This window comes from Mus musculus, chromosome 9 (assembly GCF_000001635.26).
Source record: "Mus musculus strain C57BL/6J chromosome 9, GRCm38.p6 C57BL/6J".
NCBI lineage: Eukaryota > Metazoa > Chordata > Mammalia > Rodentia > Muridae > Mus > Mus musculus.
The window spans coordinates 113,260,564-113,404,742 of NC_000075.6; the positions used below are offsets into that span (position 1 = coordinate 113,260,564).

A 144,179-nucleotide genomic window follows, 5' to 3' on the forward strand; every position below is an offset into this window, starting at 1 on the left:
ATGAATAAAATGAGATGTGTGCATTGTGGAAAGGGAGAGGGAGGGGGGGGGGAGGAGGAGGGAGAGGGAGATGGAGAGGGAGGGCAGAGGGAGGAGGAGGGAGGAGGGAGAGAGGGAGGAGGAAGAGAAAGGAGAGACAGACAGACAGACAGACAGACAGACAGACAGACAGACAGACAGACAGAAAGACAGAGAAAGCAGAGGGAGAGAGAGCTGTAAAATGAACCGGCTGGAAGGGTATGTACCGATATGAGGAAACTTTACAAACACTTCAGTGAGCAAAGTAACTGAGAGGAACAGTGGATGCATTGAACAACCCCACATAGACAACATTTTGACACAGTCACAATCCACAGATTTTGAGGTCAGAACAACAGTAACCCCCCACTAACACAGGAATAAAGGGGGAATTCTAGGAGATTTGGGAGGGCTGGTCATACTCTGTGGTTGATCTGCTGGCCAGCCCATATCTTTGCTCTGTGAGGTTCTCTCTGCTGAAGGTACCTGAACACACACACACACACACACACACACACACACACACACACACACACACAAAGGGTTCTTGTTTATTCTTTCAGTGTGTCAACGCTTCCTGGGCATCCTTAGGCCCATAGGTGCAGAAAGATGCATCTCTTGGCCTATGACAGTCCAGCATCAGGAACAAGAGACCCTAGACTAAGGGTTCTCATAAGATGGTCTCCTGGCATGCAGCATCAACAGTACATGGCACTGGTTATGAATTCACATTTCTGCATCCACACTCCCAGACCTTCATAACACAGGTAGCAGTCAAAAAAAAATGGTGTTTTAGCAAGCACTCATTGATCTGATACAAGTTTGAGGTCACAAAACCACTTCTATATGTCCAACAGAGCACTTAAGAGCCCTAACCCTAACCCTAACCCTAACCCTAACCCTAACCCTAACCCTAACCCTAACACCCCTAATGTAGCTTCCTTGCTTTCTTTTCTAATGAGCTTGTTCTGAAGAGATGGCAGTAGAATGGATCTCTGGCAGTCACACACACACACACACACACACACACACACACACACACACACACTCCCCATATCTCTCTGGCTAGCTTCTCTAGTTTCATAGACAGGGCAGAGATAACAGGAAATTGTCTGTTACTCAACCCATGTGCTGATGATACTGCTCCAGGGAGGCGACTCAACACCAGAGCAATTGTGTAGGAGAAAAAAACACCAAGCCATCACGATGTCCAACAGGGAGCTGTGGCCACCGTTCCTGTGCACAACCCTTGGTCCTTCCAAACTTGGCATGTGGCATATGGGAGTCCACATTCATGTATAGAGGAGAGCATCTCTGTTCTGCAGACGTGAGGCTATAGGCTTCTGGCATTCTCTACCCCTGTTATTGCTGTCATTTCTACCTTCCTGCCCTCTAGAACCGTAACACAAAGCTAGCCTATTTAAAACAAACCCGCCACAATCTGCTCCAGAGAGATTTGCTCTGAATTTGCCCCAGACTGAAAACTGCACACGGCCAAGGTTTAAAAGCTTATGTTGGGAGAAATTGAACATTATCTCCGACTAATGTTTTCTTACCATACTTAAATTTCCAGAGGCGTTTACAAAAATTAAACATCACTGACAGCCGAGTCCTTTATTTATGAAGCCAGAAATAGGCATCAATCCTGCAATCACGTTATTATTTTTCTTATTGCTCTTGTCAGTGTATATTTCACTGTCACTGGATGGGATGAGTTTAGGGTGGTGTGGGAATAGAGTGTTTATTGACGTGTGCTTTCTTGATATTAAAAACAAACCATGGGCTTCTGTCTTAAGGTCTTGGAAAAATTAGTTATGCACATGAGAGATTAAAATTTAGCTCTGATTTGCGTTTTTAAAACTAGTTCTTCAGAACTGGAGAAATAGCTCATTGGCATGTTCATAGCATATGTGGAGCTCTGAGTCCATCACTCAGCCTCATGTAAACTGGTTGTGGTGACATTTGTCTGTAGTCCCTGGATGCCAGAGGTGGAGGCAAAGGGATCAGACTTTAAAGGTCACACCTGGTTACATCATAAGTTTGATGACAGCTTGTAAAACATGAGACCACGTTTCGTTTTATACCATAACTATCAAAATAACAATGATGATATTGATGCTGATGATAATCCTAGGATTTTTTAATATAGCACAATAGTCACCACCAATTTTACTAACACCTAAAAATGTATTTAGCCATCTTGAAGTTGTATTAAGTGGCAGTTGGGCCACTGAGTACAGGGGAGGAAGGTAGAGTATTTAGGCATCTCTCTAAAGTTGGGTAAATGCACAAAGTGGCTCTATTAATAAGAAAAATAGCATTGAGGGCTGGAGAGACAGCTCACAAGTGTGAGGACATGAGTTTAGAGTTCAAACACAGAAACCGGACATAGCAGTGTAAGTACTTGTAACCTCACTGTTCCTCCAGGGATATGGGAGGCAGACAGGAGACACCCTGGAAGTTCGTGGAACAGCTAGGCTGGCATACACGATGCCAATAAGACCTGATCTCATGCCAACAACACCAGAGGTTGTCCTCTAACCCATATCCAAGGACTGTGGTACATACTCATCTGCACTGACACACATGAATACATACACACACACACACACACACACACACCACTCTTAAGAACACTGACCAAGGGCATTAGAGAAGAGAATGTTCACCCCTTCTGCACCCAGAGAAAGAGGAGTCTAGACAAGATGAGGGAATGAAAGACCATCACATGTCCTGCAGTTGCAGCTCGTCCAGTTGAGTCTCACAGGGAATCAGGGAGATTGGTTTTGGGCGTGAATGTCCCAAAAGGTCAGACACTGTGGACAGAGAGAGCCTAATCTTTTACAAAGTGCTGATAGGATCTGAGACACACATGTGTCCTTTCCTTCCTGCACATGTTTGCAGTTCAAGCTTCTGAGAAGTGAGGTCCAGAGAACGTTTGCAGTGGGCATGATGGATGAAAGAGGGGGTATCCACTGTCTTGGTAAAATAAGAGCATGGTCTTCAAAGCCATGTATACCCTTGATGTGACATCTAAGAAGAGTCCTTCCTCTTGGGTCCTGGCTTTCGTCCCTGGTGTCCTCTGGCTGTCAGGTCATCCATCTCTCTGCTAACTAGTCAAGACTTCCTGTTCATCACATCTCTCAAAAACAGACTCAAGCCTTCCCTAGTTTAAAAATATCTTCCCACCACCCACATTTCCTGCAGTTACTGCTCTCTCCTCCTCCTCCTCAGACCCAGACTTCCCAGACAATTATCCACCCTGCATTCTCCATATGTTCCCGCCCACACACCCCTCAGTTCACACCATGTCGTCTTCAAGCCCATCCATGGACGTGAAGAAGACACAGTGATCTCCGGGGGCCTCTCGGTTACATCCTTACCTTACTGGAATCTCAACACAGGTGAAGGTCATTTTCTTCCTCTGGGGTCCATCTTGGGCTCTCTGAACCCAGTGGTCTACCTGAGATGCAGTGAGTTTCCCTCTCACACTCCTTCTCCCACCAATCACTTCACAATCCTGACATCCTATAGAGGTCATCTTTCATGTGAGGAACCGTTCCCACTACCTTACCAAGCAAATATCTGCATATCTTATCATTCTGGCTCTCTCTCTCTCTCACTCTCTCGCTCTCTCGCTCTCTCGCTCTCTCGCTCTCTCGCTCTCTCTGTGCATGTGTGTGTGTGTGTGCGTGTGTGTGTGTGTGTGTGTGTGTGTGTGTGTGTGTGTGTGTGAGAATGCATGAGCATAGGTTGACCTAGCGGTTGTCAGGCAGGCTAAACTAGCTGGATGGTGAGCCTCATGGGGCCTCCTCTGGCTGCTCAGCACTGAGATCACAAGTGAGCACTACTATACCTGGCTCTTCGTATGAGTTCTGAGGAATTGAACTTAGGTCCTCAAGCACATTACTCACTGAGCCAGGTCCCTGGGCTGGCATCTGTTTCTTGGATCCACTTTCATCTTCATTCCTCTCACCCCCTCAGAACTTCAGTATGCGTCCCCCCACCCCCAGAAAGGAGAGATTTGCCTGAAATCACAATTAATCATGCTGACGGATAGTGACCAGAGGAAAGAGCCCAGTATGGCGGTATTTCCTCTCTACCTGATCCAGGAAAGTAAGACATTAATAATGTAAGTGTCATTCATCATCGCTGAAGGAAATATCAAACATGTGCGGCTCCTCTAAGCAATTTTGTTTCCATTGGCAGGATTGCAAAAACAGAAATAAGATCCCATGAGTGACCTCAGAAACCCCTTAGAACATAGTCTGTCTAATTTATAAAACAAGGAGCGTCTAACCCTTCCCATCTCATCCAAGTATCAGAGGGAGCTGGTGATGACTGAGGCTGTGGCTTCAACTGTCAGCAAGAGAGAACAACATCAGACAAGACAGACACACTCCCTAAAATCATCAGCCTACAGGACTGATGCACAGATGGCAGAGCCTGCTCTAGGAGATGAAGGGTACCTCACCTCACCTCACCTCATGAGAAGTTACTGATAGATTCTTATCAGCCCTATAAGAAAATGAAAGTGCTGTTGGAACTGTCCAGGGTGCTAGGAGCAGGACAGGGCCAGGGGAAGACATTTGCATGCTATTTGCCTATTGCTTTTCTATGAATGTTGTCAGAGATCGAGAAAAAGCGAGATCTGGTTTTCACATCACACTTCATGGCTGAGACAGTACTCTCTGGCTTGGCCTTCGCGACAGCTCACTGAGATATCCGTAGACAAACATATTCTCTGCTGATCGATGTGAGAGAAGTCAAGCTCACAGAGAGTTACAGAAATGACTCTTGTTCCAAGAAAAGACTTCATCATACACCCAACACCATTTGATGGATCCTAATTGTGCTGTGTGTCCTGTGATAGGAAAGATAGATGGAGATTGAAAAGGTAGCTTTGGGCCACTGAGGAGATGATGGATGCAGAGGAAAGACTTCTGCCCTCCCTCCACATACTAAGAAAGGAGATATTGGTAACTGAACATAATAACTTACTGAAAAGTCTAGAAGGACTCAAAGAGTAGATGCTGAAAGCCACATCTTGAAAACACAGTGGCTACAAGTCAACAAGGTAAAGCACTCGAGTAGCTGGGACGCTGTTGGTGCTTCCTCCACCCAAGACTCTTTCTCTGGGGCTCATGTTCATCATCCATCTCCATGGATATCAATTCTCATGACATAAAATTTCCCCTCCTTGGAACAATTGTTCCCAGCAGACAGGAGACACTTCAAATAGAATAGAAGGACAAGCCCATCATTTATAGAAGCATCTGGTCTCCTGTGGGTGGCAGGTGGAGGAGTTTAAATTCCCCTGCCTCAGAGTGGGGCATCTCTCTGGATGACTGTAGACTCCAGAGCTCCCTAAATGAACCACTGAAATAATACTCTCCATGGATCATGCCCCTTGGCTATCTGACTCTTCCTTCAGCTTCTCCTGACTCATCAGATGGGTCCTTGTCCCATCTCTGCATATAAGAATCTATCTCTGCAAAGGAGGAAGGGAATTCTGAGCCAAGACAAGCCAAACCACAAATATGACAGATCAGAGGGTGACATAGGACAGTTGGGGACTTAGAGGAGACAGACAATAGTGCCATGAGGAACATGTGAGTGTATAGAGAGGAGAGAGAGAGAGAATTCAGTCCTATTTCAGCCATCTGGCTCAGTGACAGTTCACCATTCCATACTACCTCTGATACTCTACATGGCTACTTTACATATGTTCTTGAGCCTATCTAGGTTACAACATGGTTTTATAGAGGCAGGGGTTACAAAGTACTTTGTTTCTTCAGCAGCACTTCTACAATGTAAGAGAAGAAAAAAAAATAAGGCAGGCCACTGTAATTTGCTAATTTTCAGGCCATAGCTCACTACAAGCTCCACCTCAGGAAGAACAGATTACCTCCATATGATTTTTTATTGCCCCTTGCTTTCTTCTCCTTCCTACCCCTTTCTTTGGCTCTGTTTTTTTCTGCCCTCCTTCCTGGTCGCTAGTCATAAGGTCTTGCCCCTGGGTCTCTCTTAGCACTTGGTTTTAATTCCAAAACTTTCCAAAGCCAATGAAGCTCCTTAGTCATAAAGTCTGGCTGCCAAGGAAAGAAGGCTAATTGGAAACTTTGCTTTCTCGAGGTCCTGGGGAGTTTGGAGCCAGTTATTTTTCTTTTGTCTGGTGTGTCATTAGCATAGCATAGACTCAAGAGGGGGCAGAGCACAAAATGGCCCCAAATATGAGAAATGAATCCAAGAAATGCCAGTCCCTGTGCCAAGAAGAAACTTCTGCACTACAAATAATAAAGAGAGCTGCTATGGAATTTGGTTCTATTTTCTTAAAGAAGACGAGGCTGTGGGAAGGAACATAAAAAGAAAAAGATTCCAGGTACCCAGACAAGCTTCAACGTTTAGATGGGGCACCCATGTCAGGCAGGCCAGCCCTGAATGATGACCACTTGGGTTCAAAGTTTGGTTTTAACCTCCCATAGTCATATACGTATTTTTAAGTAAAACTTACATTATTTTTACTTTTTTAAAAAGTACAACTTAGAATCATGTAAGATGAGAACTTCAGTTGAAAGATTGCTTAGACAAGGTCTCTTGTCAGTATGTCAGAACTCCGGCTGGGGACTGATTGCTAATCGATGTAGGAAGACCCAGTCCTTTGTGGGCAACATCATTCCCTAGACAGAGTCTTGAAATATATACCTCAGAGGATGCTGCATGGGTGGACTTGTTTGTCTCTGGTCTAGATCGTGGATATGATGTGTGTGACTAACTGCTTGAGCTCTGGCTTGACTTCCCCTCAAGGATGGACCTTAAGTTATAAGGCAAGGAAACCACTTTTTTTTCTCAGTGGCTTTTTACTCAGGGTATTTTTATCACAGCAACAGAAATGAAATTAGGTTGGTTGTTGTATATGTGCCAGACCCCTTAGTAATCCCGAGGCAAATCAATTCAGAGCTCTACTGGCAGCTGTACAAAGTGACTAGAGATGGAGGGAAGGACAGTCCCTTGGGAAAGGAGATGGCTCTCCTCCTTCTCATGGCTGTGTAGTAAGGCTGTGACTCCTTAACACACACACACACACACACACACACACACACACACACACACACACACACACATACACACGCACGCGCGCCAGCTGCTAAAGACCAGAGCACCCACACCTTTCCAGATTTCATGCCTCTCCTGCTTCTTTGGATATTCTCAACAGAAAAACACTCAGAGTGGCCGAGCAAAGATAGCAATTTGCTTGAAAACGCTGTGATTGTTTGCAGCATACATACGGTTAAACAGAGCTTGGCTCTGAGAAGCCCTGGGGACTGTGATAGCAGGTATTAATGTCATCCTGTCAGAGTGCCACTGAAGGATCAAGAGACTTCAACGGATTGTTTTTTATGTCTGAGGAAAATAGCATCTACTGGGAGCCCTGGGGGACAGAAGAACAGCTGCTGTGCCCTTTTCTACTTCACAGGAGAGGAGACTGAGCCTGGAGATCCTTCTTAAGTGGGATGTTCCTCCTAACACAAAGGGAGACAGGTACCCTCAACATCTTATGTGTGGCCCACAGTCTACAGGAACCTGCCCAAGACCTCCTGCCAAGAACTGCTTTGTCAGCTCGCATAGGCAGTTATGGATCTATTGAACCTCAGGATTTCTTAGTCCAGAGGTAGAAATCCTATCCTGTGCTAGATACAGTGACTCTGCGGGTCTAGGAGGCGGACCAGGAATCAATATCTCATCTCAATAAGCAGCCAGGTGACTCTGCCAACTGTTCAGTGAAGCTGAGTGATCTCCTGGTAGGATCTGCCCTTACCCTGCATGGCAACCACTGACCTGTGGAGGCCATGCTTTTTTGGATGGCTTATATTTAAATTCACCATTACCAAGACTTGAAGTAAACAAAAAATCAGGGTCCTCCTTCCCTGTAACTGCCTTGTCCTGAATATCTTCTGATTTTTTTTTTTTTTTTGAAATAACAGGATGAGCCTGGATATCTCCCATTGCCCTGGAAGATTTCTAGACATAACCAGCAGCTCTTAATAGTTCCTGGTTTCAGGAAAGACATAGTTTGTGTTGCACCTACACCTAATGAAGTCTGTCACACACCTTAAACAGCCCCCCCCCCAGCAGCACTAGGTTCCCTGTGAGAGAGATAGGGGGGAAAGGGGATGGAGAGAGGCAGTTGAGGTAGAAGGAGAAAGGAAGGAGGAAGGAAGAAAAGCCATCTAAAGAAGGAACCTACAGAATGAGGAACTTTTTGCCAGAACCCAGGAAAAGCAGAACAAAAAGACCATTTGGCCCTTGCAGCCCCTGACTTTAAAAACAGCACTGTAACCTGTGTTTGAGAAGCATCGAGTGCTAAGGCCATCATCACAGTGTTTGCCCAACAAGCATGAGGACTTGAGCACCCTCCCACAGAACACACAGTTGCGTGTGTGTTTTTAAGGCAGGCACAGTGGTGAACCCCTGTAATTCTAGCACTAAGGAGATGGAGAAGGGCGGTGAAGACAACTGGATCCCTGGGACTTATGGATCAATCAGCCTATCCTACTTGGTGAGTCCCAAGTCAATGACAGAATTTGTCTCAAAGAAAAACAAAAACAAAATTTTAAAAAGTGGCTAGCTACTGAGGAACACTACCGAAGGAAACTGATTATGCTTGAAATTCTTGAAACAGACAAAACTCTGAATTTGAGGCCAGCCTGGTCTACATAGTGAGTTTCAAGACAGTCAGGGTAACACAGAGAATCCCTGTCTCGAAAAACCTTAAAAAAAAAAAAACTCAAAACCAAAAAATACTTGAGGATTTCTTGTTCATTACTTCATGGGTGGGGAGTTGGTAGTTAAGGGACAATTCTTCTCTTTGGGCTTCTTATAATCACCATGTCCTGAGATTTAGCAATACATCCAATTGATCTTTGCAAGACTGCAAATAAAGGAGGCTGCATCCCTCAGGAGTACCGTTAGAGTGAAGCCTCTTAGCTCCTATTGTTAAAGAACATTCATTACCAGGCCCTCATATAAAACCCGAAGGAGGGAACAGATAGAAGTTGGCAATGTTCTCTGTAGTTCTTATGTAATGGCCTCTTGGGGCTAATTAGAGCAGCTTTTGTAATTTGCCAGCTATAAATTTCTTCCAATGCTCTCACATCCCTGGAAGATTGGCCACTTGGAGTTGGGGTTCTGTGCTGATACTGCAAATCTATCCAGTGACCCAGAGTTGGTGGCAGTCTCTCAGATGACCATCTTGGAATTGGTTGCCTCAAGATATCTGGGGTAACTTTTCTAATTTGCTAATTCTTTTCCTGCTTTCTGCAGATTGGGTTAAAAGACAACTTCCCGTCCTGTGTCAGGCAGCACCTGCCTTATTCGCAGCTAATTTATTTTAAATTGGTTTAGTACAGACTTTTTGCCCCATGATGTCTACAGAGCTATGAATTCATTCCCTCATCTCCCCTCCAGAATTTGATCAAGGAATGAAAATAGCTATCAAGCTTTACAGCCTGTCTTTGAAAGCACAGTCAGAGAGAACCAAGCCAAGCTAGTTCCCAAACTGGAAAACAAATATTTCAAAGGGTTTTGTATATGGGAGGGAAAGGTGGGGCACGCAGTTATACAAAAGGTGACATCTGGTAGTGAAGAAGGATTAGTTGTCCTTAGTCACTGAATTCATATGGGACACCTGGCACATTTCTATGCATTTGCCTTTATCATGTGACCATACCTACAACCCAGTGGTTATAAGCATCTACTAATCTGATTTTTAGAAGTATATTTTAAGACTTCAAATAACTTGCCAAGATGGTATCGCTGGTGAGATTTGAACGTAGGGCAGTGCAATTTTAAAGGTGCAGAGGCTTTTCTCATCGATAGGCTGAAGTCTCTCTGCTCCAAGCCACTGAGCAGCTCAGCCAGGAGGTGATTTGGGACATTAAAGAAAGGATTCTTTACTCTCCAAAAAGATTCGCAACAGGGATCCTTGGAATAGCCAGCTCCCCTATTGTGCTGGAAATATTCAAGCCACAGAAGTCTCTATTTATGAGGAACGTTTCTATACCACATCTGCTGTCTACAGCAGAGCTGGCTCATGGTATTGCAGCTTCCTCGGCTATGCTGATGAAGGGCCTGTGAGATCAAGAGGAGACTGAGAAGACAGAAATTTTGTGATTGGCATAATATGCGGGACACAATGAACACTGAGAAACAATCCAGCACTATCACACGAGCCAGTCTAAGAGAGACTGCAAAGATGGCCATAATGTCTGTCAATCAAGACATAATGAGAAGTTGGGAAGTGGCCAAATGAGCAAAGTGCTTGCTTTGCAAACCTGAGAACCTGAGTCCTATCTCCAGAACCCATTTGAAAGTCAGTCAGAGCCAGGCAGTGGTGGCACATGTCTTTAATCCCAGCACTTGGGAGGCAGACGCAGGCAGATTTCTGAGTTCAAGACCAGCCTGGTCTACAAAGTGAGTTCCAGGATAGCCAGGGCTGTACATAATAATAAATAATAATAATAATAATAATAATAATAATAGAAGAAAGAAAGTCAGTCAGACAGAAACAAAGAAACAAAAAAGGAACCAAAGCTAGATGTAGTCCCAATATTTCGGGACAGAGGCTGGAGGATCCCTGGGGCTCACTGGGCAACCAACCTTGTCTACTGTGTTAGTTCCATGCCAGTGAAAAACCTCATATTTAACAAAACAAAATCAAAAAACAAAGATGGACAGAACCTGAAGAACAATTCTAGAGATTGTTTTCCGACATCCACAGCACACATGCACACTCGCGAGCAAACAGGCACGCACGCGCGCACACACACACATATCAAACCACACACACAGTGAGAGAGTGACAGAGAGGAGACAGACAGCAGTAGACAGATGGACAGACAGACAGAGATGAAATCTACTTCTTCAGCATTTGACTCCCAACAGGTCATGTTGGATATCAACAAATTTGATATAACCAGAGGCTTAAAAAGAACCTGTGCATTCTGGCTTGCCCACCTTCTGAGCCTGGATCCCCAAGTCCACCATGTGTTTTATTCAGAGCTGCCTGCTGGAGGACATATAAGGCACCCCAAGCAACAAGCGTCTAGATACTGGCTGCTGACTGGCAGCCTCCGGACCTGCAAGGGAGGTTGTTCCAGGTCTTCTGGCTAAGGTATGGTATCAGAGAGCCAGCCATGACCAGCTGAGCCAGCCCAAGCCAAGGCCAGGTAATACAGAGGACTGGGAACCAAACAAAATGGCTTTGTTTTAAGCCACAGCATTAAAGGATGGTCTTTAACATAACAAAACGCGATCAACACCGAGTCCCAATGCCTCTGCTGTCTGTTATAAGCCTTGGCCTTCCAAACTGATGTGGAAAGTCACAGAATGGCAAGCAGTGAATGCTAGCAAAAAGACAGAGGACAAAAGTCCCTGCAAACTTTGGGGACTCAGAGTGTGACAGTGTCATTAACATGCAGCTCTCCCTCGCCCGGTTCATTGATCTTTCCACTACACCAAACTCTTTCTCTGACAATTTTAGCCCAACTGGACCAATTCCATGGTCCCATTGCAGTCGCTAGCCCTGGGGGAAACGAGTCAATTGGAGATTTCAGTTAATAATAAATGAAGGATTTTTGCAGCATGGCCCCTTCATTTCTCCTTCTCTCTCAGATCTCTCCTGCAGGTTACTGGAGTCAGCCAGCAAACTGGGGAACTGGATGAAAGAGCCAGACACAAGGTGCAGTAATGCTGTCTGACTGGAGGGTGCTTTTCACCTTCAAAGTACATTGACCATAAATTACAGATGTACTTCCATGGCTCACACTCCGTGTAATGTCTACCTTTGAGGCCCTTGGTTGAGAAGAATATGTTAGTTTAAAAAAAAAAAAAAAAAACCTGTAACTTGAGAAAAATGCATTTCCCGCGGTGCTGAGAATGGGACACTCCGGCCTGATGGGATTTTTTTGTTTTCTTTTGTTTTGTTTTCTGGTTGCCATTAAAGATCAGTGTTCTTCCTCCGCTGGAGAAAACTGAATGTCTCCTCAGACGAAGGCTGGAAAATGGCTGCCATGGCTATTCCTGCATTGGGTAAAACAGAGGCTCTCCATGGGGTGTGACCTGTCTGGAGTCGAACGACCCTGTCACAGTGGTTGTGTATCAGATATCCTGTATATCAGCTGTTTATGTTACAGTTCATAATGGTAGCAAAATGGCAGTTATGAACTCGCAACGAAAATAATTTCATGGTTGGGGGTCACCACATGAGGAACTGCTGGTAGATCAATATTGCTGATATAAAAACTTTAAAGGAGGAATGGTTTATCTGGGGGCTTGTGATTAGAAGGTTCAGTCTGCCGCAGCAGAAAGGACATGGTGAAGCAGGGTGGGTCAGTCACATTGGGCCAAAAGACAAAGAAGGGAATGGAGCAGATGGGCTGGCTCTCTTTTGTTTCCCTTTAGTACAGCCAAGCCCTCATCCCACAGACTGATGCTACCCATATCTGTGGAGGATCTCCACCGTACCCCTACTACCACCCTTGCCTTGGATAATTCTCTAGAAACACATTTATAGACATGCCCAGAGGTGAGCCTCCATCTCCTGGGGGATTCCAAGTCGAGTCAAGTTGACAACAAAGGCAAACAATCACAGTGGCCCTACCTTCCTCCAAACATACATGGTGGCCCCATCCCTGTGTCCATAATCATCTCAGCCCTGTGTTCTCGGGTATCCAGAACTTCAGGCAACATAATTACACCTCCCATCTAGAGACTGCTGTTTAGCCATAGGGGAACACAGGACACTATCATTAGCATGCTCTCTACAGGTACAAAGCATTATAAACTATTCAAATGTTTAGACACTATGACCACCATATTAGCCAATCAATACAGGGGTTGTAGATGGTAGTATAACAGGAGAGTGATGTAAAGATTGGGGTCAAAACTTGGTGTGTGTGTGTGTGAGAGAGAGAGAGAGAGAGAGAGAAAGAGAGAGAGAGAGAGAGGGAGAGAGAGAGAGAGAGAGAGAGAGAGAGAGAGAGAGAGAGAGAGAGAGAGAGAGAGAGAGAGACGGGGGCAGACAGACAGAGACAGAGACAGAAACAGAGACAGAAACACAAGAGACACAAAGAGGCTGCCAAGTAACAGAGCATGCTCAAAAAGGCAAACTATTCAAGTGACCTGCACAGGTCCCAATCTGCTGGCAACAGGAGCCTTTGAGCCTTTGGCCTTTCTCTAGCTCTGGCCACTCCCACTACTGGAAACTCTTTTCTCTCCCCCCAGCCCCCAATAAACCATCTCTTCTGCTGTACTCTCTAGTCCCCATCCAATTCCTTGTTCTTTGGAAAACAACAACTCTGGAACTCCCATCTGGTGCCCACAGGACCTCACTATCCACCTATCACTGTAGGTAATGTTACACAATTCTAAGTTGGAGCATAAATCCTGGGGTGTTGCTTACTGTTGAAGCCACACATTCCCATGTCAGGACGCTCTCCTGTCAGGACACAGGACTTGCTGGAGCGCATTGTTCTGGTTTCTGTTTCAGTTTTTCACTGTTTTCTTATTTCACTTTTGTTTTCCTTTGACACAGTTGTAGCACATGCTTAAGGCATGTCACACAACATGTCAAAACACAGATATGCCACTCATCGTCTAGTTACAGTGATTGGTATATCCATTACCAAAATACTTTTATGTCTTTGTAGTAAGAATATTCAATTCTTCTCTTCTAAATAGTTTGAAAAATTATCATTTCATATGCCTTGACTTTGTTTTGCCCTAATACACACAGCAGACTGTATCCCCCTAAACATGGATACGTTGTATTTATTGACTAATTTCTTCCCATCTTCTCTATTACCTACTCTCCTCAACCTCTGGGAAATACTATTCTACTCTCAACTTTCCTAAAATCAACTTTATAAACATTTTTTTCTTCTTTCATACATTCTTTGAGAGTTTCATAAGTGCATGCAATATATTTTGTTCATATCAACCCCCATTCCATCTTCAACACCTCACCTTGCCCTCCCAACTTCATTCAACTTGATGTCCAGTTTCTATGACTCCCTGTTTTCTATCAGCACTGCCTGTATCTGCTTGGGTGTAGGGCTGTGACCTGGAGCACAGGCATCCAACCAGGAGACATTTCCCTAGAGAAAACTAATCCTCTCCCCAGCAGCATTCAACTGCTAAAGCTCTCCAGCTATGTAACTTTTAAAAATTCTTCATGAGGGGACATCATGCCTGATATGTCTACTATATTTCTGCATACAGTTTTATTTCTCTTAGTGTACTATCCCCTGGGATCGCTTATGCTGTCACATCCTTTCATGTGTGTGTGATCTATGAGTGTGTGCAGGTACACATGCCACAACGCAGATGTGGAAATTAGAAGACAACCTAGGGCATAAGCCTTTGCCTTCCATCTTTCTTGAGGCATGGTCTTCTGTTCTTCACAGCTGCATACCCCAGGCTATCTGGGCTGTAGCTTCTCGGGACTATCCTGTCTCTGCCTCCCATCTGGTCATAGGAACTAGGAATACCACACATGTGGCTACACCCATGTTTATGTGAGTCCTAGGGATCCAAACTCAAGTCCAGATGCTTGCCTGACAAGTGCTTTATCCATTGAGCCATCTTTCCAACTCCAAGATGTAAAAAGGATGAAGTTACATCCAGTGTCCTTTTGTGTGCAGGTAACACATGTCCCTCGCCTATCCATGAACTCACTCCATCCCTTGACCAACACCGCCATGAACTGGAAAGTATGGGTCTCTTCAGCATTCTGAGTCATTTCTTTGGGTGCATGCCCAACAGTGGAATGGCTAGACCATATGTTTGTATTTTAGGGAGAACCACCATGATGACTGTACTAATTTACATTCCCACTCATAGCTTTCGCATGTTCCTTTCTCCACATCCTTCCCCATTTTTAATGTTGTCTTCCTTGTGACAGTAGCCATTCTAACTGGGATAAGGGAGTATGCTTTGTGTGTTTGGTTTGCATTTCGCTAATGGTTAATGTGTTGAGCACTGTTTTCTATACCCGATGGCCATTTGCAGGTCTTCTTTAGAGAAATGTCAACTCAGACCATTAGACAACTTTTAATCATTAGTTTGCTTGCTTTGATTCAATTTGACTTGATAATTAAATTGTTACCATTTTTGTTTTGCCTTGTTATGTGAGTTAATAATTTGATGGGAGACAGAGGCCACAAAGCAAGCTGAGAAGGATGTGTTTGTACTCGCCGAACAGGAACATATAACCAGCTTAGCTTAAGTAGTGTTGACAAATGCCAGGGTCCAGAGTCTAGACAGAGCCCAAAAGTGAGTGTGACACACCCATCTTTCTTTGGCAATCCATGCCCCAGTGGGAACAACGATTCCCAACATCACAGATAGAGTTCCTGTTAATTTTCATTATCAACTTAGTAGTATTTACAATTGCCATAGACACGAACATTTTGATCCATCTGATGAAGTTTCTGGACTGGGTTAATTGAGGTAGAAAGGCCCACCCTAAATGCAGGCAGCATCCATCTGTCAGCTGAGGCCAGGATGGAGCAGAAAGAACAAAGCTACTCCCCACTTTCTACTTTGGGCAGCAGAAACAATGTGACCAACTATCTCCTGCTCAGCTACCCTACCTTTCTTTCTGGGACAGACTGCACCCTTGTACTGCGAGCCAAAACCAACACTTCCTTCCTATGTTGCTTGTATCACAGTGCCTTGCCATGGCAACAATACAACTAACTAATGCAAGGAGCCTAAGAGGGAACTCTGCCAAGGATGTCACATCAAGAGGTCACACAAAGTCTCTCTGCCTGCCTAGGTGTCCTCTTGGCTGAGGAGTCTTAGGCCACCAGCCTGAAGCCCAGCACAGACCAAACCCTCACAAACAGCCAAGCAGTAATCAAGGTTGTCTTTACCTGTCTGGGTTCCCTGTCACTCCCACTCAGCCTTTGTTCTATATCATAGAGGATACATCAACAAAATTACCCTACTGGCAATGGTGCCTGCTCTCATAATATTGGCCAGAGCAGGGTACACGGTCACCTGGAATTCTTTCTAGGGAAAGGCAAACCAAAGCACAGGGTCCTGGCTCCAGCAGTTAAGAGTAATTGCTCCTCCTTGATGTCCCTACTCTTAAGCCGTCCTCTGTCTGTTTGTCCCCCTTGGATCTGGCCTCCCAAAGAAGCAACTGGCATGATGCAAAACCTAAGTGGCACTGTCGTAGTTAGGGTTTCCATTGCTGTGAACAGATACCATGACCAAGGTATCTCTTATAAAAGACAACATTTAATTGGGGCTGGCTTACAGTTTCAAAGGTTCAGTCTGTTATCATCATGGCAGGAAGCATGGCAGCCTACAGGCAGACCTTGTTCAAGAGAAGATAAGAGTTCTACATCTTGATCTGAGGGCTGCCTGAAGGAGACTGTCTTATCATTGAAAGCGTCCAGGAAGAGGGTCTCATTTACAATTGGAGGAGCTTGAGCATAGAGATTGCAAGGCCCATCCCCCACAGTGACACACTTCCTCTAACAAAGCCACACCTCCTCCAACAAGGCCTCATCTCTTGATAGTGCCACTTCCCCTGGGCCAAGCATATTCAAACCACCACAAGCACCATCCAACAAACTAAGAGAGAAGAATGTACAACTGTAGGAACTAAGGTTTCTGCCTTCCTCAATTCCTCCATTGGATCAAGGTTATTGTTCTTGGTGACAGAGTATCTAATCTGATATGAGGTCTCCAGTCTGGGATGGCTTCCTCCCCATGAGGCTGCACTTCCTGAGCCCTACCTTCATAGGTCCCCTTTCTCTGCATTGTTAGAACTAAAAGCACTGATTGACTCTTATCAGCTTTGGGGAATTGTTGGTACTAAGATCACTGTGAACTCTTTTCTGTAGTCGAAAAACTTCAGGAAGATTTATATAAAGTGGGGGGCAACTAATAAACTAGTTACTCTTATTTCCCCTGGAGAGTTTGTGAATGGGGATAATAAATTTGGGGAGTTCAGTGCAGAGCTAGAACTCATAATTATTTATGCATAGCATTTTAAAGACAGTAGCCATGGAGCTGAAGAGATGGTTCAGCAGTTAAGAGCACTGGCTGCTCCTGATTCCCAGCAACCACATGGAGGCTCAGCTCTCTGTGACAACAGTTCTAGGCGATCCAATGTCCTTCTATGGTCTCCATGAGCACCAGACATTCACAGATATGCATAGACTTACATGCATGCAAAATACCTACACACATAAAAAATATAAAAAATTAAAATTTAAAAATAATAAGGTAGCCATAACTCAGCTCTTCCCCCAGCCTCTGAGATGATGATATAGGACATTGTGATTAAAAGTAGACAAGAATCTCAGACTGCTTCCTAAAAATGAAAAAAAAAAAAAAAGATGTTAGCTGGGTCTGGTAGTTGCAAGGCTGTAATTCTAGCTGCTTGGAAGGCTGAGGCAGAAGGGCTGAAATTCAAAGCTAGCCTAGGCTAACCTGGATTATCTGGCACTAGCCCTGCTTCACAGCTCACCCTCAGCCCATGTCTGTTATATTCATCATGGGGGGTGGAGAAAGGTTCATCATTATTACTTCCTGATGTATGCAAGGAGGATACTTGAGGGCAGCCTTGTATATTATTGATTCCTTTGTCATCTTTCCGAATATCTGGCACATAGTAAGCCTAAGGAATGAATGAATGAATGAATGAATGAATGAATGAATGAATACATGAATGAATGAATGAATGAATGAATGAATGAATACATGAACGAATGAATACATGAATGAATGAATACATGAATGCATGGATGGATGGATGGATGGATGGATGGATGGATGGATGGATGGATAATCCATGATGCTGTCCCAACAATACTCAGGCAGTTGTCATGAAAATGTGTATGTTCTGTGCAGCCCTAGGGAATCTTGGAGTAAGGGTTGAAAAACCAGGTCCAAGCTGACCAACCTTGCCATTTTCCAACCAATCCTTAAAGTCTGTCTTAGGAAGCTTCTTACCAAGACCTCTGAGCACTTCCTCCGGGACCCTATGGAGTGAGAATGGTAGCCGGACTGAGGAGAGGAGGAAGGACACGAGACTACTGTTTCATCTTCATTGACACCACTGAGAAGAAAAACTGTCTCGGTGAAAATACATTCATACATACATACATACATACACACACACACACATACATACATACACACACATACACACATATACACCATACAAGCCATATACACATTTCACATACTCACCTCATATACACACCATACAATCATACATACATACATACATACATACATACATGCATACATACATACATACTCACATACATACCTTGTACACACATACCACACATAAAGACAGTCTCATACACACACATACACACACACATACACATTTATATATACTCACATACATACACACACACCATGCACACATACAAACACACTCACATACCTACACACACCATAAATACACATTCACACACACACACACACATACACACACACACACACACACACACACACACACACACACACACACACACCATGGGGACAGTTAATGTTTTCTTCACTTGAAACCAGAATCTGGCTATTTCCTTGCAAGCTAGTGGCCTTTTGTTTCCGATAGCATCTCTTTACACTGAGCCTGTCCACTGGTAACTTCCTTCACAGCCTCTGAAGCAATGTGGGAGTATGCTTGATGAGGAAGAAAGAGGAGCAGAGAGCTGGGCAGAAGAGCTACCAGATATTTCTCCCCCTCTGCTTGAGTGTATATTTCACTAATACAATCTCTTTTTCCCAGACCCAGAAGACTCAAAGGGGGGGCTAACAAATCACACCACTGAGCATCAGTAAACTGAGTGATCACTCCCAGGGAGGGGATGGATGGATTTCACAGGAGCGATGTGAGCTGAATAGTGGAGGGCTTTCTAAATTCACCTCAGGCTGCTACAAACAGAAAACTCCTGCACGCCCTTCCAAATGAGATTGGCATCACCACTGCGCAATTGCTGCTGTTGCTTAACATGCAGTGGGCATTCACATGGCTTAGATGCTGTTCAGCCCATTAAGGTCACTCCTGCCTCCAGTCTGTCCGATTGCCCTCCGCAGGGACAGGAGGAAGAGGCATGAGGGGTGAGGGACCTTACTGTCTGTCACTTCTTAGCATGGTGTGCATGCAGAGGTGGGCCTGGAGACTTCCATGTGGGAAAGGAAACTCCATCCCAAGGACAAGCGACTCCAATATTCACACATCACACAGGTGAGCACCAGAGGCCAGGTAGCTAAGGTAGCCTTTCCCCTGGTCAGTACAAGTCAGCAAGATCCTGGGAACGAAATGACAATGTTGCCTAGATGCTTTGTAAATGAAGGAAATAAGGCAGTGGGGAGAAAGGGGTAGGTCAAATAAGCAAAAGAGGGGTGGGTGGCTTGCCATGGCATTCCCTAGATGTTTAATCTTTTAAAACAGCCATCCAGGGACTGTTCAGTGACTCAGTGGGTCAAGTGTTTGCTGTTAAAGCGTGAAGACTGAGAGTGTGTTCCCAGAACCCATCAACAGCCAGGCACTGTAGCACAAATCTGCAACCTCAACACTCCTACAAGGAGATGAGAGACAGAGACAGGCTTACACAGGAGAAGGCAACAAAGAAAAACCCCATCTGGAACAAAGCACAAGGTCAGGACTACACCCAAGGTTGTCCTCTGACCTTTAGACATGGGTGATCCAGCATTCACACACACTGAATGGGAGCGTGTGTGCACACATGCAGGCATGCACATGCACATACGTCATCCAACAGGAAATCCATCCATGTCTGTTTTTCTAGCTCCCAGCTTCCTGCCTCCAGCCCTCCATGGTTAACTTAGCCACACACTCTCTCTCTTTTTGTTTATTTTTTTATTAGATATTTTCTTCATTTACATTTCAAATGCTATCCCAAAAGTCCCCTATACCCTCCCCCTGCCCTGCTCCCCTACTCACTCACTCCCACTTCTTGGCCCTGGCGTTCCCCTGACTGGGGCATATAAAGTTTGCTAGACCAAGGGGCCTCTCTTCCCAATGATGGCCGACTAGGCCATCTTATGCTACATATGCAGATAGAGACATGAGCTCTGGGGGTACTGGTTAGTTCATATTGTTGTTCCACCTATAGGGTTGCAGGCCCCTTCAGCTCTTGGGTACTTTCTCTAGCTTCTACATTGGGGACCCTGTGTTCCATCCTATAGATGATTGTGAGCATCCACTTCTGTATTTGCCAGGCACTGGCAAAGCCTAACACAAGACAGCTATATCAGGGTCCTTTCAGCAAAATCTTGCTGGCATATGCAATAGTGTCTATGTTTGGTGGCTGATTATGGGCTGGACCCCTGGGTGGGGCAGTCTCTGGAAGGTCCATCCTTTTGTCTTAGCTCCAAACTTTGTCTCTGTAACTCCTTCCATGGGTATTTTGTTCCCTATTCTAGGGAGGAATGAAGTATCCACGAGTTGGTCTTCCGTCTTGGTTTTCTAGTGTTTTGGAAGTTGTATCTTGGGTATACTGGGTTTCTGGGATAATATCCACTTATCAGTGAGTGCATATCAAGTGATTTCTTTTGTGATTGGGTTACCTCACTCAGGATGATATCCTCCAGATACATCCATTTGCCCAAGAATTTCATAAATTCATTGTTTTTAATAGCTGAGTAGTACTTCATTGTGTAAATATACCACATTTTCTGTATCCATTCCTCTGTTGAGGAACATCTGGGTTCTTTCCAGCTTCTGGCTATTATAAATAAGGCTGCTATGAACATAGGGGAGGATGTGTCCTTAACACCAGTTGGAACATCTTCTGGGTATATGCCCAGGAGAGGTATTGCGGGATCCTCCAGTAGTACTATGTCAAGTTTTCTGAGGAAATGCCAAACTGATTTCCAGAGTGGTTGTACCAGCTTGCAATCCCACCAGCAATGGAGGAGTGTTCCTCTTTCTCCACATCCTCGCCAGCATCTGCTGTCACCTGAATTTTTTATTCTAGCCATTCTGACTGGTATGAGGTGGAATCTCAGGGTTGTTTTGATTTGCATTTCCCTGATGGTTAAGGATGTTGAACATTTTTTCAAGTGCTTCTCAGCAATTCAGTATTCCTCAGTTGAGAATTCTTTGTTTAGCTCTGTACCCCATTTTTAATGGGGTTATTTGAATTTCTGGAGTCCATCTTCTTGAGCTCTTTGTGTATATTAGATATTAGTCCTCTATCAGATTTAGGATTGGTAAAAATTCTTTCCCATTCTGTTGGTGGCCTTTTTCTCTTATTGACAGTATCTTTTGCCCTACAGAAGTTTTGCAATTTTATGAGGTCCCATTTGTCAATTCTTGATCTTACAGCACAGGCCATTGCTGTTCTGTTCAGGAATTTTTCCCCTGTGCCCATATCTTCGAGGGTTTTCCCCACTTTCTCCTCTATAAATTTCAGTGTCCCTGGTTTTATGTGGAGTTCTTTGATCCACTTAGACTTGAACTTTGTACAAGGAGATAAGAATGGATCAATTCACATTCTTGTACATGATAACCGCCAGTTATGCCAGCACCATTTGTTGACAATGCTGTCTTTTTACCACTGGATGGTTTTAACTCCCTTGTTGAAGGTCAAGTTCTTGAAGTTCTTATCATACAGATCTTTCACTTCCTTAGTTAGAGTCACACCAAGGTATTTTATATTGTTTGTGACTGTTGTGAAGGGTGTTGCTTCCCTAATTTCTTTCTTAGTCTGTTTATCCTTTGTGTAGAGAAAGGCCACTGATTTGGTTGAGTTAATTTTATGTCCAGCTACTGTGCTGAAACTGTTTATAAGGTTTAGGAGTTCTCTGGTGGAATTTTTACAGTCACTTACATATTCTATCATATCATCTGCAAGTGATATTTTGACTTCTTCCTTTCCAATTTGTATCCACTTGATCTCCTTTTGTTGTCTAATTGCTCTGGCTAGGACTTCAAGAACTATATTGAATAGATAGGGAGAAAGTGGGCAGCTTGTCTAGTCCCTGATTTTAGTGGGATTGCTTCCAGCTTCTCTCCATTTACTTTGATGTTGGCTACTGGTTTGTTGTATATTGCTTTATTATGTTTAGGTATGGGCCTTGAATTCCTGATCTTTCCATGACTTTTATCACGAAGGGGTGTTGGATTTTGTCAAATGCTTTCTCAGCATCTAATGAGATGATCATGTGATTTTTGTCTTTGAGTTTGTTTATATAGTGGATTAAGTTGATGGATTTCTGTATATTAAACCATCCCTGCATCCCTGGGATGAACCCTACTTGGTCATGATGGATGATTGTTTTGATGTGTTCTTGGATTCGATTTGCGAGGATTTTATTGACTATTTTTGCATCAATATTCATAAGGGAAATTGGTTTGAAGTTCTCTTTCTTTGTTGGATCTTTGTGTGCTTTAGGTATCAGAGTAATTGTTAGCCACACACTCTTAAATAAAAAGCACCATGCATTCAGGGCAGTGTGACAGAGGTGCTTCCTCAACTGAGGCTCACTCCTCCTAAATACATCAACTGGACAACCATTATTAGCCACCACAGTTGGGCTCTGAGGAGCCTGGAAAAATCAAAGTGAAGTGCCCCCTGGTTACTGTTAAGAGCCAAAGGTTATCTGGAACACTTCTATTCGGGATACCATCTCACTGAAAGTCAAGCATGACCCAGAACCAACTCTGGAATTTCTGTCCTTAAAAGTTCATGCTAATCTACAACAGAGAAGTGTGGAGAGGAAAGAACTCTTCAGAAAACTGTGAGAAATGAGTCTGTCCTGCTGGGGTGTGAGAAAGTAGAATAGCAATGAATGCAGAGGCAGAAGCTGGGCTAGTGCATGCAGGCATGGGGGATGAGATGGGCTAGTGCAGGCAGGCATGGAGGATGGGATGGGATAGTGCATTCAGGCCAGGGGTGGGAGCTGGGCTAGTGAATGCAGGCACAGGGAGGAGGTGGCAGTAGACTAGTGAATGCAGGTGGGGTTGGGGGTTGGAGAGGTGTTGGGCAGAATGTCCTGGACTTGTCTGTTAACAGCATAAAGCTCTGCAAAGCAATCCTCAGTGACAAGGGGAGTCTCTAATTCTAGAAGTTTTCTTTCCTTTCAGCCTGTAGGTAGTAACCGACTCCATTTTGGTTTTTGGAAAATCAAATGCTGTTAGTTTGATCTTCCTCCCACATGCTGGGGAAAGATGACAACTTGTTCAAGACTTTAAGAATCCCTTTTCGCCAGGCAGTGGTGGCGCACCCCTTTAATCCCAGAACTTGGGAGGCAGAGGCAGGTGGATTTCTGAGTTTGAGGCCAGCCTGGTCTACAGAGTGAGTTCCAGGACAGCCAGGGCTACACAGAGAAACCCTGTCTCAAAAAACCAAAAGAAAGAAAGAGAGAGAGAGAGAGAGAGAGAGAGAGAGAGAGAGAGAAAGAAAGAAAGAAAGAAAGAAAGAAAGAAAGAAAGAAAGAAAGAAAGAAAGAAGGAAAGGAAGGAAAAAAGAATCCCTTTGCAGCCCTTAGTCCTGAGAATCCATGCTGGCCAGCACTTCAGCCCTCCTCATGACTCAGTGTACCCTGTCCTTTGCACTCCTTCACCTCCTACCAGCCTAAGGACATCATGCCCTGACTTTTCCAAAGCACCATCCCTAAACATTGTGCATGGCACACACTCACCGAGTCCCCAGAGTGGGCACATGTGGTTATCATGCTCCATGAAAGCACAAACCAGCTGACAGGTGCGACTTCACAGGCTGTTCTCACCTTGTGTCCTATGTCACAGTACTTGCTGTCACTCCAGGCATCACACATCCACCATAGGAGCTTTTCTCTTCAATTCCATTGTGCTTTTACTCAAATGCCCTTTGTCCTACCAAATCATTTTCACAGCTGTCCGTTTACAGGGCTGTGATGCCACCCAAGCATCCTGCAACCTAACTTCAAGGAGGTATAATTGGTACACGAAAATACAGATATTTGATGTGTGCACATTGGTTAAGTATTATTTTGGATATGTGCACACACCCACAATACTATAACAGAATCCAAGTGTGTTAGTCACTCTACTGTTGTTGTGACCAAAAAAAAAACGCCATGGCCATGACACCCACTAGAAGAAAGAGTGTCTGAGTTTGCAGTTGCAGAGGGAGCATGCATAGTGGTGGGGGAGGGGTGACAGCAGGAAGCCAGAGCAGGAGACTGGGAGAGCTTTATTATTATTATTATTATTATTATTATTATTATTATTATTATTCAGTGTAAATCAGCATATTAGTAAACTGGGAGTGGCTATGAACAAGGCTATGAACTCTCAAAGCCCACCCAGCAAGACCACACTACAGCCCCAAACAGCCTCACCAACTGGGGACCTAGTATTCAAATTATCTGAGTCTGTGAGGGATAATCTCATTCAAGCCAACACACCAAGTAATAAGTTTAGGTAGCCCCTCAGTAAGGCATGGTTCTATGCATAATAAGACTCATGATGCTATGCTGTTGCCTATGGACACTTCGTTGTGTGCACAGCAGCTCTTCAGGATCATTCATCATCCATAACTGAGGCTTGTATGATATTCTTCTTCATTTGTAGCACAGGGGAGTTAGGACCCTCAAAGCTCTGCCCTAGCACACCAGGGCATCTATTCAAATATCACTTTCAAAAGTTCCTAAAGCAATTTTCGCTCTAAACTGTATTTCCCTAATTCCCAATAACTGCCTTTGCTAAAATGCCTGTCATCCCACACTGTAGCGGATGCTCTCCTTCCAGCCACGTTCCCTATAATCTATATGACACTAGCAGATACATCTTCTGGAAGCCTGTCTCCATACAGACCTACACTGTCCTCCTCCCAGACATCTTCAGAAGCTTCTTGGTGCCACTCACATTTGCAAACACAAGTCTAAAGCTTGGTTTTCTAAAGGAAAGTCTTAAAAGGCATGGAAAAAGTATCTCGGGGTATTGCTAAAAGTGAATCAACGCTGATCATATAAAATATAGCTATGATCAATGCGCCATTAAATGAGAGCTGTTAAGTGCACAGGGGTCAAGAAATCCAGCTGTATTTCCTGTGTAATAATAATTACCACAAGATATCTGTGGCACAGACTCGGAACACTTCATAGACATAGGCTAATTAATTACACACATAAAGATATTACTTGTCTCTCTTTTGATATCAGTGGGTTCATTAACTTCACCATTTGGTTAACAAACTAATTTCCTAAACGTCTGAATTCCTAGGTATGGTGGGAGGGCAGGAAGGGGAAAGAATGGCAACTAAGATCTAGTCCTTTCCTTCCTCCTCTCTGAGGATCCGCAGGAAAATGTCCATAAGAGACTCACTCTTGGACACTCACTGTTCTTGGGGAAGGGGTTGGGAAAAGCTGACATGCTTCAGGCAATCATACCCCACCATTGCCACCTTGACACTGAGACCTTGGATGTGGACCCACCTTGTCCTTGCTCATTTTCCATAGGGTAATGAATTCAGTCTCCAGGGAATTCATCTCCATGCTCTGGTGGAGATGTCACCCCCACATGCAGAACATGCTAAGGCCAGTGTGACACATCTATCTTCCATTCTGTTCCTTCAGCCCCTTGCCTGCTTCCCATCTCCATGCTCACTGACACTAAGCATTGACATTACTCAACAAACCCAAGCAGGAACCTGGGAGGTGCAGTGGTGGCCGTCCAGCTGTGCTGTGATCTGTGAAGTTGGAAGCTCCAGCCTGCTTGGGAGCCAGGCCAATTGAAGCCCAGTTTAGATTAGTAGGGTAGAACAGAACAGCTCACCTTCCTAATGCAAACCACTTTAGCTGGGCAGCAGCATGTAACTGAGTTCTCTGCAGGAAACGTTCTCTGACATAAAACTACATATAGTCTTCCCTCCTCCACCCTCATGGTCATCATTCTCTTACCTCACCCCTCTCAGAGTCCTCCCTCCCATCCTTCTCCCTCTCAGAGTCCTCCTTCCTATCTGTTCCCTCTTAGAGTCCTCCCTCCCACCCTGATCCCTCTGAGCCCTTCCTCCCACCTGCTCCCTCTCTGAGTCCTCTCTCCCACAGTGCTCCCTCTCTAAGTCCTCCCTCCCATCCCACCTCCACTCAGAGTCCTCCCTCTCACAGCTTTATCCCCATCAGAGTCCTCCCCTGACTTTTCCCCATCATGGTCCTTGTCCTCACAGCCTTCTCCCTCACAATGAATTCTCTCTCGATTCTCTCTACCTAGTCCATTTCCCCAAGTCCCTTCCCATGACAATCCTCGTCCTGTGAGGCTCCCCCACCCAGAAATCTTCCCCGATATAATCCCTATCTCAATCCCTTGCCCTCACATGAGCCCTTCTTCACAGTCCTCTCATTAACGGTTCCAACCACAATTCTCTGCCACAATCCTCCTTACAGTTCTCTCCCTCAGTCCTCCTCCTCACAGTCCTCCTGAGAGATCTCTTTCAAGGCAGTCCTCCCTCACAGATCTCCCCTTTACAATCCATTTCATCATAATCCTCCTTCACAATCTTCCTCTTCCTCATAGTCCTCCCCTCACTGTGCTCCTCCTTACAGTCCTTCATCCACAGTCCTTCACAGTCCTCCACAGTCCTCCACAGTCACTTTCTTTGTCTCAAAGGCAGGTTAAGGGTAACCCTGGAGGCCTCGGATGCTCCCTAGGGCCCTAGAATCCTGGGTCCTGATGAAGCCCAGGGAGCCCAGTGTCACCTTCTCCCTCAGGGCTGTGACTGAGTGATGACTTGCCCGCTTGCTGTGCAGAGCCAGGCAGATGTGTGTGTGTGTGTGTGTGTGTGTGTGTGTGTGTGTGTGTTATCACACCTCATATGCTCTTTCTAACCTTCCCACTTAGGCAGGGCCTTGACCCCCAGCCCTTCTTCCCACCTCTCTGTGAACTTTTGTTCTCTTCCCACCGCTCATTAACACGTCTGCATCAGCCTGCAGTGAGAAAATGAAGAAGGTGAAATCTAAGCCAGTCACGTTCCTCCTTCCTCGTTAGCAGCTCAGGCTTAAGACAACTAAAAAAAAAATCACAGTTCTGTAGAGTGGGAGTCTGAAATTATTGCTGAAAATGAGATTGAAACCATGTGACTTTCTGTTTTCATTGCTCTTTCTGGAAGAATCCATGGCCAGCCCTGTTGCCAGGGGGCCTAGTGTGACCCTCCTGCCCATACTGGTATCTGCTCTCCTGGGCAACATAGGTTTACATCCACCAGCAGGAAGACTGTCAGTGGCCATGGTAGGTAGATGTCTACACACCAAATGCCACCCCTGCTTCAAAGACTGACAGAGCACATCATGCCACACTGGAGCAAATCAGGAGCCCATTGCAAGGTAATGTCTGTAACCAGAAAAATTGGTGAACACAGGATTCCAAATAAATACAAAAGAGATAGAGAAATAACATTTAACATGTATTGAAGAATGAGGGAAAGTGCACTAAAATATCTGAGACCAGTTGAAAACTAGTGAGGCTTCCCTCAAATGGCATGGTTTCTACAGCTTTGGAAAAGGGAAGGGTGAGGGAAAGGGGAAAGGAAGAACATCTCGACGTCTCACAATGCCATGCTGAGCAGCCCCAGCCTCCTGATGCATCCATCGGCTGTGCAGCTTGAGCTGAGCTGTTGTTGTTGTGGTGGTGGTGGTGGTGATGGTGGTGATGGTGGTGGTGGTGGTGGTGGTGGTGGTGGTGGTGGTGGTGGTGGTGGTGATGGTGGTGGTGGTGGTGGTGGTGGTGGTGGTGGTGGTGGTGGTGGTGATGGTGGTGGTGATGGTGGTGGTGGTGGTGGTGGTGGTGGTGGTAGTGGTGGTTTGGGTTTTTCGAATTTTTCTTTTGTTTTGTTTTTCTCAAGAAGACTTTGAACTGACATCTGGGTAGGGTCACTTTGGGCTCTAATGTCCAAACATTACTGTCAACGGGAAAAAGCTAGCATCAAGTATATCCTGAGCTCTGTATTCCTCTGTGGTGTAAGCCCATGACAGAAAAACCCACAGGCCCAGGCTGCTCCACGCTCAGTGGGATCTGGCAGGGTGGATAGGCATCCTCTGTCCCTCTGTCCTTCTGTCTTTGCTCAAGCACCAGTGCTGGCAGCTGGCTAGGACTCAGAAGGAATCACATGAATTAGAGGTGCTTCTCTCTGTCAGTAATGAGCCTTCAGGACATCCATCTGTGAACCCTGCTGCCCAGAACCTGATCATATTTCTCAAATCTCTCCCACGTAGCCTTACATCTGGAGTGCTGGGGCCAAGAACTTCGGAAAGGATGCTTTAAGATTTCATTTTTATTTAATTGTTTATTATTAGTATGGTGTGCATGCCTGCCACAGTGTGCGTGTCCGGTCAGGGGACATTTCTGCTGGGTCAGCTCTTGTCTTCTACTTTCACTTGAGCTCTGGGGATCAAACTCAGATTGTCATCTTGCACCCACTGAGCCATCTTACCAGTCCCTTGGATTCCACAGCCCCTCGCCAGAGAAAACGCCATATCCAGTACAAGAGAAGGAAGGGCTGGGTTTGGGGTTGACGCCGAGAAAACTCACTTCAGAGACAGAAGTGTTAAAAAAAAATGAAAGCTTTATTTTCTCCACGTGTGAAGAAGCAGCCAGTTCAAAATCTGAACAATGTCCCCAAAGGGAGATTGTATGACATTTTTATAGGATGGGAACACAAAGCCATGGGCTGTCGCACTGACCGATCATGTTTTGACATAAGGGGTTAAGCAAGGAAGTTAACATTGGTCTCTGGGCTTATCTGGGTCACCTGGTTTCAGGGTTCTTGAGTCAGCTTTTGCAGCCAGGTCCCTTCTGGGACTCTGGTCTGGAATTTAGAATGGGAAGGGAACAAAGGAGTGGGCAAGCTACACATAGTTAATGCAAGTAATGACCACCAATGCATTTACAACTGTGTACCTTACATGGATAGATAGGTAGGTAGGTAGGTAGGTAGGTACATACTTACGTAGGTAGGTAGGTAGGGAGAGAGAGAGAGAGAGAGAGAGAGAGAGAGAGAGAGAGAGAGAATCAGCAACTCCCCTCTTTACATCCTTCTCTGGTTGACAAACAGGAAACACCTGAAGAAGCAGGATAGGAGTTGCTGCTGGGGCCTAGCAACATGAACTCAGTTTCGGCCCTGCAGCAGGATGGAACTTGTTCCTGAACTGGCTAGACTCAGAAACATCTCCTAACAGGAGGGCTGTTCTTAGTGAAGGACTGGTCTACATGAGACCAACATGACCAACTGGTCCCTCTAGACCAGTACTTCTCAACCTTCCCAATGCTGCAATCCTTTAGTACATTTCCTCATGTTGTGGTGACCCCGGTCATGAAATTATTTCACTGCTACTTCATAACTATACTTTTGCTACTGTTATGAATCATAATGTAAATATCTGACATGCAGAATACCTGATACGCAACCCCCAAAGGGGTCGAAACCCACAGATTGAGAACCCCTGCTCTAGACTCCCTGCCACAGTGCGCCTCCCTCTCCAGCATCTGGGTTCCCAAGAGCCCTGCATCAACCAGGGTGCCATCCAGGTTCAGTGGGGCTGGATGGTCCAAATAAAGAGACTTTGAGAAGAGACTGATTCCAGAGACATGGAAAGGGTTAAGCAAAGGAATGAGAATTGTCCTTTTCCAACACTGGTAGAGACAAAAAGGAGCCAAGAAGATGGGTTTCTTAGAGCTTAGCAAGGGCAGGAATAAGGAAGCTACACAGAGGGAGCAGTGGCCATGGAGGGCACGGCCACAGCCAGGAGCACAAGGGCAAGAAAGCAAAAGGGATACTCTGTCTGTCGAGAGAGACAGAGAGAGAAAGAGAGAGAGAAAGAGAGAGAGAGAGAAAGAGAGAGACAGAGACAGAGAGAGAGACAGAGAGAGTTAAATTCACTGAGATGACCTAAGGCTGAAGCAAAGGCTGGGGAACACTGGCAGTGCCGTGGGCATCGCCACCCACAGTATGGACAACCACACGGAGGAAGTCACGTGGGTGGAGCAAAGGAAGAATTAAGGCTCAGACTCCTGCTTCACTGCACCGCCAGGCCCCACTTCTCTTTCTGGGCTCTTCAGGCTACAAGATCACCTGTTTCTTCTCTTCCAATTTAAAACTTGCCTTCCCCCTTCAAGTGGAGGAACCCAGCTGCTCCGAAGACAAAATTGATGGAATAATTCAAACTAAAATGAATATGCTTTCCTGTATATTTTTCAGGACATGCTTATTTTACCTTGTTTTCAAGCTCGGGAATGGAGAGCGCGGCACATTAATGGCCTTCACTTCAACCTCCAATTCTCATTCCAGACATCACTAATCAATTATTATCCCCTCTCCTCCTAAGTGGGTCTGGATATAGCAGCAGAATCCTTCCCTGCAGGGTACTGTCGGCAGTCAAGACTAATCACCAAAGTTTGTATGAGAGTTTAAACCTATCAGACTTCTCTGATAGAAATATTTCTGTGGCTGAAACACTGAGTTTGTAAATAATTTAAGGTTATGAATTGTGGGAAGCCGAGGAAGCTTTGGGTGAACATGCAAAGGCCAGGCAAAGTCCTGAGCGAAGTTGTGTTGCTGATAAGGGCACAGCCACATCAAGGTACAACGTCTCAGACCCATCAGAAATTGGCAAAGCCTCCCTCCCCTGTCTCCGGAGCATAGCTTTCCTCTGGTCAGAGTGCCATTGTTGACAGTGTGTCTGAAACTGTCTACTTAGAGCCTGAGCCTGCTCGCCCTCAGAGCCCTGCTGCCTTCCTAGCTAACTCCTCCCCCTGTGCCATATTTAATGCAGACCATGAGCTTTCAGGTTGGCATAGTCCTTGCGCAAACCTGACCCTGGCTTTTCTGTGTATACGTCTGTGTCTGTCCTTTCTTCATTCTCTAGCTATCCAGTCAAGTTGGGGTGTCACTGTGCAGGTAGGTATGAGGCACAGTTCTGGAGAGATGGGGACTCGTTAAGAGAAGCGCAGTGCCCTAGGTCTCACTGAGTGATGGAGAAGAGGTTATAAGAAAAAGTTCAAGGGAGATTTTTTTACCCTGAGTCTTCTTCCCAGCATCAGTGTCAGGAAGGCATACCTCCCCACAGAAACCTGGACCCTCTTCTCTTAACCTCCTCCAAGCACTAGACTGCAAATAAATGAATACCATCAGCCCCAAATCCCATCTTCTTATGGCCATACCCTTGAAAGCAGCTTCAGTGCCAGCTGATACCAGTGTGTTAGCACCCCTATCCCAACCAACATAAACAGATAGCACAAGGGGTCAAAGCCCACAGCCTAGTCTGGCTAGGCACCCCCAAACCCTTGTCATTCTGGCCCGACAGATGGACTCTATCTCCAGCATCTCTAGGAACTAGGTGGGAACATCACTGAGTGTCCCCAGTTTCATTTCTGTTGCTATGACAAAATATCTTGACCAAATGCAACTCAGTGGAGAAGAGGCCCGTTCATTCATCTTACAATCCCAGGTTACAGCCCAACACTGCAGAGAAGTCACAACAGGACCATGAAGCAGTCAGCCATATCTCATCCAAAGCCAGGCACAGAGATGATATGAATTTGTATAGCCTTTTGCTCATCCGGCTTCCTCTACTCTTATGTAATCCAGGGACCCAAACCCAGGAATAGTGACACCTTACATTCAGGTTAGGTCTTCCCACATCAATAAACAATCAAAACAATCCCTCCACAGACATGCTCATAGGCCAGCTTGACCTAGATCACTCACTCCTCACTGAAGCCCCCTTCCCAGAAGCCTCTAGCTTGTGTCAAGTTGACAAACTAACCATCACATTGAGTTACAGACAGTGTTCCTCACATCCATTACAAACACATCAAGTCATCCAAAACACAAGTTGAAGATGATAGGGAGCCAGAGTGCAAGAGCCAAGGCGGATCCCTGAAACAAGAGTTAGAAGAGAGTAATCCACGAATCAGGGCATCTATCTGCCTCTTAAGCAACTGAACAAGATGCATTTTCTTAAGTCTGAGGGATGTATCTGCTACAGCTGCTGATACTAACACCCAGTGTATTCTCAGACACATTTATGGTAGTCCATTCAATTCTAGCCCCTCATGCTGTAATTTGTAGTCTGTCGACCATAAAATCCATTCCTCTAAAGTTAAATATTTGAATAGTATCGGGGTAGGTCATTATCCTCCATCAAGAATCCCTTAACACCACAAAGTGACTACATCTGAAAACATGTGGATTTTTAAGAAAAGGAACCCCTTTCCCCCTGGGATGGTTGCTGATTTGACCACTATGTCTAGCCTACTGGTGATGGGTTTCTCCTCCTGCAAAAACAAAAATGTAGACATTATGGTCACCACAGTTGTTTCATCACCATGAAGAGGTAACATTGTGATGCCCAATAGTCTCTGACTACAACTTAGACATTCCACAGGATAGTAAGAGCATAGCATCCAAATGAATCAAGCAGCCTCCATGTTTCCAGACTTAATGGTGTAAGCAAATTAACCTAGTACTTGCTGCAGACCTTACAAGGTAGCTCATCAACTCAGCTTCCAAAAGATATAGGCCCTGCCTGAGCTGTTTCTTGGGTGGCCGACATGCTTTGACTCTGTCTCCTAAACAAGTTTCAGGGTGACTTACAGGAATTTTGAAAAACAAGCTCTCCTGGGTAAACACTTAATCTTTTTATTTCCTCCAGTGTAGTTCAAGATAATTAGCTTTGTGTCAATAAATGGTGTGTTTGTATAGCATGAAACACGTGGGCCGTTACACCCAATGCTGTTGGCATTTCCTATGGAAGTACCCATCATGAAGAATAATACACATTTGGAAATCAGAAGGAAGGAACAAAGGAAGAAGTGGACACTGAGCCTAGAGAGGAAGACTGAAAAGCCACAAGTCTTGATGTATTACCATAGGCTTCAGCATCCTTCCCTTAGTGACTACTGACTCCTGAGCTGCTGAGTCCTCAGAAGAGGAAAGTGATTTAAGAATAGACTTACCAGCATCAAATATCCCACTAGAGAAATACTGAACATTCTGGGGGCATTGGTTTAAAAATAATACTAATACCAGGGTTTGTTTGCAATATCGTAGTTGCAAGCAGACAAAATCACATTGCAGAACAAGCCAAAAATCAAGACTAGACATTTTGTTGTTCTGTGTTTCAGTCTTGATTTAGGCTTTGCAATATCGTTGCAAGAAGACAAAAAACACATTGCAGAATGAGCTAGAAATCAAGAGACTAGACACATTTTGTTTTCTGTTTTAGTCTCAATTTCGGCCATCTGGGGTTGGTTAAGTACCTGTAAAATTCTAGCCGCACTGTAGCATCTATTATTGGATCATGTTTATACCTTCCTGTTGGGCAGACTCATAAAGAAAATGAATTCTAAGTGAATCAGATGACCTCAAAGGAGTCATGGAGAACAAAAGAGGCTTCACTAGAAGGGGAGGGAAAAACATCCTTGCCTGGCTTGAGAGAAAGAAGAGGAGAGGAGAAGGAATCCTATCAGGGGAAAATGGGTGCTCATGACACAATCCAATGGGTGCTCAGGACACAGTCCAATAGGTGCTTACAACACAGTCCAGTGAGTGCTCAGGTCCCAAAAAAGAACCTGATGTTTTCCTTTGGTACTTTGCACCCTTAGGACACTTTCTCACTTAAATTAACTCTGTTCTTGTTTCCTAAGATAAGCAAGAAAAGGCACACAGGCTCTATTATAGGGGAAAGTAAGTCTGAGAGTCTACAAGACTGTGCGCTGGAATCAGAGCTAGCACGCAGAGATATTTATGTCCCAGTGTCATATTGCTTTTAGTTTTTCTTGAAAGAATGCAATCACTGGGCTGGAGACAGTCCAGCCAGTAAAGTGCTTGCTGAACAACCATGGGGACATGCCGTCATCAGTCCAGAGCCTACATAAGAAGTCAGATGGGGGTCCAGACACGTGTAATCTCTACCTGTACAATTCTAGCTAGGGAGACAGAAATAGGCAGACTACTGGGGCTCACTGGACAGCTAGCCCAGTTAATTGGGCAGGTCCCAGCACAACAAGAGACTCTGTCTCAAAGAACAAGGTGGAGAGCAACTAAGAAAGACACACAAGATTAACCTCTACCCCTAAGAGAAAGAGAGAAAGAGAGAGAGAGAGAGAGAGAGAGAGAGAGAGAGAGAGGGAGGGAGAGAGAGAGAGAGAGATCCCCTGTGTTTCACTGAGGACCATAGTGACTTAAGCAGGCCTGCAGCTGATTTATTGAAAGTTTTCTCTGCTAAAGAGAACCAAATTATGAGTTCACTTCCATCAATCCAATTTAAAGTTGACTTTGTGTACACAGCAAGGCAAAGAGATGGTAATTTGGATTCCCATGCAAGAGGCTACATTTTAAATTGCTTTCCAATCACAGTGTATTGATTATTTCAAAGCAACATCCACAAACTAATGAGACCCACTGTGACGTGAAATTCATAACCATTGATTTGCAGTTCAATTTTTTCGTTTGTATATGCACATAATAGAGGGTATGAATGGCTGTCCAGAGTTGTTCTGTCACCATCCAGCATTCAGTGTAATAAGAGGGAGTTTGTGGAAAAGGGGGAAGGAGGTGGGGTACGCATGTACATGCACATGGGAATGTGAGGGTACTTGAATGTGCTACAAATTAGTCAATTTTGAGTATAGGTCTGCCCTTCTCTAAAGTGAGAGGGTAGGAAGAAACAATATATGCAAATCGCCAGGTCAGAAAGTGCTTATTGCACAAGCCCAAGGATCAGAGTTCAGATCCCTGGTGCTCACATTAAAAGCCAGGCACCGGTGGGTGGCACACAGCCAAAGCCCACCTCGGGGAAGACAGAGCCAGGAGGATCCCTGGGGCTTGTTGGTAAGCTCACCTAGCCAAATCACGAGACCCTGTCTTCTAAAGATAAGGTGGAGGGTGATGGCTAAGGAGCCTGATTTCATCCTCTAGCTCCCATGTGCATACACAGACACATATCACATGCCTGATTCCATCCGTACTCAAGGCCCGAGGGTCGGGGTCCCCCGTGGAGTTCAGATTCAAAAGTCACATGCAAACTCCCAGATCTGTGCTTTAAGGAGAAAGGGGTAGAATTTTGGGTGGGAACTTCCGGTGGGAACCGGAAAAGGAAAAGCTGGACAAGGCCTCAGCTGGGCGTGAACTTCCTGCAGAGGTTTGGATCATGCCGGTCCTGTCTTGAAACATGGTGTATGCTGCGTTTGTGATGGCTACACTTTGAACTGTCAGCCTGAGTGGATGCGGGAGCAGCCAGGCCCCCAGGAACGCACAGCTCTAGCCATGTCTGCTGTGGCCATTCAAGAGCTCATTAGATCACAAGGGCTCTGATCTAATGAATCTGATTGGTCACTGATGAACTCATAACAGCATTATGGAGAGATGGTAAGAGGTAGGAGGTAGCCCTTAACTAGAGGAAGTGAGTCACTGGTGGGTATTTTCTTAGAGCTATATCTTGTTTTGGCTGCTTCTGTAATCACTCTTTTCTCTGCACCCTGCGTCCACGTTGTAAATGCTTCTACTCCACCAGGCCCTCCCTTCTTGAAGAGCTGAAATCAGAAGCCAAGATAAATAAGACCTCCCTAAGCTATTTCTGTTAGGCATTTTGTCACAGCTATGATGAAGCTGTTCCTACACCGTTCTTTACCCTTTTATCAGTCACTGGCTACAGGGTACAGACTGAGGAGGGGACATGGGGGGCAGGCATCTTTCCCTTGACAGAGGGCCTGCTTCCAGACAAGACACTTCTAATGAGTCCCTTGCAGGCCACAGGAACAGCCAGCAGGGGGGTGGAAATACTGGTTCAGCAAAGGGAAAATGGGCACCCGGCTCAACATGACTGCTTCCATCTTGCCTGTGGGGCAATACTGGTGCTCATTCCAAACTTGACAATGTAACAAAGTCATCAAGGAAGCCAGCCAGGCTGAGCACTTGCTGTAGGCCCTAGCACCTGGGACTTGTTCCTTGCTGATACCTGCAGTATTGAAAGTCCGAGAAAACTCAGGTATATTCTAGTGGGCAACAGGCCACCTTCATCTAGTCTATAAACTTTCCCATCTGGCTCCAGGTACAGGGATCTTCCTGACTTGCAAACTGAGACAGCCTCATTCCATCAGAGCCTCGAAAGCTGCAGTGTCCACCTCCTGAGCCTTCCTGCCACCACGGTCCAACTCTCGAAGCTTCCTGCTGTGGCAACCATTTCTAATGTGCCAGCTTTTCTGGCCTGGTCACAGCATCCATATCGCTCACTAGATAGTAAGTTTGCTTTTCTCCTTATTAAAAAAAAGAAAAAACAACTGATGTCAGGACTGGATTTGAAGCTCCCTTGTGTAGGCATCAAAGCCCATGTAATGGTAGCCAGATGTGATGACACAGGCAAATGCCATTCTTGGCCTGAGGTTGCTGTTTCTTGACCACTGAGTCCCAGACCAGGCCAGCAGAATCCAAGGAGGAAATGGAGTTGCATGTATTCTGGCCTCATTCGGGCTGCCTAGGGGAAGGTGCCAGGAGCTATGGTTTGTTTTGTTTATTGCCTATATCTATTGAGGGATGCATGCATGCCTCAGCACCTGTACGGAAGTCAGAGCAAACGTCCAGGAGTGCATTCTCTCTTCCACTACGTGGGACCCAGGAATCCAGCTCAAGTTGTCCTACTTGGTGGCAAACCCCAGAGCCATCTTGCTGGCCCCACTAGGGGCTATTGATTTAACCAGCTTACTCAGGTGGCTATCTTTTGCAGCAAGATATGAGGCACATTTGGAGAAGACTTGGGTTTCTTATTGGCCTGCTAAGATGGGAGGAAGTAAAGAAGAGGCCTACATGTTTGTTATTCAATACTAGGGGCTACCAGTGTGTACGGGGAGGAGAACTCACTAAAGAAACTGGTGAAGCCCGTGTAGCCTGCTTGCCCCCAAGCCACACCTTTGAAGATATTTCACATTCTCTTCAGCCCAAAGTGTCCCAGACATTCAACCAGATACAAAGTGAGTCTGACTTTGATTCCAAAAGAATTTTTATTGAGGGCAGGTAGTGCTGTTTCTGTGTATAAAGTCTTTCGTTATGGAAACGTGTCTCAAGTAAAGCTGAAAGAGAGAGAGAGAGAGAGAGAGAGAGAGAGAGAGAGAGAGAGAGAGAGAGAGAGATGAGAAGGACACTTATGGGAAGCTGTACAGGAAACAAAGTGTGCAGTGCACTGCCAGTGCCTTTCTTCCTCTTCTGGATCAGCTTGTCATTGTCCCCTTCTAGAACCACCAAGAAATTCCCCTCCCCTCCCCCAGTCAGGCTCTGTGCCAGAGAAAAGGGGACTGACTTTGGCAAGGGTATCTTCTGTTTATGTGGGTTAAGTTTGCTTGGCCAATGGTTTGTAAAAACCAGCTTTTAAGGTTTCCTCAGGCATGTGAGTTCACCCACGTTTTTGTGTTTCTATGTCAGTATATGTGTATCTATGTGTCTGTACAAATATGTATGTGTCTCTGTATGTGTCAGTGTATCTGTCTGAAAATGTACATGTCTGTATATGGCACTGACTACACGTTTCTGTATGCCTGTGTATTTATGTGTATATGTGTATACATGTCTGTGCTTATGTCAATGTGTGTGCCAGTGTCTCTGCCTGCATACACATGTATCTATGAATGTCTGTCTGTATGCATGTTATCTAACTATATAGGTGTCTGTGAGTCTGCATATGTTTGAGGGCATCTATATATGCCTGGTTTTGCTTATGTCTTTTCTGTATCTGCACATGTATATAAGCATTTATCTGTGTATACATGCTAGCATCAGAGTACATCTATATGCATGGTCTGTATGTGTGTCTGAATGCATCTATACATGTGTGCATGGTCTGTATATGTCTCTGAATGAACCCACACATGTGTTCATGGTCTGTGTGTGTATCTGAATGCATCTATACATGTGTGCATCTTTGAATGTGTCTACAGAAACGTGTAGTCAGTGCCATATACAGACATGTACGGACACATACATTTTCAGACAGATACACTGACACATACAGAGACACATACATATTTGTACAGACACATAGATACACATATACTGACATATCTGCATTTGCATTCCTCTGTATCACTTTGCATATGTCTGGATACAGCTGTACCTGTGAGCATCTTTGAGTGTGTACATATGCATCTACATGGGTGTGCCTCTTCCTGTCTACATGCATCAGCATGTGTCTGTGGTGGTATCTCTGTGTGTACGATGAGTGACCTTTCTGCCATAGACTGAGGTGGGTATGAGTGCTTTCCCAGGAATGATCTCTGTTTCCCTCTGGCTCTCTCTTTCACGCCCTGAGACATCTACCCCTGGGCTCCTGCACGTGCTGGGCCCAGAAGCACAGGGCTTGGAGGCTTCAAGCTCAGTGTGAGAGGAAACAGACCTCTCAGCTGTCCCTGCTGTGGGAAGGCCACTCACCTCCATTCCCTTCTTAGGAGGTCACAGAGGCATCAGGGAAAAAGCATTGCAGGCTTTTAAAACTCAAAACCAGGCAAGGGTCCATTATTGCCACTACTGGGCATATCTTGTGGCAAGCACTGTCACCTAATAGGGTCCTCAGCCCCATGACAACAGGGAAAATCTACAGGTGTCCTTAGACCTCTCTACCAGGCTGTATGCTAAGGGCTTTGTTTTGCCTCCTTTTCTTAAAAGCAGTCCTTCTGGTCCACATCTATCTTTCAGAGAAAAAAACTGAAGTCACAGGAACTCACAGGAGACTCAGGTCTATGCTGAATGCCAGCCCTTGATGGAGGTCTCTCCTGAGGACTCACCTGCTTCTTTTCCAGCCCCCTTTTGCCTAATCTTTGAGGGCTGTGTTTGAGAAGCCTGCTTTCCAGACTACCTTGGAGAGCTGCCTTTCTCTGCTTTCTCTGCACTCTTCTTGGGGGTGGGGGGCTCATGGTGGAATGCAGACTGTATTTTCCAATGCAGATCAGGGTCTTGTGTTTACCATCAGCCTGAATGCTGTGTGTATGTCTGTTTGAAGGAGGTGGGGGCAGAGGGTGGTCATCGATTTTCTCTCATCTGCCTAACAATTGATGTAAGAATCTAAAGTGTCCCTTTGTTCTGGAAACACAATTTGAGAAGTCTGATGGAGCCAGCACTAAGCTTAATGGTATGCGACACTGCTCGTCTCCAAAGCTTTGCAAAAATTAATTACTAATTAATCTAAAACTTCAGAGTATTATTTATTTATTATCTCTGCACTCCAAACTCAAAACATTTAAGTCTAAAATTATGAGTAGTAAAACAACCTCAGGATGCTTTAAAGCGGGGGGGGGGGGGGGGGAACAAGTTCAAGGGATTCTTTGAGAAAGACAACTCCCAGATATGTCAGTAAGAGGAGGCTGCTGGATTATCCCAAGAACTGTTAGTATTGCCCTAGAAAGTTTGACACAGATCTTCAGTGGGAAGTCTGCTGAAGGCATCTCTCCAGAGTCCGGATGCTAATCAGATGAGAGCGTGAGGGATGCAGAAAGGGAGCCACTGCATCCCTGCTCTCAGAGCTGAGGGGATTTGATTCATAGCTACTCCCTAAAATAGAGCTTTGCGGAGAGCAGCCAAATTGGATTGTCCCAACAGACAATGAATCATTAATCATGGTGAGGGAGAGCCATGAGTGAGGGAGAAAGAGAAGAGGAAAGAGAAAAGAGAGAAAAGGAAGACAGGCTTGAGGGAAGGAGAGAGGAGGGAATGGAAGGAGGGAGAGAGGAGGGAGGGAAAAAGGAGGGAGGGAAAGGAGAGGGAGGGAAGGAAGGAAGGAAGGAAGGAAGGAAGGAAGGAAGGAAGGAAGGAGGGAGGGAGGGAGGGAGGGAGGGAGGGAGGGAGGGAGCGAGGGAGGGAGGGAAGGAGGGAGGGAGGGTAAGGGAGAGAGAGGGAAAGAAGAAAAGAGGAGGGAAGGAAGGAGGGGAGGAAGGAAGAGAGGGAAGGAAGGATGGAGAAAGGAAGAGGGGAGGTGGCTGGTAAGAGGCTGAGATACAGGGGAGAAAATAGCTGAGGGGGAGAAGGGGAAACAGGAAGGAACAAGGCAAGGGAGAGAGGGAAGAAGATAAGTGAAGGAAAAAGGATGGGAGAGAGGGAAGAGGAAGGAAGGAGGGGAAGCAGAGAAGGGGGAGGGGAAAAAGATGAAGAGGGAAGGGAAGAGAGAGGGGAAAGGGAGCAACATAGCTCCACAGGCAAAAAGGACCATCACAAGCAGTGGCTTCAGAATAAAGAGACATCAGCCACCATCACTACAAGCGCATACCATTCATGCAGATGACAGCTTAAGCTGTGACCTTTGCCAGCCTTCACTCAAGGTGGGAAAAGTAAACCCATCTAAGACCACAAAGCATGGCAGTTGGCTACCCACTCCTTTGCAACAAGCCACTCTTGAGCCCCACCTGGTGGTCCTTCTCCCTAAACCAGAAGGCAGGCTGTGAGCTGGGGAAAAAATAGACTGCAGAAAGATCCCTGTACAATCAAAACCTTAGAGCAACAGGTTTTCCTGGAGTCCAGCCAAAGTGTCTATCTAGAACTGGGTCTCTCCTCTCCTCTCTGTCTCCCCTTCTACCACCCCACTTTCTCATCGGCTCCCTTTTACCACAAATTGAAGTTAGGATGCATTTCAAAGCTGACAGCAGGGGCCAGAAGCCCTGCATGACACCCAGAGGGAAGGAAGAGCAGGTGTGAGTTCACCTCGCTGCAGGAAACAAGTCTGTCTTGTTAGGCTGTGAAAGGGTTTGTGAATTTTCACAATGAAGGTGACACACTAGACAAACAGGGATGTTTTGGACTGTGAGAGAAGATGCTTTCCTGCTAGGACCAAGGACCCTGACAGCTTCCCAGAAGAAACGGGGCTTAGCAACTGGAGTGCATTCAGTGGGTATTTTTAGGTTATATACGGAGACTGACATTTCCCTACAGGGTTGGCTGCAGGTAGTAGGAAGGAGAGAAACACTCATGAAGGGTTTCAGAGGCACTGTCTTGACAGAAACAGCAACAACGCCATCTTCTATGGAGCTGGAACCTCCCAGGGTCCAAGATCCCTGCAGACAATGTGAACCTATGACTGTTGCCAAAATACAAGCCTGCAAGCCTTGCTTGGAACTTTACACACTGAGGCCCTGGAGCAGCTGACCCTGCAAGCCAGTTTCTCTCTGTGCTGAGTCTTCATCAGCAATACAGCTGTCGACAGAGAGCTGGCACAGCAGAGAGCTGGCAAATGCCATGCTAAATTAAATAGTATATTTTAAAATGTGCTCTGCAGGTTGAAGGCACAGAGGGCAGGAGCCCTGGCTTTAGAGGACAGCTGTATTGAGAGGAGAGGTGTGGGTCAGAGAGCAACTTCATTCCAGCTTTCTGGCCTCGCCTGAGTAGGGAATCGCCAGCTCTGCCTCTGCCCCTGGTGCTGGGGACTTTGCTGATGGACTCCTGGTCCATTGCTGGACCACACTAAAAGGTCTTGAGTTGAAGACATTTTTAACTAAGAACACCATCATGCAAGACCAACCAGGCATCTCTTTATGCACATGTTCGTATGTACATGCCTGCATATGTACCTGCACGCGTGTGTGAGTGCATGTGAGTATATGTGATGCTGAGACAGGGCTAGATAACATGTACACAGTAGCAAACAATGAAAAAGAGACCTCATCCCAAAGATGATGAGGACTGCCATCTGGGGTTGTCTTCTGACCTTCACATGTGCACACAACATTGGTTCATTTTAATTTACACACACACACACACACACTCACTCTCTCTCTCTCTCACACACACACACACATACATGTGTGTGTTTGGGTACCTGTATGCATGCATGCGTGTGTGTGTGTGTGTGTGTATGCAATTTTAATAGACACAAATCTTTAAAATGACACTGAGTGCAAGGTATCAGGGCAAGGCCATCTTCAGACAGAAGTGTGCTTGCAGAACCTCTGTCTGACTTTCTACCCACAGGTGCTGTCTCATGGGGACAATGACTCAGACTTGGCTCATGGCTCTGGGGAGGCAACAGTATGGAAGTGGAGACAGCCTTGGAAACAGGGCCTTGTCATGCAAACTGTCTAGAGGCCTGAGCCAAACCCTGGGCACATACTGCAGCCCTGGGGAAAACAAGGACACAATGTCCCCCTTAACCTCTGCAGCTCGGCAGAAACCCAGTAGCCCAGGCATGAAAAGGACCAGAAAACAAAACAGCCTCCTCCATAATCTAGCTTCCTGTGCTTTCCCTGTGGAAGACAGCTTCTGTGCGCATATATGTATGCGTGCATTCATTGGGAGGGTGGGGGGTTCTGGGGGAGGGGATGACAGGGACCCCTGAAGTCAAGCAAGAGGAGGCAGGGAAGCATCTCTGGTGGGCCACCCGAGTGTGAGCTGGCTCTCTGGAATATTCTAACAGGTGTGGGTGGAGATGTGGTAGTGTGAGGGGGTGGTAATTTGTGTGAAAAGGGCAGTGCCTAGCTCTCTCTTGCCCTTCTGCAAATGCTAAGAAAAAACAATTGCCATTCAATGTCTGAAGACCAATGGCCAAAGCCAGAGCAGTCTGGGATTTGCCTCCTGCCCCTCCATCCCTTTGCTGGCTTAAGTCTCAACTAAATGTTTGTTAACCCTCTCTCTGACGGTCATTCTCCTACTACCATCTGACAGAGCGGGGGCAGAGCTGCTTCAAAAAGCCCGAGCAGGGACCCGTAGCCAGCATTCTAAGAGACAGTTAGCTGGAGACCTGGTTGTGAACCGGACTCTTTCTCATCTTGATTTTTCTATTCACCTTTCTGACTCTCTCTCTCTCTCTCTCTCTCTCTCTCTCTCTCTCTCTCTCTCTCTCTCTCTGTATCTTCCTTGGAAAATGGAATAGCCGGATGCAGCCAACTAGGGAGTGTGGTAAGGATACAGGGGAGCATCACAGACTAGGACCTGACCCTGGGTGGGCAGGGGTGGGGGAAGAAATCAAGTAGGGAAAACAATAATTCTCAATGACAGTGCTACTATATTTCTCTCTTCTGGCTTAGCCCAAACAGATAAAATAGGGCCACAGTATCCTGTACTTGATGTAATGACACTGTCCCCAAGTCTCCTGCTGTGGCCGTGTGTGTGTGTGTGTGTGTGTGTGTGTGTGTGTGTGTGTGTGTGTGTGTGTACATAAGGATTCACACGTACATGGAGGCCAGAATCAACCCCGATGTTGTTGCTCAGGTACTATCCACCTTTTTTTCTTTGTTTTCCTGTTTGTTTTGAGGCAGAGTCTCATGCTGAGACCTGCATCCCCTGATCCAGATAGACTGACTGGTCAGTAAGTCCCAGGGCTCTGCCCAGTGCCATGCCCCTAGTGCTGGGATTACAAGTGCATGCCCTTATGCCCAGATTTTTCTAAATGTGTGTTCTGAGAGCCACACCTGTGTCCCCATGCATGCACAGAAAACACATTACCAACTGAGCTAACTCCCCAGCCTACATGAAGCTCACTACCTCGTGAATGCAAGGGAGCCCCACAGAGACAAAAGAATCAGAGTTGGGCAATAGTAAACCCAAAAGGCTTAGAGAGTTGAAGATGTCAGCTTCAACTGTGTCATAAAGAAGATTCCTGCTTCGTGGGTGCTGCTACCCACATTCTCCTGGGTATGGGCTTAGCTGAGGGTGCAGTGTAGCTGCCTGACTCACTCTTGCCACCCCAGCATACTCAGTGTCCACTTATTCCCCTCACAGTGGACCACAGGGACTTGGACATGCTCAAGAGGAGCAGCTGCACCTTCTTGAATCACAATCCAAGGCCTCTCCCAATGGCAAGCCAAGACTTCAAACAGAGGATCTCTCTGGGGCCATCTGGAGCTAGAAGCTAGAGACAGAATTTATTCCTGGAGACCCAGAGAACCAGGCCAGGTAGGAACACAACCAAAGACCCCATAGTCACTCAGGATCTGCTGGAAGGTTACGGGGAAGCTGCTCTGGGGCCCAAACTTGTTAGCTTTCTGTGATAACCACTATGACCAAAGCAACTCGGGAAAGTAAGGGTTTATTTGGCTTACATTTCCTGAATACAGTCTGACTTTGAGGGATGTCAGGACAGGAGCCCCAAGTGGAAGTCTGGAGCCAGAAACTGATGCAGAGGCCCTAGAGGAGTGCTGCTTTACTGGCTTGTTTAGTCTATTTTCTACCCAGGACCACTTGCTCAGGGAGTAACCAATGGGCTGGGTCCTCCTGTATCAATCACTAATCAATAAAGTGTCCTCTGGCCTTACATAAGGCAACCTGATGGAGGCATTTCCTCTATTGGGGTACTTCCCTGATTACGCTAGCGTGTGTCTAGTTGACCAGAAACTACTCAGGACAGGACCCTCCTGTACTAAACTCCAGCAACTGGCACAACTATTACCTCCACTTCATACTCCAGAGAACAGAGGCTCAGAGAGGCCAATCCCCTGCCCAAAGTTAAGCATGAAACCAGTAGAGGACACATGTAAATCACCCCAGGGCATCTCCCAAGAAGTCTTAGGTCTCTCCTGAGGCATCACCTATCCTTCGGTACCCACAGATTGGGAAGAAGGTCTGGATACCCATGCCAAACTCCTTTTACAGAAAGATGCCAGATAGACTAGGGTGTGCTGGGAAGACAGGCTGAGGTACATGGTACTCTGAGGCTAAGACCTAGACTGGACACATCCCTAGTCTCCTGTCTTGAGTCTATCGGGATGCTCTCAACTTCACCATGGTTCCCAATGCAAGCATGGTAAAGCCCTTGGCCCTCATCCTGCAAAACCTCTTCAATTAGCAAGGTTTCCCCCTACAACTGCTGAATATGTTTAAGTCTCTACCTTACAGAGTTCCTTTCCTTCTTTGCTGCACCCCTCCCCAGAGCTCTCCTCTCTTCTCCCCTCCTCTCTTGTTTCTCCTCACACTTCTTTTACTTTCTTACCTACCCCTGGCTTCGCTCACAGACCAAGAGTTGCAAGGACACATCAGCGCAATCCAGAGTGTCACATAACCCAGGGGCCCCTCATCCTTGCTCATAAGTAGCATCTACCTGGACCCAGCACCTCACAGCTGTCTGATTAGAGCTCAGAGGGAGGTTTTGTCTGGAGATGGTTTTTATAGTGTTCGCCGAAGGGGTGCCTGCATGTGGTTTCCATGCCAAAATGAAGCAAAGCTTTTTGGAAGAGGAAGGCGAAACAAAAAGCCCAGCCAGTCCCTCTCAGTATTGTTCTGTATGCCAGCAACTTGATGCTTTTTCAGCGTGGAGAAAAGAGGCTGCAAATGCCATCCTGAGCTCCAGGCCAAGCTTCCTCTGGGCCAGTGGACTTCTCAGCATGAGGGGCGCTGCTGCTCAGAGCCTGAGACAGCAGAACAATGGACAAGCTGAGCTTGGAGCTTCCCACCCAGACACCAAGGCTAAAAATGACTTCTCCCCACATGGGTACCATATTCAGCATGAAGCGCTGGGAGCTGAAGGCTCTGCACAGAACTGGGGGGAAATGTTTATCTATCTCTGCAGCCAGCAGTCCACAGCATGAGGAGCTACTCTGGCAGAGGCTGGGGGTTGATGGAGTGGGAGGGGACTTGCAATTCTATTTAAAGGAGACTTAAACCCAGGATTAGGACAGGACAAGGTAAAGTCATCTGTCCACCCTTTGTCAGTTGCTGAAGTTCCTTGCCTGGGTGACCCCTCCTAAAGCAAGCAAGACTAACCCAGTGAGGCTCAGGCCCTCCCTGCTATTCCCTTACCTCTCACAGCAGCCTCACAAGTAAATGAACAAAACTCCCTGACCCTGGCCATTTTCATCAAAAGGAATTTAAAAGGTGGCCCCACATAAGTTGGGGAACTTGGGGTGGGGGCAATAGCAACCTCTGCCCCCTATGCACAAAGCATTTGCATGGACTCCGGAAGAATCCAGATCCCCCTTCAAAAGAATGGCGGTTTCTGGATGCATGTATACCACCACTGTATTCTATATTTCTTGTTCTTCACGTGGCTGCTGTTTGAGTCTCTCCTCCCCGCTATGCACACATCTTTTCATCAGCTTCCATTGTCATTGTTTCCTGGTGTCTCGGCATGATTTCCATAAATATAGCTTGAGACAAGGATTTAAACACACTTGATCCATTTGGGGGAGAAAGAAAAGAAAGAGGATTTGAGAGGGTGAAGGAGTTAAGCAAAGATGTGAACTCAGATAAAATCCAGCCTTGGATTGATTGACAGAAGGATCTGGGAGGGAAGTGTTGTGTAGAGGAGTCCCTTCCTTTATCTCCAATGTTCTGAACCCTGTTACAAGTCCAGCCTTGGCTGTGAGTCTTCCCAAGATTGACCATGTGCAAACATCAAGGCCAGAATGCTGAAGACTTCTTGGAGAACGTTTTTCTATTTCTTGGGATAACTCTAGAGCAGTCCATGCTTCCAGCATCTGGGAAGAACTTCTCATCCAAGAAATGGCAACTTGTCAACTGGAAAGTTCCACAGCAGTTGGATCCTCTGGTCTCAGTGTTCTCCTGTACCCCAAGTCAAACAGGGTCAAAAGGGAAATGCCGTTCCATCTACCGGCCATCCCAATTCCAGAGCCAGTAGATGCTGTCTTAGTCTCCGTAGGAGGATCAGGCAAGGGAGACTCCATTCATGTCTTTCTTGACCTTCATCTCCAAAATCCACCACCCCAGTGCAGACTCTCGCTTGGGCCAGGTCAATGATGTTCCCATCAGTTTCCCAGCTCCGGGATGATGTCTGTTCAAGTTCACATGTTTCCTCCTGACTTGAAAATAGCTGAGAATAGAACTAAAGCATATGTGTAGTATGTGTCTATTTATTAGCTCAATTTAGCCTTTACAGGATATATATATGTCATGTCTTCATGTTGTACACAATAAATGTATGTGTGCAGTTTCTACTTATGGATAAATGAGTGAATGTTATTTCCCTTGCCTAAATCCTTGTTTGGTAGCACTCAACCTAGTACAGTCCTCTATATTATAATGTCTACGTTGTAATGAGGCTATTATTACATTAATTAGGATCCTTCATAAGCCATGTGAGTTCTGAAAGTTTGAAGTCCGTCATTAGTGTCCATACCCTCTTCTATGTCAATACCTAGCACCTGGAGGACAGACATCCATATATTTGACTTGAAAATGGTACACAACCCTGTCCACAGAGCTGAGTACTTCCTGGTTTATCACTTACCCTAAGAAGCTAAGAAATACAGCTTCTTCTTGCTTCATTACTTTCATCAATCCTTGGAATGAAATAATGTTTCCAGTGTGTAATAATGGTGTTCTCAGAGTCACCACTGCTCTCTAAGATACTCTTTAAATTCCCACAGCCTTGAAAGATTGTATCCAACCCAACTATTGCCTAGCTATTCATTTATGCAGAGTTGGTCCCCTGTAACCCAAGCTGGCCTCAATCTTGCTATGTAATGGAAGAGGGCTTTGAACTCCTAATCCTCCTACCTCTCCCTTCCAAATGTGGGGTTTACAGGCATATGGCCAGGATTTACCCACTCTAAAGCTTATGCATTACTGGGTTAAAGTATGGCAGTTACCCCATTAACTGTTAGATACATGATTTTATTTGTCCTAATTGAATAGGAAACGTGCACATGCATGCACGAACACACATGTGCAGGTGTGCACACACACACATACAGACACCCACATATACACATACATACGCAAGCTGTGCTACAATCTTACTACACAAACAAAAAAAAATTGCTGAAGTAATCTCCCTGTGAAGGGTTGCTCCAAAATGAATCCTCCGAGCCTTTTTCTGTAAGAGGTAAAAGTCACAACCCATTTGCAGTAAATGTCACCAGTGTTGATTTTGTCCCCCCTGAGGACTTGGCAGATCACTCCTGCAAGAACCCCGTAGGTAGAAGTAGTCAGTCATGTGACGACATCCAGTCAGTGAGAGGAGTGGGGGAGCTGCACATTCTTGAAGCAGACGCAGAGAAGGACCTCAAGCAACCTCCTCGATGCCTTCCTGCGTCTGTTGACTCTGGTGAACAGAATTGTGTTGCAAGCAAGTCCTCTCTGGGGAACGACCACTCACAGGGTTGTCTGTACCTACCATGGACTGTGCAAGAACAGAAAATATGCTTCTCCTGTGTTCAGGCAATGAACTTTAGGGGAGTTGTCCCCCCATGAACTCCTGTATTCACTTTGAGACACAGAAGGTTGAATCCAGCAGTTGTCTTGATGCAACAGTCCTACTGACCATCTCTACACTGTTCTAAGTCCCCAGAAGATTCTGGAATGAACCGAACACCAAAATCCACCAAAGAACAGCCCAAATTTTCCCAAGAACTGCAAGATAAATACTGACCTCTGAAGAGTTTTGAGTCTGGTCATAAGTAAGCTAATTCTAGAACCTGCAATTCATTCAACATTGTACTTTGTACTTATTCTAATAGAAGTAGTGTTTTAGGCTTGGAGCACTCACCAGCAGTGACCAAAGATGGAGTGTCTGATGCCATAGTGCCTGTATTCTGGAGCTGAGGAAACGCAGATGCAAAGATGACCCCATCAGCCAGTGGCAGATGGTTCCAAGTCATAATGAGGACTTACTGTCTGTAAGAAATATTCAGAGAATTTTACCAATGGGAATTACTTTAACCCTCTTCACAACCGCACTAAGTTGGCACCATTGCCTCCAGTCTACTGATGAAGAAATTTAGGCAGAGAAGAACTTGTACGTAAGGCCAGAAAGCTAGAGAGAGAGGAAACAGCCTTTTGTCTGACTCTGGTACCTGCTCTTTGCCATTGTAAGACATTGCTTTCAGAAAACAGTGCAAAGAAATATATTCCATAACAGTTCATATGCAGTATTTATTCTGCAAATAACTGTTTTCTCCTCCCTCTCTATGTGGAAACACACAACAAATTTTATCTTTAAGATTGTGGTGGAAAAAAAATGGAGAGAGCATTGTGAGGCCTACAGCTCAGAGGTAACTGGAGAGTGTATCATTGACCCCTGACCTCACGAGCAAAACACTTCTTTCTACCTGCTCTGGAGGGGTAAGCCAAAACAAAAATTAAAACAGAGAAACACATCCCAGGAAGATTTCAGAACTTCAGAGTAGAGAGCAGAGCAAGCACCCAGCACGTGAGTGTAGAAACCCAGTGCCCCGTCCTCAGCAACCTCTGTTGAGACAAACCAGTCATTTTCATCCCCAACCAGATGTCAAACAACTGTTGAAATCTCCAGAGTTTCCAAGGGCACTCACTAGGCTGCTTGATTGCCTCCCACAAAATAGAGAGATTTTTCCATACTGTGTGCTCATGCTACCAAGTCCAATACAATTGCTCTCTGCGATATTGAAAGTCTGCAGCAGCTCTGCCAATTATCTGAGGCCTTATGAAATCTAATATCATCTTGGCAATGATTCTTGCAGGATAAACATAAACCTCACTGCTCGAGAAAATCTTAATAGCATACAAAATATGCCAGCAGCTGATCAGGACAGGCCTGGAGGCTCCATAGAGCCTGATATGGTTTTAGTGTTGTTTTGTTTTGTCTGGGGAAGTGTGGGAGGTAGGGGTGTGTGTGTGTGTGTGTGTGTGTGTGTGTGTGTGTGTGTGTGTGTGTAGGAGTGTGTATGTAGGACTGTGTGTGTACATATGTGCATGTGTAGGCGTGTATCTAAGTGTCTGTGTAGGGGTCTTTGTGTGTAGGTGTGTGTCTTTGTAGGGGGTGTGTAGGGGTATGTGTGTGGAAGGGTGTGAGTGTGTAGGGGTGTTTGAGTATGTGTAGGTGTGTGTATAAGGATGTGTATGTAGGGGTGTGTGTATAGGGGTGTGTATCGGTATGTATGTAGAGCATGTATGTATAAAGGTGTGTGTAGGGATGGGGTGTAGGAGTATATGTGTAGGTGTGTGTGTTAGGGGTCTGTAGGGGGTTCTTAATAGGGGCATGTGTAGGGATAAGTGAATATACGGCTGTGAGTGTGTAGGGGAGTTTGTATGGTTGTGTATATAGGGGTGTGTGTACGTGTAGTATGGAGATGTAGGGGAGGACTTGCACATGTACGGCAATCTTGGATGTCATTCCTCACTCATTGCCTGTTTTCTTTCTTAGACAGAGTCTCTCACTGAGGCATGGAATTCACCAGTTAGTCAAGACTGACTGCCACTGACCTCTGAAGAACATCCCTGCTCTCTCTGACAAGCTCTGGGGTCTTAAGTGCCTGTCACCATGCCTGCCTTCTCACGTGGGTACAGGGATTGGAACCTGGGTTATCATTCCTACATGGCAAGCACTTCACCAACTGAGTATTCCCCTCAGTGCCTTCCAAGGCTTTGAACGTGACATTTCAGGAAAACATTTATTGAGTAATCCTCATCAGGCTGGGCACAGATCTCTTGACAAAGTAAGAATGCTAATAACATTATTTGGGACTCCAGCTTTGACGTTTCCAACAATTTCTGGTGCTCGGCTTAACATACTGAAAATACTCTCCTACTTCCAACAGAAGTGACAGGCTTTGGGGTCTGGAAGATGAGGGAACAGCTGGCTGGGTGAATAGTCAAGATTGTAAGTTCCCTGCCCCCCCCCCACACACACACACAGTCACACTGTTCCATGATGGCAAAACAGCATCATTTCAAGGACCAACAGTATAAAATACAAAGTAAAAGGAAAAATACAATAAACTTATGCCCCATAATCCAGATGCAGGTATACAGGAAAGCTCAAAGCACAGCATCCTCTCCTGCAGGCCAAGGTCCTGCTGAGCTCTGAGCACCACAGCTGTGTTGAAGAAGCACAGGTGAGAAGAATAAAACCCCATCCCGGAGCCATGATGTTGCTCTACCACAGGGCTGGCATCTGGTGGAATTCAAGTAGAGATCTTTGCTGATCTTCCAGTGTGTGGCAGATGGACCTTGGCCAGCATGCAGGGTAAATGTAAAAGTTAACAGCACTGAGAATCCAGTTGGCAAATCAGTGGAACCCAAAGTTTCCTCTACATTTGACTTGAAGGGAGGGCTTGTTCAAATGGGTCTGTCGTTGGTCCCAAAGCCAGCGTAGCTGACTCAGTATCTCTGAGAATCTTCATGTCTAATTCCTCAGGATATAATGATGCTGATGGTCCAGAGACCATCATTGAAGTACAAATGCTCAGTAGCTAACTCAGTATCTCTGAGAATCATCATATCTAATTCCTTAGGATATAATGATGTTGATGGTCCAGAGACCACCACTGAAGAACAACTGTTCTGTGAAGTGAAGAGGGACAACCAAAGAAAGGGGGAGTCCCTGAGAGACCCCAGCTGTTGGACTCAGAGGGAATGGAAAGCAAAGTGTCTGGAGACTCCATTCCTGATGAGAGGCCCACAAATGCTTCCACCCGGGCTGCATGGTATTCCCCAGCCTCCCACAGCAAGAAGGGAAGCAACACTTGGAGTTTAAGCCCAGTCACCACAAGTTCTTCATATTCCCATTCCAGGTGTGGAGACTGGGGCCCTGTTGGGCAGCCAGAAGGATCACAATCCAAGTCCCCCACACACTCCAGGCCAGGGTCTTTCCTGACACACAGTTGATCTTCACAGACTACGATTCCCAGCATTCCACACTCACAGAACAACAAAGCATAGCAGAAATGAGCCGGTGGCCGCCATGTCAGTGAGCCGGACTCAGCCTCAGAACTTGGTTTGTTCAGAGATTTTTTTTTAAAGCAGTAGTGGATATTTCAGGGGGCTGCTAGGGTCCAGAGAACCTGAAAGGGTCACTTGATAATGCTTCCAAGAGGCTACTGCCCAAAGCCAAAAGACAAGTTTGAAGGTCAGTCCCATTGGATCTGGATTCACCTAGAAACAAATCTCCAGGGATTTTCTGTGAGAGTTTCTAGATTCTGCTCATGGAGGTGGGAAGAATCACACTAAATGTGGGTGGTCCCACTGCAAGGGCTACAGACCTGGACCAAGTAGCAAGCAAGCAGAGCATCAGCTGTCCACTCTCCCTCTCCTTCTCCCTCTACCTCTCCTCTTCCTCCCTCACCTCCCTCCTCTCTCTCCCTCTCCTCCCTCTCCCCTTCCTCTCCCCTCCCTCTCCTCTCTCTCTTCCCCCTCCCTGTTCTCTCTCTCTCTCTCTCTCTCTCTCTCTCCCTCTCTCTCTCTCTCTCTCTCCCCTTCCTCACTGTGGTTGCCTCGTGACCAGGTGCCTCACATTCCTATGGTCATGGAATTCACTGCCATCATGGACTGTACCTTACACTGTGAGCCAACATAAACCCTTCTCTCTTAAGTTGCTTTTGGCAGGTCTTTTTTTTTATCAGTGAGAAAAGAAACTAACACAATGAGAGTACTCTAAAACCTTCAGTTCACCCATGAAACCTCGCCATCATATCCATATTCAGCAATACCACCACTGTAATGACTGTCCTCAATATTTAAGACAGAACAGCCAACCCCCAGTGTTTCTATAAGCACCACACATGCAGACGGATCACTTAATACAGCAAGCAGTTTTGTATGTTTTATGATATGGCATCATTTCCTCCATTCACTCCCTTGCTGAAACCTATCTCCCTGACACATTTGCTCAAGGCAAAATGCCATGCATAACAAGACACAGGGAGTAAAATGACCAAATGCCTCATAACTGTTCCACACAAGGGACTTCAAAGCTCCTCTGAACCCATCTCTGATCCCTCATACACAATTTCCCTGGGCTTACATTCTTCCTATAGTTAGAAGAGACTGGAAACCCCAAGGATGTAAATCAGGGATGTCCTAGCTTTCTGTTTAGCAGTTTTGCAATAACTATAAGCTATCCCTCCAAATTTTCCATAATTATATGTTCTGTGGGTGATCTAAGCATGTGGTAAATACTCCTTTAATTATGATTAGTGGGAAATTTTTGAGCTTGGTTCTATCAAAATGGCCAAATGACTTGGCACTGTACGCTGCCTCAGTTCTGTGGGGTTTGCGCGTGTTATGGTGTGTGTGGTGTGTGAGTTGGGAGGGTAGTGTTTGGCTGCTGAGATGGGTTTCACGGACCATCTCACCCTTTCTCAGAGGCATATACAAATAAACATATTCTGACCCGTTGTCCCCCATTAGGAAAATCTGCCGTGACTCTTGCAAAGCATTTTTACAGTAAGACTCTAAAAAAAAAACTAAAGATGTTTATAGCTTGGGGTCCAGTAATTCCACTCTTGAGAATCAAGCATGAAGAAATAAGTGCCATGCATGAAGAGCTTATGCACAAAGATACGCGCATCGTAACAATGAGTCAATCAAAACCAACTAAATAGCCAGTGGTGCTGAGAAGCAAGAGCTGATGCTAGTCGTTAGCTTCAACCCTCTCAGGAATAATTGTGGAAACCTGAGCATCTAGGCTTCCTGCATTCAAAAATGGAAGCTAGGTGCATGTGCTTTGAAGTGCTGTCCCAATAAAATTATTGTCAGAGTGTAATAATGTAAACGACACTTGCGATATCATAGTAGCTTTTCATGTATTGAGAAAATGGTTCTATCCTGGAGTGCTCCGAACATGTCATGTTCTCTAACAAAGAATTATGTGAAGTCTACTGTTGTGAATCTTGGGGAAGTGGTTGAAGCTAGATGTAAAAATTGTAAAGATATTCGGATAGGTGTGCATAATGATGAAAAATTAAAACACCTGGTTAACACCCCGTTCTAAACCCCACTAAAACTGTGGTTAAAGGATTGATCATTTACACTGCTGTGTTCTGCTGCTGGTGGTGCATGTGTTTGTGCGTGTGTGCATATGAGTGTGTGTGTGTAGGTCTGTTTGAACTGATATTGGAAAGTCTTCCTTGGTCAGTTCTCAGTGTAACATTTGGAGATAAAGACTCCCACTGATCTGGAACCTCACAGCTGTGTCTAGACTGCTTGGCCAACAAGGCTCTGGGATCCCCCTATCTCTAGCCCCTACTATGGGGGTACAAGCATGTGCTGCTAAGCGTGACTTTCGATCGAGTCCTGAGGATCCATTCTCATGTCCTTATGCTTGCACAGCAAGTGCTATGCCCACGGACCCACCTCCCCAGCCTCCAAGGGGTTGTTCTTAAGCCATAATCTCACAAGGATAGGAGTAACAGAGAAGCAGTACATTGAAAACATTCCTGGAATATGAACCACTGACGACTAACATTACAAACTGCAGAAGCCTGCATCCTCTCTCACTTCATCAGAGAATCCAAGGCCAATCTTGATAAGAGACTACTTATCTATCATCAGGCCTATTAACTTTTCGCTGTGGGAAGAGTCAGGGGAGGGTCATCTGTCCCTCACCTGAGGTTTCAACCACTCCTCCATCCTTCCTCTATCCCAAGTACAGGGAATCCTTCTATGGCCACTCTCATTTCAGGTAGTGACATCCATGTGACAGGTGAAGGATGGTGTTCCATATCAGCCTTCTTAGAGAACCTCTAAGGTTAAACGCAAAAGGCAAAACAAGTATGGGGGGGAGCAATACAGAGAGGGCTAACTCTCCCAGAAAATATCTTGTCAATCATCCCTGAAGGAGAAAAAGATAAAACATCTGTTAGACAATAATAGAATACTAAAGAAAGACAACAACTGAGAACAAAAGAGAGGTGAGGGAGGGAGAGAGGGGTGAGAGGGAGAGAAAAGGAGAAAGAAGGGGGAAAGAGGGAGGGAGGGAAGGATGGACGGAGGGAGGGAGGGAGGGAGGGAGGGAGGGAGGGAGGGAGGGAGGGAGGGAGGGAGGGAGGGAGAGACTAAAAAATGTCATGGAAAAGTTAAAATATAAAGTTCAGGAAAGATTCCAGGTGAAAATCAAACTGAAAAGAGATGGAAGAGATGACATAGAGAAAGCGAAGGGCCACGTGAGGAAGGTCATGGGCAGAATGGAGGGAAGGTGGGGGAAGCTGAGACAGTAATGGGGAAGAGCAGTAAAGAAGGCTGAGAGGGAAGAATCAGTCGTCAACAGAATTCTTCCAGTAAAAAGGGCACTGGGTATCAGTTACCACATACTATGGAATACTTGGACCTGACACTTCTTGTGAGTCTCCATGAACCTCATCAGAGAGGATTCTGGGAGCACAGGGAGAGCAGAGGACAGTGAACAGCCTTTAATACCTCATCGTATAGCAAACTGTTGCAATCACAGACAAAACTCAGAATAAAATTACCACAAGCCCCACATTCTAATTCCAACAAATTCCCAGTCATCAAATCAGAAAGTTGAATAAAGTCCCTTCCCTCTTGGAAAAAATAACATCGGAGTACAGATCATTAAGTGTTTGGAATGGTGGTTACTGGCTTGCCTTCTGACCCACTCAGCTAGACTTCTTAAACAGCCCATACCCACCTACCTAGGGATGGTGCCACCTAGAGTGACCTGGGCCCTCGAATATCAACACTGATCTCTTACAGATACGGCCACCAGCCAATGTTATCTGGGAAATTCCTCAGTTGAGTCCCATGTGACTCCAGTCTGTGTCAAGTAGGCAACAAAAACAAACCATCCTGGAAAGCAAAGATGGAAGGAGATACACAGAAGACACAACTAAAATCTTGAGCCACACCCTGGGCAGTCCAGACCCTAGATAGTACACTGAATTTGTGTCCTCAATCCGGTATCCTGCAGACTGGCTGTTAATACTCCATCCTCTTTAATCAACTCTGGGGGATGAGGTATCCCAGATGGCACACCACTGGGCAAGGCAATTCTCCACAGCTGAGGTAGACCCTGGGAGACAGGACTCCTGGATCACTGTGCCCTGCCCCACCCCCACCATGAGAATACTAGATAGTGCATTTCGGGCTTTTCATGCCTAGAAAATCAGCCCTTATCAGTGAACCCAACAGATATGGCGCCTACATTTTCCAAATGAAATATAAACATTCCTTAGAGAGGATATAGCTTTAGCTGCAGACTGGTGCAATAAAGTATCACAATAAAGTGGGTCACACAAATTTGTTGGTTTCTCAGTGCATATAAAAGTTATTTTTACATTACATTGCAGTCGATGGAGTCTGTAATTGCATGAATCCTAAAAATACCAACGTAAATGTCTTTGTTAAATAAATGCTTTATTGCTAAGTTATGCTAACAGTCATCTGGGCTTTTAGCAAGACACAATCATTTTGCTGCTAAAGAGTCTGACCTCAATACGGATGGATTCTGGAAGATCCAAATCCCACTTTCTGAAGACTAGGGTACCAGTGGCAATTTCTGACCAGACAATAAAGTTCGCTATGTTAATTAGCACATCTTTTCCTAAAAAATTTCCCTGTGACATTAGACCCACAATAGAACTTCTCTTCAAACTGGAGTTAGCCCTCTTTTATGTCATCACTGCTTTGCCAAGTTTGAATAACAGTTGGTGAGACTTCAACAAAATACAGCAACCTTGCCCATCCATTGAAGCTGAAGACCCTTATTCCTCTGCTCACCCAGTGTGGTGGTTTGAATAGGTATGGACCTCATAGACTCATGTGTTTGAATGCTTGGTCCATAGAGCATGGCAGTATTAGGAGGTGTGGACTTTTTTTTGAAGTAGGTGTGGCCTTGATGGAGGAATTGTGTCACTGCGGGGAAGGCTTTAAGGTCTCCTAGGCTCAAGCTACACCCAATGTGGCACACAGTCTACTTCTTTTGGCTTCAGATCAAGAACTAGAACTCTCAGCATGAGAAAGGACTCTCATGGTCCTTTTCTAGCACCATGCCTGCCTTCATTCTGCCATGTTTCCCTCCACAAAGATAATAGATTAAACCTCAGAAACTGTAAGCCAGCCCCCAATTAAATGTTTTCCTTTATAAGAGATACCTTGGTCATGGTGTCTCTTGACATCAATAAAATCCAAACTAAGATACCCAGTGTCATGATCAGGGTTTCTATGACTGTAACAAAACACCATGACTAAAAAGCAATTTGGGAAGGAAAAGATGTATTCGGCTTATGCTTCTAGAGATCATAGTCCATCACCAGAGGAAGTCAGGACAGGAACTCAAGCAAGGCTGGAACCTGGAGGCAGGAGCTGATGCACAGACCATGGAAGGGTGATACTTTCTGGCTTGTTTCCCATGGCTTGCTCAGTCTGCTTTCTTATAGAACCCAGGATCACCAGCCCAAGGATGGCACTATCTATCCTCCTCCCTTGATCACTAATTGAGAAAATGCCTTACAGCTGGATCTCTTGGAGGCATTTTCTCAACTGAGGCTCGTCAATGTGACAAAACAAAAACATCACTATTATGCCACAACCCTTCCTTTCTTATCATCCCCAAGATCTCACATTTAAAACATAAGTAACTTTAAAAGTCCCACAGTCTTTACAAATTCAAACACATTAAAATTTCAATCCCTTTAACATAGCCAATCTCTCTAAAACTCCAAATTTTCCTTTAAAAGTTCAAGGTCTTTTTGCTTTGGACACCTCTAAAAATTAAATTAAATTAAATTAAATTAAATACCTTATTCAAGGGGGAAGAACCAAGGCACAGTCACAATCAGAATGGAGCAAAATTAAACTCCAACAGTATAAAAACCTTAATGTCCAATGTCTGGGATCTATACCTGGTCTTCTGGGCTCCTCCAAAGGGCTTTTGTCACTTCTGTGTGTGTAGCACATATGGCTTATTTTCTAGGCTCTAGCTGACCCCACTCCACTGCTTCTGTTGTTCCTGATGGTTATCCCATGGCACTGGCATCTTGAAAACTATTGGATCTTCTTCTGCAACTGGACTGTACCTTCACCAATAGACTCTCATAGGCCCTCTTCATAGTGTCAGTTCTCAACTTCTGTGCCATGATTCCATCAGTCCTGGCCCTTTAACTGGCACTGAGAATCAGTAATGGCCTCTCGCAGTGTCAAACCTCAGCTGCTTTCCACGACCCCTTAATGCCTTCAAAACCAGTACTGTTCTCTGTGCCCTCAGAAAACACTTCCCAGAAGACTTCACCTTTCTGGTTTCTTCTTAATCACCACTGATTTCTTAGCTCCAGCTAACCAGCGTTAATTGTCCCAGTAACATAAAAGTTTCACTGTAATAGTTCTGGTATCTTGATAATCATAGCTGATTGCTTAGGCCCAGCAAACCAGAACCACAGAACCTTAAATTAAAATAGAAATGGCCCTGATAGAGTTTTTAATCTTCCCTCTGAAATTTCACAAGACAGACCTCCATCTTCCGCACTGCTCACAAAATTCTTATCTTCCAAGTTCCTACAGAACATCTCACCAAGGTCTCAGCACTCAATGGCTTTTCTAGTCCAAGGTTCCAAAGTCTTTCCACAATGCTCCCTAAAACATGGTCAGGTCTGTCACAGCAATACCCTACTACATTGGTACCAACTTCAGTCTTAGAGTTTTATTGCTATAAAGAGACACCATGACTAAGGCAACTCTAAATAAGGAAAAACATTTAATTGGAGCTGGCTTACAGTTTCACAGACCTTAGTCCACTATCATCATGGCATCTCGTAGGCAGACATGGTGCTAGAGGACTCAAGAGTTCTACATCTTGATTCAAAAGAGGACCAAGAGGAGATTGGAATTCAACATTGGGTGGACCTTGAACAGAGGAGACCTCAAAGCCTGCCCTGACAGCGATGCTCTTTCTCTAACAAGGCCATACCTACTCCATCAAGGCCACACCTCCTAATAGTGCCTCTCCCTATGGCCAAGCATTCAAACACACAAACCTATTAAAACCACCACACCCAGGAAGTGCCTGACTCAGTAGTTTTATTGCAAGACTGCAGCAACTCAGTCTCCTTTGTCAGCTCTGCTCCTAATTCTAGTTCTCTTGCTTCCTCAGGATGTCTATAGTGACTTCCTCCACTGCAGCCTTGAACCCAAGTCAGTGTAGCCACTGGAATTAATCTCTTCCAATTTCCCATTCAGTATTTCATCTCCTCCTGTGAATCAACAATGTCATTAACCGTGTCTGGACTGGTGACCCTTTCTAAAGGCTTTTGATTTTACTGAAATGGCATGTGAGAGCCTAGAGTCTCTTCAACCCATATGCTGTAGAGTAGATCTTGTGTTAGAAGGCATGAAAACATTAATATCAGTATTGTACACTTCCATGAGATACATGTCAATGGCAGTAATTGGGCGGGAGAGACAGCTCAGTCAGTGAGGGCTTACTGTGCAGGCATGGAGACCTGAGTCTGAGCCCCAGAACTGTGTAAAAGAAGTCAGAAATGGGGACATGTGCTTGAAATCCCAGAACTGAGGAGGCATGTGAAGGAGGATTCCAGGTGCTTGTTGGCCATCCAGAGAAACCTAATGATTGCAATCCAAACCACGTGAGAGACCCTGTCACAGAAAACTAGGTTGATAGCGTCCTGTCTAATGATACCCAAGGTTGTCCTCTAACCTCCAAATGAACATAAACACATGTGCATACACATGAAGATACACATATAACATGTACACACAAAAAGAAGTAGTGTTTTGAAAGCAGTCTTCTCCAGGGAGTAGTAGGTCTCAAAAGCTGCCTTCGAGCATTCTGTAGACCACATTAGAACACATTTGCTATTATCCAGGCTCTCATGTTCCATTTATGGAGCACAGCCATAGTAGACTTAAGAGCCCTGAAATTTTCAGATATATGAGGAATGATTGATTCTTAACTTAATGTCATCAGCTGCCTTCCCTAACAAGAGAGCCAGCTATCCTCTGAAGCTTTGACTTTTTCTCTTTTGCTATGAAAATACAAGAAGCATCTTTTTTACAAAATAAGACATGGTTTAACTACCTCGGAAATCTGTTGAATCAGGCCACCTTTACCAGGCATTTCCATCACAGCCTGAACATCTCAAGGCGACTTCATCGATACCTGCTGATTATCTTTGCTCTGGTGTATATAAGCCGCTTCCCTAGAACCTTGTAAACCAACTCCTGGAACCCTAAAATGCCTCGAGAAGCCCCCTCTCCTCTCTTGGAACTGAAGAGCATTAAGGCTCACACGGATGGAACTTTAGCCTGAGAGGTTTCTGCGGCTGGTTTGAGCTTCTGTCCTGACCACTAACACTTCCTCCCTATCGGACCGTGGGCTCTTTTCCTTGCTCACTGGAGTAGCTTTTTAAATTTCCTCCAAGAACTCTTCCCTTTCTTTCTCAACCTGAGTGTTGGCTGTACCAGCTTTGTCCTGTCCCTGATTTTGACATGTCTTTCTCATGGGGCCTTGATCACCTTTACCCTTTGATACACAAGGAATGACAGTTGCTTTTATTTGAGCACTGAGAGGCCAATTATTAACTGTACTAATTTCAACACTGGGTCTCAGAGGATAAGGAATGAAGGGAAGGGAAGGGATCTTGGGTAGCAGCTGGCTGTGGAGCAGTCAGAACACACATGACATTTGTTACATTTGGTCCTTTATGAGTACCATTTGTGGCATTCCAAAAAGGTCACAGTGGGAACATCAAAGATCACTAGCCGTGGGTCACTGTGCCATAAGAAGACCTGAAATGTTTGACATATTATTAGAATTAATAAAACATGACACAGCGACACCAACACAGTTTGTGCTGCTGAGGGGAGCAGCACCTGGGAGTGTCCTGACCTACAGTCACCAAGTCTTCAATGGAATGCTATCCAAGGTCATGGGTCATTATTTTCTATACCAATTGTACAACAAGTAAAGGCATCATCTGGTTGATAATAGTTAGCTGAACATTTAAAAATGGCTACTAGACAGGATTTTAAATATTCCCACCACAAAGAAGTGATATCTGGCTAAGATGAGATACATATTATATATTGTACCATTTTTGAAAATCCACACTGTACCGCGCAAAAATACATACTTGCCACATGACCATTAAAAATTAAAGATGTATTTTAAAAGATAAAATTGGGTGAGGTGTGACTCATTGGTAAATTGTTTCCCTAGTATCTACAAAGCCCTGGGTTTCAATCCCCAACACTGCATAAAACAGATGTGGTAGTCCATATCTGGAATTCCTGCACTTGGGAGGTCAAGGCAAAAGAAATCTCTAGAAGTTCTAGGTTATTGTTGTTCCAGTCTGATATACGTAATACCTCTTCAGGAAAAGACAGAAGTCCTGACATAAGACTAGAAATGAAGGTGATGATAGAAGCAGACAGAAGCTTTTTCTCAGCCCTCATTCAGTGAGGCTCAATGAAGCAAGCCCACATTCATCAATTCTCTGCTCCAGGACACTGCCTCCTTCTCCCACCCAATGGTGCCTCCTTGTCTTAGGTAATCTGTATTTCTCAACATATGGAAAATTGGTTTTTCTCAGAAGTCTAATCCTCCTCCTCCTCCTCCCTTAGCCCTAGAAGAATTAAATCTTTTTTCCCTTTGTAGTCTCTGAACACAAGGCTGTGTTATAGCCAAGAGTTTACAAAAAGACAACGTTGAAACCATAATTCCACGGCCCGGATGCTGGGCTGGCGCTTACTGCCTCTATGACATTAATCAAAGGCTATGTTCACTGTGTTCTCACTTGTAAAATATAGCTAACACTTGTCTCATCAACTTTATAAACAGGGCTAAATTAGATGTATGTAAGAGTGCCTATAAATACCTATGCATAATGCTTGAACCAGTCACTGGCTGGCTGATTGGCGAGATAGCTGGTTGGTTGGTTGGTTGGTTGGTTGGTTGGTTGGTTGGTTGGTTGGTTGGTTAGTTGGTTGGTGGTTTGGATGGTTGGATGGTTGGATGGATGGATGGATGGATGGATAAATGGATGGATGGATGGATGGATGTTCCCTTGCTTGCTTTCTTGCTTGCTGCTTGCTTGCTTGCCTTCCACTTGCTTGCCTAACTGGCTGATTGGTTGGTTGGCTGACTGGATGCCTGCTTGGCAGGTTAACTGGTGAACTAGTTGGTTGGTTGATCTCTCCTTTCTTCCCTATAGCAGAGAAAGATAGTACTTAAGTAGAAAGCTCTTCTATTCAGGATATTCACGGTGGCCAGATGCATAAATGAGTCACTGACAGGTCACACTAGACAATTGTTTTGTGTAGACGACTTCATGTGTAGATGACTTCAGGTCTTTAGTGGGTGGATCTTCACCATCTCACTCATTAAAATGTATCATGAAGCTAGAAAACTCCAGAAGTTGCAAGACTGAAGTAGACTGTAACATAAGTTGCCTGTGTGTGTCCTTAGTGTGGTATTTAAGCTATCTTCTCTTCAGGCATTTCCTGGATATTTAGAGTTACTTCCACAAAACAAGATGTGACTGCATTAAATACTACCAATGGAACAGAACAGGACAGAAGCCTAACATGTAAGTGGCTGCTACATGATCTGTAGTGGTCCAGTTAGATACCCAGGAAGTGCTCATGTTAGCTACATGATAATGACCAGTCATGGTCCAGCCAGACACACAGGAAGTGCTCATGTCATGACCACACTCCCTTGTCTGTTCCTTGCATTAGCACAATCCCAAGCTAATATTTTAAACATTGCTCTAAAATCTTTCTTTCTTTGATGTAGAAGACCAAATTTTTCCATCATTCAAACTTGTTTTTAATATTCCCATGAATCATATCCCGATGGGTTCTTGCATAACAAATATTTGGAATTTATCAATTATTCTTCAGCACATGTTAACTTCAATTACCACACTGAGTTGACAGGCTTGAAGCCCAAAACCAAAAGCTTGATTTTTTTTTCTACTACATCGATGAGTGTTTATTAAACTTGAAAATAGTTCAAGGATGCCGTTTCCATCTTCACAGATGCCTATGGCCATCTCTGGGAATATGCATTCACTTCTGTAAAGAGGAATGGAGCCTTTCCTCCATCAGTCATCTGTACCTTGGTAAGACTCAATATACGATTCTTGTCTGAAGGCAAACTATGACAGACAAGAGAGCTATACAAGACGAGGAGGCAGTGGGAACTTGAAGGTTTGGTGTCAGGGCACAGGACAAAGCCTTAACTAAGAATAATTAATTTATTTCAGTGTTGCCCATGGCCAACTCTGAGACTGCACTAAAGAGGGTCAGATATCACATTTATCACATTTAATACTTACTCAGAGAAGTCACTTCTGCTAAAGTAGCCCCCAACACGTTCCCCATTCTATAGCACTGTCCACATTCAAGAGGAAAGCCTATACTCATATAATAAAAACAAACATGTATGCATGTTTATCTATATATCTGGGGATTGTGAGAGACATAGAGGAACATATTAAGGTTAAAATTGAAGGGGTGCTAGTCACCTGTAATTATTAAAGAAGGTTCTTTAAACTCTCAGGGTCTAGGACCTCACACAGAGGACATGAGAGACATAAGAGAGCTTCGCCCTCTTTCATTCAGATAAAGGCTGTCCCCTCCCAAACAAGCACACCCTTCAGTCTAAGGTCTAGAGCTCCATCCATCCACCAGGGAAGGAAGTTAGTGTTGACTGTTTGTAATGGAGTTGCTTTCCCGGCAACTGATGCTTTTCCAATGTCCTCAGTTGGGATGATAGGACAGCTTCAATGAGGTACCCAGATACTCCCACTTGCTTGTACCCAGAAGGATAAAGTGCTGAAGCTGATTTTTGTTCAAGGATGAAGTAACCAGCTTCCAGTCTCTGTGTGCCCCAGTCAAAGCCAATGAGAGGCTCCCAAGGGACTGAAAGAAGGCAGAAGACAGAAAAGCTCACAGAAGGGCAAACACGAAACCTTCCTCTTTCAGGACTGCTATACCACTCTATGCTACTGAGGAAATAATACATTAGGCTCTGTGTTTTAAAAGAACTTTCAATTTTGCTTCTCTTGTAAAACATAAGTAATTTGTATTTGCCAGGCTCCCGTCTTTGTTCTTCTTGTCTTTGTTCTTCATCAGAGCGATACCACACCTGAGAAAGACAAGAGTCGGGAACATGAAATATTCCTAACATCCTCTACTCTATTTTCAACGAACCTCTTTTCCATGAAACTTGGCTCAACCTAAGTTTATAATATTTTTTTCTAATTTCTTTTATAATTTTTTTCTTCTATATTTAAGCCAAAATGTTTGTTAAGGTCCTTTTAAATTCGAAGAAAATGAAGTCTTTTTTTTTTTTTTTTTTTTTTTTTTGTGATGCAGAGAGCAATTCCAGACCCAGCAGGGGAGAGCTTATGACTGAATAACAACCACCACCACCACAACAAAAACCCTCTTCCCTCACACAAAATGTGAGCTCCCCTGCCTGGGGTTCACACACTAATGACTGTGTGACTCATTGTAATGTATGCCTTCGATGCTGAGCCTCTTCCCCTCTGCTGACCTTGGCTGTACAGTAAGTGCTGAACCCCTAACAGCAAGTGCCTCTGGGATTGTCTTTCTAGAAGTTTCCTCTGCATCCCTCTTCTGAGCCCTTCAAGCCAGCCAACACCACCGAGGAGCAATCTACCCAGAGGCTTTAATTGACACTTGGCATAAAAACCACACCTATTAACAAAATCACCATTCTCCCTAGGAGTAAGACCTTCACCTCCTTTGGTCCTGGAGAGCAGGCGATGGGTACTTTCCAAATGTCGGGTGGCTGACAGCCTCTGTTCTGTCTCTGGTTTTTCTTTGTGAGCATTGTGCATCCCGAGGAACAGACAATAAAGGACTTGGGGAAGAAACTGAATTTGGAGTAGTGTGGAAAGGTGTGGACTTGCCAGATAGACCTCGCTCTAACTCTTCCTTTGAACCTCTCAAAGGGCCGTGGGTAGTGGGAAACCATTCAAATCTTGTCACACATGATAGGAAATTCAGATTTGAGTCTATTGGAAGAAGTGGGAGATAGGAAAAGATCCACGAGAAGCCATTGCACACTTACTTCATACAGGAACTACTTGGATTTATACTGCAGTCCACATGTCTGCCATCACCGTTTCTGTACCCTTTATATTTGTATGTGTACATGTGCACATGTCCCCCACACATGTGAATACAGTTGTCTATGCATATGTATTCATCTACATATATGGAGGTCTGCAGTTGACATCAGATGTCATCCTCTACCTTATATATTAAGGCAAAGTCTCTCACTGAACCCAGAGCTCTCCATTTTGGTGAGTCTAGCTACCCGGCTTGCTACAAAGGTACCCTGTCTCTGCTTCCCAAGTGTTGAGATTAAAGACAGGTGCTGTTACATTAGTCATTTTTTTGTTGCTATGATACCACACCATGACTAAAAGTCTCTTATGGAGGAGTTTATGGTGGAGGAGAAATGGCACCAGACAATCTAAACAGGTAGCTGAGAATTCAGACACCAACCATACAGGAAAAGCAGAGAAAGCAAGTTGAGTCGGGGTGGACCTATACACTCTCAAAGTCCGCCCCCAGTGACGTACTTCCTCCAACAAGGTTGTGCATATTAAAGGTTCACAGTTCAAGTACCTGAATGTATTGGAGCCAGTACTCATGCAGTCCCCCACATATGCCTTCCCAACCTTTTTGGTTGGTTGGTTGGTTGGTTGGTTTTGTTTTTTTCGAGACAGGGTTTTTCTGTGTAGCTCTGGCTGTCCTGGAACTCACTTTGTAGACCAAGCTGGCCTCGAACTCAGAAACCTGCCTGCCTCTGCCTCCCGAGTGCTGGGATTAAAGGCGTGTGCCACCACGCCCAGCTGCCTTCCCAACTTTTATGGGCTCTGGAAAGTGGCAGTCTGGTCCCCACTTGCACAAGCAAGTAACAGCACCATCTCCCAGCTCCTGACTTCAGACCCTGCCAGAACAGGAGGGCTGCTCTGCTTCTCAAGAGCAGTCTGAGTCAAGTGACTTGCTCTGCTCAGTGAAGGTGAGTTCAGGTTACAGTGCAATATCCAGATGTAGGCTGGTTGGTTGCCACCGTGAGGAATGCTGCTTTCTGGGGTGCTCCTCTGAGTCTCCAGTATGTCTATCCTGCAGGAAGGAAGGCTTTCCCCTCACACTGGATGACAAAATGCCTGCACACGGAGCCTAGCCACTGCATTCTTAGCCACATCACAAACAAGAAAGGCCTGAGATTAGAAGTAATTTGTGACACAGAAAGAGCTGAATTCTACAGCACTTTTGATTGATTGGTTGGTTGATTGATTGATTGATTGATTGATTGATTGATTTTTACTTGTATGAGTGTTTTGCATGCCTGTATGTCTTTGCTCCATGTGTATGCCTGGTGCCCTTGGAGGTCAGAGGAGGTCATTGAAGCCCTAGGAGCTAGAGTTAAACAGATGGTTATGGTCTGGTGTGTAGGTGTTGGGAACCAAAACCAGGACCTCTGTAAGCACTGTAAGTCCTCTTAACTACATCCTTTTTAAATTGTTTTTTTTTCTCCTTTGAAAACCCCATGCATGTACAGTATGTTATGATCACATCCACTCCCTTCTCCCCCACCCTACCCTCATGGCAACCCTCCAGTACCTCCCACTGCATCTCCTTCCCAACCTCATACCTTTCTCTTATCATTTTAAAGGAATATATATTTTAACCATTTAATGCTGTCTATAAGAACACCAGTGTAAGATCACCCACTGGGTCATGAACAACCTACTCATGGTTGTTGGCATTTCCTCTAGGCTCTGCCCCACAGTTACTTGATAACAGCCAGTTGTGCCTGACTCATTATAAAAGGGGCTGCTTGCCCCCTCCTCACTCTCTTCTCCTCCTCTCTTTCTCCCTTACCCTCTTCCCCATCTGTCCTTTCTCCCCTCCCCCCTCCTCATACTCATGGCCAACTAACCTCTACTCCTTTACAATCTCTCTCTCTCTCTCTCTCTCTCTCTCTCTCTCCCTCTACCCCCTCAACTCTGCTCCCCCATGTCCTAAATAAACTCTATTCTATATTATACCGCCTTGTGGTTCATACCTCAGGCAGAAGGGATGACTCTGCTTGGGCCCACAGAGGCACCCCCTTCACACACCACCACCACCACCACCCCATTCTTCCACCAAACATATCCCTGGCTTCTTTTTTGTTTTTATAAAACACAACAATGCCCCAGCAGCCATCTATCGCCAATAGCTAGAGAGGGGTCTTGGCAGCTACCTTTCATACTGGCTTTTTTTTTTAATTATGTGGGGTTTTTACTTTTAATTATTCATATTTCTGTGTATCTCTTTGTGGTATGCATAGATTCCCAGAGGCCAGAGGCATCAGATATCCTAGAGTTAGAATTACTATCTATTGTGTGCTACCAAACACTGTTGGGACCTGAACTTGAGCCATTTACTAGAGCAGAAAATGCTCTTAACCACTGAGCTGTCTCTCCTGTCCCTCTGTTGGAATTTATCAGAAATGAGTTTTCTCTTTTAAAAGTGACATTTAACTATTAACACCAACGCTTGCTTTTTTGTCTATTTTCTCGTGGAAATATAGCAATCAGTGGAAAGAATACACAGTGTCAAAAAAAAAAAAAAAAAAAAAAAACCTTAGGCAAAAAGATAAACCTACAAACCAACAAGAAGCAGGTTTAATCCAAAGAATATGCCACTGAAAATTAGTAACAGCAGAACTTTAAGCTCAAAAACACTCTATCTCTCCCTCTATGGCTCTCTCCCTCCGCAACTGTTCTATAATGGAGACCAAATCCGAACGTTCTCCCCTGCCCACTCCCCCAAGCACCCCATAATTAAGTGCCATTTTCTCAATCTGGGATAAAACTGTAATGCCCGTACCACTGAGCCCGAGCAGAAGGCATATGAGGCTGGGTAAATTGCATGTCTGGGGCCACTTGAGCTCTATAAGAACAGTGCTATAGGCAAGAGCGGAAGGAAGGGGCCCCCTGGTAACAGTGTGTTCAAAAAACGGTAGATTTCTACATGCAGCGTTCAGAGCCCATCAGTGTGAGCCGGAATGAAAGCATCCCTCCAAGAGAGAAAGGAAAATAACACAAGGAGCAGAGAGCTCCCCGCTTAGTGTAAGTGTCCTCCCTTCAGCTATTAGCCCATGATGAATCCGACCTCCGGTTTTGTGTGTGAGCTCCCCCTTTATGAAGCAATGTTGCCAAGAAGTATTGAAAAGATGAGCCACAGACAGCAAAGTGCTTAACTATCCATAGATGTCATGTAAACATGCGCACAATAGAAAAGTAACTGAATGAATAAGAGGGGCTGGGGACATAGCTCTGTTGATAAAGTGTTTGCCTGGTATGCAGGAAGCTTTGGGTTCGGTTTCCTGAACCACATAAAGCCAGGCAAGGTGGCTCATGCACGTAATTCTAGACCTTTGGCAGATTAAGAAAGATCAGATGTTCACGATTATCATTGGCCACACAGTGAGCTTGAGGCCAGCCTGGGTTACATAAGACCCTGTCTCAAATAACCAGGAGAAGGCAAGGGAGAGAGGGAAAGAAAGAATGGTAGGGGGAAGGGGAAGGGAGGGAGAAGGAGAAAAGGAGAGAGGGAAAGATGGAAGGACAGAAAGGGAGGAAGATATAAGTTAGAAGTTTTTGTATATTTGCCTTTATGCATTTTAAACTGTTTTCTTCTTAGACAAGGTCTCACTGTATACTCCTGGCTTTCCTGAAACCCACTCTATTGACCAATCGGGCCTGGAACTCACCGAGATCCACCTGACTCTGCCTTCCAAGTACTGAGATTAAAAGTCTGTGCCACCATACCCAACCATATTTCAGATTCTTAGACCATATTGAAGTTTTACATGCCAAGAAAAAAATGTCGTAGGAACTAGAGAAAACCATTCCTATGGACCCTCATAACAGTCCCCAAATCACACATCTTACAGAACCATATAACAACAAAATGAGACATGTCAGTCACTTTTAGAATTCTGATTCAGACACATAGCCTCAAAACATGATGAGACCACAGGACAACAGGATAAACCTGTATTTGTCAGGGAATGAAATGGGAAGAGCTTATTGTTTCTGGTCAGGGCTGTGATGGCACTGTGGTTCTATGGGGGAAAGGTCTTATCATTAGATATATATTATAAAATGTTTGTATACTGCTTCAAAACTCTCTACAAACAAACAGAAAACTGGCTAATGTGGGGGGTGGGTGGGGAGAATAAAGCAAGACTGGTAAAACTATGGAACCTGGTTAAATTAAGTAGTGAATACATGCAGGTTCACATATTAACAAAAGAGTTACCTTTGTGCTGGTAGAAAAATGTATTTTAAAAGTCTTACATAAATGTCACTGGGTGGTGGTGACACACATGTCTAATCATAGTACTCAGGGAGCAGAGGCAGGCAGATCTTTGTGAATTTGGTGACATCCTGGTCTATAGAGCAAGTTCTAGGACAGCCAGAGCTATACAGAGAAACCTTGTCTTAAAGTAAATAAATAAATCAAGTTAAAAGATGAATATCATTAAGTATGAGAGCATATTGTTTCTGAAAAGGAGATTTTAAAGGGCAAAATACAGTAGCTAAGGAAATGGTTAGCAGCTAAGAGCACTAGTTGCTTTTGCAGAGGACTTGGACTTGATTCCCAGCACGCACAGAGCAGTGCACAACCTTTTGTAACTCGTTGTTCTCATGTCCACCAGCCAGTCATGTACATGGTACATGCTCATACATGCAGGTGAAACACTCAAACACATGAAATAAAATCAACTTTTAAAACGCAAAATAAAATATATTATATGTGAACTTTAACTCTCTCTTGGAAAAAACTACTAAAAAGCACTGTGAATATCTTGTACAACATGAATATCAACTGGGTAAGAGTAGGAAATTATTGTTAATTTCCTTCAATAAGATAATCATATAGAACTTGTTTGTGTATTCTTAGAAAAATTAAGCCAAAATAGATAGTTAGAATCCGTCATGATTTATAGAATTTCAGTTCAAATGTGTTAGCAAACATGATAATATTTATTAGGCCATGTCCATATAGTTTCCGTGGTTAAAAATTTGGGAAAATGGGGCTGGAGAGATGATTTAGCAGTTAAGAGCACTGAGTGCACTTCCAGAGGTCCTGTGTTCAATTCCCAACAACCACATGGTGGCTCATGACCATCTACAGTGGGATCTGATGCCCTCTTCTGGTGTGTCTGAAGACAACTACAGTCTACTCATATACATAACATAAATAAATAAATATTTAAAATTTTTGGAAAAACAATAAGTCTCTAAAAATGAAACAGTTTTAAAGTTCTTAGACTATAAATAAATATTAGAGAAACAGAGGTCACTCCACTGTGCTTGGATAAAAACATAGGATTATAAAGATGTAAATTTCCCTTAACTACTTGATTTTGCACTTTTTCTGTGACCTTTTAAAATTAACACTTAGTTGACAAACAATATAAGTATCTGTATTTATGTCATACAATGTTGCCATTATTAAGATTTGTTTTTATATGTGTGTATGTGCCTGTGTGGATGTATATGCCTCTGTAGATACCCAAGGTGGCTAATCCAGAAGAGAGTTTTAGGAGGCACATGTAGTTATGAGCTGCCCAACTTGGGTGCTGGGAACTGAACTCAGGTCCTCTGCAAGAGCAGCAAATGCTCTTAACTGCTGAGGCATCTCTTCAACCCCAATCTTGAACATCTAAGAAACAAAGAAAGAGGATATTTAAGGGTTGCCAAATGACTCTGAAAATAACTAATCAGGTAAGGAAAAATCAAATTTCCTGAGAATATAATATGATCAACACGGGGGAGGGGGACTATGACCTCATCTGGAGAGAGCATTGCAGTCAAAATGAAGAGCAAAGAGTGGCCCAGGGGATGTGGGAAATGGGCTGACTAATGATACAAACTCAAAAAAAACTCAATGAAAAAAATATCAACAGCGGCAAGGAGCAAAGCCAGTCTAGAGAACTGAATCTGGGACACAAAGGTCAGAACAGAGACACCCACAATCCTTCCGAAACAGAGAACAAAACAAAGATATAAATGAATGTCAGACATACATAAATACAAAGGAAATCAGGCATGGCAGCTCCCTATGTCCCAGGAGATAAAATAAGATCAGCGGGTTTTAGAGAATGTTGCCAAAAGTTCTGAACACTCTAGTAGAGAGATCTTCTGAAAGTGCTGTGTCTCCTTTCTCTGTCAATCCCTCCCTGCAATGTAACTTTGTAGCATCTCACAGGAGAAAACAACTCAGGAAACTAGAAAGACAGCTCAGTTGATAAGAGTGCTTGCTCAGCTGCAGATGGCCCATGTTCAGCTCCTAGGGCAGGGTGGGAGGCTCACAACCCCACAGGACACTAGCTCCAGTGGATATGATGTGTCAAGCCTCCTCTGGATCTACACTCAGATGTGGATAACCCACACATAGATACACACTCATACGCACAATTAAAAAGAAATATTTTAAGTGATTCCTCATCCCTGCTGTTCATTATGAGCTAGTGACCTCAGTCATTTGCTTAGAATGACGGGATGTATTTGATGTCAAGCCATGCCCAGGACAAACACAAGCCTTAAGAGACTGCCTGCTTCCATGTTTCCTCTGGAAACTCCATCCAGCTGTCATTGTCCCTGTTCTGGCTTGGTTCAGGATGAGCCTCCAGGGAGAGTAGAGCCTTCTTTGGGAGGCCAGATCCTGCTAAACCCAGCAGCTGACAACAGATGAGTGTGTGAGGCTATCCCAGAGCAGAACTAATCAATGAAACTCAGGTCGTTAAACTGTAAAGCTGAGGGTCAAACAAATTAAGGTATGTCATTCTTCTAATTGAGAAGGAAAGTAAGGTACACACACACACACACACACACACACACACACACACACACACACAAATACACACCAAAAAATAAAGAAATTTAACAAAAAATTTCAAAGGGATGTAGACATGACCCACTGGTTAAGAGCACTGGCTGCTCTTGCAAAGGACCCTGCTTCAGTTCCAAGCACTGATAAGGCAGCTTATAACCATCTGTCACTCCAGTTCCAGGGGGTCTAAGGGCACTTCTGGCTCCACAGGGCACCAGGCATGCACATAGTACACATACATACATGCAGGCAAGAATTCATACACATATCATAAAAAATAAAAATTTAAAATAATAAAAAACATTTACATTTCAAATTAAATAAAAAGGGAACTTAGAGAACTCTAATTGCTATATGAGGTGGAGAGATGTGTGTTAGAAAAAAAGTCTGGAAAAACTTTCAAAGATTTAAAAACTTGGTGTTAAAGTGGACTCCAATCAATTGTGCAAACTACCAGCAAACAGAAAAGCAGCAATTGTAAAATCTGCAGTGCAAAAGACAGAAACAACAGGATCCATGAACATTAAACAGCAAATAAAACCAAAATGATTGGAGTAGGAGCAAAGACATAATTCACTGGGATGAGCATAAACAAGATTAAATTTCATATTAAACATGATGGATACAAAAAGAATCCAATTAAGCAAGAAGCCTAGAGTTTGAAAAAAAAATGTCAGACAAATCCAAATAAACAGAAAATGACACTTGGGTTATTAAGATAAGACAAAGTTGAACTCAAGGCAAACGTATTGAAAGGGACTTTTAATGATTTTATAATAACCATTTTACGCTGATAAAGAATATTCAAAGTTACCTTCTGAATGTCCATGAATATACATCAACTAACATTGTTTCAATACAGAAAATGAGTAATAGCAGAAAGCAGGAAAAAAAATCATTCCAAAGTATCCTTACAGTGCTGAAGATAGACCAAGCTGCTATACACGTAAGGCAGAATTAGGGTTCTGCTGCTGTCCACTGTTTTAGACTCAGCTATGCCTGTGAGAACCTGATGGGGGCTTCCTCCTTCACTCAGAACCTTGTGACCACCTTTTGTGTGCCTGTCAGGGATTTATGGACACCTGGAAGCGCATTCAAAAATGTTTTTATGGCCCCTATGTCTTAACAGTACTAGCTAAAAGGATTTGACTTAGATAACTAATAAAGTTTGGTTTAATAATTACCAAGTTTTCACTCTATGCAGAATAGATTCCCAGTACCCACAAAGACAATCCAGACTTCTAAAATGTGCCAGCTGATCATCTCTAGCTAAAAGGAAAGAAATTTAGAGCTGAAGCCAGGCAGTGGTGGCGCATGCCTATAATCTCAGCACTCAGGAGGCAGGAGGATTTGAGTTTGAGGCCAGCCTGGTCTACACAGTGAATCCCAGGACAGCCAGAGCTACAGAGAAATCCTGTCCAGAAAAAGAGAGAGAGAGAGAGAGAGAGAGAGAGAGAGAGAGAGGGAGGGAGGGAAGGAGGGAGGGAGGGAGGGAGGGAGGGAGGGAGGGAGGGAGGGAGGGAGGGAGGGAGGGAGGGAGAAGGGAGGGAGGGAGGAAGGAAGGAAGGAAGGAAGGAAGGAAGGAAGGAAGGAAGGAAGGAAGGAAGGAAGGAAGGAAGGAAGGGAAGAGAAAGGTGAGAGGGGGTGAATAAAAACAGGGCATCTATAAAAATTAAAGACACTTTGAATGGTTAGATATTATTCACCATAACTCTCTGGATAAAGAAGAAAACAGAAATGAGCACCAAAACATTCACCAAACCTGGGGAACGGCTCCAGCCGTGAGAAGTTTGATGACTAAGCATGGGGACCTGAGCTCAGTCCCCTGGGGTCCATGTAAAATGCCTGACAGCATGCCTGTAGTCCTAGTGCTGGAAAGAGGGACACAGGAGGCTTCCTGAAGGTCACTGACCACAAAGTTTTTCCAAGGCAGTGAGGTCCTGGTTCAAAGAGAGACCCTCAAAAAATAAGGTAAAGAGTAATTAAGGAAGATTCCCAACATTGACCTCTGGCTCCCAGATAACACACATACACACACACACACACACACACACAGAGAGAGAGAGAGAGAGAGAGAGAGAGAGAGAGAGAAGGTTTTTTTAATCTTTAGAAAAGAGAAAGTGGAAAGATAGGGTGGGTGTGGGTTATTATTCACGATGCTGAGATGTGGGAAATGCTATTGTAATACAAAACAACAAAGACTGACATTTAAGCAAACAGAAAGATAATTAGAACTAACATGGACGAAAAACCCCAGAAACAGACATCAATTTGCACATGGTACAAATGCAGAATAGATGTGACTCTTTAGGGTGATGGCATGTCCTCTGATAAACCTGACTCTCTTGCCTATACCCACTTTGGAGGAAAAATGAAGCAGGATCTTTCTATGTTGCTGGACATAAATTCCTTGGCTTAAGTGACCCTCCTGTCTCAGCCTCACAGTTAGATTAGGAAAACCACACTAACAAACACTAGGGCTGACTCCTCATAATCCTCAGACATTATGAGAACCAGTAATTGGAATATTTAAAGACACAAACGTGGTCCTCCTTTAATTTATATTCCATTCGTGTGTGCAGGGAGTGTACTAGGACAAAGCAATTTAAACTATTCTTTCATCAAATCGTGACAAGAAATACAGATGTTTATTGTAGCTGTCCACATTCTACAAAAGGGAGATGGGTGCCTGCATTAAAGCGATTGGCTCAAGGTCATGCAGTTAGCAGGTCAGATGTAGGAAATTGAGACCTGGATCCTTCTGACACACTGAGCTTCCTCCAACACACTCCATGTTCTGTCAGGGTACTTAAAACACCACTGACACTGGTGAATCATAAATCATGCTATGAGACGCTACAGACACCAGAGCAGAGACTGACTCTTAGGAGCAATGTATGAAGTTATCAGTGCTGCTGTGGCAATCTCAATCACAGCAGAGTAATACAGAAACGCATAAACCTTGCCATGAGCTCTCCTCCTCTCAGAGTTTCTCACCAAACAAACTTGGGGCTTCCAGGCTGTACCTGGAAACCACATTATATTCTTGCAAGTCCACTTTTAACTTCCTTCTTTCTCTCCCTTGAATAAAGATGACTCCCAATCCAGAGACTGCTTACTCATAATCTATCCTTCCAGGAAGCAACTAGAATTGAGAACTGCAGGAACTCTGGCTCATTCACCCATCATAAGGTAAAAAGATGTTGCACAAGGTACCCACCTCTCTAAGGAGCACTGGCTGCTACTCCCGGGCAGAGAAAAGTTCATGTTTATGTTGGAGATTGCTAATATCCACTTCCTCCTGGTCTCCACATTGTTCAGTGTCTTCTTGTACATACCTGTGCCATTATAAATGATGCTTGTCAACCAGATGGACGAGGAGGATGTTCCTGACATCAGTTACTTCTATGCAACTGGCTTACGTAGATCATGGTTGAGTGGTGGGCAGTGTGGACTGGGTTCAGAAGACAGCAATGTCTGGACTTGAATGGTGGCCCTTCTGTCATGCTCTCTTTCCTTTGGTTGTCTAGCATAAGGAAGGAGTCCCAGTCTTTTTTCTGATGCTGAAACAACAACAACAAACCACCCCAACATAAAGAAACTTGGAAGGAAAGTGTCTGCTTTTGATCACAATTCAATGTTACAGTCCATTGTTGAGAAGTCACAGCACACAGCTGGTCGCATCACATCCACAATCAAAAGCAGAGAGGAATGTGCCCATACATTCTCTCTTGCAAGTGCTCAGCTCCATATTCAGTTCATCTCTAAGAATGATGGCGCCCACAGTGGGCTATGTCTTCCTGAATCAATTAATCATGACAGTCCCCTATAGGTATGTCTATAGACCTACCCAAAGAAGACAGTCTCTCATTGACACTCCCTTCCCATGTAATTCTAAGTTGTATCAAGTTGACAGTTAAAGCTCTTCATCACAGATGGCATGATGCAAAAGAAAACCCTTCGTCAAAAGAAGCCATGAACACAACCGTAGGCTCACTTTGGTTGAGGACTAATCAAGCGACATACCTCTATTATTTGAAGCCATAAATTGGGTGCTGTGCTCCAGTCATAATCCCAAGCCCTTTCCATTCTTAAACTTCAAGATGGACTTCCAGCTGTCCTTGCTGGTGGACTTTCCTCAAGAAAGCACACCTTCAAGAGTGTGACATGCTGGAAAGGAAGTACTGTCTTACTTCCAAAACAGTCAAATAAATTAAGCCCCAACCCATGACTGGCAGGAGTGGGTATGTAAACACCAGAGGGAGCAAAGCCTGGGGCTTGTAGTCTTTTTGTTTCCCAGAATGTCCCTGAGGATGGGGTCTGGTCACTCTCATAGGAAGCTGGAACATTGGCTTGTTAACGCATCCTTTCTTGGCTGCCTTCCTCTCTCTATCTCACTGTTCCAGCTTTGTCTTTAAAAGAAAGCTTTTCTTCCTTTCTTATGTTTACATAACACCACTCCCACCAAGCATGGGTAGTGGCTTATTTTATTTGACTGTTTTGAAAGTTCTAATTCCCTAGCATTTCCCACTCTTGAAAGTGTGTTATGGTTTTCAGACAGCATCTTACTACATAGACCAGATAGCCTCAAACTCACAATCCTCCTGCCCCAGCCTCTCAAGTACTTGAGATACAGGTAGAAGCCACCACAACCAAGTCACTTTTTTCATTCCAAATAAAACATCATGCCTAAAACCTTCCCTTGAAGACTGCTTTCCAAAAACTAAGACAACACAGTATCCCTACCTGTTAGTTGAATACAAATCTAAGTATCCCTGCCTGTTAGTTGAATATGACCCCCAAAGGATACAGAATCTCCTGGGTAATCCAAGGAGACACTTACTGCTATCTAGAAGGAGGGTCAGAGGTGTATGGGGAGCCAAAAGCATTCTACAGCTCACCTAGTACAGACAGGCATACCTAAGTCTCTCTCACACTCATCTACATACAAAGGATTGAACTTGTCAACCTGAGTTCTGAGACTTAGGGCTCTTCAGGCAGAGTTTTAATGAGCATAGACATATCAGATGACCAGAGACCTGAGACAATCTGGATTTTGTCAACCCTTCTGCTACATTTTTGCATTATTCTGAAAAACTTCCATTGAAACCTGTTGGCATTGGTTAACAGGGTAATCACTGACAGAGGACAGCCAGATGCCACGGGGTAACTCACATCAGGACCAGCTTCTCACATGAGGTCAAGGGTAAGCACAACATTTAGGCCTGGAATTGACATATCTAGGCTGTGGCATGTCAGTCAATACCTTACCACCTCCCTCTGGTGACATCTAAACCACCATCCCTAGAAATCACCAGATCCCCTGTCAGCCTGCCTCCTCCTGAGAGCAGTGTCTACCCCACTATCTCTTTCATACACACCATAGCTACTGATAAAGCCTTCTTAGCAAATCACAATCACATGACCATGTAAGCCCTAGAGGCCTAAGTGCCCTGCTATGACATGTGACTTTGTCCACTCTGGACCTTATCACAGAAGAAAGAGGAGGAAGAGAAGGCAGAAAAGAAGGAAGAAGAAAAAAGAAAAAGGAGGAAGAAGAAAGGAGGAAGATGAAAAGGAAGAGAAAGAGGAGGAGAAGGAGAGGAGGAAGAGGAGGAAATTAGGAAGAAGAGGAAGAAATAGAGGAAGAAGAAGAAGAAGAGGAAAAAATGGGAGAGGGAGAGGGAGAGGGAGAAGGAAGAAGGAGAAGGAAGAAGAAGAAGAAGAAGAAGAAGAAGAAGAAGAAGAAGAAGAAGAAGAAGAAGAAGAAGAAGAAGAAGAAGAAGAAGAAGAAGAAGAAGAAGAAGAAACCATAGTTTAGCCTCTGACCATCTCAGAACAGCACCAAAACCAGATAAACTTAGTTTATAGTTCATAAAGAGCCTTGAATCTGAATCATGGCACAAGTTTGAGTTTTCATGGTTCCAAATATGAGGTTTATTTTAAGCCATGAGTAATTTAAAGATGGGTCATTCATCCCTCAAGTCCTGAAATTTCTCATTGAGGATGACAACCCATATCCATACTACTGGGGACAATTAGGAAAGAGGGTTCAACGCCGTAGAATGTGTGTGTATGTGTGTGTGTGTGTGTTGCACATTCTCCAGAAGGCCCAAGGCCCACTGCTCCAGCCCTTGATGTGCTAATGCAAGGTCTCCCTAGTTCACAGCCATTTCCCTTTCTGCAGTCATCAGACATTTATTTTATAATATTTTTAATTTTATTGTTTTAGATATTGTCTTTATTTACATTTCAAATATTATCCCTTTCCTAGTTTCCCCTCTGAAAATCCCCTATCCCCTATACAATGCCCCTGCTCCCCAACCCGCCCACTCCCACTTCTTGGCCCTTGCATTCCCCTATACTGGGGCATAGAACTTCACAAGACCAAGGCCCTCTCCTCCCATTGATGGCTGGCTAGGCCATCCTCTGTTACATATGCAGCTAGAGACATGAGTCCCATCATGTGTTTTCTTTGATTGGTGGTTCAGTCCCAGGGACCTCTGGGGGTACTGGTTAGTTCATATTGTTGTTCCTCCTATGGGGCTGCAGACCTCTTCAGCTCCTTAGGTACTTTCTCTAGCTCCTTCATTAGGAACCCTGTGCTCTGTCCAATGGATGACTGTGAGTATCCACTTCTGTATTTGCCAGGCACTGGCAGAGCCTCTCAGGAGACAGCTATAACAGGCTCCTGTCAGCAAAATCTTGTTGGCATCTGCAATAGTGACTGGGTTTGGTGGTTGAACTCACACACCTATGGTCACTTGATCTTAATTTTATTTTTAAACTATATATTTATTCTTTGAGAATTTCACATGTGTACGAAAGGGATTTTGATCATATCCACCCCTCACTCCCCACCCCCACCCAGATTCCACACCCACATCTCCCTCCCAACTTCACGTCCTCTTTTTAGCCACAGAATCCAGTTAATGTTGACCTTGTGTATGTGTGTGGGGTCTGACACTGGACGGAGGATGACCAACCTTCCAGGGACCTCATCTCTGAAGGAAAGCGACCATCCTTCCTGGAGGAGCAGCCCTCGGTGGCTTATAGATCCTCTGCTGTCAGTGAGGCTCCTGTCCATGCTGGAAAGCTTGTCAGGCTTGACCTTGTGTGGGTAGCTGTGAGTTCATAAGTACAGCAGCCTTGTCAAGACCAGCAGACTGCCCTCCCTAGCCTCTAGCTCTTACAGTCCTCCCCCCTCTTCCAGAATGATCTGTTTATTGATTTGTAATTAGCCTACAAAGTAACCAGTTTCCCTAACGTCAATTTTGTTTAGCCCCAACACATTCTCTTTCCCCTCAACTGTATCTTTTTGGCCCTTGTATTCTTCACTTTAACATCTTACTTTTTATAGTCTTCCCTACCTACCCTCTCTGATAGCGTCTTTTAGCCCCCTCTCTGGCCCCTTTCTGGTCTCCTAGGCTCAGCCTACATTCGCTGCCACCTAGATAAACATATATTATAGTCAAGCTATGATCCATATATGAGAAAAAATGAATTATTTGTCTTTCTGAGCCTGGATCATCTCCTGTAATATCATGCTTTCTAGGTCCACTCATTTCCCTGCAAAGTTCGTAATTTTATTTTGCCCTTGTGACTAAATAAAATTCTACTGCCAATCATTTTAAGAAGCCCACCTTTCCTTTATCCATCCCTTACAGAAATGTGCTTTAAGGTGCTATGAAAACAGAGAAATTTTTTTTGGCACCATGATAGCAAACTTAAAACCAGAAGAAAGTTTTATAGGTCACCTGGCATCTTGTTTAATTTTTCTTGTCAACCTGACACAACACAGGGCACTCCTGGAAGGAGGAAGCCTCATTGAAGAACTTCCCAGCTCAACTTCATCTGTGGCTATGTCTAGGGGTCATGATCCTGGTTGCTAATTAATATAGGAGGGCCCAGCCCACCATGGGCAGCACCATTCCTAGGCAGGTGGTTCTGGGCTCCACAAGAAAGCCAGTGGGCTGAAGTAAGTAAGCAACCTTCCTCCATGGTCTCTGCTTATGCTTCTTGCTCTGTCTCTGGTTTTCAGTGCCTGTCAGGATCCTCCATCTACCAGCTGCTCTACTGAGCAACTTCCTCCGATCAAGGAGCTCTCAGTGTGTGAGTCATCAGGAGCATCATCCCACCTTCAACGTGTTTTGTTTCAGTGCACTTCCTTACTGCTCGTCCAGCAGCATCTGAACAACATGACTGCTAGAGATAATGTATAAAGGCATTGTAGAAAGCACCAGCAACACCCTCATTTGTTCATTTATATTTTTTATACCTAGTTTATTTGTGTGTATGGACCACGCGAGCATGTGTGTGCTCTCTCATGTGTGTGGGTGTGCAAGTTCCACAGTGCATGGAAAAGTCAGAGGACAGCTAACGAGTAGTCAGTCAGTTCTCTCCTTCCAACCACATAAGTCCAATGGGTCGTCAAGCTTGGCTGCAGTTGCTTTGACCCACAGAGCCGTTTCACCAACCTTCATTTGGCTAACAAATAATTCATGAGCACCTTGTACATGCTAGATACTGTTCCAGCCACTGGAGATAATGCTGACCAAGAAAAGTCCCCTGTCTCAGGAAGCTGACCCTGCCTTCAGAGAAACCAGTCATAGGCATAGGATGTCAGAAGATGACGACCATTGTGAAAAAAAAAATCAAGCAGGCTAAGAGAAGCAGTGCAGAGAGGATGGGACCCAGGGATGGTGCTTTATTTCAAATCCTCAAAGATAATCTCTCTCCGAGGAGGTGACATTTGAATAGAAACAAAATGGAATGCCAGACAAGCACTCTCGTCTGGGGAAGAAAACAGTGTGGGCAGGGAGAATGGAAGGTGGGAGGGAATCAGTGAGTCAGAGAGTCAGGAGGAGGCCAAGTGTGGACAGAGAGCCTCCCTTTGCTGCCCTTGGAGGCGGAGAATGGGCAGACCCAAAGCACTAAAGTGTTCAGTGAGGAGTCTTCAGAGAATTTGGAAACAGCCACGTGGTGGCACCCCCGAGGATTTTGAAGAGTTGCATGGACAGCTCCAGGCAAGGAGGCTGCTGAAGAAACAAGCCAGTAAGGAAGCAACTGAAGTAATCATGACAGCGAGCAGTGAGAGGAGAAGGAGCCACACTCTGGGAATCGCTTTGGAAGTGGGCACACCAGCTGAGAGGTGAACAGGAAGTCACGCTTGGCTCTACCACTTTGACCCAAGAAACAGAGTATAGTGAGAAAGTTGTGGCCAGGGTGAATCAGGCAGACAGAAAAGAACGTCCATTCTGATTGGGGACACAAGCTTGACAGAGCCGGCCTTTGGGTAGAGACTGGTGCTGACTTTTTTATTTGTTTTGTTTTGTTTTTTCGAGACAGGGTTCCTCTTTCAAGTTTGGTCCTCCTAAGAAAAGTTGACACAAGGCAGCACATTCAAAAATCATCACACATGTGACTTGTCATCAAAGCCATGAGCACCTCCATGATCAAACTTCTGGATTTTTCTAAGTAGCTACATTTGATGCACTGGTTGATAGGATCAGAATATAGAATAATCGAAACCTCTATCTCAAGAGCCCATATTGCCAAACCAGAAAGGCTTCCAAACCTACACAAAATCATTTTACTAGTTCTACTCATGGAATCAGACAAATATGAAGTATGTGTGAGCATGAAGAGGTAAAGGTGACCGAGGGAGGGGATTTAGACCAAAACCACCTAGAGGTGTACAGTAGGGTATACCCAGTGGCAACTCATACACACAGAGAGGCATATGGAAGGATAGGTGCAAGATGACTATGGATAGATGGATAGACAGGCAGACAGACAGACATGGGCAGGCAGACTTGCAATGGGCATGGATACTTGATTTGCCACAAGGAATATGTCCATTTCAAGATTCTGCCCCCCGTTGTCCTCATTTAACTCAGTACTTTCAAATTTATCTTCCTGTGTCTATTCCTTGCTTGTCCCAACCCAAAATTCCATTTTTAAGCTCACTCTTGTCAACCAGACTTGCAAGAGCAGTATTTTATGCGCTAACTTGTGATCTGTTATTACTTTCAAAGATGACACTGGGTTTCTCACCTGGTGTGCTCCAGAATGACAGAAAAGAGGCCTCTAGTGGGGAAACGAGATTTTCATAGTTTAAACCCTAAAAATAACAGTCCTATAACACTGAATCTCATTACCAAGCAGCAAGTGCTGTCAATGCTCTTCATCGCTGGTGTTCACGAGACACATCCCAGAGCCCACGTACTGACACCTACCCACTAAACACACACACACACACACACACACACACACAGAGAGAGAGAGAGAGAGAGAGAGACTCCCAAGCTATGCTGTTACCTCTGGTAAACCCAAGGAGTGTGCGCCAGATCAAGACTCCCGTCCTGTTGTGTTATTACAATTCACTGCCTAGGAAATGAGTCTGTGGCTGCAAGCCCTTCAGTTCCCTGTATGGCAGATTTGGGCAGAACTGGTGGGTGTAAATGAATGCAGCTGCACGGCTGGACTGTGAGGAGGAGGAGGGAGAGGCAGACCCAGGGTAAATTAGAGGAAGAGAAAACGAGAGCAAGAGGCATGGCCCAACTCCCTCCAGCTTCCTTGGTCACTGTTCTCCCATGGTCAGCCCTAAACAGATAATGACAACGTTTCCACATGTGCAGCTAAATCGTTATTCTCTGGAGAAGCCTAAAAGTTCAACCGGCAGGCTGGTAAACATTCCTGAATCTTTAGCCGGCAGTGGAAGGGATGTAAAAATCAGCATTTTATCCATCACTGGACTGACCTCCCTTGGCCTCAGGCGGGAGATATTTACAAGAAGATAATGAAAACATATGAGCAAGGAGGACCAGCTGTGCCAGTACACGCATGCTTAGGTCCTGCTCCGCTGTGCTAGTAAAGGCTCTTGAAGGTCTCATGGGAGAAACAATACCTAAGGAATCTTTGGGGGACATTCCATAGGAAAAACATCACTATACACACCACACTGGAGCAGGCACTTTTACTCCCTAACTCCCCCACCCCTTCCTGAGGGCTTTCTAGAAAACCAAAGCTCCTTATTCTGAAAATCCCTGAATTAGTAGAATACACATTAGCAGAGAGCACATGGTTGGTAGGTGGGAGGTAGGTAGATACATAGATACCTACATGTATGCATACACATACACACATACATAAATTCATGGGCAGATTGGTTATTCAGTTATCCAGATCCAATAACACTTGATAACCTATGTTCTAAAGCAGTGCCAACATCCATGGGGCACTATGGCATTTGCAAATGACTTCTCAGCCCTCCCCCACAGAATGCCCTCAACAGGCTCTGGAGAAGCAAGATGGGTGCTTTCCACTTCACAGTCAAGAAGCAAATGGCCAGAGTTAAGGCATCAGGGGTTGCATTGGACACTCTCACACTGCTGCAACCACAACACCTGACAGAAACAAGTTGAGGGAGTGTGCTAGCTTGACCTATGCATCTACACCATGGCCCAGAGTGAAAGGAAATCAGAAAGGGACTCCAGAAAGAACCTGAAGCAGGAACTGAAGCAAAAGCCATGGAAGAACACTGCTCAGTGGCTTGCTTGCTTCATGGCTTGCCCAACTTGCTTTTTTTATACAACCCAGGACCACCTGCCTAGGAATGGTACCGCCCACAGTGGGCTGAGCCCTCTCACATCAATCACTGATCAAGGAAATACTCCACAGATTTGCCCACAGGCCAATCTAATGGATACATTCCTCAACAGAGTTTCTCTGTTCCCAGATAACTCTAGTTTATGTCAAGTTGACCAAAACATACATACAAACAAAAACAACAAAAACAAAAACAAAAAACAAAAAACCTAAGCAGCACAGGGGGAATATTTTTGGGCTCATGGTCCCAAAGGGATTTCTATCCATCCCAGAAAGGAAGACATAGCAGAAAACTTCATTCGAGGCCACCAGAGAGTGTGGCAAAGGTTCCTCACAACACCATAGATCAAAAAGCATAGGGTCTAAAGGGCCCAGGGGCAGAGCTATGATCCTCAAAGGCCCACGGGTAGTGACCTGCTTCCATTAGCTATGTCCCACCTCCTGGTGGTTCTGCAATCTCCCAAAAGAGCATCACCTGCTGGGGACATTCAGATTGAAAACTTAACAAGAGCTGAAGTCAGTGTGTAAGGCACAGCAGGACAGTCGTTGCTGGTCCCAAGACTGCTGTCCACCTGAAAACACTATGGTAGCTTGCCTTTCTTTGTGGGAAGAAGTGGAGAGGGAGGAAGCAGACAGACCTGACCATTATGAGTATGAATTTGTTAATCCCTCCAAAGGTCTTCTTGTCTTTAAACTCAGTTGTTCCTGCAGAGGCCATGGGCATGCATAGAGGCAGAGAACAGGAGATGCCAGGTGCAGAGCCTGTCAAGGAGTCGGGAAATGTTCATTTCCTTGGCTTCATCCCAACTCCCCCAGCACTAGTCTCCATGACCACAACACTGAGCCCCTTAATGTCACCATTACTCTGATGGCAATTACAGCAACCTGTCTCCCATGTTAGCTATGTACCAGGCAATGGGCTGGGTTCACATCTGATACCTCCATGCTTTGTCTCACTGTGAGTCTACCATGATCCTAGGAGATAATCTACAAGCTGCTTTATTTGAAGGCAAGAACAAAATAAACATGCTAAATCTCAGACCAGCCATCCCATAATGGGGATCAGTCTCTGCCTCAGCCTGGTCTCGGCATCTCTGGCTGAGTGTTCACGCCTCTGGTCTAGCCACTGGTCCTCGGTGCCTTCATCAGTCTCCTCCTCCATCTCTGATCCAGCTGACCTGAGACACCTTCAAACTAGGAGTGTGAGACCTGTACCAACTGCTTTCTGGTCCTGTTTTATAAGGATCCTGCCTAGAGTAGGATCTCACACACCAGCAGACTTTAGAAGGCCATGTCTTCCATACCTCATACCTTTGCAGAGTCCCCTTCCACTAATTATGAACTGATGCGTGGGGGTACTGGAAGAATACCCTGGTGGTGCTTCTGTGCCTGTTCTAAGCAGAACGGAGCAGGGGCCTGGAGAGATGTGCCATGGTTAAAAGCATGGGCTGCTCTCCCAGAAGACCCTGGATTCATTCCCAGCACCTACATGCCAACTAAACAACTGTCTGCAAGTAACTGCATGGAACTGTGTAGTTCCATGGATCTGATGCCTTCTTCTGGATTCTACAGGCATGGCATGCACAAAATACACAAATATACATGTAAGCAAAATACCTACACACTTAAAACATACATACATACATACATACATACATACATACATACATACATGCCATTTCCAGGGTTTCTGCTTTTGTGCTCCTTTGCTTGCTCTGAGCTCCCCTGTCAGAGATTTCACACCTTGCTGATCTTGAGTGGTCTGTGAAGATGGAAGGGGCCCTGAAGCCACACAGCAAAGCAGAAGACAGCTGTGAGCCCAGCTGAGTCCTTGCAGCCTGTCCCCAGCCACTAGAACCTTCGTAGTTAAGGCAGGAGATTTGAAGGTGTCTTTGACAGCAATGGAGTCTTTCTTGGCTCTTGATAAACTTAGCTTGTGGTCTAGGGTCCTGTAAAACTCAGTGTCCTCCAAAGCCACTAGGACAGGTGGCTTTTGTGTCCTTGTCTAGAGAATTCAAAGGATGAAATACACAGACCATAAAGGGGAAGGGGGGTTTAAAGAGAAGTTTATTGTGGATTCTTAGGTCGGGCTTAAGAGAAACAGAAAGCAGCACTTCTGTAGCAGGATTGAGTCCTGGCAATGGGATACCCTCGCTGCTGCCCCAGATTTTTAAAGGATTTATGGTAAAGACCGGGGTGAGGTATGGTCCAGTTGGTCGACCATGTGCTGTGTGGTAGCCTCCTCTCCTCTCAGTTTCGTTCATGTCCACGTGTACAGCTTCCAGGCAGGAGAGATGGCTCTGCAGTTACCAGCACTGAGTGCTCTTCCAGAGGTATCAAGTTCAACTCCCAGTCCTGGCATGGTGGCTCACAACCAACTGTAAAACAAAACTTCCAGGCAAGGCCAAGGGACAAGAACTAGAGAAGCAGAATTTCCTGTTATCCTCCCTCCCTCCAGCAAGGGCATTCTCTGAGCTGCTGCTCTGCCCTTTCCGGCCAGCTTTATCTTCTGTCCTCATCACTGGGCAGTGGAAGAACAGAGGACATCTCTGCCCAGCAGACAGCAAATGAAACCAAGATATTCCACCCCTGCTGTGCTCTGTCCAGATTCCAGACCCTCAGTACCAGAAGAAACAGACAACTCACTGCTCTGCTAACTCCTGGTGAGAGTTTGCCACAGAGCCATCCATCTATCCGTAACACCCAGGCCCATGTGTTATTTACATAAAACCTAGAGTCAATGTGCTAAGCATCCAGTTCAATCCGGTGATGTCCATAAACTCCTTTGGATCTCACTTCAGTCCCCTGTGTGGTTATGACTTAAAATGCTACTAGACACCGAGAGCCCATCCCCTGGTTCTCAGCTCCAGTCGAGAACTAAGGCATTACAAAGCCGGCAGGCAATTATCTATCGTGGGCTGGTACATAACAGAAGCAGCCTGGCGCTAGCCCACACTGGGAGAGACATTAGTGGAGCGGGGCTAAAGGGAGGCTGCCCAGCAGCCGCCTGTTCTCAGTGGGGCCTCTCGCCAATCCCGATGTCCACCCACACAGCATTCAACAAAAAAAGTTCCAGGGACTGTGGCCATCATGTCCGTCTGAATTGTGATCCGGATTTGTACACTCTGGGGCGGTTTGATAAAAACGCAAGTAAGAAAAATATCCAATATCACTGCCAGCAAGACACAAAAGGCTATATCGGTTCCCAATTTAAAAATAATAACTCCATCGTTTGGCCCCCTCTGGAGTGGTTCAATCAGATCCAGCCCGTTTCTCATGTTTAATGTCTGGTATAATGACTAGGCTTAATTTTAGTGGAAGATTTCTGCATAAGAAATGGGGGAGAAGAATTTGTAATTCCCCAGAATTAGAATTGATGTCACTGGACTCTTAAAATATGCATATCATCTGAAAATGTATCAAGGGTAAAGAACCTGACAGACTCAGCTAACGGGGCTGGCAAGCGTACCTCAGAGGGGCATCGGTTTGAAGTCGTCGCTGTAAGCCATGATGTAGGTGACAGTAAGAAATTGACTCAAGGTGTTGCAATTCTTTTTAAGAACTCAGAAAATCCCTTCATTAGGACTTAATTGATTTCTCCAGAAAGGCTTTCTCATAAAGGAAGCTGCCCTATGTTAGGTTCTTCGATCGAAGGTCCAGTGGTCTGAGTGCCTGTTAGCTGTCAAGCACCCTGATCTACCCTGGGCCTTCCCAGTAAGTAGAGCACAGAACTGGCCCTGCAGAGTTTGCTGGCTTATCCAGCAGCTCTCTCTCTCTCTCTCTCTCTCTCTCTCTCTCTCTCTCTCTCTGTGTGTGTGTGTGTGTGTGTGTGTGTGTGTGTGTGTGTGTGCAGAAGAGGAGGAGTCAGAAGTACCATCAGCTGGGGGCCTATGGTTCCTCAGACCCCAGGTCTCCTCAATTCCTGTGGTTCAATTAAGGAGGCAATTCCTATGTGGCCTCCAGACGCCCCAAATCAAATTCTAATTGAGTTTCAGGGCACACAGACAGATACTGGGCCCAGAAGCAGATTAGAATCACAAACTGCAGAGTCCCTTTATCCTTTCAGCCTGTTTCCTTGTCTGTAAAATGGGAACAAATCTTACTTCAGAAGGCTTTTAAGAAACACAAGGGAAGGTGAGACAGTTTAGTTCCATTTTACAGATGCTCAGTGCCAGACAAAGACTTAAAACTACATACAAACGAGGAACTAAAAACTCCCCCGGGAAGGCCAGTTGGGGAGTAGAGGATGGAAGAGGAGACCAAGCAAAGGTACAAAGTCAGGAGGCTGCCACAGAGAGGACATTCAGCCTGAACCTGGGAGGGAGGAGCATGGCAGGCGGACATTCACACTCCGGTGTCTTGTAGCCAGTTGATGTTTTCATGGGGCTGGGCAGAAAGCCCACATTCCCCCAGCACTTTAGATTACGTGCAGGACTGAGCACAGGAGCTCCAGTAACCAGAGCACAGGAGTCTCCAATCAATGACACAAGGAGTCTAGCTGTTTAGGATCAAGTTGGCCTGGTGATAGAAGCCAGGGGCTCAGGTGGGATGCCTACAGCATCCTTTTGGACCTGTAGTACCTTCTCCCCGGCTCCTTAGAAAGCCAACACATTCCAGCTCTTCACGTTACAATCAAAGCAAGTCCTTGGGGTTTTTCTTACTTGCTGCTCAGAATCCTGCTTTGTAGCAATAGCAAGAGAAGGGCTGATGTAACACATAAGTTCTCCATACCTACAACCAGAGACAGAACCAGTACTGGGTATGGAGTAATAGCTACATGCTAGAATCTCTGCAGTTTTTTGCCCAAGTGAAAGGTGCCTAACCTAGGATTGCTTGACATTAGCAATGAGATCTCCATGGCCAGAAGAGCCTCTGTCTCACAAACTTTAGGGCAGTGTCCTAGCCCACACACTTCCTTCACGGCCATTTTCATGACTAGTTGTCACCTCATGAGGGAGCTGACACTCTCAAAGAATACCTTTAAGATCCACTGGGATTAGGCCAGCACATAGTTCAATGGAGCCCCGTGCCTTCTACGGGGGGGGGGGGGGGAGATATAATTTAACACAAGTCCAAGGCCTCAACCAATAGGCTCAAGAAAATCCAGTGTTTATAGAGAATCAGATAAGTGCTACCAACTTAATCCAAGATTTGTTTTTAATTTTATAAACTTTATTATTTAAAAAGTACATGCAAATAAATAAAACACCGTACTCCATAATAAACCAGATTCAAAGCCTATACTGAATGCAGGTGATGTATGTGAGTTATGAAAAAGAACATGAAGTTAATTGGTTTTCTGACTCTCTCCTGGAGTCTTAGGTTGGGGGGGCAGGTAGTTAAGTGCATGAACTTATGTGATAACACAAGTATAGAATTTAATGTGAAGCTCTGTAGCCTCTCCCAAATGCCTACCTTTCTGTGAAGGAGTTCACTGAGTTCTCACTGAGAATTTAACAGACTCATTCTAGTAACAAGGATCAAAACTAACATCTTATGACTTTTACTTAAGGAATATACTTTGGTAGTCTGCATTGATGAAGGAAGCTGAAATCTCAAAGGCTTGGTCTGTAGGAAGACAAGGATGCTAAGAGGTAACTCAAGCACTCTGTCTCTAATGCATTAAAATGTTGTAGGTTGGGATGAGTAGATAGAGAAAAGAAGGGATGGATCTGAAAAAAGACAGCAATGTAAGCATGGTCCTGCACATCTGTAATAGCAACACAGGGTGGGGCGGGGAGAAGAGGCAGGAGGATGACCATAAGTTCAAGGCCAGCCTGGTCTATGTATGGAGTCCCACAGAAGCCAGAGCTATAGAATGAAACTTTGTCTCCAGAGCTGAGATGGTTCAGCTGGTAAAGTTCTTCCCTCACAGGGATGAGAGTCAGTTTGGAGTCTTACTGGCCATGTAGACAAGCTGGCCATGGTGGCACACGTGTAGTCCCAGCACTGAGGGGAGGAGATGGGTAGAGCACTGGAGCTCACTAGCTAGCTAGTCTACCCTAATGTGCTAGCTAAGAATCTTGCAAAACAAGATGGGGCTAGAGAGATAGTTCAGCATTTAAAAGCACTTGATGTTCATGCTGAGGATTGGAGTTGAGTTCCCAGCACCCACAATGCAACTCACAACCATCTGTAACTCCAGTTTCAGGAGATAGGCTGCCTTCTTCCAACCTCCACAGCCATCCAACACACCCACATGGTATACATACATACATACATACATACATACATACATACATACACTCATATACATAAAGTAATAAAATAAAATGAGTCTTAAAGAAAAGAAAACAAGTTGGAGAGAGACTAAGGAAGACACACAAAGTTTACCCCTGGTCTCCACATACATGCAATCGCATTTGTACAAACACAGGAAGAGAAAGAGACATGGACAGAGAGACAGAGAAAGAGACAGAGAGACAGAAGCAGACAGAAGGTAAAGTGCAATTCTTTGTCTCTTTCTAAGACTAACGTGAGTCCATTACCTACTTAATGGTCAGTGGCTTCTCACTGTGTTGTTTCGTACACAGGGCATCTTAACCCAGCTGTCTCCCAGTTTTGTTTCCCCTTCTTTTAGGCTCAAGGAATGCCCTCCAAACATCCTGTGGTCCAGGCTTCACTGTAGCTAGCTAGATGACCAAACTGCCCATCACTACACAGCCAGTGGCTTCACTGTATCTAACCAAATGACCAAACTGCCCATCACTACACAGCCAGTGTCCAGACATGTGGATAGGGTGAATCTATCCATCCCTCGCCTCGCTTCATCCTGTGGTTCTGACCCAGATACTGAGTTGCTCATGGACCTCTCTCCTCTTGAAACGGTAAGTCACAATTCTTATCTGCACATAAAAAAAAGCCTAGGTAGAATCAGAGACCTCGTAAGCAAGATTTTAAAGTATCAAGTGGCCTGTTGGTTACCCAAGCCCTCATTCATCACTCTTGATACTCTGAGTCCCTGGGGATGTGCCAGCCATCAACCATCAGGGCAGCTGCCTGAACCTTTAATGTTATACCAGGCACAGCCTATCTTGTCTTCCTTCTGACAGCACCTTGAAAAGAGGCCTATGCCCAAGGCCTCCTACACATGAGTGGTCTCCCTGTCTCTCTTGTTGGCTCTCTAGTTGTCTATTTTGCTTGTTCTAAAATGAAACTGACCATCTTAGGGAAGATCGTTGGGAGGTGTTTTCCAGCCAGGATTCAAATTATCTTTCTTAACCAGCTACGATTAATGTTGGAGAAACCATAGCCAATGAGAGAAAAGAGTGAAGGTGGCACCCAGTAAACCCAGCACCTGGTAGGAAAAATATGTTAAGCCATTCCATCTTCATACCCCTGCCTTTGTTTTTGAAAAATTACCCCCATGTTTCTGCCTCTCTGTATGTAGATGTATATGTACACGTGTGTAGATGCAGGTAGAGATCAGAGGCAAAGCCTGGGGGTCATTCCTTAGGAAACTTTTGCTTGAGCCTGGATCTTTACCAAGTAGGCTAAGCAACCTGACCAGAGAGCTGTAGGAATCCACTTGTCTCCACCTCCCATCTTGCCATCACTGGAGTTATGAGCATAGGCCACCACACCTGGTATTTTATGTAGGTTCTGGGAATCTGAATTCACACTGAAAAGGCAATTTACCAAACCATTTTTCCCAGCCTCTGTTTCTTGCTATTTTAGAAAATCTTTTGAGATTGGTTAGTTTTTTTTTTTCTGCATACAGTGCTGTTTGATTTAGACAGCCTACAAGGGAAAGCTTTCAGAAACCTGAGGTGGCCCCACAGATGTGCTATGCATGCCCTCTGGTTGAGTCAAGCCTGTGTCATTCTCTGAACTCTATACAAAGCAGACAGTCAACAAATGACTGTTGAATGGATTCACACATGAAACAGAGCTTCAGAGAGTCTTCTCTGGTTGCCTGGGAGCACACATTTACCTGTCTGATCTCTGCAGCCCTGAGAACGGTGGTCACGTGTGTCAGTGTTCAGCTTGGATTCTCTGCTCAGACTTGTTCCACAGCCATCGAGCACCTGTTTTCTTTGGCAGGGCAGCTTCCACAGAGCCATTCCAGTGGACATTAAAGTTATTGCCTGCTACATCTCTAATGAATGATAGCTTCTGTGACAGGGAAAATGTTCCATGTCCTCACGAGTCCCATCAGCAGACAGAGCTGTAAGACGGGAGCAGAGCAGCAGGCAGAGACAACCGCTAGTGAAGATTTAGCTCCTGGTTAGCAAGAACAGACTTCGCAAGTAGTTTTGGAAATGAGGTCAAACCCATCTGTTTCCAGATGGTCCCAGACAGCCCCCCAAAAAAGTCGCAAAGGGTAATGGAAAAATTTTCAGGCATTGTGTGGTCATTCATCACATCTAACCAGCACTTCGGTGTCTGGAAGGCTGGATAAATCTGTCTTGGAGGCTAACCATGGATATGTCTACTAGATGCAAACTTTATTTTTCTAAGTAACAACTTTTCATTGAATGCTTCATAACCTCAATACAAAGTAACCATTTCTCCTACCTTGCCATCCATTGGTCTCTTTTAGCATTATTGGTCTCTTCTTTGCATTATTCACGCAACAGTTTTTGTTGAGCATCTGTTGTTTGTAGAGGTGTTTCTGGGCATAGGGGTGGAGTAATAAGCAAATTATCCACCTCATGGAATATATGTATGTACTCTATTTGGGATCTGGAAAAGATCAATCAACAAATAAAAGGGAGGGATGTGTATGTGTGTGTCTATCTGTCTATCTGTCTGTGCATATGTGCATCTCTGTGCATGTGCATACATATCTCTGTGTGTGTGTGTGTGTATCTGTCTGTCTGTCTGTCTGTGCATATGTGCATCTCTGTGCATGTGCATATATATCTGTGTGTGTGTGTAGATGTACATGACTGTGCGTGTGTGTCTGTGTGTGTATGTGTATCTGTGCATGTGTATGTGTGCGGGAAATTAGGAGGAGGTTTCAGATGAAGGGAATAAGAGTAACCACACTAACAGGAGGCTGTTCTCTGATGTAGAATCCTCAAGACAGACTTCACAAGGCAGACATTCAATAACTAACTTTTGATTAAATGGATGTACATATAAAAGAGAAAAATATTTCAATGGGTCTTCTCTAGATGCCTGAAAGTCCTTGAGGCAGAGCCCCAAAAGAATTGTGGAAACTAAATCTGTATGTATCTGGAGAGAGATCATTCTAGGCAGATGTAAATCCCACTGTAATAGTCCTAAATCAAGAGATGTCTGGAATGTTCTATGATGGGAAGGGAGAGCTCTAGAGCAGGGGACTGGAGGCAAGAGACTAGGATGCAAGGTCAGAGACATAAGTGTTATCGATTGAATGCTACAATATGGAACAATATTTTATCTGCCTTTATGCCTGCCATACCTCTTACCTGCCAAATGAGAGTATTTAATAACTATTTGTTATTATTACAAATGAATGCATAATTTACTTGTACTTTTGGCCGTTTGGGTGCATTCTTTCCATTATTACAAAATAATGAACTTAAATTTTGTTTTCATTTCTATTTGATTCCTGAGTCTAAAGTTAAAATGCTCTTAGCCAGTGGGTGCACAGATGGATTGATACACAGATAGATGGATGCATGGGACAGTCAACTCAGACATGGTGGTGTTAGGCGTCAGCAGCCTGTACATACTGGCCATGAGCATGACCTATATACAAGGTCGGAATCCAGTGAGCCTCTCTGTTTGTGTTTTTATCTACCCAGTGGTACAATGTGAGGATCCTGAATCTCTATGGTAAGTGGGTATTTGAGTTAGTTTTTGCTCTCCTGAGTGACAGAGTCTCGCTGTCTCAGTGTGAGCCCCACTGTGAGCATATTCAGCTCAGTGGCCTGGAAAGTCGACATTCTACCTCGGTGACTTTCCTGCTGTCCCTGATTACACCTACTCATTTCCTGGGTGATTTGTGATTAGCTTCTGCCTGGCTATTCCACCACAACACTACATGGTTCAGGCTCATCTCACTTAAAAATACAGGAATCCCAGGAAAGCACATTAAATTGTTCTTTAAAAAAAAAATAGGAATTGAACCCCACTAGGTTCTTGGCTGTCACTCAACCCTGGCTTCCCTTTCCTAGGTGCTGCCCCCATTTAGGGCCAACACGACTATGAGACCAAATTAAATGTTAAGAAAATAAAAAATGAGCCCAGACCTCAGGACTCAGTCAAACCTTCCAGGAGAAAATAGAAACCAGGTTATAGTTGCCAGGTACAAAACAGGATATGGAAACCAATAATATGCCACACACTGCTACAAATCATCTGAAATAGAAATCACAAAAGCACACCAAGTTACAATAACTTCAAAAAAAAAAAAAACAAAAACCTTACCAAGGGAATGAAAGATCCCTACAATGAAACTATAAAACATTAATGAAATATATTTAAAAGGACACACAAAAAAAGCAATCTAATGGGTTCAATTCAATCCCCCTTCAAAATATAATATCCTTCACAGAACTAGAAAAAGAAAACAGTCCTAATATTTTTGCGGACTCATAAAAAAACTTCAAACAGCCTGCCCTAGTTTGCTGTCTGTTGCTATGATAAACACCATGACCAAAAGTAACTCGGGAATTAAGGGGTTAATGTCATCTTAGAGGTTAAATCCTGCCATCCAGGAAAGCCAGGGCGAGAACTCCAGGCCGAAGGAAACCTGGAGGCAGGAACTAAAGCAGAGAATGTAGAGGAACACTGCTTACTGGCTTGATTGCTTACTTTCTTATGCAACCATGAGGGTGCATAGAACATGTATGTGTACATCAGCACACACACACACACACACACACACACACACACACACACACGCATGTCCCTGTGGGAGGGCTAAGCCCTCTCACACAAAACATTAATCAAGAGAATGACCCACAGGCCAATTTGATGGAGACAATTCTTCCACTAAGGTTCTCTTCCTAGTTTATATCAAGTTAGCACAAGCTGTCCTGTTCTCTCCAAGAAGTACGCACGTGAACATGTATGTGTATTTGTTTGTGTGTGCATCTTTTCCATCTCTATGATGAAACTCACACTCATACACTCACTCACACACACTGGCACACTCACACACTCACACATACACACTCACATACACATATGTACACTCACACACGCACCCCACAGTGTTAGTTGCTTTTCCATCTCTATGATGAAACTCACACTCACACACTCACACATACACACTCACATACACATATGTACACTCACACACGCACCCCACAGTGTTAGTTGCTTTTCCTTCTCTATGATGAAACCGCAAAACCAACACAACTTACAGAAGAAAGGCTTCACTTGGGCTTACCGTTCCTGAGGGTGGTGTTCATGATAGTAGCAGGAAGGCCCAGTGGCAGGAGCAGGAAGCTGAGGGCTCTCATCTGAACCAGAAACAGGAAGCAGAAAGAATAAAGTAGAAACATCATTGTCTCTAAACTCCCAAAGTGCACCCACAATGACATATTTCCTTCAGCAAACCTTCTAAACCCCCCAAACAGCACCACAGCTGGGGACCAAACATTCAATGCCCAAGACCATGAGAGGACATGTACTGCCGCAGACTATCCCCTTTTTGGGTCTCCTGTCTGCGTGGACCGGGTCTCTGGTTGCAGGTGGACAAGGAGTCGGCGAATGACAAACAGAAGCGACACACAAGATTGTGTAGAATCTGAATGTGATTTGTCAAATCAACATCAAACTTTTTATACAGAAGAAAATAGGGAAGTTGGGTGACACACCGGCAAGGTACAAAGAGGTTACTGGATTCTTACACAAAACAGAGGAATGCAAACAGGGAAGAAGATGGCAGGAACCAACAGGGGTAAAATTCAATGTTAACAACTGGGATCAAAAACAGCTCCACCTAAGGTCCACTTAATCTTAAGCCAGGGTCAAGGGCTTCGTGCCCTTGCCATAGTTCCTATTCTAGTCTATTGTATAGTCCACCTTCCCCCTAGGCCATTGTAAATACTTGTGTATGGGTGTAACTCAGCTACCTATAGTTCTAAGTATCTACTCTGGTTCCTCCTTAGATCACAAACTTCCTTCTTCCTAGATAATGGTAAATTTCTGTGTAGGGCAGTGACTTAGCTATCCATGCCCATGGTCAGATCAAGGACTGCCTAGAATCTAACTTAGCTATATGTCAAAATATCAATCCTTAGGAGCACTTGTAATAAAGCAATATTAAGGGAAAGCACACAGATCCATTTACCAACTAAAGCAAGGACATTGGAGCATTCTGTATACAGGATGCCATGGTTCCAGGAGACTAAGGTTCCATGAACTTTTCGCCTCGGGACAGCACCCAGGTTTTCGGGGCCTGTCGCACTTGTCACTACTGAAGTGGATGTACCAATGTACCATTAAGGGAGCTCACACACACACACACACACACACACACACACACACACACACACACATACTGAGAGAGATTTCACTGCATTCTGTATTCAGCCATGGCCACCTCCAAACCCTCAGAATGATGCAAGCATGAGGAAAGGACAATTATAATTGTCATTAATAGTTGAACAATTAAGTGAAGTAAGGCCCTCCAGGCCACCCAGATGTCGACTGAGCTGAAATCAGCTGTTCGAAGCATTTGATTTTCTTGCCGAGGACCTGGATTCAGTTTCCAGCATTCACATTGGCTAGCTAACAACCACCTGTAACTCTAGTCCCAGGGAATTCAACACCTTCTTTTGGCCTCTTCAGGCCTCTAAATACACACATGGTACAAGAGCCTACACCTCATAGAATTCAAAATAAATAAATATTTCAGAAAAAAAAATCAAACTCCACTATCCCCTTTCTTCAAATCTCATACCTTGCCCCAGGTCTGATTTCCACATGGGATCAGTTTCATCTGTTTACAAAAAAAGTCGTCATTCTATACACAGTGTTCACCAGGACATCAAGAGAGAGAGACCCTAGGACACTTCAGCTTTCACAAAAGGGTGACCACCTGAGCCCTCAGGGTGGACAAAGGGGGCACTGAAAAAGAAGGATACCTCTTTCCTTCCTCCTTTGTACATAGAGTTTCCGCAGACTTCAGTGACAACCACTGTTCATCACTCATGCCACCAGCAGCAAAGGAGGCATCCTTTATCCCCAGTACTTTAAATGGAGAGCAGAAGCTCCTAATCATGGGATTAGGAACAGATGAATCTGGGGACGATGAAAATCCCTTCAAAACAAGTTGCCAGATAGCTTTTGTTCTTTGCCAAAGTGTCTCTCCTCTGTATTTAAGCTTTTCTGAATTAACAGAGGGATGCCATCAAACCCATGGGTTCCTTCCCTTGAATGAGCAGAATCTTCTCTCCGAGAAGTATGCACGTGTACATGTATGTGTATTTGTGTGTGTGTGCATGCATGTGTGTGTATATGAGCATGTATGTGTGGATGTGTGTATATATATATATGAATGTGTGTGAGTATGTGCATGTGTGTGCATGTAAGCATGTGTGTGTGTGTGTGTGTGTGTGTGTGTGTGTGTGTGTGTGTGTGTCTGTCCATCCTAGCCCTTGAAAGGAGGTGAGATATCTAGAGTCATTGGCCATTAGGAAATTTATTCCTTTGTGGTCTGGGCTGGTCAGTAGAGCTATTCCACACACACACACACACACACACACACACACACACACACACACACACCATACCCTCTGTTCCCTGCTCTGGCGCAGGAGCCCAACTCCACAGTAATGTTTCTCCTTTCCCATCCCCCTGCCAGGAACTTCCAGGATCTCAGGGGAGGCTGTGAGGCAGAGGAAAGGGAGAGGATTTGCCCAGGTTGTATGCATCCTGTCCCTACCAATGTCATTTCATCAGCAGTTCCCTGAGTGAGAGTGAGCCCTTCATCCCAAGTTCTTCTCCTCAAAAGCCCTATGTTCAGCCTATAGGGAGCCAGCCCTTCAGGGACAGCAGCACCAACCCAGTGTCCATAGTCTAGGACTGGGCTCTGTGTGCTCCTGCATCCAACCTCCAATATTCTAGTGATGCTCCTCTTCCTTGTCCTCGGGAGGAAGATGATTCTTGCACTTGCTGCCGCCATCCATCATTTAATGGTCTGATACACACATGCTAGGTATAGTTCTTCCTTATATAGACAGTGTTCATGCAAACTCAGACAGTTTACAGTCACACAGTGTGGTCTCCAGACCCTGTCAGGGGACCCAGTAAGCCCAGGATGCAGGAGGCTGATGCTGGTGTATGGAGGGATGCACATCATGTTCTAGTCCTTTCCCTCAATAAGCAGAAAGAACAAATTCTAAAATGGGAAAAGAGTAAGATTGAAGAATATACATAACTGTCTTCCTATTCTTTATTCAGCTGGCAGAAGACAGGGCTGTTTACATCTGCAAACAACCCTCAAATGGATCATCCTATGAAGTCATAAAGGCTACGGTACCACTAGTTGGAAAAAATCCTTTCCTTTCAGCTCCATTACAATCTTACGGCACCGCTATCATAGGTGTGGACCATCATAGACCAGAACTATTATACCATACTACTATTATGTAGTCTATAATAGCTGCGTGTCTGCAGTTAAGGTCCCTCAAAATCTATGTAACTATTCGATTCCCTGTGTTAAATTATCTCTGCTGAGAAGACTGGTGTGGTTCCTTGTTTCCTTACTTGACCCTCACAGACACAGGAGCCATCTTTGTTGGTACTTCTGGGGTAAGTGAGAATGGCTACTCCCTTTACACTTTTATGGATTGGTTAAGGCGGGTAAACATCCTACATGCCTGGCCTTCTGGTAAGGACTGGAAAAAGAAAATCAAGTAAGATATCCTCTGCTCACTCTGCTCAGCAAATTATTGTCATAGCCAAAATAAATGCAAGATACTGAAAAATGCTGCGAGGGACAAGTGTAGAAATTGCTATCGGTCTTTATTACAGGGGAAACAGAAGGAAGGAGGAATTCGTTTATGATAGTTCAAAGACAGCTACACAGAGAACATTTAAAATAGGCTTTCAAGAGCCATCTAATCTGATGATTGGCTATGGAAGAAAATATGCTTGGAAAAAAAGCTGTCAGCACACTCTCTTTTCATTATGTATTTGTAACTTTAAAACTAAGATATCAATCTGGCCTGTTGAACCACAGCCAAATTTCTCCCAGGCCATAAGATGATGTTAATTTGTAATACAAGATCTTCTATAGAATTATGAATAATGTTATTGATTAAATCTAAACTAAACTCTCCCGAACAAGCTTCTCTATTAAATGTTTGCTGCCCAGATGGTGGCGCCATCTTGGAAGCCCATGTTAATTTATAATACAAGATCTTCTATAGAATTATGAATAATGTTATTGATTAAATCTAAACTCTCCCCCACAAGTTTCTGTATTAAATGCTTACTGCCCAGAACGTGGCACCATCTTGGAAGCCCATGTGTCTTAGTCAGGGTTACCATTGCTGCAGTGAAATACCATGATCAAAAGCAACTTGGAGAAGAAAGGGTTTATTTGGCTTACATGTCCTGAATCAACTGTCCATTAACAGACGACAAGGCAGGAACTCAAAGCCAGTTGGGAACCTGGAGGCAGGAGCAGATGCAGAAGCCATGGAGGAGTGTTTTGGGAACCTGGAGGCAGGAGCAGATGCAGAAGCCATGGAGGAGTGTTGCTTACTGGGTCATTCTTCATAGCTTGCTCAGCCTGTTTTCTTACAGAACCCAAGACCACAAGTCCATGGCCCCACCTACAATGGGTTGGGCCCTCTCACATCAATCATGAATTAAGAAAATGTCCTGTAGGTTTGCCCACAGTCCAATCTTATGGAGGCACTTTTCAATTGAAGTTCTCTCCTCTCAAATGACTCTAGCTTGTGTCAATTTGACATTAAAAACGTGCCAGGACACCATGGTACTTTTGGAAGTCAAAGGTCTAGCTAGCAGTAGTACTGGGGCAGATTATTGATGGTAAAAGCCACCCCTTCCTCATTCCTTCCCTGTTTTTCACCTTCCGTTCCAACCATGATGTGAATAGCCCCCATCACTTGCTCTTGCTGCCCTCTGTTCCCCACCATGAATGGACATATGAAACTTTAAGCCAAAGCCACACTCAAGATGTTCTGTCAGGCATGGGTATTGCAACAACCACCATCACAACCACAACCACAACCACCACCACCACCACCACCACCACAACAACAACAACAACAAAATGGCTAGCACAAGAACTAATAGTTTCTATTTTTAAAGCTTTCCTAAGTAAATACACTCAGGCCACACACAAGCACACATATAGGACCTAGTCTCACTAATTCCCCCATTGCAAAGAATCAGTACTACCACTGGAACACACAACAGAATATCAAGTGGAAGAACCCTAAAGACACTCTGTGGTACAGTTCCTCTCTAAGAGCTGAATTTGTTATTGTTCTCATCACTGCAACCAAATGCCTGGCAAGGTCATTTAAAGGGGAACAGACTAATTCTGGTTCTCAACTCAGAGGGACACTGTCTGTCCAGGCGGTGGAAAAGAGATGGAGGTAGGAGCAGCTTGGTTCATGGTACAACCAGGAAGCAGAGAAAGCTGAATGCCAGCCCCAGCCAACCTTCTTCTTTTCCCCTTTGAATTCGTTCCAGGTGATAGGGCCAATGTGACATGTGGTTTAGAAGCAAGGCCATGGCTTCGCTTCGGTCTGTGTTTCTGTCTAGCGGAAGCACAGACTGACACAGAATGACACTGTTCTAGTGGAACTCCGTGAAGTTATAGTGAAGCCCATACAGGATGCAGAGAGTCAGAAGCTGGGTCGCGGCTTCTGCCCACAGGAGCCCAGAGCTCTGCCGCAGTTACACACCCTGCCAGCATCCTTGGCTGCTAATTTGCAAGTGCTAGAGGGAGTGAAAGGTGAACGCCACCTGAGGACAATGAGAGGGGTGGCAGGTAAGGGACCAGAGGGAAAGTGCTCTGTCTGTGGCAAATGATCTACAGTAATTGTACTTCTGGCCTCTAATGAGTGGTTTACTAATCTCATAGCAAGCAAATTAAAAGAACAATAACAAGTAGCGAATAGACAAAGGAACATCAGATTGGGGGATCCCAGCACAGCAGAAATGGCTAAGGAAGCCCTGCTGAAACCCATGCCAAAGTTCCCATGAAGAGATCTCTAGACAACGGTTCTCTCTACAGATGTGTGCCTGGTTTTCCAGTCCCACTGCACATGTGTCTGCATACTACAAACAATAGGAGCCTCTTTGGAAAAGCTGGTCTTCGGGCTGTTCTCAGGGGAGCAAGGGCTTTACTGACCTAAATTGTTTTCTGCTCTCTATAAAAAGGCTGGGAACCAGTCTGTCCATGGACAGGTGGTCCCAAGAGACTCACCTTGTCCTTAAAAGTCCACTCTTGCCGGGCCTGACCTGGGGCACAAGCCCCTTCTGCTCCACTCGAGCCCCGGGCTACCTTGCCAGCGGAGTCGCCCAACACCCACAAGGGCCCTCACAGGATTCCCCACGGGATCCTAAGACCTCTGGTGAGTGGAACACAGCGCCTGCCCCAATCCAATCATGCGGAACCTGAGACTGCGGTAAATAGGGAAGCAGACTACCCAGGCCTGACCTGGGGCACAAGTCCCTTCCACTCCACTCGAGCACCGGGGTACCTTGCCAGCGGAGTCGCCTGACACTCGTAAGGACCCACACAGGATTCCACACGGGATCCTAAGACCTCTAGTGAGTGGAACACAACTTCTCCCAGGAGTCCAGTTCGAACACCAGATATCTGGGTACCTTCCCTGCAAGAAGAGAGCTTGCCTGCAGAGAATACTCTGCCCACTGAAACTAAGGAGAGTGCTACCCTCCAGGTCTGCTTATAGAGGCTAACAGAGTCACCTGAAGAACAAGCTCTTACCAGAGACAACTATAACAGCTAGCTTCAGAGATTACCAGATGGCGAAAGGCAAACATAAGAATCCTACTAACAGAAATCAAGACCACTCACCATCATCAGAACGCAGCACTCCCACCCCACCTAGTCCTGGGCACCCCAACACAACCGAAAATCTAGACCCAGATTTAAAAACATTTCTCATGACGATGATAGAGGACATCAAGAAGGACTTTCATAAGTCACTTAAAGAATTACAGGAAAGCACTGCTAAAGAGTTACAGGCCCTTAAAAGCAGGAAAACACAACCAAACAGGTAAAAGTCCTTGAAGAAAAACAGGAAAACACATCCAAACAGGTGATGGAAATGAACAAAACCATACTAGAACTAAAAAGGGAAGTAGACACAATAAAGAAAACCCAAAGCGAGGCAACGCTGGAGATAGAAACCCTAGGAAAGAGATCTGGAACCATAGATGCGAGCATCAGCAACAGAATACAAGAAATGGAAGAGAGAATCTCAGGTGCAGAAGATTCCATAGAGAACATCGACACAACAGTCAAAGAAAATACAAAATGCAAAAGGATCCTAACTCAAAACATCCAGGAAATTCAGGACACAATGAGAAGACCAAACCTACGGATAATAGGAATTGATGAGAATGAAGATTTTCAATTTAAAGGGCCAGCTAATATCTTCAACAAAATAATTGAAGAAAACTTCCCAAACATAAAGAGATGCCCATGATCATACAAGAAGCCTACAGAACTCCAAATAGACTGGACCAGAAAAGAAATTCCTCCTGACACATAATAATCAGAACAACAAATGCACTAAATAAAGATAGAATATTAAAAGCAGTAAGGGAGAAAGGTCAAGTAACATATAAAGGAAGGCCTATCAGAATTACACCAGACTTTTCACCAGAGACTATGAAAGCCAGAAGAGCCTGGACAGATGTTATACAGACACTAAGAGAACACAAATGCCAGCCCAGGCTACTGTACCCGGCCAAATTCTCAATTACCATAGATGGAGAAACCAAAGTATTCCACGACAAAACCAAATTCACACAATATCTTTCCACGAATCCAGCCCTTCAAAGGATAATAACAGAAAAGAAGCAATACAAGGACGAAAATCACGCCCTAGAACAAGCAAGAAAGTAATCCCTCAACAAACCAAAAAGAAGACAGCCACAAGAACAGAATGCCAACTCTAACAACAAAAATAAAAGGAAGCAACAATTACTTTTCCTTAATATCTCTTAATATCGATGGACTCAATTCCATAATAAAAAGACATAGACTAACAGACTGGCTACACAAACAGGACCCAACATTCTGCTGCTTACAGGAAACACATCTCAGGGAAAAAGACAGACACTACCTCAGAGTGAAAGGCTGGAAAACAATTTTCCAAGCAAATGGTCTGAAGAAACAAGCTGGAGTAGCCATTCTAATATTGAATAAAATCGACTTCCAACCCAAAGTTATCAAAAAAGACAAGGAGGGACACGTCATACTCATCAAAGGTAAAATCCTCCAAGAGGAACTCTCAATTCTGAATATCTACGCTCCAAATGCAAGGGCAGCCACATTCATTAAAGACACTTTAGTAAAGCTCAAAGCACACATTGCACCTCACACAATAATAGTGGGAGACTTCAACACACCACTTTCATCAATGGACAGATCTTGGAAACAGAAACTAAACAGGGACACAGTGAAACTAACAGAAGTTATGAAGCAAATGGACCTGACAGATATCTACAGAACATTTTATCCTAAAACAAAAGGATATACCTTCTTCTCAGCACCTCACGGGACCTTCTCCAAAATTGACCATATAATTGGTCACAAAACAGGCCTCAACAGATACAAAAATATTGAAATTGTCCCATGTATCCTACCAGACCACCATGGCCTAAGGCTGATCTTCAATAACAACATAAATAATGGAAAGCCAACATTCACGTGGAAACTGAACAACACTCTTCTCAATGATACCTTGGTCAAGGAAGGAATAAAGAAAGAAATTAAAGACTTTTTAGAGTTTAATGAAAATGAAGCCACAACGTACCCAAACCTATGGGAAACAATGAAAGCATTTCTAAGAGGGAAACTCATAGCTCTGAGTGCCTCCAAGAAGAAATGGGAGAGAGCACATACTAGCAGCTTGACAACACATCTAAAAGCTCTAGAAAAAAAGGAAGCAAATTCACCCAAGAGGAGTAGACTGCAGGAAATAATCAAACTCAGGGGCAAAATCAACCAAGTGGAAACAAGAAGAACTATTCAAAGAATTAACCAAAGAAGGAGTTGGTTCTTTGAGAAAATCAACAAGATAGATAAACCCTTAGCTAGACTCACTAAAGGGCACAGGGACAAAATCCTAATTAACAAAATCAGAAATGAAAAGGGAGAAATAACAACAGATCCTGAAGAAATCCAAAACACCATCAGATCCTTCTACAAAAGACTATACTCAACAAAACTGGAAAACCTGGACGAAATGGACAAATTTCTGGACAGATACCAGGTACCAAAGTTGAATCAGGATCAAGTTGACCATCTAAACAGTCCCATATCCCCTAAAGAAATAGAAGCAGTTATTAATAGTTTCCCAGCCAAAAAAAAAAAAAAAAGCCCAGGACCAGACAGGTTTAGTGCAGAGTTCTATCAGACCTTCAAAGAAGATCTAATTCCAGTTCTGCACAAACTATTTCACAAAATAGAAGTAGAAGGTACTCTACCCAACTCATTTTATGAAGCCACTATTACTCTGATACCTAAACCACAGAAAGACCCAACAAAGATAGAGAACTTCAGACCAATTTCTCTTATGAATATCGATGCAAAAATCCTCAATAAAATTCTCGCTAACCGAATCCAAGAACACATTAAAGCAATCATCCATCCTGACCAAGTAGTTTTTATTCCAGGGATGCAGGGATGGTTTAATATACGAAAATCCATCAATGTAATCCATTATATAAACAAACTCAAAGACAAAAACCACATGATCATCTCGTTAGATGCAGAAAAAGCATTTGACAAGATCCAACACCCATTCATGATAAAAGTTTTGGAAAGATCAGGAATTCAAGGCCCATGCCTAAACATGATACAAGCAATCTACAGCAAACCAGTAGCCAACATCAAAGTAAATGGAGAGAAGCTGGAAGCAATCCCACTAAAATCAGGGACTAGACAAGGCTGCCCACTTTCTCCCTACCTTTTCAACATAGTACTTGAAGTATTAGCCAGAGCAATTCGACAACAAAAGGAGATCAAGGGGATACAGATTGGAAAAGAGGAAGTCAAAATATCACTTTTTGCAGATGATATGATAGTATATATAAGTGACCCTAAAAATTCCACCAGAGAACTCCTAAACCTGATAAACAGCTTCGGTGAAGTAGCTGGATATAAAATTAACTCAAACAAGTCAATGGCCTTTCTCTATACAAAGAATAAACAGGCTGAGAAAGAAATTAGGGAAACAACACCCTTCTCAATAGTCACAAATAATATAAAATTTCTCGGTGTGACTTTAACTAAGGAAGTGAAAGATCTGTATGATAAAAACTTCAAGTCTCTGAAGAAAGAAATTAAAGAAGATCTCAGAAGATGGAAAGATCTCCCATGCTCATGGATTGGCAGGATCAACATTGTAAAAATGGCTATCTTGCCAAAAGCAATCTACAGATTCAATGCAATCCCCATCAAAATTCCAACTCAATTCTTCAATGAATTAGAAGGAGCAATTTGCAAATTCATCTGGAATAACAAAAAACCTAGGATAGTAAAAACTCTTCTCAAGGATAAAAGAACCTCTGGTGGAATCACCATGCCTGACCTAAAGCTTTACTACAGAGCAATTGTGATAAAAACTGCATGGTACTGGTATAGAGACAGACAAGTAGACCAATGGAATAGAATTGAAGACCCAGAAATGAACCCACACACCTATGGTCACTTGATCTTTGACAAGGGAGCTAAAACCATCCAGTGGAAGAAAGACATTTTCAACAATTGGTGCTGGCACAACTGGTTGTTATCATGTAGAAGAATGCAAATCGATCCATACTTATCTCCTTGTACTAAGGTCAAATCTAAGTGGATCAAGGAACTTCACATAAAACCAGAGACACTGAAACTTATAGAGGAGAAAGTGGGGAAAAGCCTTGAAGATATGGGCACAGGGGAAAAATTCCTGAACAGAACAGCAATGGCTTGTGCTGTAAGGTCGAGAATTGACAAATGGGACCTAATGAAACTCCAAAGTTTCTGCAAGGCAAAAGACACCGTCAATAAGACAAAAAGACCACCAACAGATTGGGAAAGGATCTTTACCTATCCTAAATCAGATAGGGGACTAATATCTAACATATATAAAGAACTCAAGAAGGTAGACTTTAGAAAATCAAATAACCCCATTAAAAAATGGGGCTCAGAACTGAACAAAGAATTCTCACCTGAGGAATACTGAATGGCAGAGAAGCACCTGAAAAAATGTTCAACATCCTTAATCATCAGGGAAATGCAAATCAAAACAACCCTGAGATTCCACCTCACACCAGTCAGAATGGCTAAGATCAAAAATTCAGGTGACAGCAGATGCTGGCGTGGATGTGGAGAAAGAGGAACACTCCTCCATTGTTGGTGGGATTGCAGGCTTGTACAACCACTCTGGAAATCAGTCTGGCGGTTCCTCAGGAAATTGGACATAATACTACCAGAGGATCCAGCAATACCTCTCCTGGGCATATATCCAGAAGATGCCCCAACTGGTAAGAAGGACACATGCTCCACTATGTTCATAGAAGCCTTATTTATAATAGCCAGAAGCTGGAAAGAACCCAGATGCCCCTCAACAGAGGAATGGATACAGAAAATGTGGTACATCTCTACAGAATGGAGTACTACTCAGCTATTAAAAAGAATGAATTTATGAAATTCCTAGCCAAATGGATGGACGTGGAGGGCATCATCCTGAGTGAGGTAACACATTCACAAAGGAACTCACACAATATGTACTCACTGATAAGTGGATATTAGCCCAAAACCTAGGATACCTAAGATATAAGATACAATTTCCTAAACACATGAAACTCAAGGAGAATGAAGACTGAAGTGTGGACACTATGCCCCTCCTTAGAAGTGGGAACAAAACACCCATGGAAGGAGTTACAGAGACAAAGTTTGGAGCTGAGATGAAAGGATGGACCATGTAGAGACTGCCATATCCAGGGATCCACCCCATAATCAGCATCCAAACGCTGACACCATTGCATACACTATCAAGATTTTATCGAAAGGACCCAGATGTAGCTGTCTCTTGTGAGACTATGCCTGGGCCTAGCAAACACAGAAGTGGATGCTCACAGTCAGCTAATGGATGGATCACAGGGCTCCCAATGGAGGAGTTAGAGAAAGTACCCAAGGAGCTAAAGGGATCTGCAACCCTATAGGTGGAACTAACCAGTATTATGAACTAACCAGCACCCCGGAGCTCTTGACTCTAGCTGCATATGTATCAAAAGATGGCCTAGTTGGCCATCACTGGAAAGAGAGGCCCATTGGACACGCAAACTTTATATGCCCCAGTACAGGGGAATGCCAGGGCCAAAAAGGGGGAGTGGGTGGGTAGGGGAGTGGGGGTGGGTGGGTATGGGGTACTTTTGGTATAGCATTGGAAATGTAAATGAGCTAAGTACCTAATAAAAAATGGAAAAAAAAAAGTCCACTCTCAACACACACAAATAGCACATGACAATTTACTAATATGTAATTGATTCTTCCAAGGATAAAGACGGATTTACAAAGGGTGCTTGGACAGTCAAACAAGCTTTCACCAGAGATCTGGGAAGTAAAAGGTAAAAGGTGGGATGGTGAAGATGTCTGGAGAAGGCCAGAGACAAGAGTTGAGATCAGGGATGGGGATGGAGCTCCGTTGGTTGAGTATTGGTCTAGTGTGCACAAATGTCTTCGTTGGAGCCCTAAAAGTACCTAAATTTGGTCATAATGGTCCACATATGTAATCCCAGCACTCAGGAGGTAGAGACAAAGAGATCAGAGGTTCTAGGTCATCCGCAGATACGTAGGAAGCTTGAGGCTAGCCTGAGCTACATAGGACCCTATCTCAAAGGGGGGAAATGTGTATTTTTAGGATTTTTGTCAGATCCCCCTCAAGGATAGAGTTGAGACAGGGACTTGGGAACAGCTGGTCTACCTGGGTAGGTGTAGAGTTGGGGGATGGGGGTGAATGTGAGGCCAGGAAGAAAGCATGCACAGTAGTAAAGTGTGCACCCATGAAACAGAGGCACTTGTAGATAAGGAAGGCTCAGGTCCTACACAGCTCATCCAAGGAGCTGAGCCAGTGGAAAAGGAGGAGGAGCCAATGCTCTGCTGAGATTCTCCCAGGAGTCTTAACCCTCATCTCAGTGAGCTTGTGTGTCTACCAGTAGCTGAGCAGCCTCTGGGGGACATGGAAGAAACAAAACCATCTCCACTCTGACCCTTGGTGTGTGGAACTGTCTGACACCTGAAACTATCCACCTGGCTGTGCTGAGTCAGGTGGTGGAGAGAAGTATACCTCCCAGGCACCAGGCACCTGCCACCAACACGTGTGTCTCCTCCTCCTCCCTCCTCCTCCTCTTCCTCCTTCTCTTCCTCCTCCTCCTCTTCCTCCTCTTCTTCATCTTCCTCTTTTTCCTCCTCCAATCAGAGCCAAAGGCAGGAGAAAGAACTGAGGCAGCAAATTCGCTGGGGGAATTTGTGTAGCACATCCCATCTCTCCTCGAAGCCTTCTGAGACAGAAGTTCTGCTTGCTAAGAGTTTCAGGTTCATAGATAGAAACAGATCTTAGTGATTAGAAAAAAAATAACTTCCGGAAAAAAATAGCCTCACCAAAGAGGTCCAGATTATTCATTTCCATACATTCCTTTTTAATAGCAAGCAAAATGTCACCACTCCATATAGTTTCAGGGAATAAGAGGAACAAAACATAGGAAATTGCCCTATAGGAAATTGAGTACAAAGATATTCACGTAGGAGCTGGGGAGAGGGCTATGGGTAAGAGTACTTTCTGCACAAGATACTGATTTCTATATCTCCATACATATGTACACATGCATACACACTAATGAATGCCTACATGAGCAAGTAAATGTACCATACAGATCCACATACACTTGTGTACACATCAAAAAATGACTAAGTGACTCCCCCTCAAATTACAGAAGCCATTCCTTATGTTTGTATTGAGGTTGACAGTTTATAGACTGTGTCACCTTTGTGACATTTACTAAACCTAAGGCTGTGGACAAGCAAGTCAATCCATCATTATCCCCGTTGTGGCCACCAACATTGTCATTATCAGACATCAACTCCATTGCCAGATGCCGCCATCATGGTGGCTGCTATACAACTATAAACTAGTACAAGGCTCCCTACAAGAGACACAGGAGCCAAAAACAGTTATCTGAACTCAATATGGACAGCATCAGCTCCCCCACAGCAAGGCTCATCAGATGCCTACCCTCTGGGTTTATTTATTTATTATTTATCCACATGTTCTTTTCTCCTAACACTGGATTCAAGCACATATCACCCCACCCAGCTTTTTACATGGATGCTAGGAATTGAACTCAGGTCCTTGAGCTTGCATGACAATCACTTTTCTCACTGGACTATTACCACAGCCAGTCCTTGGAGATTTAATCAGAACAGCTCTGAGTCTAACAGTCCTCCGGGTCAGTTCGGTTCCCTACAAGGATATTTAACTCAAACTCACTTTAAGTAGAAATGTGAGCCATCTCCTTCATGAAGGAGAAAAAAAAATCCCAACACCTCCCCGACCCCTCACATAAACCAAGCAATTTTAAAGATTCATCCATAGGCGAGGAACCTGCAGGGGAAAGACCTCGTGTGTGTGATAAAGACACCTTGGAAGGTTTTTTCAAAGTTGTGTCTTAAAAGTATGTTCTCTGAGCCAAAAAATAATTGCACATTCATCCCGCAGATTGAGAGAAAGTCGGGGATTTAGTCTGAGGAAATACATTTGTGGTGTGCGGAGAATGACATTTGGGAGGGTGTTAGGCTCTGCGGTATGGAAGCTCGGGCAGTAATAGCTACCTGTAAACAGAAGCAGAATAACACAAAGGCTGATGGGAGATGCAGCCCTCTGTCTTTCCAAGTGGAATTTCATTCACCTGCCCAATTTTCAGGGGGTCGGGGACCCCAGCAGATATTTTATAGCCACCACTTGCCAGTCAGCCACACGATTGAGTCACAATGACAGCCTCAAGGCCACCACCCCCATGCTCTGTGGCTCAGCTCACGCCTTCCCTCTTTCCCTCCCTCTTTGCTTCACCCAGATCCAAGAGCATTTCGTCCACAGCAGCAATTTTGAATGCCTACTCTGTGTGAGCACTGATATGACAAACTGAGATTGCAATTCAATGTAAATTTTGGATGTCCAGGACAGTTAGGACACGAAGATTATGGGAGTCTCACTGGTTAAGGTAGTATAGAAGGAGATAGAGAATTAGATCATTATAACGAGAGATACAAGATAAGAGAAAGAGATAGCAGTGCTTTGGAGATCAGTGGAAGAAAGCTGAGCTAGGGCAGAAAGTTCAGTTGCTCCTCTAAGGTGAAGGGCACCTCCAGACTCTCCTGACATTCAGGGTACATTTGCTCACTAAGGCTGAGCATTCTGTATGTGTTCAACAGGAGATAAAATTATCGCTGGCAATGAAGTAGATGCCTAACTTACTTTCCAGGTCACAGAGAGCGTGGACTGGAACTCAGCCGTGAAAGTCCACTCAGTGGGGGCTATGGCTCATCAGTCGGCTCATCGGATTAAGAACCACTTGGGAAGCAAGTTTTGGGGCAGGCACGTCTTTACAGGAGTTCTCAGAGAATTTTGACTGAGGAAGAAGAACCATCCTGAATGCGGGAAGGCACTATACCATGGGCTTGGGTCCTGGACAGAAAGCGATGTAGAAGGGGAGTGTTAGTATTAATCTTTATCTGCTTTCTGGCATGGTATATGCAAAGTGACCAGCCCCCTTGCTCTCCCAGTACCACCCCCTCCACCGTGATGGACTGTACCCTCCCAATCCAGGGGCCCAAACCAATCTTCCTTCTTTCAGTTGCAGGTGTTTAGTTAGTCACAGTATATGGAAGCAGGTCAAATGTCAATGAAGGAATGAATCACAGCAAACACCCACAAAGAGGCTGAACATCCAAGACCCCAAGCTGAGCACTGTGGGAGTCCTCCTCTCTTGAAAAAATATGATATACAAGCTCAGACATCAGTTTACCACTTGGGGAAGAAAAAAATTAACTTGTGTGTCATTCAACTGAAGTGGCATTTCCCATCCCTAGCTTTTTCTCAGACCTTAAAGCAGATATGTACCCGATGTAAACCCACTATGCACAGCCACAAATGAGCACTGTGTTCTCTATACCATCACCCTGTGAGACGAAGTTCATCCACAGAGAAGTAGCAGCTTCTGGTTCTCTGCACCCAATGAGCATGCAGACAAGAGATGGAAATGTGGCTGCTCTCCATGCCCAGGCTAGCTAGTTAGCTATCTCTATCTCTCTCATCTCTATCTTTATCATCTCTATTTCTCTCTCTATCTCCATCTCCATCTCTATCATCTCTCTCCATCTCCATCTCCAATCTCCATCTCCATCTCTATCTCTATCATCTCCATCTTCATCATCTCTATCTCTATCTCTCTATATCCATCATCTCCATATCTATCTCTATCATTTCTAGCTTATATCTGCAAAGCTCAGTTCATGACTAGCAAAAAAAAATAATTAAAGCATATTTGCCAAATGAACTCATCTTGGACATTTGTAAAAGTCAGAAATAATTGCAAAAATCACATTTTGTTAAAACAGATTTCAAATTAAAATCACACTATATAGAATCACTATATAAACATATATATGTATTTGTATGTATATATAGTAGATGTATTGTAGTTTTAACACTGCAAATTCATTTTCTCTAATTCTGGAGGCTGGAATTCAAGATTAAGCTTGCTTCTCCTGAGGCCTCCTCCCCTCTACTGCAGGGGACCATCTCATTGTGTTCTCACTTGGCCCTTCTCTCCTGTCCCACTTCTTAGAAGGACACCGTTTCTAATGACATTGCATAACATGAACTACCTTCGTGAATGTCCACCTCTAGGTACAGTGAGTACTTTCGTGTGGGAATGTTTAGGTGGGAGGACACAGACAGACACACAATCTAGTTCACGACAGGCGCAGCTCTGAAGCAAGTGAGAAAGACCCACTTCATGAGTCTAAGCTGAACATGCTGCTCAAAATAACTTGTTTGTGTCTTTACCAAACACTTTGAAAAGTCATGCAAAAAATGTAGTTAATTGTTTGAACAGGATTGTTTCTGTAAAAAGAATCCCATGACATACACGAAATTATTTTAAGTCTTTCTATTCCTCTGTGCCTTAAGAATAGATGGGCCATGTCCAAGTGAGGCAGCCAACATCTAACAGTGCTTCCACTGCACAGCAAAACCTCTTTGCCATATGATGGTCTGGGATAAGTGACACTGGACTCTCCATATATTCGAGTACCCCTCTAGACATGAATGTCAAATAATCATATATTCTAGGTAAAAGCAGTGTGCTTGCTACAAGGAAATAGTGTCAGAATAGTGGCCCCTTCTTTCAATTAGAACCTGTCTTCAGGGGTGACTTGTAGAAAAATCTGGAGCCCCACTATTTCTAGTCTCTTGTTCAGAATACCAAAGGAGCTTTCTGTTCAAGTCAGAGGGCTCAGGGAGTGGAGATCTCCCCTCCCAACACTCCATTAACAGCGCAAGTACAATCCCAGTGCTTGTTACAAGAAAGCCAAAACACTAACAAATACATATTAGCACTGAAAACGAGAGGTGAAGAACACCTCCAAAGATGAAATTTTGATGGACTCTCAGGGACATGAACAGGATAAACACATGTATAGTAGAGGGCCCTGACTGCACATTCACCATCCTGAGCCTTCGAGAGAAGCTTGTTAACTGTAAAGCTGCAGAGCTTGGAAACAGCAAGTAGGTAGAGGGAGGGGGAGCAGGAGGTAAGAAGGAGGGGGAGGGGAGGAGAAAAAAGAGGAGGAGAAGGAGAGGGAGGAGGGGGAAGAGGAGGAGTGGGAGAGGAGGGGGAGAAGGAGGGGGAGAGGAGGAGGAGGAGGAGGAGGAGGAGGAGGAGGAGGAGGAGGAGGAGGAGGAGGAGGAAGACCTTCAAATCAGAGTAAGTCTTACTGCCTTTGGTGGCCACTGACACCTGGAATGCCAAGACTTTTTAAGAGACAGGCAAGCTTAAAAGGCAGCCTCATCTCCACATTGCATCCCAGGCCAGTCAAGGCTACATAAGGAAACCTGGTCTAAAAACAAAGTCCATGCCAAGTTCTTGGAATAAGTAAAGTTAGTGAGATGCACCCTCATGAATACGAGCGTAGGGAGCAGTCTCTGGATGCACAGACTGCCCTCTTGGCCTCAGCACCCCACCAAGATGGTGCATGCAGGTTAAATCCAGGCCAGGCTTTCCTCATCCAGCCAGGTCCCTTGGAACGGGGTTGCAAGGCTGCACCTGACCCAGAGGAAGGCTCTGTGCCCTCCATAGGACCATGCCATAAGGACAACCCTAATGTCAAGGGAAAGGGGGTGCCTGTTGCTGGTATTCTATCTGGACTCCATCCCCACAGTTACCTGGCAACAGCCAGGTAGGCCTGGCCCACTATAAAAGGGGCTGCTTGCCCCCTCCTCTTACTCCTGCTTCTCTCCCTGCCTCTTGCCCCTTTGCTCCCTTGCTCCCCATTCCCCCCCCCTCTCCACATGCTCATGGCCGGCCTCTACTTCTCTATTCTCTCCCTTTCTCTGCCTTTCTCTGCCTTTCTCTGCCTCTCCTACTCTCTTAACTCCCCTCCCCATGCCCTGAATAAACTCTATTCTACACTATACTGTATACTGTATACTATACTGTGACTGGTCCCTGAGGGAAAAGGGCCCGCTGAGACACTCCGTTCTCCCACAGCTCACCACACCTTAGATCATATCTTATTTGCCTTTATCTTTCTATAATCACAACACCTGTAACTTACAGAGAATAAAGCAGATGACTAGCACAAATTGCTGCTGCACTGGACACGGAGATCCATAGCCCTGGCCCCCCTCCTTTAAGTGTGACTTGCTTCCAAGAGTTGGAGAAATGGCACAGTGGGTAAAAGCACTTCTTGTGCAAGTGTGAGGTCCTCACTTCAAATCCCCAGCACCTGCATAAAAAGTCAGACACAGAAACATGTGCCTGTAGCCCTCACATTGAGGCAGGGGGTAGGCATGCAGATTCCAGAAGCTCAGCTGGTCTGACAACCTAGCCAATATGGTGAGCCTCTGCTTCACTGAGGGACTCTGCCTCACAGCAGTAAGGTAAAAAGTGAGGAGTGTGTGTGCGCATGTGTGAATGCCTTTCAGCAGTGTGTGTGTGTGTGTGTGTGTGTGTGTTTCCCAGACAATGAAAGAGAGTGAATTTTACAGACTGAATGCCTTTCAGCAATGTTACTGAGGACAGGCCATGCCCCTAATCCAGGCCTTGGACTCCTCAGTCTTAAAGGAACAGGAATAAAATAATGCTCTCTGGAGTGCTTGAGGAAAGGCTTGTGGAAGGCTGGCTGGCTTGACTCAGCTCCCCAATTCAGTAGTGTAGTCTCAGGGGATGAAGAAGGAACCACAGCACCTCCTCCACACTCATCACCCCTAAGACCCCCGTTAAATCTGACCCCCTGAAACAGGATATAGTGCTGCTGGCCAGGCCCCACGCTGATCCCCAATGCCCTGAGTGTGCTTTGAATCTCCTTAGACTCTATGCCCCAAGCTATCCTTCCTCGCCTATTCCCTCCACCTAGAGCAGAAGTACGAATACCCTTTTGCTGTTTACCCCACAGCCCAGCTACAGGGCTACAGGATCACTCTGCAGGGACACTGGAGTCTTAACCAACCGTGAGGCTAAATTAAACGAAAATCATTTTCAAGTATTGTGAGTATCAGGAAAGGAAATCCAGAGTCGTTCATAACTTAACACAGTGAATATTATCATTAAAAGTCAAAGTCAACCATGTAGTTCTATGGAGCTAGAGTTCCTGCTAGCCTATGAGAACCAAGCAAAGGAAGATGGCACACCATTGCAGAGTCATTTGGCCTGGGAAGCTCACTGCCCTGGCAAGTGAGAACTAATTTTTAGTTTCCCCCTTGGCAGATTTCAGAAGTTTTTTTAAAATATACTTTCTACAACTGTCACAGTGTCAAAACAATTATTTGGCTGCTTGAGCAGGTGTCAGGCATGGTAAGGGATGCGTGTCCTGGTAAAATTAAATGGGAAGTCTGTCTGCAAATGGAGCCGTAATCCGGGGCCCTAACTATGGCATCTCAGATACCTCAGAGGGCCTCAGAGTCAGAAGGCAAAGAGGAGGGAAGGCTGATTTCCCCCCTTTTCTCTTTTGTGCCCTGAGGCGCTGAGTTCTGAGCACAGGGGTGAAGGCAGACTGTGCCACCTCAGTGTCAGCAGAGAGCTCTGAGCAGCTCTGCCTCCTGCATTGCCTCTGCGCCACCTCTGTGACTGAGACACTGTCTTTAGAGGGATTCTCCTCTACCGTTCCTTTTGACCTTCAACAATAGTCCAATAAGTTTGACCAGGCAGTATCTTCATCCTGTTTCCCAAAAACACAATTTTACCAGCAATGACATTCCAAGTGTCCTTTCTCTAAAAGAACATCCTTCTCCTGAATGGCCCCTATGAACCTGTCTATCTTCTTCTTCTAGCAGTGAAGCCCAGCTACCATTACTCTGTGTTGCCCTTGAACTGGGGACAGGAAGTGAAGCAGGCAGCCACCATCATGGCATCTCCCTAGCTGGTCATAAATCATGGATGTAAGGATCATGCTCACCGTGGACTGTATGACTGAGGGGTGATGTGGTCAGGAAAAGATTCCCAAATCCAAGAAAACACCCAGAAGATGCCGCTAGCCTCTTACAGACAAGGCGCGCTCGGTGCCATACAGAGGTGTCACACACAGTATCAGACAAGATTTCTCACCCCAAGAACATCACACTTGACTCCCCCCGGAAAAAAGGCACAAAATACTCAAAAGTCAAAAGGGGAACTCATTAAAACTTGAGGTCAACAGAGTGCTCCTGGCTGAGCTAATATACTGCACAGTCCCTGAAAGACAAGGAATATAGTGGCAGATTTCAATGGGGAAGGAGGGAGCAATCACCCTCAATCACTGCTAAGCCTTCTCGCATGGAAACTGTCCTTGGACCCCTAGGGCTAGTTGGCCTTCCATTGTGCATCTTCAGTCACATTTATGGCCTTCAGCATAGCTCCCTGCTTTGCCTGTGTATCTCCCCAGTCATATGAGCTCCCTGGGGGTGACTGCTCATTAAACACACCAGTGATTTAGGGACAAAGCCAGGGATCAGTTAGGCAATGGATGCCCGGTGGAGGAAGCACAGTAGCAAGTAATGCTCCAGGAAGAAGGTCACGGCTGCACTTGAAATGTCGAGGACTTGGCTTTGTTAAGGCTAAGAGTGGTGAAGGGTATCCAAGGGTGATGGGAAACCAAGGAAGCTGACCAGCAAGCAAAGGGTCCTCCTCTGACCACTGGGTGAGAAAGAAACCCTGGAAAGAGTGGGGACAGTGGTTTGTGTTAGCATTCTAAGTTCTGCCCTACAGTTACCTGGCAACAGCCAGGTATGCCTGACTCACTATAAATGGGGTTGCTTACCCCCTCCTGGTTCTCTTGTTCTCTCTCCCCCCCCTCCCCCTCCCCCTCTCTCTCCCTTCCCCCTCTCCTTCTCTCCCTCTCTCCCTCCCTCTCTCTCTCCCTCCCTCTCTCCCTCCCCCTCCCCCTCCCTCCCTCCCTCCCTTTCTCTACTTCTACTACTCTCTTAACTCCCCTCCCCATGCCCTTAATAAACTCTATTCTATACTATACTGCCCAGTGGTTGGTCTCTCAGGAGGAAGGAATGCCTCAGCATGGGCCTGCTGAGGCATCCCCTTCCCCCATACCTTTCCCCTACACCGCCATAAAACTTATCCCCCCTTCCTCTATCTTTTTATAAACACATCAGTTTGGAGTAGTAATACCCAAAGCAACAGGACACTCCCCAAAGCCTTTCCAGGGAATAGACATGGGTCTGGCTTGCAGAAGATTCCTGAAGGCAAAATGGTGAGAGTAATAGAGAAGTGGGCTGTGCAAAGGTTGGGGATCGACACGTGCAAGAAGTCACCAAACCACATCTTCTTTTGCAATACAGCAAACTCCTGAAAAGACAGACGGATGTTTAGTGGCCACTAATGTTATAATTAGTAGTTTCTTAGGCATGAAGCCCAATGGTATTGACCCTGGGTTGTTTTCTAAATGTAAACCTGAGATAACCAGTCAATTATGTTATAGAAATGGCAGCTGGTTCTCTTGTTCGTTGGCGGATTGATTGACCAAGGGGCGATGCCAGGAAGAGATTCCCAAAATCAAGAAGCACCCAGCACATGTTGTTAGCTTCTTGCGGACAAGGCACTTTACAGGTCAGAGGCGTGTTGCACAGTATTAGGAAAGATTACCATAAGACCTGACCCCCATTTCGTCTCTGCTCTGGCGGTCATTGGTGCTCTTGACTATGAATTTTGCCATCAACTTCATATGATTTTGCTGTGAGCCTATCTATTACCAATGCTTCAATAGCAGCTCAATCTCATCAATAGTTATTTACAATCAAGAGAGGATGACTCTTCTTCCCCTGATGGAGGCAAAAGAAGGTGAGGACAGATTTTTAAAGAGAGGAGCGGTAGGCATTTAAATGGTGCAGACTTATTCCTAATTCTGCCAGCAACTAGACCCCACACAGTAGAGTACCCTATAGTAAACTAGCCCATACACAGTAGAGTACTCAATAGTGATAACGTGGCCTCAACTCCAGGTCAACAGAACTGCTGGGAACAGCATTAGAAAATGCAGAACTCCAACGGAGGAGTTGGAGACAAAGCTGAAGGAGCCGAGGAGGTTTGCAGCCCCATGTGGGGAGCAACAGTATCAACCCACCAAACCCCCTGGAGTTCGCCGGGACTGCACCACCAACCAAAGAGTACACATGGAGGACCCATGACTCTGGCCACATATATGGCAGAGGATGGCCTTTTTGGACATAAATAGGAGGGGCGTCCCTTGGGCCTGAGGGGGGTTCAGTGCCTCAGTGTAGGGGAATGCTAGGGTAGAAAGGTGGGAGTGAGTGGATGGGTGGGTGGGTAGTGGAGAGGCAGGGGGAGGGGAAAGGGGGTAGGGAGTTCCAGAGGGGAGACCTGGAAGAGGGATAACATTTGAAATGTAAATAAAGAAAATATCCAGTAAAAGAAGAAGAAAAAAGAAAATGCAGAACCAAGCCAAAGTCTGAACCATCTATAATATTTCTAAAATGAGTTATTCCTTCTGTAGGAACAAAAACACTGCTCTTGCTTCAAAGGAGATAAGAGATAGTTTGTTCTGAAGTCAAATATGAGTGACCACAATCTGGGAACACAGATTTAGGTTACCCCAAATTTCATGTTCCAACATGAAAACAGCTTCATGACGTTTTTACAAGAACATAATAAAGACAGTCATGACTTAAGGCATCTTTTAAATACATTGGTGTACAGGATAGGAAGGCGGGTCCCAGCAAAGCCAGGAACCTCAGCTCTAGGCCTCAGACTGTTTGATGACGTGCTTAGCCTTTTGGTTAGTGGAAATTGGGGTTCTGTTATGTTAGCACATTTCTAAAGATTTTATCTGTTAGTCATGGGATGTTAGGTCCAACACAGAAGTAGGTGGATAATATTAGTAGATGATAATGACGGCTATGATGATGGTGGTAGTGGTGATGATGATGATAATTTTTAAAAGGTTATTTAGGGAGCCAAAGATGGATGAGGATGAATTTTAAGTAGGCTATATAGACCTGCAACATTTCTAACCTCCCCACAACCACTGCAGCTCCCATCCATGACTCACACTTGCAGAATGTTCAGTGGAATGCATGACTTCTTTGGGGAAATTTTTATTCACAATTAGAGCATAGGCAGAAGAGATGGCTCAGTGGTTAAAAGCACTTTGCTCTTGCAGAGAACCTGGGTTTGGTTCCCCACACCCACGTGGTGGGACACAACTGTCTGTAACTCCAGTTCCAAAGAATCTGATGCCTTCTGGCCTCTGCAGGCTCTATACATACATGGTATATATGTACATACATGTGGGCAATGCACTCAAGCATGTAAACTAAAAATAAATCTTCAAACAACAAAAAAATAGCATCTTGAGAATTTAGTGTGAGAATTTAAACTTTGTGTGTGTGTGTGTGTGTGTGTGTGTGTGTGTGTGTGTGTGTGTGTGGTGTGTCTTCAAAACAGACAACAAAGAAAGCAAGCTAGAAACACATCCTGTGATGTGCCCAGTGAACACAGCAGGTGCCATGTTGTGAATCCCTCCACAGGTTATCATTAACCCCATTTTACAGACCAGGGTGACCATAATTCTAAGGATGATTTATGAACCATCGCAAGAGTCCTCACAACACTGAGGGGGTGGATAGGGTCTCTCTGGATCCACCTGACCTCCCAGAGGGGCATGGAATAGGCCAAGTGTAGATTGGTGGACTCTGGTGAGGCCCTGCCAAAGCCCCCAAGCCAGCTGGCACAGCTACCACCCCACCCCACCCCACCCCACCCCACCCCACCCCCGGCCCCCAACTCCTTAGTATTCACGATCATGAGCTCCCAACAGTCCTTTCTTTCAGAGAATTGCCTTTGGCAACAAAAACTGTAGCTTTCCTGGCAGGAATAAAGATATTCTAAAGAATGTGTCCCTCCCCTTGGCTATCAGACTACTGAAATGCTCCCTAAGAAACTGAAATTTCATTTAAAAAAAAAAAAAAAACTCACACTGCGAAAGGAAAAAAACTGACACTTATGGCCAGCCAGAGTAAGAACTTGTCTCAGGGAGATTTCACCGGTCTGACAGCTTGTCAGACCATCATACAGGACACACTGAGACACCATGATGGGGACAGGCAGGGCCATGCCTTGACCCAGACTGCTCAGCTATGCCTCTTGCTGGCTATTGACACCTCTGTCAGGACCTCTAAGATGAATATGGGGTGGGGAACATTGGTTTCTTTATTCCTCTTCTCACCTGAGCCACAGTGAGCAATCCTCTCTGTTTCCCACTCTCTGTTAAATTGGCCCGTTCAGGACTAGTCTAACTTGTTAGGCTCAAGTTCTGCCCCTACCAACTCAAGTAACAAGACTAGACTTCTGCCCGAAGGATGTATGCTCTACCCCTAGAGATGGTCCATACAAGTCACTGTCAGGACCTACCAGGCCTTGGCCATTTCTCTCTCTCTCTCTCTCTCTCTCTCTCTCTCTCTCTCTCTCTCTCTCTCTCTCTCTCTCTCTCGTGTGCACATGCGCTCTCCCACGTGCTCTCTTTTTCCCTCATTCTCTCCCTTTCCCTCTGTCACTCTCTTTCTCTCTCTACCCCCCTTACAACCCCTGCCTTCAAGTTTCCTCTGATGACACCTTCCTGTGAATGAATCCCACCCATGCCCTCCCCTCTCACCCAGCTTCAGACCTAAGGCTGCTCTCTGCTATTTTGCTCTCCTGTAAAGCCCTGGAATGTGTTCTAAGTGGATGTGAAAGCAAAGGCCACAAGAGGCTGGTCCTTTGGGTTCAGTAAAAAGGACCAGGATCTTACATCTTTATCTACACACCAAGGGAATCACTGGCCTCTACAGTCGAGAACAAAGGGACCGCGGTTATCAGTACGGAATGACAACATCCTTGCTGGGGGAGCAGAAACAACATCAAGTGTGTAATGCAGGAAACCCCTCCAGCCATGCACACTGATGGCCCCTTGGAGACTTGTGCTAACCGAGTGCATTTGGTACCCAATTTCCCACAGCGGTGTGGGCAGGGATGGCTGCAGCTCGTAGGAGAGGGATAAGTGGCAGGGTCCACGGGTCCGTGGGAGGAATTTTAGTTCAGCGCCTTTGCAGGTGAGCCTCCTGTTCACCTTTTAAGCAGAAGGGCAAGCGGATCTCACCCACTGGATAAAACAGCTTTCTCTATGATATTGCTTCCTGCCTTCCGTTTCATCTCAGCTGGCTTCCGCCTCCCTCCACCCTCTTCTGGGCCCCTTTCCCACAATCACTGCGGGGTGAGCCCAAGCTGATGAGGGCACCTGGCTTTTGAGGCAGCTCTTCAAAGCTGGAGGTCAGGTGTGTTTCTTGGATTTAATTAAGCTGGAAATGAAATCCAGCCCTGGAGTGGCTCGTCCTCTTTATTATAGCTACTCTTAGTGCTTGTCAGGCCGCGGTGGCTTCCAGGTCTTGAAAGGGGAGATGTGGCATAATTCCCAGGCAGGGCTCTGTGTTATCTGTTTCAAGGGACATTTCAAGTTTCTCCATGTTCGAATGTCAGCAGGAGGAGGAGGAGGAGGAGGAGGAGGAGGAGGAGGAGGAGGAGGAGGAGGAGGAGGAGGAGGCGTTCTCAGTTGCCTTCCTAGAGGAAAGAATTGCCCTCCTCATGAACAAGAAAAATATATTTTTAAATGATATCATTTCCAGCGCATCTTCCCATTATAATATAATGTGTGTCTGTGAGAAAGAACCTAAAGAATTAAAAACTCATTTGTCATCCAGGCAGCTAGAGTAATCACTATTGATATTATTGTCTCTCTTGCCAGATGCAGGTGTACGTATGTGTTCAAAGACACGGGAATAAGAATTGTAAAAGGGGAAAGGAATTCTTTCTTTTGTGTCTCTGTGTGGCACCTGTGTGGAGGTCAGAGGACAGCCTGCAGGAGCCAGAGCTCCTTCTACCTTGTGGATCAAACTCCGGTCCTCAGGCTTGGTGGCAGGTGCTTTTTCCCGCTGAGCCATCTCATCTGCCGTTCAGATTTTACATATATACCTACTCACTAATGATACTTCATATAAAATGCTCATTCACGAGGCTCAATGGGGTTCCTCCCATTTTTGTGCAATATGGAATCAGGGAGAAAAAAAACCCTCAGGCTTTAAAAGAACTTCCGCACTTGCTTGCTCGCTCGCTCGCTCGTTAATGCTGCTGATTTCCCTGCTGCAGTTAGTTCTGTTTCCTGCACCTTGTAACATATTCCACAGTCTCTAGGATTAATCAAACGAGATGAGGGGATTTATACCCTGCTGTGAGCCGAGAGGGAAGCTTAACAGTCTCCCAAAATAATATCATTTGACATTCAGAGCCATTAGGCAAAGACGGCAAAGGGCATTTGTGTTTCAGACTGATTTGTGTTCAGCGGGTGGCAGACCCCTTCCTGTCCCCTTGGCAGCTACAGGGCGGTGACCTTTCTCACTCCAGAGATGTGATTGCCTTCACACCAGAAATGCCCAGCAAATCTCAAGTTAGCTCCGTCCCACGCTAGCCCTGCTGGCCTTTTACGACCATTGTGGCGTTCCCGGCTGACAACTCTCTAAGAAGAGGTTGCTGTGCAGAATTAATAACGTCTGAGCTGGCCCTCTAGTTGGTGTTCACGAAATTAACAAGTACCGCTTTGGACAATGACAAAAGTCGCAAAATCTGAGCCCAGAGGATGAAAAGGATTTGGACAGCTTCTGCTCTGACCCCTTCGATTCCCAAATTAAGGGAACTGGGGGTCAGAGAGGGGACGGGGCTCTTGTTTCCAGGATCTGAGAGCAGGGCTGGAACTGTGTTTTCTCACATTGGCAGCATCAATGGGTAACAGAAATCCTGTGTGCGCAGCTATGATAAGATGTAACAGCGAAGAACGGAAAGGAGCACCAAGTCTCGAAGCAGGGTAGAGCGGAAGCCTTGGGCTCCTCAGCCTCCCCAGCTAGTGTGGAGATACTCTGAGGAAGCCCCATCCCTGTGGAAACAGTTAGTTACCTGACAACTGCTGGTCCAGGTACATGTCTCACACTTCACCTTCTCTACTGGGAACAGACAAGCCTTGTCAACTGACAGAGGGTGGATGACCCTCACAGCCTTCTTGTTTACAAAAGGAAAACAACAGCAAAGGTGGTCTTAGAGACCAACCAGATAATGAAAATGAGCGGGCATCATGAGTCCCACAAAGCATTTCAGCCCTGCAGCAGCATCACAATGTGGTTCAGCAATATTAACCCCACCCCAGCCTGGATGAGGAATGGTGCCCGAGCTTAGCCTAGGCCAGTAACTGTACGCAAGTACTGAATGAAAAATGTCAAAGGTAGAATCAGATAGATAGATAGATAGATAGATAGATAGATAGATAGATAATAGAGGGATAGATGGGTAGATGATAGATGGATGGATAGATAGATAGATGATAGAGGGATAGATGGGTAGATGATGGATAGGTAGATAGATAGATAGATGATGGAGAGATAGAAGATAAACAAATAGAGAAAAAGCAGATAGATGAATAGATGATAAAGATATAGGTAAAATGATAGATAAATAGATGACAGATAAATGATAGATAGATAGATAGATAGATAGATAGATAGATAGCAGATAGATAAATAGATGATAGAGGGGTAGATGGGTAGAAGATGATAGATAGATAGATAGATAGATAGATAGATAGATAGATAGATAATAAAGATTATAGACAAACAGGTAAACAGATAGACAGATGTAGATGATAGATGGGTAGATGATAGATGGATGGATAGATAGATAGATAGATAGATAGATAGATAGATAGATAGATAGATGATAGAGGGATAGATGGGTAGATGATGGATAGGTAGATAGATAGATAGATAGATAGATAGATAGATGATGGAGAGATAGAAGATAAATAGAGAAAAAGCAGATAGATGAATAGATGATAAAGATATAGGTAAAATGATAGATAAATAGATGACAGATAAATGATAGATAGATAGATAGATAGATAGATAGATAGATAGATAGATAGATAGATAGCAGATAGATAAATAGATGATAGAGGGGTAGATGGGTAGAAGATAATAGATAGATAGATAGATAGATAGATAGATAGATAGATAGATAGATAGATAGATAATAAAGATTATAGACAAACAGGCAAACAGACAGATGTAGATGATAGATGATAGATAAATATTGATTCTGTGTTCTGTTTCTCTAGAAAACACTAATACAGAGAACAGGTGCTGACCTTGGATCAGGCAGATCAGACAATATGGCGGTACCAACATACAGCAGTGAGGTCAACAGCACACTGCAGTGGAGTCAAAAGGCCTCTAGTCACAAACTTCATAACGATAGACTCACAGTTGCAAATGCACAATAAGAGAGTAAGTCATGTTAGGCAATGTAGACTCTTACTCCTGCACTGGGCAGGTCAGAACAACAGTACGGGTTAGCTGGTCCGAATGTTGGAAGCCCTGACACCATGTGTCATATCCTGCTATTGAATGTGAAGTGTCCCCATTGGTGCATGCGGGCAAACACTCGGTTCCCAGTTAGTGTCTCTATTCTGGAAGACTGTGCAGCCTTTCAGTGGGGGCTCTGAGGGTTTCATAGCCTGTCCCTACTTCCTGTCTGCCTTCTGCTTCCTGGATACAGAGGAAATGTAACCTGATCCCTCACACTCCTGCTGCCAAGTCTTCCCCACCACGATTGGGCTGTATCCCTTCAGACTGTGAGCCAGAACAACACCTTCCTCCCTTTAGTGACTTCTTGTCAAGTTATCTGGTCATAGCAACAATAAAAGTATTCAATAAGAGTCACTTACACACCATTATTTTGAAGACTCTATGGCATATAACTAAAGAGAACTCAATCTAATACCCCAGACACAAAAATATTCCCAAGGATTATCTTGCTTCTCCAGATTAACAAATCTCTAACATAAGGGCTCTCAGACAACAGACCTCAGCTTCACAGGACTCCTCGCAAGTCAGACTACTAGGACTCCATTAAACCAGTTCTGGGGAATTATAAATTATGACCCTATGATTAGTTCAAAAATAGGCATGTGGCCTAACTGGTCTAATGAGAGGAAATTTGGGGACTTTTATTAGACAGAATCAGAAGAGATTTTACTCTTGGGTTATTAAAAAAAAAAAAAAAAAAAAAAAAACGGGTACTTTTCTTGTTTGTGGCCTGTTCAATCAAATACCTAAAGTTGGTTCTTTTAGAATTCCTATTCTACATGTCAATAAATTCCATTTGCACTTAACCCACAGCCAAGCATGTTTTACAAAATCTTTTATCTCAACACTTCAGCAAACCACTGGCCCAAGGAAAAAATAATTTGTACAGATTTTATACACACAATGAGGACTTAAAGACCTACTTGGAATGAAATGCACCCCATTTAGTGATAGCTAACCTTTCACATACACACATGCTTACCTTTTTATTTATATGTAATCCTGCCCCCACCCTTTTAGCCAAAGTGGAGCCATACAGGTTGCTAGGCAATTGTCCCTGACAACGTCTCAATGTCTGCCAATAAAATAGAACATTCTAGAGGCTCTGTAGTCTCTGTTCCCTTTTAGTACTGAGGAGGGTGTCAATCAAAGAATGTCAGTGAATGCTGAGGGAAGGGAGGAAGGCTCTGACAGGTGGGAAATAAAAGATGACTATTTTTAAAGCAGTCAGTCCTTTCTTAAAGTAAGGCCAAATTGAGAAATAGGGAGACAAGTCTCAGCACTTTTCTCTGGAAGGTCGAGAGGGCTCCTGTAGGTCAACTCATCATGCTGGCGTGAGTCAAGGTCACGCTTTTGATGCGGTTACTACTCCTTGTGAAATGGAGAAGAAGAGCCCTTACCATATCCAAATCTTAAAATAACATGTAGAAGAGTCTCATCATCTTCACCATTGCGCTTAAAGCAAGGTCAGAGAATGGAAGATTGATGTGCAAGGTGGGTGTGGTTTACCAGCATCGACCTCATCAACCTCTCTTGATGCTCAGTGTGTATAAACCAAGGCACCCTTGCCTACACAACAGCTCACGCGAAAGCCCAACGTCGGGCTGGGCAAACATATGGAATGAACATTAAGATACAGGGGTATTTGTTCCTCATTTCTCAGCAGGGTGTTAGGGTAGGAGGGGCAGGGATGCAGCTTAGCAGCTCCATGAACATCACTCAACACCAGTGAACAAAAGAAACCAAACCCCAAGAGTGCTCAGACCACAGGGAATGTGTCTGCTACTTAAGACTGAAATAATACTACAGCAGACATGGTGGTATGCACTAATAGTCCCAATAATATCTCTCTCTCTCTCTCTCTCTCTCTCTCTCTCTCTCTCTCTCTCTCTCTATCTCTCTCACAGACACACACACACACACACACACACACACACACACTCCTAAAAAAAAAAAAAAAAGAAGAACTTTCAAAACTTTAACTAGTCTTTCCAGTTGTTTTGCTCCAAACTGGGTTAGTTCCTCTCAAAATCTTCAGCCCCGTTACATTAAGATGCACCCAGATGCTCCACAGCCTTCACCTGAATCATTTTTTCTGAATAGGCTCATTAACCTTTGCTCAAACATATGCATATGTTCCTAGCAGGTGGTAGCAGTCTCCAGTCCCCGGTAATATCAAGATAATTCTAGTGCAAATACAGAAATGTCAGTGTTGCTAAACTGTTTAATTACACAGCCGCGCCCGTTACCTCACAGTGACAGAGAGTGTGTGCTGCAAAGTTTTACTTCCAGTGGTCTGCACTGAGAAGCAAAGGAAGGCAGGAGCCTCAAGGCCAGAGAGCTGGAAGGGCTGGCCATGGTGGGCTGAACCTTAGCACTCTGGGGGCTGAGGCAAGAGATCTGGGCTGGAAGCTAGCTTGAGTCACAGAGGGAACCCCCATCTCAGAATTAAACAAAATGTCAGGCAGCTAGATGAGAAGTGTTAAGACACCATATTGGGCTCCCCACAAAGTGGCCGGGCACAAAGCATCCCTGGGGCTCGCTGGGCAGGCTGTGCAGCCTAGTGGATGAGTTCCAGGTTCTGTGAGAGACCTTGTCTCAAAAGTAAGAAGGAAAACTCGGGGGAAGTGATGGAGAAAGACCTCTGCTGTCCACCTCTGCATGCGCACACACACACACACACACACATACACACACATACACACACGTGCACACACACAGAGAGAGTAGACAGCAGAGCAGGTAGTGTGCATCCTTTGCCCGAACATATGCATATTCTCAATAATGTTATTAGTTTTAAACTTTCATGACAATCAAGCACTCATCCCCAAACCCATCTCTCAAGCCCTGATACCCTCCCAGCCACCTGATGCAGACAAGGACTTCCAAAAGTCCCACATGTCTTACATCTACATGACACTCTAATGCAGGTAATCAAATGGGAAGCCCCAAGACTGTCTGGTGTCATATGCAGTCCCAGCACATGGCTTGCATGTCACAGAACTGTATTGGGTCTGTTGTAGTGAGCTCTGGGCAGTGCTGTATAGGAGAAAGAGTGAACTGTTTAAAGTGAGAGTCCACATCTGGGCTCCTGTCCTCTCTGAACACACACAAGTTCTGCATAAGGCGGGGCAGCCATGTCAGTACAATGGAGCTTCTATGAGGAATAAACAGGATGTCTAGTGTGATATTTGCCACATACTAGGTGTTTAATAAATGCTAGCCTACTGCTTTTCAATTGACTGGGAAGCAAGTGACTTATTCATCTCTCTGTCACCGTCAGCACAGAATTTAATATACTCCGAGGTGCGTCCTCCCCTCCACCCCCACCCCCGCCTTTTTTTAAAGAAAATCTTTTTGCATTCATTTCCATCAAACTCAGCCGGTCCCCCAACCACTTCAGCTTTCAACGTGACAGATAAAAACCTCGGCAAATGTAGTGTAGTGTTGCTAAGCAGCTAAGTGACTCTGGGAGGTAGTAATAAAAGGAATACACAGATAACTTTGTCCTTGACATTCAGAGGTGGAGATAGTGGTGGTATAATGTCACATGCATGGAAATACCAGGTCTCAGGGAAAGCATAAGCTTTAGAGACCGTTCGAAATTAAGGGTTGCTCTCCCACATGCCGCAGCCATGCTCTGCAACGCCCACCGACTTTGGGTTTTAAAAGCAAGCCAGGCTAGATCTCAGCTCGTGGTCCCCAGCATCCTTGAGTCATGGGTCTGTACAAATGGGCAGGGGCATTGAAATGACGGGGCCATAACAAAAACAAAATACACCAATGTCGTGCAACAGGAGCTGGACCCATGGCTCAGGGGGGAAGGTGCTCGCCCCCCAGGCCATAGGAGCTGAGTCCGATCTCCATGTAAAAGCCAGATGCAGATACAATGGGGGCAAGCCTGTAATGAGAGACCTGGGACCTGTGGACAAGTGAGTCCCTGGGGCTCAATCTCTGAGGTCTCAAAGCAAAAGTGGATAGAGACTGAGGAAGATGTCATGTCCATCCTCACGCCAACCTTTGATCTCTACTCTTAAATGTAAGTACACACAAACACTTATACACACACACATACCTATGCACATACACACACCTATGTAACACACATACACCTGCAAACACACACATACACACCTAGGCACACACATATACTGTAAACATGCACACACACATAAACACACCTATGTACACACATATACCTGTAAACACACACATACACACACACCTATGCACACACATACACCTACAAACACACACAACCCTAGGCACACACATATACCTAAAAGCACACACACACATACACACATACAAGCAACATAAAATAGAGTGCATAGTATATAGAATGTCAGGTACCCGCTTCTTTGCCCCTAATGTGTCTTTCGGATCTGCATAGTTTAACTACCTTGAGCTTTAGGGAAGATTGGCAGTTGCCTAGCAGAGTGATGCATGGGAGAGAATAGCCATGCATGGGTGAGGGCTATACTAACACAAGACTATAGGGGAGGACTGTGGAAGGCTCCTCATTACCTCCCCTCCCTCTCACAGTGGCACATAAGAGTGGAGGGGGAAAGGCACCTCAAATTTGTCAAGAGTTCCTCAACTCAGCCCTCAACCTGTGCTCCTGAAAGTGCTGGACTCAATAAACTCTAAGGTCAAATCAGACCTCTAGCAGCAACACTTCTGCAAATCCCACCAAAGCCCAATTGAGAAGGGAGGGGATGCCTTAGTTCGTTTTCAATAACACCAGGAGTCTTGGAATCTAAAGACTCCAAAGTGCAAACAAAAGCTTCCTAAAGAAGCAGAGGCAGAAGCCACACACAGAAAGTCTGAGAAGAGGTGAAAGCATCCCTCTGTAGCAGAAATCCATTCCTGTGGGGCGGGGGGGGGGGGGGGGGTACCCTGCCACGCAGAGCTGACACTATCCCCAGCCCCCACCTCTCCCACCTTCATCAGCCCTCCTCTCCCCTCCTCCCCCCACCTCTCCTCTGTCATAATCAGGACCAAAAAAAGGGGCAAACAAGGCTGGTAGAGAAAAGTCCTTCTGGATCCAATTTCATTTGTGTGACACAGAAAAGGAGGCTAGACTTTAAATTATTTCAAATTTGAAAGGTTGCACAGATGAGCAGTATCTTGAGGAGGGAACTGTCTGTAGCAAAGATTTTTTCCTTTTATTTTTTAATTAGATATTTTCTTTATTTATATTTCAAATGTTATCCCCTTTCCTAGTTTCCTCTCTGGAAATCCCCTATCCCACCCCTTCCCCTGCTCCCCAACCCACCTACTCCTGCTTCCTGGCCCTGGAATTCCCCTATACTGGGGCATAAAACCTTCACAGGACCAAGGGCCTCTCCTGCCACTGAAGACTGACTAGGCCATCCTCTGTTACATATGCAGCTAGAGACACAAGTCCCACCATGTGTTTTCTTTGATTAGTGGTTTAGTCCCAGGGAGCTCTGGGGGTACTGGTTAGTTCCTATTGTTGTTCCTCCTATGAGGCTGCAAACCCTTTCAGCTCCTTGGGTACTTTCTCTAGCTCCTTCACTGGGGAATCCTATTCTGTCCAATAGATGACTGTGAGCATCCACTTCTGTATTTGCTAGGCGCTGGCAGAGCCTCTCAGGAGACAGCTATATCAGGCTCCTGTCAGCAAGCTCTTGTTGGCATCTGCAATAGTGTCTAGGTTTGGTGGTTGTTTATGGGATGGATCCCCAGGTAGGGCAGTTTCTGGATGGTCATACCTTCAGTCTCTGCTTCAAACTTTGTCTCTGTAACTCCAACTCCATCCATGGGCATTTTGTTCCTCCTTCTAAGAAGGATCGAAGTATCCATACTTTGGTCTTCCTTCTTCTTGAGTTTCATGTGTTTTGCAAATGGTATCTTGGGTATTCTGAGTTTCTGAGCTAATATCCACTTATCAGTGAGTCCATATCATGTGTGTTCTTTTGTGTGCAGAAGGGCAGCCATTTCAGGAATGGGCCGGTAAAGCAAATGATATTATCACTAAGGTGGAAACCAGGGAACAGAAACATTTAGAAGCCCAGAGGAGGAAGCCCACCTGGATTTTCCTGGCTAATGCTGAGCAGTGGATGAAAGAAAGAGGGGGCTCTAGGATACAGGACCACACTGCCATGCCCTGAGCATGTTCTCTCTAACGTTCCAGAGCTGAGGGCAGAAGTGAAGTGTTCAGAGGCCACCAGGCCAGGGTTACCAGAATTGTTAGGGTCAGAGTCTGGGCCCTGGAAGCCCTAAATAGTCAGCCAGACTCAGCCATCCATCCTCAGTAAGCCAATTAAACAGACAAGTCACGGTGAAAAAAAAGAAAGAAAGAGGAAGGAAGGAAGGAAGGAAGGAAGGAAGGAAGGAAGGAAGGAAGTTGAAAATAGAGACCCACTCCATGTTGCCCCTAGGGAAGAGGAGCTCACATGTCTCTCCTGCCTCACGAATTGAGGAAATTATCCTGTGCATCAACTGCTGTCTCTCAGTCATTACAACACAAAGCAGACAAGGATGCAACGCTAATTAAATTCTAACTCATATTTGGGGACTGTCATATGCTAAACATGTAAAAGGCCACAGAATGTTATAATTACAGAAATGCCAAATGTAGAGCATTATAAATTACAGGACTACAAACAACCTAACAAAATAAACAGAAGAATTATGAGATGAAAAGCTGTTCTAAAAAGGGAAACAAAACAAAACATGGAAATAATATAATCAAACCAAATGTATCTGTTACATAAAAAGATAAATAAATAAATAAATAAATTTGTTTAGCTTACACAGTTAAAAGCAGGGTTTTTTTTTCATATTGTCTCTGAAACAAAATCTATTCTGTGCAAAAATAAAAAAGGTATATCTCAAAAGTGATTTTGAGAAGTTGAAAAAGAGGCTGAGAATCTATACCATAAAATGGAAAGAAAATCCGTTTCTAAGGACTATAGTATCAATGCTAGATGAGACAGAATTAAGGTTCCAAAGAATCAAATTTTTAAAAAAGAAAAGAAAAAAAAAGCCATAGAACACTTGTCAACGATAGATTTCCTGTTCACTTTGAAGACTTGAAGGTCTGTACGTGTTGATGCCTGCACATAACTATAGCACTCGAGAGGCTGAGGCAGAAAGATTCTGCAGTCAACCCAGCCTAGACTGTACAACAAGATCCTATCTCAATATTCAACAGCTGTGTACTGAGTTACGGATGTGTATGCAAGAGAGCTAAGTAGAGGAAACCCAGGAAGACAACGCAATCCACCGGAGCCAGGATCTATACCTCCCAAGGGGAAGCAAGATCTACCAGGCATGGGCACTGGCTTCTTAGAGGACAGTAAGCAATTAAGTGTCCTAGCATTCACCTAAGTATCACCTTCAGAGGTGTCAAGCCACATCCTAAATGGCTGTTGGGGAATCTCTCTCCATCTCCCTTTCTCTCTTGCTTGATAAGGGAGGTGGCTCTGAAGAGAACTTGTATAGAAGTATATTCTGATAAGGAGAGCAGGGGTCAGGATGGCTGCACAGTAGTTTAGCTGTGCCCTTTCGTGGTGAATGGAGCTGCCAGTGTGGTTCCCTAAAACCTGCAGGTTCTGTGTGGGAAGGGAGGGGAGCCTTGAGAAGTTGGTAATTTCTCAGGAATTCTTGGTTCTCTGTTGGTGAGAGGCTTCTCTCTCTCCTCAAATCCCCCAACCGTCCCCCGCCTTTCTATCCAGCATCATCACCATATGACCAGGCTTGTATCTTTCCTCGGAACACTCTCAAAGGCTTCTAAGCATGCTGCAGAGTCACCTGTTCCTCTGTCTTCATTATTCACAGTTACCTGAGAATGGGAACTTGGCCTGAACACACTCTTCTCCCCAGGAGGAGCAAGATGTAAGGCTCCATCCCAGAAGAACAAAGTAACCCTTACCAGACAACAAAGGTTACCACTCTGACTTTGCCCTGCCCATCACGGAGATGAATAGATAAGATGCAGTATGCATATGCAAGGAAATCTTATTCAGCTGTGACGAATTAAATTGTGGCATTTTCGAGAAAAATGAGTGAAACTGGAAATCATTGTGTTAAGTAAAGCAGTCCAAATTCAATGAGACAGATACCACATGTGTTCCCTGATGCAGAACCTAGACTTAAATTTATACGCATATAGGCGTGAAAATAGTGACTGGGAGGGGTTTAAAGGGAGGAGGGAGAGAGTAACAAAACATAGGTGACAGGAAGCCAAAAAGGGGAGGGGCAATATCTGAGAGAAGGGAGGAGAACCAGCAAGAGGCAGTGCAGAAGGGAAGGGAGGGCAGTGGGAGTTACTAGGGATACAGTACAATTATATCCATCACAATGAAAGCCTGTGTGTTGCTTGTATGAGTGCTGGGAACAGAGCCCTGGTTCTCTGAAAGAGAAGTAAGTGCTCCTAACCATTGAGCCATCTCTCCCGCCTCAGAGACTGTTCATTGAGAAGGCTACAAAGGGTTGGAAGAAGGTCCAAAACCCCTGGGCTGTGTGAGTTCAAATCTTGTCAGGTTACTTACTTAGCACCAGCCTTTCCCTGAGTGTGTATAGCTGAGCTTTTCTTACAGAGCTGTGTGTTACATGTAGCCCTACCGGGGGAGCTTCCAGTCTGTCTACACATTGGTTTCTTTTATCTGTTAACCCTAATGCCTTTCTTTCTCTATACCCCATCTCTCCTATACAATGACCCTGCTAGTGTGTGTGTGTGTGTGTGTGTGTGTGAGAGAGAGAGAGAGAGACAGAGAGACAGAGACAGAGACAGAGAGAGAGACAGAGACAGAGACAGAGAGACAGAGACAGAGACAGAGAGACAGAGACAGAGAGAGAGACACAGAGAGGGACAGAGACAGAGAGACAGAGACAGAGACAGAGAGAGGGAGATCTAATATTCCCCTCAAACATGAGCTCACTGATACACCGAAACAATACTTACTTAGATGACATGTGTGAAGTTAGTCACAGGGTTTGGAAACAACAAGCATGCCTTAAAGGTGAGTACTTAAGAGGGAGAGGGTTTATCCCAACAATCGAATGCCCTTTGGCCATGAAAACAAGACAAATGAGAAAACTCTATACACGCTGATGGAGCGATGTCACACATGTTCATTTTTAAATGGAAAAACAAGATAGATAACAGGACACATATGTCTGGAGACTGAAAGTAAGGCATAGGGTCTGCATAGGTGGCTGAGCAGTAAGAGCACTGGCTGCCCTTCCAGGGGACCTGCCTTTAGTTTCCATCACCCACATTGCTACTCACAGCTATCCCTAACTCTAGCCTGAGAGGATACAATGTCATCTTCTAGCTCCCAAGGGCACAGAGGGAAAGGGGGCAGGCACAGGTGCACAAACATTCCGCAAGCAAAATACCCATACGTACAAAGTAAATATATTTTTAAAGAAAAAATTTAATGAGGCATAATTTTATTGTCATGAGTGTGCCTGGTGATATTCTAGAGGAAAAGTCAAAGAAACTACTAACAGTATTTTCAGAGATAAGATTGAGGCTTAAGAAGGAGGAAACAGGAATTGAAGAAGAATTTTTGCTAGTTGTTTTTTTCTATTATTTTTAATACAGGAACAGAAATAATTAAAAATAATCCAGGTATGGTGGTGCACACCTTTAATCTTAGCATTAAGGAGGCAGAGGTAGACAGATCTCTGTGAGGTGTGCCTGGTCTACAAAGTAAGTTCCAGGCCAGCCAGAGCTAAATACAGTAAGACCTTGTCTCAAAAAAAAAAAAAAAAAATATATATATATATATATATATATATATAAATAATCACAAGGACACTTAAAATAAGTACATAGTATTAGATTGCATGTTTAAAGTCCCAGCTCCATTGGCAAGTCACTAAAATAAAATTATATCCCCAATATCACATAAATCAATGCTTCTCTAGAGCATCTCATCACAGACCACATCAGTTCTAAAATAAAGGGTGATTCCTCTCCACAAACGTATTAAAATACATTGTACTTGAAGCTCCTTTTATAAACATTCTTCTCACACTTGCATCATTTTCTCCGAAGTTAATTTTTTTCCCCAAAAAAATCACAGGCAATTGAGATGTGATTCTTCCCCTTCATTGAAAAACCTCATTTCTATAAACGCGTTTGTCACTCGCAAATTTGTTTTATATTTTTCAAACTTCCATTTTGGTTATTTCCTAACACAATACTCTCTGTGAATGATATCTTTTGTAAGACTGCAGAACGCCTGCTGCGTGAGCGAAGTAGGGCTATGCACATCACAGGATGTGGAAGCAGAAGATACAGGCTCGGTATCACTGGGTTTTGCCTTTCCTTTAGGAACCAGCCTAATCTAGTGGTCCTAGATGTCCCTTCTCTTTCTCTATCTGACCAAATGCATGCATCCTTGTCTTCGAGATCTACATGGCAAGATTAGATGCTCTGTGGGTGGTGCTGTTGTCCATATGGTGTGCTAAGAGCCTATGCTGAAAACCTAACTTATAAAGTGATGGTGTTAGGATGTAGGATGCTAAGGGAGATGATTAGGGTAAGGGTGGGTCCTCACACAATGTGATCGGTACCCTTATATAAAGTAGGACCAAAGTCATGTATTCTCCTTTTCTTTCATGTAAAGGAACCTGTGATATATCAGAAAGGATCTGTGACCAACCCAGTTCCTGATCCTAGACTCCTCAGAAGAAAACCCAACTGTTTGTTGTGAATAAGCTCCCAGTCTTCGGTATATTTATGGTGGCCCCAAATGACCAACATAACAACTTGTTCATCTTACAGTAAGATTTCCCAGCCTGGGCAGTGCTGATATTTTGAATCTCATCATTCTTTTCAATGAGAAGGAATTCATTCTCTGTGTTGTAGGATGCTCAGCACAGCCCATGAATTCTACAGCATCCACTCTCAAATGTGAAAGGAAAAAAATACTTCCAATCATCATCAAATGTTCCCCAGGGAAAAACACCTCTCCTAATCCAACCAGTGCCTTAGGAGTTTGCACGTTGTCAGTGTCTCATGGTTGGCCCTCTGGAGAGTAAGGTGTTTCTCAGAGAACCTGAAAGGGAAGGCATTCTACAGAGGCATCTGTCACATTTGTTCCACTCAGCAGAGTCCAGTCCTGACGTGGTGAGACTCCAGAGTGTCCATTAAGAAAGAACTCTCTTTCCTCACCCCTCTTAGTCATGAAGAGATCTAACCCATTGCTTGAATTCAGATCCTCTACCTCAAAAACAAACAAAAAAGAGGTTTTTGTTTTGTTTTGTTTTGTTTTTTTGTTTTTTTTTTTTTAAGAAATACAACTTGGTATTCTGGTATTTAGGTGTACTGTTCTGAGCCAGAACACATCTCTGATACTATCTCATTATTCATTCCTACTCTAGAGTACACAGACTCAACACCTCCACAGCACTTCTGCTCCAGTGTGTGTAAGTTGCTGTGAGTGAACAATGAACAGAGTTATAGCGACTGAAGAGCTTTACTCAAACCCTCACTGGATCATTAAACAGTCTTTCCAAGTCCTGCTATAGATACACAGGCACGAGGACTCACAGAGAAGTGGGACGAGGAGTTCTGGGTACAGAGTTACTACCATATGCTATTGGGGGCTGACAGTGAAGAGATCACTTCATATCAGAAGAGACTTTGGATATTGGATATTTGAATGGTTTCAGGATTGCTACAATTTGGGGCATACTTAAAGAGACACACATAATACTTGCAGGGCCATGGATATATCATCATTTAAAGTGATATGTTTGTCTGTTATGTTGTCAGGGGGTGGTTATTGTCATTGATTAGACCAAGAGATCTCTAGGGAATTGGTGAAGCACACCTTTGGGTGTGTCTGTAAGAGCATTTCTACATAAAATTAATTCACTGAGGAGTAAAGACCCACCCTGAATGTGGGTAGCAGCATACCACAAGCTGATGGCCGAGAGCATCCTAAAATGGAAAAAACCAGCTGAGTGCCAGCACCTGAACATGCAGGTGGCACAGAGCCACACTATGCCGTGCCTTCTTTGTCACAGTGGACAGCATCCCCTCAGACCATGAGCCCAAATAAACTACTCCTCCATTAACAATAGATGTGTATCATACCTTTGGATTCATTTTTCAGTTTTATTTAGAATATCAGTTAGAGACCAGAAAGCTAGAAATAGGCCATAGGGGTGGGAGGTCTGACAGGTGCAGCCATAGCAGAACTCATGTGAAAATAACGTGAAGGAGAAGGTTAGTGGGCTGGTAAGGTTTACATGGGGAATAAGGGAGACGGGGGGGGGGGGGGGGGTGGTGGTGGAAGGGGAATGGCTAGCCAAAACTCAAATATAAGAAGATATTGGGAAGCCCACCACTCTAAAAAGCTAATTTGAAATAAACATATTTTCAAAAAATATAAATGGAGGTACCTCATAAGGGTGGATATGGTCAATCCCAGAGTCTATGGACGGTCAAAGGAAAAGCCAGTGCCCGATACCGGATAACTCCCACTGGTGTGGGTCAGGAAGGCGCCAGAGGCTCCCAAAACAATACAGCCTGTTACTACTCTTCATGGCTGTTTATCAGAACCAGATGATTAGATTCTGTTGCGGGAGATACCGGGTGCTTTGGTTGTGGGGCATAAGAAGTAAATCAACCTAGAAGCAGAGCTCTATACCCTGCGAGGAAAGCTATGCCCACTGGTGTAATGGTGGCATGCTGTTACGGGCGTAACCAGCTCCTCTCTGACTGTTTTTGAGACCTGCTTCTGTCTTGGGAAAGAACTCAAGCTGGAAACCTGGTCCAAAGCTCATGACAGAGTAGACCACAAGCCTCAGGGGAGACCTTACCACTGTTGCTTTGGTAAACTGGCATTCTGTCAAACCGCCTTCTGAATATTTATTAAGTAGCTCTGCCAAAGGGGCTTTATCACAGCAGAAAAGCAAAACCACGTTGACCAGCTCAAACTGGGGACAAATCTATTACCAAATTTTCTCTCTTCTGTTCATACGACTACAGATTATAAGTAACCACTAAACTTTTCAGAGCTTGGACTGTTTGCACTGAGCAAGGCCAGACTGTCAATGAAGTCACACATCCACTAGATTATCAGTTTCTCCAACTGATAATCTGATAAATGGTATTCTTAGGCTGGTAAGACACTTCTAAGGGTAAAAGCACATGCCTGAGTTCAATCCCCTGTTCTCTGACCTTAACATGGATACTGTGGGACTTGCTTCTATGCACGCACACACGCACACACAGACACACACACAGACACACACACACACAGACACACACACACACAGACACACACACACACAGACACACACACACACAGACACACACACACACACACACACACACACACACACACACACACTGCTTTAAAATAGCAGTGCTTACAAACAAACGTAATTAACTTTTTAAAGGGCACTCTCAGGCGCATTGCTCTCTACAGCCACAGCAAGGTGTGTCCTTTTCTAACCTCCCTCCAAACAGATTCATGAAGTAGCCTTTCTTTTTTGTTCACCTCCCTTTGGGGTTTGGAAAAAACAATATTTACATTTCAAAAGTGAGACCTAGCTGCGCGTCCTTATCAAACACCTCATACACATTGTTTTTTCTCTCTCGGCTATGATTTTCATAATTTTTAGACAACTACAAATTATCAGAAGCACTCCTGGAAAGTACTTGAGTGCAGGCACCTGTGCAGGCATGAGGGTGCAAAGCTGCATCCCTGAGCAGGATCGGGGGCAAGGGGAGATGCCGGAAACAGGAATATGAATGTCCTAGTGAGGACTGAAGGGAGTGTTCACGCTGCTAGATGTAAATAGCACTGAGTACGTCTAATCTGGTGTGATGATCCATCTTCATGGTCATCTTGTATAGATTCAAACTCATCCATGACACAGACCTTCATGGGAGTGTGTTTCCAGAGAGGGTGGCTGATGGGAAGGACCCACCCTGAATGTGGGTAGCACCGTTCTATGAACTGTGGTTGAATGAAAATGGGAAATAAGGATGACAGACAGACAAACACAGGAATCCCTTCCTTTGCTTTCCTGATCACACAGCAGCTGTGGCTGCCAGGAGCTGCTCCAGCCACTGCATTCCTAACATGATTGACACTGTCTTCTCACAGTGCAAGTCAAGCTAGACCCTCCCGCCCACATAGAGCACTGACTCTCAGGTTCTTGGTCACAGAGTCCATGTGAGTTACTGCTAGCTAATAAAATCGAGGTGCGGACCTCTAAGCCATTGTGACAAACTCTCCCAAGGTAGGATCTGCCAACAGCTGGTCACATCCCTGGGCAGGAAATCACCCTTTTTAATATTTTATCACGTGAGCTAAACCAAACGCTCAATAAAGAAAGAAATTATCTTATTCTGAAACCGTCTTCATTCTTTACATTTTTATTACATTTAATTTGTTTATGTGTGAGGAAGGCTCTGCAAATTGCACCATGTGAATAGGGTAACTTGCTGGAGTCTGTCAGTTACCTCGCTCCTCTTCATGTGTCCCATGGATGGAACTCAGGTCAGTAGTCTCGATGCCAAGGACTTTTAATCACTGAGCCACCTTGCCAGCCCATATTCTGTTTATTCTCAATAATGACAGCAATCAACTCTTACATAGCAAGTGCGTATGAGGTCTCAGTCAACTATGTAAGGAAAAACTGATATTGGAACAGGTAGAATTTCACCCCTGCTGTCTTACCCTTGAATGATTTGAAAAGGACTTTTTAAGATGCTTTAAAATGTCTGTGCCCCATTGTCATGGTACTGCATATTATTTCCAGTCTTAATAAAAATTATGAATCAGAAGCTTCAAAGCCAGGAGATATTTCTTTATGGTGTTTCTCTCTCTCTCTCTCTCTCTCTCTCTCTCTCTCTCTCTCTCTCTCTCTTTCCCTTCCTCTCTCTCTCTCCCCCCAAAAGAATATGCAATGGCAGCCCTTCTTATATACTTTGCTTAGCCAATTTTTGTTTATAAAAATATCTCCCCCACGTATGTTAAATGTATTTTCCTACCAATTTTTTTCTTTTAATTTCCTAATTTGTGTCAGTGCTGAAGGTCAGACCAGACTGTGTGAGCTCTATTCTGAGGAGTTATTGTTCCTGCCCAGGCTAGCCTCAGACTTACTATCTGACCTTAGCTGAGACTCACAGAAGTAGGGATATGGAACCTGAAGAAGCCACCTCCTAGAGCTAGGGAGGAACCCCAGTGGAGCAATAGGGACACCAACCCACCCACAAAACTTTCAACCCGAGATTTATCCTACAAAAAATGCAGGGACAAAGATGGAACAGAGACTGAGGGAATGACCAAGCAATAACAGGCCCAAGTATGTACCAATCCCTGACACTATTAATGATACTCTGTTATGCTTGCAGACAAGAGCCTAGCATGGCTGTCTTCTGAAAGGCTCCACCCTGCACCTGACTCAGATGGATGCAGAGACCCAGAGCCAAACACCAGGTGAAGCTTGGGGACCTTTATGGAAGAGTTGGAAGAAAGATCGAGGTCCCCAAAGGGGATAGGCTCTCCACAGGAAGACCAACAGAGTCAACTGGACCCTTGGGGGCCTCTCAGAGACTGAACCACCAACCACAGAGAATACATGCACTGGACCTAGCCCCTCCCCACACATGTAGCAGATGTGCAGCTTGGTCTCCATGGAGGTCCCCCAACAATGGCAATGGAGGCTATCCCAAAGGCTGTTGCCTGTCTGTGGATCCTATTCCCCTAATTGGGCCACTTTGTCTGGCCTCAGTGGAAGAAGATGTGCCTAAACCTGCAGAGACTTGATGTGCCAGGGTGGGGGGTACCCAGGGGAGGTTTCCATCCTCTCAGAGCAGAAGGGAAGGGGTTAATGGGAGAGGGACTGTAGGAGGGAGCTACAGGAGGACAGTGTTTGGGATGTAAATAAATAGATAAATAATTTTTAAGAGAAAAATTAATTAATTAATTCAAAGAAACTGGAGGCACCATTTGTATTTCCTATCTTACCCTCATGACCTTATCTGTGAAAATAGTAATACTCATATCATAAGATCATTGCAAGCCTTTATAAAGACAATGCATATTTAAGTATTGGCATTTAATGGGTATCCAGAAATGTTCATTTTCTTTCACTTGGCATAATCTTCTCTGGTTAATAGCTTTGGCATTCAGTATTATTTTCACTGAGTAATCACGACACTTTCCATTTCAGCCACCGTTTCTCCTAGAATTGCCCACAAGAACTATCATCCTGTGCCCAGTATTAGTTTTACGGCTCCTGTCAGCTGATGCCCAAATGCTGGGTCCTTCCTGCACCATGGACCCTGCCCCTACTGTTCCTTGTAGGATGCTTGATAGGCTGCATGCAAGTCTATGTCTAGACGCCTCATGCCTGGCCTAATGCAAAGCTAACCACCCTTCTAATAACCATGGTGAGAAAGGTGGGCTGGAGAGATGGCTCACTGGTCAGAAGTAGTCACTGATCCTGCAGAGGACCCGGATGTTCCTGATCAGTCCCCAGGACTGACCTGGTGGCCCACAACCACCAATAACTCCAGCATCATGGAATGAGGCACCATCTTCTGGCCTTTGCACACACACAGCACACAGAAACTTTTAAAGAAAGAAAGAAAGAAAGAAAGAAAGAAAGAAAGAAAGAAAGAAAGAAAGAAAGGAAGGAAGGAAGGAAGGAAGGAAGGAAGGAAGGAAGGAAGGAAGAGAAAGGAAGGAAGAAAGAAAGGAAGAAAGAAAGAAAGGAAGAAAGAAAGGAAGAAAGAAAGGAAGAAAGTGACAAGTCAAGAATCTATAATTAAGCATGAGGAAACAAAGTCTTTGGTCATTTACTGGTACTCAGTGCACTGTCTATTGGCTCAGTCTACCTGAAATAGCTCTGATAGAATATATAGTGCTTGCCAAGATTTGCAAATAAACACTAGAGTCTGACTTGCAGCTTATTTCCTGGAACTGAAAAAAATTTTTTCATGAGGTAAAATAATAGGACTATCATTAAGACAGTCACAAACCCAAGGTCCAAGGAGAAACTGGGTGAGTATAAAAATAAATTATATTCTAGGCAAACAAACCCATTTTTGCATTAATTTTTTATTTCCATCAATCCTTCCTGCTGCTGATGCCATTTCTGGGGGAAGCCCCAGGATCTGGAAGCAGAATCTCTGAAGATTTGACTAAGTAATAGGAATGTTCACAGCAGAAAAGACTCTAACTGAGCGGAGAGGCCAACGAGTCAGACTCAGCGGATTGCTCCATTATTTGGCTAAATCAGCTGCTCTTAACTTGTTTTAGTTTTCTTTCTAAAGAGGAGGATGGGAGGAAGAGGAAGGAAAAGAAAAGGAGAAGCTAGCCCTGAGATAGGCTACCACTCACTCAGCTTCTCCCTGCAACCAGTTCCCTCACTTCTAGGCGTTAACTGGAGTTTATTCCATTTCCTCCTATGTCTGTTGCCTCTATGCCCTCAGCTCTGAGGCCCTGGTACTACAGACCCTCATCGCTTTCATAGGTAATTCCTGCATCCAGTTGAAATATCTTAGGCTCTAGAGAAGCTCCCTAAAGGCATGGGAACACAGAGAGAGTGACTTCAAAGAGTTTGAATACCCTCAGAATTAGTCTCTGTATTTCTGGAACAACTTCAGACTCCTCCTGTGTCACCCATCCAAAGTTAGGATACAGCTTTACTCTTTAAGAACCACAATACAGTTTTTATTACTATTGCTCTGTAGTATAGCTTGAGGTCAGGGATGGTGATTCCCTTAGAATTTCTTTTATTGTTAATAATTGTTTTGATATTCTGGATTTTTTTTTCCATATGCGTTGACTCAGTGGGTAAATGGCAGCTGCTGCCAAGCCTGAAGACTTGAGTTAGGTGCCCAGGTCCACATGGAAGACAGAAGTGGTTTGGTATGCTGTGATCTGACCTCTCTACTCATGTGTTATAGCATGCACACACACAAAACAAATATGATCTTAAAGATGTGCTTATATTTTTTATGTGATTTTGCCTGCATGTATGTGCACCATAAGCATGCAATTCCCTAGAGATCAGAAGAGAGCACCAGATCCCTTAAAACTAAAGTTAACATTGGTTGTGAGCTACCATGTAGTGGCTGGGAACTGAGCCTTTGCAAGAAGAGCAAGTGATTTTAATCTCTCTAGGCCCCATAAACTTTTGTTTGTTTGTTTTTTGTTTTTGTTTATTGTTTAGCTTGTTTTTTTCTTTTTAAGAAAGTTTCTCTGTGTAGCTTTAGCTATCCTGGAGCTCATTCTGTAGACCAGGCTGGCCTCGAAATCACAGAGATCTACCTGCCTCTGCCTCATGAGAGCATGTGCCACCACTGCCTGGCCTTTTTGGGGGAGGATTTCAGTGAACATCATTTTCTCCAGATCATTTCATAGGGCATTAAAAATGATTTTAGGCAGAAGTAGAATCCAACAACCGTTTTTATCACATGTCATTCATTTGATATTTACATTTTATATCCCTGTGTAATGTCATGCTTTATAAAAGAGGAAATAGGTTCAAAAGGATGCAGCAATGTCCCAGGAATCAAAACAAGTGATGGTACTGGAGCCTCTAACTTACCTAGATTATGTTAGAGGCCACTTTAGCCTCAGAGACCCCATCTTGTGTCTCCATCTTGTACTGGGCTGAATTCCAAGAAACCCCTAAATTTCCAGAATGGCTTCTGGCCCCAGTTGCCCCATATGAATTTAGACCACAATATCTCACCCAATGCTTTATTGGTTAGTACCCAGTCGGGACTTAAACCCAGTCAGCATTGAACCCCAGCCACTGCTGTGAAGGCTCTGATTGACTCGTCTTGATTTAGGCCAAGTTATCAGGGAAGCCATTGTTGTAATTCATCAAGAGACCCTCACTCACAAAGACCACAGAGACCACCATCGTTGCAAACTGCAAGAGGTTTTTATTATTCCAACATGTTGGGCACCCCCCTCTCAGCACGCAGGCCAGAAGAGAGACCCAGAAAGGCACTTGGAAATACAGAAAATACATGTACCCAAATGGCTGCCCCTACACTTGCCCCTGCCCTAATTTATGTGTGTATGTGTGTGTGTGTGTGTGTGTGTGTGTGTGTATTTTCTTTAAAAAGTTGCTCAATCCTGCCCACCCTCCTCCTACCAACATGGTTTGGATCCCTAACCTAGCAGTCTCCCTGGTATATCAGTTTCCTTGGTTTTCATGATAGATTATTCCCAAATTCTCTGACTTAACAATTAATAACACAACTCCCAGTCTCTAATTGCCTTTCACAGTTACTAGAGCCCAAGGTTCATGTCCAATGCTGTAGAACATGAACATGCTAAGGAACTAGAAAATAAACAGAAGTCCCAACACAGCAAAGAAGAGAGCTTCTTCTCATTCCTCATGCAGAAATGTCAGACTCCAGATGTGAAGGTGCTCTGCCTGCAACATCTGTCATGCTACTGCCATCCGTCTCAATTCAGCTGATGAGACTGGCTAGGTAGCCAGCCTTTTTCCTCTTCCCAGGTTCACGCAGAGCAGTGAGAATTTGCTCAGTCACAAAGGATACCCTTCTGTGACAGGAGACCATTCTTTAGTCAAGGGTATATTCAAAGATTCACTTACCTGCTAGAATCTCTAACCAATCCCTCAAGAATCGCCAAGCTCCCATATCTCCTCCCCCTGAGCAACATTGCTACTGTCCTGTGGAAAATATCCAGGATGCTCCAACAAATAATGTCAAGAAAAGGCTACAACCTACTGATTTTAACAGTAGTTTTCAAAAACAGTATCATGAACTTTAAAAGGCAGGAAGGGTGACAGGCTGGAACTCACAACTTCAGGGTGCCCCATCAGGCTTGTAACTGAACAGAAAGCCTACTGTCTCAAGCGAGAAGTCTATGTTCCTCATTATTCCGATTACCTACCACAGTATACCACCATCCCACACAAACAAATCAGCGGCCAGGTACAACCCCTTTATCATGAGCACGGATGTTGTGGATCCGGAATGTGAACAGAACACAGCAGGCAGGAGTAGCTTGTCTCTGCCCAACATGTTAGTCTTTCAACAAGAGCTTCTCAAATGGCTAAGGAACTTTTTATACATCTACCCCTTGGGTTCTGGCCAAGATGGGTCTTCTAATACTGTGACCTGGAACACCTATGTGTAGTTGAGACTTCCTAAGCATGCTGAGTTGGGAGTCCAAAGAATGAACATTCTAAGAGAACCAAGCAGAACCCACATGCCCCCTTATGACCTACTCTTGGAATCCACATAGGCTCATTGCATTCCATTATACTGTACTGGTCAAAATAGTTACATGCCTGTCCAAATTCACAAGTGAACACGTATCTACACTCATCTGTTAGAAGGGTGAAAATCAGCAAGCTTCTGGTTATTTCCCTAAAACTGCTACATAGAATCATTGGAGCTGGAATTAGAAAGAAGAAAACCACAGAGAGGTCGAATTGGGGATCAGGAAGGCTACACAGAACTATCTTCCTCTTTCTCCAAAAAATCATTTGTCTCCGTTTTCCTTTTCTTCCTTAGCAAGACAGAAAGAGAAATTATAAGGTGGACCACATAAAGCTGATTATTCACAAACATTTCTAGCCCCAAACAACTGCAATTTGTTTAATCTATGCTTAATCTATATGCTTTATAGAAAATTAAAGCTAAAAGGAAGTT

At 44.6% G+C, this 144,179-nt stretch overlaps 3 long non-coding RNA genes across 7 annotated transcripts; 2 read left to right on the forward strand and 1 right to left on the reverse strand.

The window, feature by feature from the left end:
• Positions 1-35,123: 35,123 nt before the first annotated feature.
• Positions 35,124-50,422, forward strand: Gm36367. Of its 4 annotated transcripts, none has more exons than XR_379905.2 (4): positions 35,124-35,433; positions 36,109-36,296; positions 43,743-43,916; positions 50,098-50,422. It is a non-coding gene; the product is annotated as a predicted gene, 36367 (long non-coding RNA). The 4 variants fall into 4 exon arrangements; XR_379904.2 differs by having other exon boundaries at positions 35,125-35,426; XR_001779310.2 differs by having other exon boundaries at positions 35,125-35,426; positions 50,102-50,422.
• Positions 50,423-62,770: 12,348 nt separating this feature from the next.
• Gm39436 (predicted gene, 39436) lies at positions 62,771-98,756 on the reverse strand. Its single transcript, NR_165307.1, has 6 exons — positions 98,692-98,756; positions 94,519-94,591; positions 91,710-91,877; positions 91,126-91,359; positions 74,921-75,145; positions 62,771-63,795 (listed from the first exon to the last, which is right to left on the reverse strand). It is a non-coding gene; the product is annotated as a predicted gene, 39436 (long non-coding RNA).
• A 33,153-nt stretch (positions 98,757-131,909) lies between these two features.
• Positions 131,910-135,576, forward strand: Gm39437. 2 transcript variants are annotated; one of them, XR_871306.1, is made up of 3 exons: positions 131,910-132,013; positions 134,131-134,287; positions 134,888-135,576. It is a non-coding gene; the product is annotated as a predicted gene, 39437 (long non-coding RNA). The 2 variants fall into 2 exon arrangements; XR_871307.1 differs by having other exon boundaries at positions 134,131-134,235.
• Positions 135,577-144,179: the final 8,603 nt, after the last annotated feature.